The 144,179-nt window shown below is 41.0% G+C and overlaps 2 protein-coding genes across 3 annotated transcripts; both read right to left on the reverse strand.

Annotated features, from left to right (window-relative positions):
* Positions 1 to 608: 608 nt before the first annotated feature.
* Positions 609 to 29,792, reverse strand: ATBCAT-5 (branched-chain amino acid aminotransferase 5 / branched-chain amino acid transaminase 5 (BCAT5)). Its single transcript, XM_087664111.1, has 10 exons — positions 29,529 to 29,792; positions 27,846 to 27,916; positions 17,591 to 17,765; positions 17,315 to 17,491; positions 17,102 to 17,233; positions 9,687 to 9,785; positions 9,457 to 9,573; positions 1,344 to 1,439; positions 1,139 to 1,251; positions 609 to 1,036 (listed from the first exon to the last, which is right to left on the reverse strand). The coding sequence occupies exons 1-10, from the start codon at positions 29,673 to 29,675 to the stop codon at positions 922 to 924; spliced, it is 1,242 nt and encodes a 413-aa protein (XP_087520237.1). The 5' UTR covers positions 29,676 to 29,792; the 3' UTR covers positions 609 to 921.
* A 42,747-nt stretch (positions 29,793 to 72,539) lies between these two features.
* On the reverse strand, positions 72,540 to 119,112 carry LOC148015977 (isoprenylcysteine alpha-carbonyl methylesterase ICME-like). 2 transcript variants are annotated; one of them, XM_087664789.1, is made up of 11 exons: positions 118,295 to 119,112; positions 118,129 to 118,205; positions 100,608 to 100,677; positions 100,395 to 100,475; positions 75,001 to 75,075; positions 74,793 to 74,894; positions 74,527 to 74,706; positions 74,178 to 74,207; positions 73,954 to 74,094; positions 73,759 to 73,849; positions 72,540 to 73,617 (listed from the first exon to the last, which is right to left on the reverse strand). In XM_087664789.1, exons 1-11 carry the CDS (start codon positions 118,657 to 118,659, stop codon positions 73,459 to 73,461), a joined length of 1,371 nt encoding a protein of 456 aa, XP_087520915.1. In that variant the 5' UTR covers positions 118,660 to 119,112; the 3' UTR covers positions 72,540 to 73,458. The 2 variants fall into 2 exon arrangements, with proteins under 2 accessions (XP_087520915.1, XP_087520914.1); XM_087664788.1 differs by having other exon boundaries at positions 72,541 to 73,617; positions 74,178 to 74,243; positions 118,295 to 119,110.
* Positions 119,113 to 144,179: the final 25,067 nt, after the last annotated feature.

Genomic DNA, 144,179 nt, shown 5'->3' on the forward strand with positions numbered 1-144,179 from the left:
ATCCAGCTACATAGATTAAGAGTAAACAAAGAAACATCCAGATAGAGACTCTTTATATGGAGCCTCTCCTTTCTTTATTCTCTTAAAAGAGGCAGGCTCCCAGGGACCAGGGCATCCCTAAGATCCTTCATACACAATTCCAAGAACAGAACCATGCAATTTCATAAATGGCAAACTGAGCCATAAACAATGCCCTCCTTTGAGTAACCCATGTACAAGCATAAAGGAACCATTGGAATCTTTTCTCATAATCTTCCCTTCTGTCTGTCATATGGAAGCAGATTTAACACATACGAGAGAGCTTAAGTCATGTTTTCACTCAAAGATTATTACAGAAACCACATTTGACTACAGGTGGTAATGTGAAACTGCGGTGAGAATATTACTGGTGAAATGTGATCAACTCAGAACAGAACTTATTTGAGCATCAACTGAGGACAGAACTTATCTGAGCTCCAACACTGACAAGCATGTCTTACCTTCACTTATACCCTGCATAGCTTAGCTTGAAAATTCATTAAAATTTCTTCACACTCACACTGGAGTCAGCATTTTTAAGAAATACTAAATAAGGCCGTGAGGCCAATCCATCAAAATAAATCTGCAAGTGGGAAGTTCATAAATATATATTACCTGTCTGATCAGAGAGAACACAAAAAAAGACTAACAATGAGTACACTTTTAAAGCTTGGGTTCCACCAAAAAATTGGAATAATGATTAGTTTAACTGACTGGGCTTTGGCATCCAGCTGGTTCCATGTGAACCAAGGACAGAATAAGTAAGCTGCAGATTTGAAGCTCTCTGATAATACTGGCTAACTTCGGCATACTAAGACAAGCTAACAGCTAAAACGATATTCTCCTCCTAGGAAATATCAAGATTGACACCAAACAGTCCTCCTAAATCAATGGTTCACATACCTATATCACCATTGTCCAACCCATCAAATCCTCAGACTTGCCCATTTGTATACTGGTCAGAGCTGCATAAAGCTCTTGAGATACTTTGCCCAACCCCTTGTGCGCATAGTTTATTCTGGAGCAAATGCAAATACACAAGCTTTTCATGAGTCACAACTTTTACGTGCTACTTCTCAACAACATAGCTGATACAAAAGTAATGATATAAAGGCCGCACCGGTCTCCTTGGAGCAAAATGCTTCCAACAGGGGATATCACAACTGCAGTCCCCGTACAAAAGACCTCATCTGCATCCTTGAGCTCATCCACACCTACTGGCCTCTCTTCAACCTAAGCATCAGGAGAAAAGAAACACACTGGATCAAAAACTGCCATGTAAGAACATGTTTAATAAAGCATCACTACCTTGTTGGAGCACTTACTTCGTAGCCACGACTTCTAGCCAGCTCGATGATACTTTTTCGAGTGATACCAGGGAGAATTGTGCCTTTGAGTTGAGGAGTAGCCACTTTGCTCCCCTAGCATTATAGAACAAACAATGCCAAATGTGGTCATTCATTTTATTGCCTAGAGATCAACGTTACAAAGAGGAATGATTTGTAAGAGCTTACGTTTGACATAGCACAATAAACTCACACCACAACTATAAAACCAATCAACACAAAGTCAGAATGGAAACTTTTCCATACTTCCAGCATAAAAAGTGAGATTAGAATGTTAAAGCAAATGAAGCACATGACTGGTGCTACAACTTGTTTGACAGCTGTCACACTCAGTGCTTGGGGATCTACAATCTTGGGAGAGCACACAGTGCAAGTTTATCAATAAGATTTAGTTCCCAAATGCACTGCACCAAAAAACAACAGCCTTTGGTTGGTGATGCAAAGGCAGCTCTCTCTTCTCCATTATGTGCGTGCTTCATATAGGATACCGTAGTTCCACAAAAAGTGACAATGTGTCTAAAAAACATCCCACACGTTTGACGAGGAGAGCATTTCTCTTCTTTGCCAACCTCGTGAATCAGCTTACACAACTGCCAATCCATCCGAGATATTCACCTGCACATACTTCCCCTTAATGAACTTCAACACGCATGTGAGCATGGGTGTGACAGTGTTGATGTGGGGGTGGGGTGGACGCGTTGTCAATGTGCATGTGTGCCTAAATCACATGTGCATGTGCTGCACAACCAAGGTCATCATTGTATCGCATCAATTCCTAATTTTGGCCTTCATTAACAGCCCCAAAAGGATGATTCACTATTTCATTCACTTTCTATATTTCCCACATTGCTTGCCATATACACTATGTGTTGTTGCAAACCCTACTGTTTCCTTTACAACATGTAATGAGGAAGTTTGATGCTCACTTTTGCGTGACCATTTTAGTCCAAGACATGGGCCCTTATAAAAGAAACAAATTTTGTTTATCAACTATTAAGCCACCAAAACTTGCCTTTACATTATCTATTCTTCTCACATTTTCTCAATCATTAAAACAGCCCCAAAAAGACAGCCATTTTCTAGCTCAACCAAGTCCTTAAGGGAAGAGCTAAATTACAATCAACCTGAGAGTGAGTACTTCTCACTCTCACAAGATCATGTAAAGATGTACATACACATGTATATTACTTATTTCGCAATAAAAGTAATCAATTTCTTTACAATGAGAGTAAAAAGACAAAAAATCTACCTTTCTCCTTCAACCTAATGGTCTAATGTAAATATTTACTTCTTAATTCAATTATCTTCAAGAAAATAAATAAATCTACCTTTCTCCATCAACGATGAATAGCAATACATCGATATGATTTTCTTCTTGTTTTTGAAATGGATGAAGAGCTCATGAAGGAGGTGCTGTAATGAATTTTGAGATCTATTGTCCCGTAAAATGACAACAAAAAAAATAGAATATGGAAATATATAATAATAGAGAAGTGGAGGATGATGATTAAGATGGATACGGCCAACTTTAGGCTATCTTCAACTATTGTACATGAGTCTACGACTAAGAAAATTAATGTAGAATAAGGAAAAACAAGCTCTCTTTATAAAAGAAAGGAGAGAGTTAGTAACAAGGGCAAGTGGAGTAGCATAAAACAAGTGTCTAGTCATATGTCATGAGGTGTGACAAGTAGTGGGATACTTAAAAGCTTGTGTGACAAGTATCATGATGCTCGTCTCTTATGTATGGCCTTTTTTGGACTGAAAACTGACGAGAATAGAATCAATCAAATTTAATAAGCAGTGCAAAACACAAAACTTAATGTTTTTAGAATGTCGTTTCTATTTTTTAGAACACATCTTTAGATCAATCCAAGGCTCCTAAAATTTACGAACCTCACTTCAAAGACCCTCTTCATATAGGTGTCATGTGAAAGCTCTTTATGAGTACACTCCAAAAACATTGTTAAAACCTTCATACAAGTTTTCTATGCAAAGTTATGTGCATTTTAAGCTTTCAACCTACACATGCAAATTGTACAAACATTTCATAATCATGTCATCTTATTGATTGTAATTGTCTGTCTTGGTGCATCTAGCCCGCCCTTCAAAGCATTAATCATTAATCATTTCTATGTGCGAGCCTAACCCCACTATGCTTGAGTTCCAATCACAGATACCCAATCGGGTCATTTAGATGGAAGTGTATACTACATTTTCTTTAACCCACTAGGTGGATCAACCATAACTAGTAACCACTCATCAATGGCTAGGTCTAATGCACTTTTCTTAACATCCACTAAGTTAATAAAACAAATTCGACGAGTAATTAAATATACAAATTAATCAAAAGGAAACAAATTCATTTTCTATTATATTGTGACAACTGTTGCATGGGATCACCCTCAACTCCATTCGTCTACAACTTCATTAGATGTTGTGTTATTGCTACACTCAAGTTTCATGGGTGAAGGCCGACGTTGCCTAACACTTTGAGACTCTCCCTCCACCCAATCCCATAAGAGTCAATGGTTATTGGATATCTCTGCTTCTTGAGTATCACACTGTATTATCTTCTTGACTCATTCATTATTCAGCTTTCACTCTTTCATCAAATTCTACTTCTCCCTACTTTTGCCTTTTGTGTTTTTTTTTGTGTTTAAGTCATATTTGTGCATTCTATGCTTTCTTAGTATAAACCATGGTATATCTTCACATGATATCAAGGCTAGAGCTCTATTCAAGAGTATCCTACTGCTATTATAAATACTTGATTTATTTTAATGACATGAGCAAGAAGTTACCAATTCACAATGGCCAAGATACCTCTCTTGGGAGTCTATTGTATCTCTAGTGACCCTAGGGCATCATTATGCTCTCAATTAAAAGGATAGCATATCCTTCCCTCTCATCCTCGACCACCTTACCAAATGTTGAGCAAATCTTCAACACGAAATTCACGGAGTATATGTATAGAAGATAGCCTAACTACACTCCTCTATCTTCACTCCATACTCCATCAAAAGCTATACATCAGTCAAAGTCAACGATGAGACTAGCCACCACTCCACTGAAGGAGAACCATACCCTATTTGAGACTACCAGCCCCAATGTCATGTTCATATTATCCTTCTGATTCATATGAGCCAAAATTGCTCTCTATTCTCCTTTATTGTGCAAATCAGGTTGTCATTATGGAGAACATAACTAATATCAGTATGTTAATATCCATAGAGGAGGCTCTAGAGACAAACGTACATCTTTAAGCATCCCTATTACATTCAATTTCATATGAGCATGTTGGTGGTGCTAATCATATGAGCATGTTGCTAGTGCTGATCAAATGATCATTTAGGATCTCTTTCTTATGCTTTCAATACCTTAGAATTGAATCACATGCTTGCATCATCAATATTAGGTACAATGCTTTCAATGTTAACTATAGTAAGCTTAGAATCTTCTATTGCAATTCTAAGTTCATTCTCAATTTTAGCTTCACATGCAAGTCAACCATACATATATTCAGTACTTACACTCCAATTATTACAACCAAGAATGCTTTTAGAACAAGACACATTTCAATGGGTCAACTTCACAACTTGGTCGAACCTCATGCAACAAGTGCAAGAGTCTCATTGTATTTGGGACCTCATAGTTGGTCTAGAGGCTATATTAAAACTCAGCCTGCCCACCCTTATCATATCATCAATGCAAGGCTTGCAATGCTACAAGAAATGTCCAGCTAATGCAGCCTTACTAACCGAGTTTCTCTCATAGCTTCAACACTTTCCTATAGCATCTAATTGTTAGAGTCATCTTATCGACCACCATTTGGCAAGAGATCCAACTCAACATATCAATCCCAATCATGAGTTGGAAGTTCTCCATTAAGAAAGAGCATGTACAAGTGATGATTTGAAAGTCAAAATGGCCAAGTATAGATGGATACTAGCCGAGTTCACCACTATCAGCTCACCAAAGTCACATGACAATCAGATCACATTATTCTTAAACAAACTACCCTCAAAATACTTCCGCTTCATGCAGGAAGTCATCTCTTTATCCCGAATGCCAACCTTTTATGAGTTTGAGTGTCAACTCTTGTGTTATCCAAGGTTGCATAATCAAGTCCACAAATCCAACATTATCTACTTCAAATGCAACTCTAGTATCCTCTTCTTCAAAGGGAAATATTTGAAGGTGGCAAGAATTCTCAAGAAGGGAAAGCAAGATCTAAAAAGGGCAACACCCCTTCTTCAAGTGGAACCAAAGAAACCAAACCCATTTGGTAGCACTAGCCTAAAACGAATAGGTAATGCCTTCACTATCAACGCATGGATCATGTAGACAAGGAGTGCCATGACAAGGCCCACGGTCTTCCACCTAGATCATATCCACACCAAACAATGATTACGCCCACGGTTGATCCTCTTAGGTAACAAAGGGGATCCCCTCTTGCACCTGCACCTCCGGCTCTTATTCCTTGTAGTACCCCACCCACATCAGTAGCATCCTACTAGGCAAACATATGGCATCTACACAATGTTGAGCCACTAATATTAGGATTCATATTTAATCATAATTTTTAGGCATTAACCTCTAATTTAGTCTTCTTAGACAAATCCCAAAAAGAAATCAATGCTAAATTACCAAAAATTGATCACTATTTTTTATAATACAACATACGCACCCCCAATCCTCTACAAATACAAATCCATGTTAGCGTATCCCTCATCCCTACTCAATTCCTCATTACACTACCCAATCAATCTTTAATACACTCGCTCTCTCACAACTACCCACCCCTTCTAGAAGACATCACTAGGTGGAGAATCCAACATGCAACATGATTGGACCCCTTCCACTAGTACCAGTTCATCATCACCTGGCCATCCTATTGTGGCCCGCCTATATCTTCAAGCCATAAAAGCGATCTATTCTCACTCCTCTATTATTGTGTTTGCTCACTCTACAACCTGCCCAAACATCCCATTTCACCTCCAACATTGACTTCATCAGCCACACCGCATTTGTTGTTACAACACGCTGCCCAACATCCAAACACCATCAACAAGCTGTCACAATTTGCATTTTACACTCATTGTGTGAATGATTCATCATGTGTCAAGCTCCTCAATAGACTAGTTTCACTCCATGTCCTATGTCCTTAGTTGCTCTCACCAACCTTGACCAACAAGCTTTGAATCTTTCTCAATTAAGTACTCAAATCAGTGTGTCTTCAAGCATACAAAGCTACAATCACTCCAATGTTAACCAATATGACATTGAGAAATGCATTTACGATCTCTAACTACTACTCCATTACAATCATTGATGAGAACTTTGCACGAGTCTGAATCCCAAACCAATCCAACTCATCGAATGAGACCTCAACCCTTATTGTCCAACAATCTTAGAGCTTTGCCCCAATCAATGCACCTTGAGTTCACTAACAAATTAAAGTAATTTAGACATATAACCTATTGTTCAAATATCCTAAACTTTGACATATATTTGGCCTAAGATTAAATGTTGAATTTAATGCTTTCAATAGCTGGAAATCAGACTTGCATGTCTAAATACATTGACTCAACAACTCAAAACAAGAAGCAAAGGTTTTGGTTGAAATGTCTTCAGTAAGTAATTCCACACCCAAAATGATTGATTTTTTGCAAACCCTAAGCCATTGATCTACTATAAACAACAAATCCTAATTCTGATATGCTATGAAACAAAGCTTGTACAATCTAATAGAGAAAGGAGAAGAAACAGATTCATTCCCAAATGTCTAGCACCTAAGGATGGCTACAAAATACTCTTCTCTTTTGCTATTCATCGCGAAAAATTAGTAAGTATATATCTCCTTTTATTGCTATGGCTTTCCAAACTTGGGCTACTCGAAAAATATGAGAGACAAAGAGAGCCCCAAAGAGTCAAGTTCAAGTTTCCAAATGAATAACCATCTGCTCCTTAATCAAATTACATTTTTACTAAGGGCTAATTAATAACTTGATCATTAATCATAAGTGAGCTACTCACTAAACCAAACTTAAACTCAAGGCCTGCTTAATAACTTAAGTTTCAATTTAACAAAAGTTTCACATTGCACCTTGTTGCTTTTACCCTCTCCTTGTACCACATAGCCTATATACTTGTCCACCATGCACAGTATCAAATCCTTCATTGCCGATGCAATGATTACCATTCCAAGAGCTAAGCATACCAAAATTACGAGTCACTTTAATCAATTTATTAAGCCCATCTCATTCTAGTGACAAAGCCCATGTCAATTTTAAGTGTTAAAAACAAACAATGAGTCCCATTTGATTGAGTAACTTAAAAGCAAATATCCATCGCCTCTTCAATCCTAGAAGGTCCTTGAGCAGTCCAAAGCGACTCCCTTGGCCTGATGCCTTGGTATCTTTGGGGTAAGACCTTTTGGGTTAGGCTGAGCCATCTCTTCTATCTCCTTTGGTCTCAAATTATTGGGCCTAGGAGGGAGTGTTGAGCCTAAAAACTTGCCTTTGCATTATCTTTTCTTCCTGGCATTTTTCAGCTCATCAAAACAGCTCAAAAGGTGATTATGCTATTTCATATGGCACTGTAGATACTTGTACAATGCAGAGACATCTTCTAGCTCCAACTATTCTTAAAAAAGCAATTCAGTGTGCACACCACTCTTCATCCTTCTATTCCTTTGCCTACCCTTTGCATCCATGATTGTCACCATCACCATTATCCACATCTTCTACCAGTTTGCTACCACAACCTGGTTATCAGCATCCCCAGCACTCATCCACATCAGGTGACCTGTCCAGCTGCTGGTTATACCTCTTCCACAGCCAGGCAACCTGTTTTGCTGCAGCCACGACCTGTTTGCAGCAAGGTGACTGCTTTCTGATCTGCATTTTTCCATCCATCAACATCAGCTGTGACCTGTTCTCTACCTGGCGACTGCATACGGCCCTGTATTTTAACAGCACCGCTGGGTATTCAGTCATAAACCTCAGGCTGACCTGCATTTGCAGCTACAGCAGGTCATTAATCAGATTTACAGCATTCAGCATCAGATTTCAGTCATATTCTACCTCAAATGGTCCTCGGCTGTTGCATGGCATCACTCTCATCTCCTGTCAACTGCACGTTCATCAGATTTTGTGGTATTGCTGAACTCGGGATCCATACACAAAGGAAGATACTCTCTCTCAACCCGCTCCCACGAGAGTCGGTGATTGTTGGATATCTTCACTCCTTGAGCATCATGTTGTATCATCTTCTTTACTCATTCATGATTTAACATTCATTCATTCACCGGATTCTACTTCTTCTCCCTAAATTTTTGTTTTGTATTTTGTCTGAGTTACTGTGCTTTAGTTGTGTTCATATAATATGTGTTTTCCCAGAGAAAAACCTAGCATATCTTCACATCAGCTTCATCTTTACCTGCCAACAGTTCACTCTTCGCTTCTACGTCCAGATGACAAATTTGCTCTCATACCAACTTTGAAATACTACTCTCCAAAAATGCACAACTCAAAAGATATAAATGTCCAAAGGAGGGAATGATCCTCCTACTCAAAAAGTGCAGTAGCAACATGCTGTATAAAGGGTAGAGGCTCCCCAACAGCAACACACAGCAGTCCAGCTCACATGCAATCCTGCACACCCCCACACTCTGGATCCACAGAATAATCTGGCTGCCCTGTCCAGGACAGATTGCCACCACTAAGCCTCAGAAAATCCACACCACAAACATAACAAGGCTCAAGTGACCAATGGCTCACTATGCTAAGAGAACATTATATCATCCCCTTGATTCACACTTTAACATTGTCTTGACACCAACCAGTTGAAAAAGTGAATGTGTCTTGACCATCTCCTTTGGATTGGTGAGGCAAGGATATGAACATGGAGATGGTTTGAAAGGCTTCTTTAAGACATCAAAAGATAGCCTTCTTCCCTCTCCTCCATTCTCATCACTCGAACCAAAAAAGAAAACAAATTGAATTACATTTGACATACTATTAATCCACACACAAAAGGTGCTAAGAGTATAAAACGTTTTAAACACAAACATTGTAAGAAATAGCACCTTCACAATGAAAATATTACAAGATGAAACTTCCTCTATGTACTTATTTTCCACAGCATCTAGGTAAAGGACGTCAGAAAACCCTTCTTTCTTTGCATGTATTTGTGTTTTCAACACCTACATCAAAATATCACATAATAATTAGTAGGGACATGGGGCTAACTTTATCAACTGATCCCTAAAAAGTTCTCATCCTTGTATTACAAGTTTCACAGCAGTATAAGTCTTACTGATGCATAATTGCCAATTGTCTTTATTCCTCCAGTCCCACCAGGTGCTGCACGGTGGTATGTAGATTCAACTTTCAAATGGATCGGTGAAAGACCCTCCTAAAACAATAATAATAAAATTATTCTAGTGCAGCTTTTTCAAAATCACATGTATAGCAAAGCACCCACATTCAATTACTGCTCCTACTTTTATCTACCAGAGTAACACTAGATATCCGATATCCTGTCAAGCAATGATGTCATTTAAGTGGAACTTTTCACATGATTATGTTCATAAATTTGAGGATTCTCTGATTTTGACAACATGAATGCTGTTGTTCTCAAGAAAAATGAAGCATTAGCCAATACTTAATATAGAGTGAGCATTCAAGCCTTGATTTTAGCTCACCTGTACTATTTTTGAAATGCATACCATTTTTGGGCTTAAAATCACTTGTTATGACACTTCACAAATGTCCTCATGCATAGCCCCACGTTTCTACATATGGAAACATTCATGAAACCCAACAATCTGTATTCCCTCAAGCTCAAATGCATAGCCCAAGTTTGTTCATATGCATACACCTGTGAACCTCAACAATCTGCATTCCCTCATGCTCAAAGCTGTCACTGTCAAACCTAAGAAACGATACAAGATGGCCACATTTGTACATAGAACAAACAAGTTCAAGTGACAAGATGATCCAAAACTTGTCAAAAACATTCCTACATGGGCACATAATTGGCCAAAGCTAAAAACATTTAAAATGGCCTTCAACATTCATGTTAATGATCAAAAACTGGGTTTTAATGGTTTGGCTGACTTTGCAATTACTTTGCAAGTTTGGCCTACTTTGTAGTTTATTTCAAGAGTTTTCAGCTACATAAACCCAGTGTTAGATCTCAGTCATACATTAGTTGATCTTGGATGAGATGTCCCCCTAGAATCCAACCTACACATGAAACATGACACAAGCCATATGCACGGCAAAGAACATATAGGAAATGGACATTAAACTCACCTCCCAGCTACAACGCCAAACAGGCTCACCCCTAAGCCTAGGAGCTAGTGGCACAATGGGTCACAACCACATTCCAAGAGTTAGCATCCCAATGCCCATACCACTAGCCCACATCGTCCTAATGTGCAACACATTGGCCTACAGGCCAAGAGTCCAAGAGTGGTGATCACACAATGATATGCACTACAGGACCATGAGTCCTATAAATGGGACTCAAGTACCCTAAACCTAAAGTGTCCCTAGTGCATTCGCACTAGGTCACTTTAATGAACATTGTGACTAATGTTGGTAGCACACAAACGGATGTCCAAGGATGTAGCACTTAGTGCCTATCCGCATGTCCAAGGAGGTAGCATGGGATTATAGGATCATGGACCTCAAGTGAGAATGGCAAGAAAATGGTAGGAATCTGCAACGAGGAGCTGCGAGCACAAGCCATAGAATTTGTGGCTGACTATGGGTGTTCAAGGATTGATGGTCACTGATAGTAAGTTTGTCCTGGACAGGGCAACAAGGGATCTTCGAGGATCGAAGCACACACGAGTACAAGATTGCACTTCAGGCAGGAATGCAGCATGGATTTGCTGCTGGAAGCCATTACTCTTGTACACGTCCATATTACTTCTGTAATATAAGACTAGAGGATCATTTCAACATTTGAATCTAGGTTCTCTTATCTCCTTTGCACTGTGCATTTAGGAGAAAAGTGCCTTACAACTACTATCAAAGCCAAGTCTTGACAAGTGGGCAAAGAAGCAATTGAATTTGTGTTTTTTCTTCATAGCAATATTACAAGGATCCTTCTACCATGGAGGCTTCATATGAAGAGCTGGGCACATGAAAGCAATGGTACTTCTACAAACGCTTGAAATTCTTCAAAGCCACATGCATTCTTTCCAATTAATGGTCTCCCACCTTCAAGGGAAGGTTGATGGCATGGGGCAATGTGTGGAGCAAAAGTTGGATCGAATAGCCAATTGAAGTTCTAGATTCACTTAACAAGGAGTTCAATACTACATGCACTCATGTTGACCCCAAGCCACCTAGTAGCATGAAAGCTAGTACCACTCAGGTGGTTTCTCCAACACTAAGCTCATGTGGAGGATTAGCTCTTGGCGAGCTAGACAGATCAGCAAATGGCAAGCACCAACCCTTCTCATGATTAAGCTTCTCTCGTTCTTTCTCCTCCTTTCCCACAAGAGGCCTTGGACCACCTTGAGCATCTCCGAACACCTTCTTACAGCCACCCTAACCTTGGCGAAGAGAAGGGCTGAAACTTCTATGCTACCCTAGTGGAGAAACCACCCATTCACTGGGGCTGTGAGAAAGGAAAAAGTGGTTATAGCAAAGAACAATTGGCCACCTTGAAGTTCAATTGGGGGACACAAAGCTTGTCTCCAACCAAGTGACAAGGGTGGATAGTATCCTTGCCTCCACATGGCAAATGAAGGGATTCAAGATCCTGCATGTTTAGGAGAGTCCTATGACAAAGCGGGTCTCTAGTGGAACTCCTACCTCAAGATTCATGCAATGAGCACTTGGGTTGACTTCAACCTTACACTCCTACACTCCAACAGACTACAAGTTGTAATAAAGAAAGAGTGGGAATCCTTTTGATAGAAGCAAGCAAAGGACAATGAAATCTTTGAAGCACTCACAGATGATATTAATAACTTTCTTATGTATGTAGGATTCTTTGCTATCAAAACAAACATAATTTATGGAGTTATTAAATGGCTTTATAAAGGTTTGATATCTTTACAATTTATATACACATATATAAATAAATTTTACTTATAATTATGGTGTAGTTCTTTTTTTCATGTGATGCATATTAAACATGAGAATGATAAGAAGTTGAAAAAAGAGAATATAGAGATTGTTGCTGCAAGAAAAGCAACCTTACACGAAAGGTATTATTATATTTCTTAAGTTAAATATTGACTTTTAGGTGTCAGTTCACGGTAGTCACATTGACTCAAGATTAGATTTTGATGGTGATTGGGATAGTAATACACAAGGTTCTAAATCAACATGTTCAAGATCTGGAATTATGGCATCGTTATGTTCAGGTTGGAGCAAAGACTTTCCATAGTTTAAGAACAGGAAAATTTGAGAGCTTTAGGCCAAGATGTGCCTCTGTCACAAGATGGCGTACCAGCGAGACAATAGGGTATGCAGGGAGGAACATGAAGTGTACCTGGCAAACATGGAGAAGAGAAGGGAAGAGAGAAGAAACTCTTATGAATGGAATGATGAAGTTCTGAATCATGGAGTGAATGTAATACAAGGAAACAAGGGTGCCGTAGGACAAGGAAGATGATGAAGACAACCACGAACCACAAACCGCAATGTCCTCTTGAAGGGGTCTGAGGATAGTGGAGAGGCTAGAGAGAAGTGGTGACGGACTGAATGATTCAGCCGTGAGGAATGAATGAGAGAGTGGCCTATAAATAGGCACAATCAGTCTAGGATGGCCCCCCTTTTTGGGGCTACAAAACCCTAAACACAAACCCTAAACGCAAAACGCAAAAACACAAGCTGCAGGTGAAGGGTAAAGGGTTTCTCAACACCCCCTCTCAGGCCCAAAAAGGGGAACAAGAGAAGAGTGAGGTGGAGATACAATGCTACATACTGAAGAATACTCATGCAACAGGTGCCACTTAGACAATGTCCCTTGGGGGGAAATTGTTCACTTGCCCAAGCGCTCTAGTACAAAGATGATGAAATCATCCAATGCATAGGAGGAATGTTGGACTTTGTGTGGTGCCGAGAACCGTAAGGATATGCATGTACTCGATCTCGGGAGGTGGCTCCATGCTGACCAAGGGATGAAGAAGATCCACCCTGTAATCTGAGAATACCACCTGAAAGGAGACCTTTGAAGATAGCCAGGAAACTGGATGAGCTGTAGAACCTGAAACTCAACCTCAAGAGAGAAGCCACTAACTCCGTGACTCCAGGCCGGAAGGAATACAAAGGCCTAGTCACCAAGTCGTTGTTGAAGATCCAAGGGCCCCGATCTAAGTAGGTCCTCTAGATCCTCGGTATGAGTAGAGGAAATGACTGCTCAAAGGAGAGCCACTCCTCGAAAGTGAAAGGTGGTGGTGTGTAAAGAACTTCATGGCACATAGGGTCCCTCTCTGAATCGGAAGGAGTAGAAGTAGAAGCCCCCTCTGAAGCCAAAGAAGAACTGGAAGCCCCCTCTGAGGGCGAAGTAAGAAAATCCCCCTCTGAATCCCAGTCTAAGAGAGAAAGGGAATCCAACCACTCATGGCTCACGAACTGCGAGGCATCTGATGACGAAGGTAGTGCCGCCAGTCGTACCGAAGAAGGTATATAGGGCTTGAAAGAAGAAGCCGGAAAGTACCCAGAAGTGGCCTTTCGAACCAGAGTGGAAGAGGGTGGGAAAGAAGGAGGCTCAGGCTGAGCCAAGGGTGGGGAACAGTCCCACGCTCTCAGGAGAGTGAACTGTGGAGGAGATGTGGGCCGTGGAAGCCACTGTACCCGGAAGTGGGTGGGGGAAACCTCCACGTTGTGGGGTGGTCTCCAAGAGGGGTTATCGCCTCGTAAGGTCTTAGGGCCTTCGTGTGCTCGAAAGGACTTAGTGCGGGTCGGGTGCGGCTTATTGCCTTGAGTATAATACTCTGATAGCCGATGCAGAACGACCTTTGTGGCCCAGAAAGGAGAGGTGGTATAAGGAGTGTCTAGTGGAAGACGCATATACTCCGGAGGGGTGAGGAGCAAAGGTTGATGTCGAGAGCCTTCAATGGGATGACCGTTCGTGCCACAGTAGTAGCACCCAGTAGAAGTGCAATCTGTCAGTGGAGACGCCATGATATCGGTATGGCAAACTAGAGAAGGGAGGGTGGGAGGGAGAAAAAGGATATCTCACAATGCACAATGGAAATGATCAAATATTGATGTCGAACCCGCCACCAGTCTTTGTCTTCTCTGATGAGGAGGAGAGAGAAAGACTGAAAACGCAGGAAAAACCAGCAACAGTAGTCAACATGCTGAAATCAGATCCGAACAGTGTGTGGTAGGCTGGAAACAGGAGCCAGATTGTTGTAGACAGCAATGGCCAGCTTGGACCGCGATGTCCTCTGCATCTGGGGTGTGGGCAGCAAGCTGAAATACCTGAAATTTGCAAAAACGAGATTGTTTTCTGAATGGAGAGTGATCAGTAACAATCACTCTACTGTAAACAGCTGCAAACTGCAAGTGGAAGGCTGGAAACAGGCGCCAGACTGTAGATGATAGCAAGGGACAGCCGAGATTGCGATGTCCTCTGCGTAAGGGATGTGGGCAGCAAGTTGAAAACACCTGAAACCTACAAAAACGAGATTTTGATGCACCGGAAGAAGAAGAGAAGTGGATGCCGAACCTGCCACCGATCTTTGCCTTCGATGGAGTGAAGGATCTTTGCCACTGTTTGAGTAGATCCAGTTCTGATACCATGTCACAAGATGATGTACTAGCGAGACAGTAGGGTTTGCAGGGAGAAACACGGAGTGAACTCAGCAAACATGGAGAAGAGAAGAGAAGAGAGAAGAAACTCTGATGAATGGAATGATGTTCTGAATCATGGAGTGAATGTAATACAAGGAAACAAGGGTGCCGTAGCACAAGGAAGATGATGAAGACAGCCACGAACCACGAACCGCAATGTCCTCTTGAAGGGGTGTGAGGGTAGTGGAGAGGCTGGAGAGAAGTGGTGATAGACTGAATGAATCAGCTGTGAGGAATGAATGAGAGAGTGGCCTATAAATAGACACAATCAGTCTAGGATGGCGCCCCTTTTTGGGGCTGCAAACCCTAAACGCAAAAACGCAAAAATGCAAAAACGCAAAAACGCAAACTGCATGTGAAGGGTGAAGGGTTTCTCAACAGCCTCCTCCCACTAGATCCACAAGTGGTGTAATGAGATTGCTCATATAGCAAACATACATACATACACATACATTCGTACATACGTACTACATATGTATGTATGTATGTATGTATGTATGTATGTATGCATGCATGCAATGATGTGTGCATGCATGCATGCAACATGTATGTACACACACAAACACACAAAGAAAACCATGTAAATATGAAATATGTACACGAGGTGGGTGGGTAGGTGGGAGGGTGGGGGTGTGTGTGCATGTGTGTACACATGCACACATTTATAGTTGTACACATGCACGCACAAAAAGTGAAATCATGCATGCATGAAACGTTAGCTATATGTGCGTCTACCTATATGCATACATCTGTGTGCATTTGTATATATTATTATATTGAGAAAGGCTACAAGTAGCCATGCATTCATATACATATATATATATATATATATATATATATATATATATATATATATATATATATATATGTGTGTGTGTGTGTGTGTGTGTGTGTGTGTGTGTGTGTGTCTATGCATGTATGCATCCAAGGATGGTAATATGTATGCACGCCATGCAAATATGTGGCTACATATGTAAGTATATATATTGATGGATACATACATGTGTATCAATGAATGAATGGATGTATAAATGCATGTAATGGATGGATGGACTGACATAAGAATGCATGTATTAAATATGGATGTACACATATAGCTTAATAAATAGGTTCATAAGGTGTGAAAAGTTTGTCTCAGAAAGATTGACAATTTTGTTTAACAAAACGTTAATACACATGGTAGAGGCACTACATATTTGCACACATTATGAAATAGAGGAGGATGCATGGAACCTGATACCCATGAGAGTGACAAAATAAATAGATGTGGTGCAAGAGGGGGAAGGAGAGAGAGAGAGAGAGTTTGATAAGAGACATTGATAAGAGACAGAAACCTGTTCTTAAAGAAATGAAAAAGATTCAAATGCTTCAAGCATACAACCAGTAAGAGTTTTGAAAACATTCTCAATTCTTTTATTTCCATAGAAAGGGGAAAACAGCTTACGTAAACAGCTGAAGGCAGTGGAACAGAGATGCAGCACAATGTGACGGTCAACAGTGGTGAAAGAAGACAACAAAGTCAAAGAAACAAGCACCTATCTGGCCATTCACCCGTTGTGGTGTAAAGGTTATAAATAAGAAATGAAGAGGGACATGCTGGCTATGGTAATAAAGCTAATAGCCATTCTATGAGAAAAAAACAAACAAAAGACATTTTAAGGGTCAACTTTTGGAGACCTGCTCACTCAAGTGACCACTAAAGTCACAAGCCAAGCCACAATATTAGAAGAACCTTTGCTACTCAAATCTTCTGTTATCAAAAAACCAGCACATGCATCATTATGGCACTCATTCACCCATGTCCCTTTCTTCTTCCGTATCAGATGTGTTGGAGCACCTTACTGTTCATGTCTAAAACAGGCAGAATCCTAAACAGATCATTTCCAAAGGACCAAAGCAAACCTTAAAGTAGTTGCCAACAGGTGCTACAAATACGATAAACGTGTACTCAGGAGCTGGAGCCAGTCCAAGTACAGCACCAGAGCCCATAAGAAGAGGTCGGATATACAAGGAACCCTTTCCAGGTGGTGGTATCTGTAACCATTAATTAGTGTTAATCCGATGCAACATATGGTACATGCTTTTTCCTTATCAGCAAAAGTGCAAAGATTATACCCAACGTTTGTTTGCCAGCACAGTTTGCTTGACAGCTTGCACAAACAAGCCAACAGGGGGAGCTGGCATGCACAACCTATCAGCACCTGCTAGCATTCGCATAGCATTCTCTTCAGGGCGGAACAGCAAAATTCGATCATCATCTGTCCTGTAAGCCTTTAAACCTTCAAACACTCCCTGTTTAAACCAAGTGTCAGGTTATTTGGAATGGTAATATCACAAAAAGGCACAACATGGCAGATGCATGTAGGTGTGCTGGGATTCACGGCAGCTGACCTGTCCATAGTTCAAGATACCAGCAGAGGGACTTAGTTGCAAATGCCCAAAAGGTTGTAATTCTCCCTTCTCCCATTCTCCATCAAGCCCGCACTTTGAAACAAACATGTAGTCAGTTTCATGATAGCCGAACCCCAAATTATCCCAGTCAATCTCTAATTTTGATATCACTTCCCTGCAGAATTTGACAGAAAATCCTCTAAATGATTTTGGCCCAAGAAAAAAAATCCCAAACAAGACGACCATCATGTATCCATCTCATGTATCCTCAGACATACAAAGATATCAGAAGAGGGAAGTGCAACATCATGCTGAGAATATCAAGACTCATTCAGCATTTGATGCTTATGCAAGAATAAATCAAGAAACCAAAACTTGAATCTCCACTATACTCCTGCAAAGCTAGAACAACTACTGAACATTTAAACTGAAGATATGCTTATTTATGAAAACAATAGTGTTCCTTGCTAGGCTGCTCTCTTGTACAATAATATGCAATCTAACCACCTATCTTCAGCCATATGCTCCTAGCAGAAAATTAAATCAAGTTCATGCTGAGCTGACCATAAATTGCAGGTTATTTTGGATACTCCAATGTCCATCCCATGAAAGGAATTTGACTTCTACCACTCGTTGGCAAATAAAAGGAAAGCAGCGCTCCAATAAGCAAGCTTCCACGAGATAGAATCAAGCACCACAACAAGCAACTGAGCTGGCGTCATATCAAACCCCACCCGAGACCCAAAGATACCAGTCTGTCTGCCCTGTGCTCGCCCATTGGATGCCCAAGCCGCCCCCCAATTCCTAATGAGATACTGGTCTGTGAGAAAACCAACCGACTTCATCAGTTGACTTTCCCACTGTAATACAGCAGACCTTAAGGTCTAACCAGAGGACCTCTCTAACATGACAATGCAATCCAGCACTGCGTACTTGGAGTAGAGTCCGGCACTGTGTCACTCCCCTGTGAGAAAGTTGAGTGGATCTAAAGCTCTAGGGCAGAGGGAATAAAACCAAAAGAGAAGCCCCAATGGAGAGACCATTGCTCCAATCATGGTGGTTGACAGAACATTCCTAGTACATTAAAGAGCTTTTTGGAAGTACCTTCCCATACCTCATGGCCTGCAAGAAGGAAAGCTTCTGCTCCTGAAGAAGAATGTATAGTTTGCCAGTATGAGCCAACAAGAGCTCTTGCCCAACAAACAATACCAGGACCAATGTAGGAGCCCATTGACTTTTTTTGATGCTATTTCTTCATGTGGTCAATTAAACAAAGCTTATGTCGATGAGGTCAAATGTGATAGAAGCTGAAGACTGAGGGCATCAAAATGGGGCCTGTCTGCCAGTTTAGAACTCAAGAAGGCTACATCCATCACCCTTCACTAGCTCATGGGCGTCAAAAGGGGTGAACATCATCCTTTGAAGCCATAGTATGAGCCTCCATCAATTCAATACAATCATGCTGCAGCAAGGACATCCCACTCTTGCACATCCTCTACAAGGTGGCACAAGGGTGGCCTACGACCCCTCTCTCAGAACGTCGAGAATGTCCATCATACAGGTCCATCCATATGAAGGCATTTGGGGGAGCCAGAAGCCAAACCTTGTTGTCCCTGGCTTTACAGATAACAAAGACTTTCACATCCAAAGGGAGCCAAAAGCTGGCATGGCCCCTCCATAGCATCCCACAACAATCAGATGTCCCCAAAGGCATTCCCTAGCACATAAGGAAGTATCCCTGCTCAAAGCAGAATCCATGGGAGAGCTTTGTCGCCTGCTCATACCGAGGCGCCCCTTGAGTAGACATGAGGAGGTATCCCATGTCAAAGGTAGACATGCGCACAATGCAAGGACTGCTGAAGGGGTGAAAAAACACAATGTATTACTGCAGGTGAGCCTGCCTTCCGTAGAGGGGTGGCAATAACCTGATTATAAATTAATTACGCAAGCAGAAATTAATGAAATGATGAAACACAAATATATCGATCAATCTTCAACATTGGACACCCAATTGGCCCCAAAACTGACACCCTTTTTAGTATTTCTTTGTTGTTAATTGCAATTGAATTCAAATACAATGGGATTTCTTCAATACCCTTCGCAATCCAAAAGCCCCTTGCGATAATGACCAGCAAGTCTTCAAATTGATTTGGCCCTTGATTTGCTCAGGCAATTGGTCTTCACCAACTCCTCGGGAAATGAAATTTGCCCCAAATTCAAATGTTGGCCGGTTCCTCACTTGAAAATTGTTGGGACCTAAAAATTCAAGTCTTGAGGCTTCAATCTCCTAGCATGCTTCCCAAAGTTGCTGTCAAGCCCTACTTTTTGCTGTAAATTAGAGTTTACAGCAAAGAAAAATACAATTTCTCAGCCTCCAAGGATTAGAATGCTGAGACCTTTAGAGCAAGGCTAGGAAATGGCTGGAGAATGAGAGAGAATGCTGAGGAAACAGAAAATTCAGAAATTATTCGTGAGAAGTGGCCTGATTTCAGATCATCGCCAGCAATTAGAGAAGCCTAGAATGGCTATCACCTGCTATCTCAGGCTATTGCCCAACTAAAAGGACCTCCTAGCTGTTGTCACCTGCTCCAAAACTACTTGCGGCTGGCTGGAAATGGCCAAAATCTGCTGGCGACCTCTTACTACAACTTCTCCGCGACTAGATTCAGCAAAGAATGATCTCTCTCTCCTCCTCTCAACCTCCCAATAGCCTCTACCGGCTTAGATTGGCAAGTGTGCCATGTGGCATCTTTTCAAACTCAAATTTTCAGCATTATCTGCACTATTAAATTAATTTTCAGCTTTAAATTTTCAAAAATCAATTTAATTATTATTTTAGTGCCCAAAAATTTTGTTTGACCAACCAACAATTAAATTTGCTAGACAAATTCATCTCCCAAGTGTTCTTGAGTCTTCTTGAGCCTGTATTGGCATTAAATACCATTAAATGCCAAATCCCTAGTGTCACCAGTTGACACTTATGGCTAATAAAATGTCCTAGGCCAAGTTCTTGCATCAAATACCACCTAATATCTGTGTAATATTACTTTAGACAACTTTTTCCTTTGACATCCACTAATTTCCTCGTGTCCTCAGCTCGTAAATATAAAATAATCTAAGTTACACTTCACATATGCAACACATACTTAAACATTTGATTAAAAATTACTCCCAAGTGTTAAGTGGAGCAAACAAAATTTCACGTCCTTGTGACAAGTGGTGTGCAAGAACATGGAGCAAGGGAATCCAAAACAAGCTGGCAACTAGATCACAACTAAAACTCAAATGTGCTTTCCCAATCAGGCTCCTCTTCCTCCTTGTTCAAGATGAGAGTCTCTCCTACATGTGTTGACAGCCTCCTAAACACTGTGATTCAAGCAAATGTCCTAAAGGATCCATAGGGCAGTGCCTCTTCCAGTGAGATGACAAGAGACTGTACAACACACCAATGAATCATCATCGCTTGGCAACTAACCAATGTCTCGAGCATCATTAGTTTAATTACTAAGTGGCAAATTGTACAAGCTCTAGAGAGTTGGATTTTTTTTCTTTTCTTTTCTTTTTCCACAAGGGGGGGAGGGGAATATAATGACGTTGTGTGGGGTGTGTGCATGTGTGTACATACATATAGCTAATAGACCTCTAAAGAAGAGGAGGTATGACCAAGCAACATGATTGTAAACTTTGACTAAAAGTTGACTCATGCCCTGGCAAAAGTGAATACTTATTCAGCAGAACTGTTATAGTCCATATACTCTATAAGGTTGGGTTGGCAGCCAGCCATTTCTCAGGCTTGTATGAACCTCAACAAGTTTGCAACTTCTTATGCTAGCAACAAATTAACTGACTTTTTATGGATCCATTCAATTACAGCAGATGATATCAGGTTTTAAACAAAAAACACAAACCAAAGGCGTAACTCAAATTCAAAGCTCATGGCTAAACCCCAATTTCAGATTGAGGACAGAGCCTTATGAATTAGTACTAATTTTGTCTTAACCATAGTCCAGATGCAATCCAGCTTCTTCCAAGGTCACCCATTCCTTTCTGCTCATCACTCCATCCAGTTCCTTCTCGGGAGGTTCGCCAGCAATCTTCTCAACTGGTGGCAAAGTTCCTACAGCTGGATCTTTTCAGATACACCTCCACCAGTTTTGTGAGGAGTTTCCAAGGGAAACAAAAACTTTGCATGATGGTTGAGCGGTCAACTTGCTTACTGAAGACATGATGACGGGAGTCCCAACTGAAGTGACGAGAATAGAGAGGCAATTGAGGATACTTACTCAGAAGATACTACTTGAAAGCCTTGTGTCGAGCTAAGGTGGCAAAGATGGATTTTGTGTGCACCTACGCTTGAAAAATGCTCTAAAAGCCTTACTAACACTAACAAGGTACCTCATTATGTCCATCCACACAAATATGTTCACACTTATGTACATATGAGGTGCATAATAGGTGCCTGGGCCCTGATGTATATGAATCCTGTATTAAGAAGGCGACTGTAGAATTTCCAAAGCCAGATTTGGAGAGAAGTGGCAGAAGATATGTATGTTAGCGATCAGAGCCAGGCAGTCGGACTGTAGCCAGGCTGTACAGTCGGACTGTACAGTTGGACTGCCACGTGGCGGCAGTCCAACCTGGTACAGTACCGTCGGCTGCATTTAATGCAGCCGACATGCAGTTATCTGGCGCCCAGATTTTGGCTATTTATAGCCGCGATTTCTAGGAGTCTCCTACATTCTTCTGCTCGCAGATTACAGGCTGGTGGCTCGCGCAAATTCCGTCTCTGTTCGTAGATTTCAGATGGGAGATCGTGCAAACTGCAGCAGACTTCGAGGTGAACAACAGGTTGCATCGTCAAGGTGGAGACACACAGTCCAGCGCACTGCACCCGTGTACATATCTGCATATCTTTGTATACAGCACACTTTATACAGCAGATCTTCATCTTCCACTGTCTCTTTCTCTCTCTTCTCTCTGCGTTCTCTCTCTCTCAGTCCTACGCTTCCGCACCGCTGCACTCTGACATGGTATCAGAGCAGTGTAGAAGGGCTGACTGAGTGCAGAACTAACCTGAAGAAGAGTTTCCATCGCGATACAAGGCTGCGTTTTCAGCGTTTGAGGGCAAGCAAGAGGGCTGCGCCTCGAAACAAGGCTGAAGCGAGCGTGGGCGCGCGGGAAAGAAGTCCAGGTGGTGGATTTGCTGCTGTTTTCTGCTGTTTGACGAGGAGGAAGTTTGAGTTTTCAGCTTTCAAGTGCAGGTTTTGCTTTTTCATCGCCTCCAGCGGGTGAAGAAGTTTCGGGACGCGGAAGAGCCCTAGCAGGCTGCGTTTTCACAGTTAGAGGGGGCTGCTTTTGCGTTTGTAAAGGCATTACAGGTGAAGATGTCTACAGAGATTGACTTGGAGTTCCAGACGATCATGGACTGGAAGGTGCCTGTCTTACCGGCTCTTCCCGCAGATCAGAAGCTCGATGGCGACGATTACCGCATTTGGCGCGTGATGATGTTGGCCATCCTTGAGTCCTACGATTTGGCGAAGCTTGTACAGGAGGAGATCGACCGACCCTCGGTGAGAGATGAGTCCAAACTCTCTTCCGATGCTCGTGCGAAGTTGGCCAAGGCACAGTCTCACTGGGACAAACTAAATGCCAGGATTCGTTCCTTTCTTTTTCTGTCTTGTACTACAGCCCTGATAGCTCACATCAAGCACTTGACGGTGGCTCGGGAGATATGGCTGGAGCTTGATCAGATGTATAACCGGATGACCCTTATGAAGCGGGTTTCTTTGGAGATGCAGATGCGGACCTTGTCCGTGAACAAGTCTTCTTCATTGCGGGAGCATATCAACAAGCTTAGACAGCTTCAGATGCAGATTTAGAATGCGAGGAAGCCGATTTCCTCCGAAGACATGGCGATCACACTCTTGTCCCAGTTGCCGCCACGATTCGGTGCTTTCTACTCCACCCTCATTGCTTCGGGGCGAGAGTCCACTCTTCGGTGGGAAGAGTTGGTTCCTATGGTCTTGGACCAAGAGGAACAACTGAAGGGACAGAATGCTTCCAAGTCGGAGGCACTGATAGGTCAAGCCTCTCAGAAAAAGGGGAGGGACCAAAAGAAGAAAAAGGGGGATAACAAGTCAAAGAAGGACAAGGACAAGGACAAAGAATCCACATGCCATATTTGTGGAAAGACCGGCCATTGGAAGAAGGATTGCCCTGACAAAGACAAGAAGGACACGAAGGATTCTGGAGTGGTGGCTGCACCCTCATCAGCTGTGTTTCTTCATCTAGCTGTCATTGAGGACTCTACACCGAATGCTTCTGATGCTGCGATGACAGCTCCCCAGGCTCGAGAGTGGATCGTTGACAGTGGTGCCTCCCGGCACATGACTCCTTCATCAGATGGTGTTGCCCAGTTGTGACCTTCGCGTGGGCAGATTCTCATTGGAGATAGCTCTTCGGTGTCTATTGCAGGACGGGGTGAGATGCAGCTTATTCCAGATGGACGTGGTGGTACCCATACCTCAGAGGTCTTGCATGTACTAGGTTTAGGGTATCATCTACTGTCAGTTCATAAGATTTGTTCCCTTGGACTTATGGTGGAGTTTGACAATGATTCGGTGCGAGTCCTTGATCGTAGGTCAAGGAAGATTCTCTCATCAGGATATGAGGAGAACGGCATCTACAAATTGAAGTCTTCTACTGCCCTCTCTACTCTTCTTCTTACCTCTCACACACACTTAGAGCTATGGCATGCTCGGTTTGGTCACCTCAACTATGATTATCTTCGGAGGGCGTCACGTGGACAGCTTGTTCAAGGGTTGCCGGACATAGTGGTGAGCCAGCAGCCATGCGTCTCCTGCATTCGTGGGAAACAGCATAGGGATGCGATTCCCAACAAAGCTTCGCGGCGCTCTACTTCACCGCTGGAGCTTGTATCTACGGATCTTTGTGGCCCTATGAGGAACAAGTCCTTGCGAGGGAGCTTATACTTCATGTTGATCATAGATGACTACAGCAGGATGACATGGGCCTATTTCTTGGAGTTGAAGTCAGAAGCTTTCTCCCACTTCAAGGATTGGCTTCTCTTTGAGGAGAACCGATCGGGCCAGAGATTGAAGACCTTGCGATCCGACAAGGGTGGTGAATTTGTTTCTAATGAATTTGCTCGTTTTTGTGCAGATAAAGGTATTCACCAGGAGTTTGCTAATACCAACACTCCTCAAGAAAATGGCATTCTTGAACGGAAGAACCGAAGTGTGATCGAGATGGCACGCACCATGATGGAGCACCGACAGACACCTCAGTTTCTGTGGGCCGAGGCTGTGGCTACTGCAGTTCACATCCTTAACCGATCCCCCACTTCGGCCGTTGATGGGATGACACCTTTTGAGGCCTACTTTGGGACTAAGCCTGATGTTTCTTATTTTAGGATTTTTGGGTGTGATGCCTATGTTCACATTCCCAAGGCTCATCGTGATAAATTTGAAGCAGCTTCCCAAAGACAAGTGTTTGTTGGCTACAGCTCTCAATCCCAAGACTATCGTTTGTATGATCCCGTCAAGCGGGATGTGTACACCAATCGAGATGTGCGGTTCGTGGAGGTTCCGACCATAGCAGCGGGTGAGGAGCATCCCGTTCTTGGAGATCCGGGGGAGAGTTGGGCTCCTGCGACAATTCCCTTGGAGCCCGCGCCTTTTGATTCTGATTCTGTTTCTGATACAGAGTTTACTGTTCCACCGGTCACCCCCGAGGAGTTACCACCGGTGGATATCCCAGAATCTTTAGCTGATGGAGAGAGACGAGGAGAGGTCCGGCTTCCCCCTCGTTGAGCCCGTGACACACTCCGTGATTCAGGGATCGAGGGGATCCCTGAGGAGTGGGGACAGCAAGATGGTCCGCGGCGGTCACGGCGGCACCACGCACATTCTATGGAGCTTGTTTGCTCTAACTATTGTTTGATGACCCGTGTTATGCAAGATCGAGAACCCACCTCCGTGAAGGAGGCTTTACAATCCGCACCATGGAAGAAAGCTATGGGCTATGCAAGCCGAGTTGGAGCCTATTGAGAGGAATGGCACTTGGTCACTCGTGCCTCGCCCCCCGAATAAGAAGGTGATTGGCGTCAAATGGGTCTTCAAGACCAAGTACCTTAGCGATGGTTCTTTGGACAAGCACAAGGCTCGCCTTGTTGCTAAAGGTTTTGCACAGCGCCCAGGGATTGATTGTCATGGCACTTTTGCCCCCACTGCTTGTATGGCGACTATTTGAGCTGTTCTTGCCATGGCTGGCCACAGGTGATGGCCTGTCTACCAGTTGGATGTGAAGTCGGCCTTCCTCAATGATGATTTGAAGAAGGAGATCTATATAGAGCAGCCTCCTGGCTTTGGATCTTCAGATGGGAAAGTCTACAGGTTGAGGAAGGCCTTGTATGGCCTCAAGCAGGCTCCGCATGCATAGAACGAGAAGATTGATTCGTTCCTTCAGTCACAATTGGGATATCGACGTTCCAAGGCCAATCCGCAGCTTTATGTACACACTTCCGAGGCTGGTTGTGTGCTTTTTGTGTTGTATGTTGATGATTTGATTGTCACAGGTAATCGTGCACAGAAGGTCAAAGAGACGAAGGCAGCTTTACATCGGACGTTCGAGATGACGGACTTGGGTCTACTCCATTTCTTCTTGGGCCATAAGATTTATCAGTCTCAGAGAGAGACTTTCATCTCTCAGCAGAGATATGTACAAGAGCTCTTGGTTTCTTTTGCGATGGAGGATTGTCGGACTCTTTTCACTCCTATGGATCCGACCTAGAAGGCCACTTCCCATTCAGCTTCTCCCATAGCGGATGCTTCCCGCTATCGTCAGTTGATTGGATCATTGATTTGTCTCCTCAACACTCGTGTTGATCTTTGTTTTACTGTTGGGCTCTTGGCGGGGTGCATGAGTGAACCTCAGACGGTGCATTGGCAGGCTGCCCAGAGGATACTTCGGTATTTGAGGGGGACATCTGATTTAGGGATTCATTATCCAGCGGACACAGGTGGTTCAGATCTTGTTCTTGCAAGTTGAAGCGACTCGGATTGGGCCGGTGATGTGAACCACAGGCGGTCTACTACAGGTTACTGTTTTACCTTGGGTACAGACGTTATCTCATGGAGTAGCAAGAAGCAGCCCACGGTAGCCCTTTCGTCTACTGAGGCGGAGTATCGGGCCGCGTCTTCCACCACATGTGAGGCTGTGTGGCTTTGGAGATTGTTGGAGGAGCTTGGCTGCCCCCAGACTCGTCCTACTTTGCTGCAATACGACAATGAGAGTTGCATTGCCTTGGCACGGAATCCTGTTTTTCATGCCCGGACGAAGCACATAGAGATCCAATACCACTTTATCAAAGAGAAGCTTCTGGATGAGACCATCACCGTGGAGTACTGCAAGACGGAGGACAATCTTGCAGATTTGTTTACGAAGGCGCTTCCCCAGGCTCTACTTCGGAGACATGCCAGATCCCTCAAGCTTCTGCCCCGCCCAGGCTCTGAGAGGGGGTGTTAGCGATCAGAGCCAGGCAGTCCAGTCGGACTGTAGCCAGGCTGTACAGTCGGACTGCCACGTGGCAGTCCAACCTGGTACAGTACAGTCGGCTGCATTTAATGCAGCCGACATGCAGTTATATGGCGCCCAGATTTTGGCTATTTATAGCCGTGATTTCTAGGAGTCTCCTGCATTCTTCTGCTTGCAGATTACAGGCTGGTGGCTTGCGCAAATTCCGTCTCTGTTCGCAGATTTCAGACAGGAGATCGTGCAGACTGCAGCGGACTTCGAGGTGAACAGCAGGTTGCATCGTCGAGGTGGAGACACGCAGTCCAGCGCACTGCGCCCGTGTACATATCTGCATATCTTTGTATACAGCACACTTTATACAGCAGATCTTCATCTTCCACTATCTCTTTCTCTCTCTTCTCTCTATGTTCTCTCTCTCTCAGTCCTACGCTTCCGCACCGCTGCACTCTGACAATGTAGACATTTGGAACACTATGAGTTACATGCAAACAAAATCCAGCTTCGAAATTGTGCAGTACTGTTAGATGGACACAAGCAACATCTGTCACTCCATAAAAAGTACCAACTTGTAATAATACATGAGTGTCTCCTAATACTATTTGTTGCAAAAGTCTTCATAACAAAGTTATATTCATTTTTGAACTGTTTCTGATGTTAAAAGAGTGAAGCTGAAAATTTTCCCAGAAAGACTGTTGCTTACTTTGCAGGTTTTACAGCTGTTGCCTGAGCCTGAGCCTTGACAGCAGATAGATGGGTGCTCTTACACACACACTGCTTTGAGAAATTAAAAAGAGCAGAAAGAAAAGGCAGAGATCATTAGTCACTTCCACCAATGCAAAAAAATTAACTTTAAGAAACTGCATACAGAACTGATATGCGTGCTTTGCAAAACAACATTCAGGCATATCTTCCATGCTAGACAGAAGCAGATTGATATTCCATGCTACCTCTCTTTAATCCGATGGTGTTATGCCATTCACTACATGTTTCTTCTCATACGCCTACTGGGCATGCCATATGCTATGGCTTCAAAAATACAGGAGCTTCCACTCATAAAACCACAAAATGCAGCTCTTGGCCTTTAAACTTGCTGTCAAAAAATTGAATTCCGCAGCACTATAGGAGCTTCTAATCATACAACGACAAAATACAGCTCTTGGCCTTCAAACTTCCTGCTCGCATAGGTCATGCTACATCCTTGGATATCCTGGATGGGTGCCTTCAACATTGGCCACTAACCACTAAAAACTAGGGCAATTAATGGGTCTTGCAGTGTGCACATACCCCAAGGCTAGCATAGTTAAGGAAACTTATAGCAAGGACTGAAGGGCTCACTTGAGGTTAAGGAAGCTTATAGCAAGGCTAGCATGGTTAAGGAAGCTTATGGCAAGGACTCAAGGGCTCATTTATGCCACACCTTCTGTAATCACCACACTTGGACTCTAGGCACTTGTGAAACGCCCCCCTGGATCTCTAACCTGCACACATGACATGACACAAGCCATACAAGTATGGAATAAAACATAAAGTGATTTGCACAGACTCATCTCCCAACCGTAGTTCACTCTGAAGTTTGCAATTAATAACAGTTTGAAGCTGAATGTACAATGCATTTTTTACTGTTAAATTCAAAGTGCATATGAAACTTGCTTCCTTTGATTGAGAAAAGAAAGATTTTGCATGGCCATCTTTCAATAGGCTCCAGGCTCTGAGTTAAACACATTGAACCCAAACACTCACCACATACAAGTTCCACAGAAGTGTATGCAAACGAGTAAAGCTCCTTGCACTCAATGCCTTCAACATCTTCTGTTGTTCTCTTTGATCCTGCTTTGGTTATGATCCCATTTTCCATGGAATTATAGCTCTTCAGAAATTATGTCGCACTCAATTCCAATTCCGTGTTATACAAAAGATTGTGGCAATGGCCCTCAGAATATCAATTATTCTCTTCTCCATCAAGTGTCCACTCTCAACCTTCTTGAGAGTTCCAAACTTTCGTCCTCTTGGAAAAGGGAAGAGAGCAGCTATCTCACATCAGCAACCCCAAAAGAAAGCCCAGAAAATTTCAACTGAGAACTACAACATTAGCAAGCCAGATACGTCCTATACAGGGCAGATACCATTTCTGGAGACAGAAGATTGAGTTCACGTTTGGAATCAGGGCAAGAAGCTCCCCACATCAAAGACGTATAAGCAAGAGAAGCCAGAAAAACCTTGCTGGCATATATTCCAGCGATCATCAACAGAAACCCACACAGAATCTGTCATATATCTGACCAGTTGAACCACGTCCTTTCACGCTTATGGCAGGATGATTTCTGTGGATACCTATGTGCCAGAAGCGCAGAACATGGTAGAATGGTAGTAAGCGTGACCGCACCTTGGAATGTGAAGCTCGATGCTGCCAGACGGAGGTACGAAGGCCCTGGTAGGACGCGAGGCTTCCTCGGCTGCATTGCTTCGTTGAAAGACGCAGGTATCCGGATTCTAGGGGGACCTTGTCGAGAGCTGCCGCCGAAGACGCCATAGCCAAAGCTCTCTCTCTCTCTGTGCACAGGGGACGAACGAGGGAGAGAGGAGGAAAATTTTGTGCAACGACCGGCAAATACAGGTATACTCGCTTAACAGCCGGTCATTCCTATGTCACGTAGAATACATGCACTCTATGGTACCAAAATGCGAGATACGGTCAACTAAGACATTAGTGTATAGACGCATAAAGGGAATTTACATTGGTCGGTTACATGACTTTACAGTGTTGAAATTTCTAAATCGATTCTAATATGTATAATATTATTGGTCGGTTACATGAATCTACACTCTTGACCATTCTAAAACGATTCTAATGTATAATTGCAACTCAATCCATCATGGCAACAATAGGAAACCAACTACATACATGGCAACAATAGGATGCGAAAACTTTTCCTATATTTTCGAACTTAAATGTTTGAGATCCGTGTTACATGGTAGGCACGAGAGAAAGTGATTTTCTTTGACCTCCTACCATCAATGGTTCCACAAGGACAGATGCAAGCTAATTTGGATTTGCAGAGACATTTATTGGTCACAACCCTGTGCTACACATCAAGACACACTAGAGCTAAGAGAGCAACCTTCCAATAGTATCTGGATATTGATAGAGGTCTACACATAGACCACAAGCACAAATAACTTGAGGGCTTGTGGCTCTAGGGGAGTAGCCATGATATAGAAGGAGTCATCACAAGGGGTGATACAAGCTCTTAAACAACACAAGGAGGCCATGTACACGTGGATCAAAGTCAAGACTCACTGGCATATACATGCAATGTGCTACTTTTTACAACCACCTCTAAATAGGCTATGATAAAAGATGAGTCACCATACCTCCCACTCTATGTAGACATCATGGAGTTCTCCGACATGAGGGACAAATTACTTTCCAGGGCCTTTAAATGCTTGCACCACCAAGCAGTAAACCCCCTTGTTTGACATGTCAAGCCTCATTAGGACCTTATAGGATTTAGTTGACCTTAACACCATACGGGACATACCTATTAGATCGTGGAGGAGCACATTGCCTTGCCATTTTTAATGGAATGATACAATGGCAATCATATGCAAGATTCATGTGTTATCCATTTGTGCATGGAGCAAGTATATTTGATTATTTGATAGGCTCTCTCTCTTTGAAGTACCACTTGTTTCAAGGTTTATTGCCTCAAATTGACACATTGCTTACCTAGCCCTTTTCCCTCACATGTATAGGCCACCCTTCTAGCAATACTATAGTTCTACCTCAACACCCAAGGATCAACTTCTTATGAGCTAGTAGCCATGTATACATTGACCATATATCAAGGCGCATCTTACATGTAGACTCAATGCTACCTGTGGAGGAGCTCACTTTAGTACTTAGCATATTGGGTCAATGCCACTATATGGGACCTACTATGTGGGACTACATGCTAGAATAATGGGTATGATGAGGAGTATTGCATCACATGAGCACAACTTCATAAAGAGGTGAAAATGGAGTAGCTCATATATTGTGAGTCACACGGTACCTTTTGATGCCTCATTAGGCCCAAAAAACGAGCAAAAGCACCACCACATGATCCATGTTACCTCGATAGTTGCCAATACCTTGCCCAACCCATTCACCCTTTTTCATCTAGTATGGTGAAGGGAGCTATTGTTTAGCTACAAAAGGGCAAGGCTCAAGATCGTAACAAACTAATTGCTAAGCACTTCTCAAGTGTGAAGGACCTAATTGGCCCCCTTCTAACATGCACATTCAATGCACCATGTGCAAAGCATTCCATCTAGTTACGCAACTAATTTACATCTTCTTTTGTGTCTTTGACTTGCTCTTGATACATATACTCTCTCTGCAAATTTTTCAAAAGTTTTATGGATCATGAGCAAATGTATTGAAGCATTGTAAAAGCATGAGTGGAGGACATAAAAAAGATAGTGGGAAATGAAACATCATTTTTTCCATTAGACTCACATACCATAGTGCGCATGAGGGGGGGTAGGTCCCCTCCAAAAAATGAAACATTTGAACATCAATAAATGGAAAAGAATAAGTGTATCATTTGAATACGATCATTAACATGTACATGTGGCTCGCATGTGCATTTGCAGGACCAGTGCTCCATGCTACACCCACGCATTTGCCAATGTTTAGGGGCTTGCAAAGTGAGGATGTGCAAAATCTATCTCTCTCTCTCTCTCTCTCTCTCTCTCTCTCTCTCTCTCTCTCTCTCTCTCTCTCTCTCTCTCTCTCTCTCTCTCTCTCTCTCTCTCTCTCTCTCTCTCTCTCTCTCTCTCTCTCTCTCTCTCTCTCTCTCTCTCTCTCTCTCTCTCTCTCAAGTTACATGAAGTTAAAATGCAAAAAGACGTGTCATATAAATCAAGGTGAAAGAACATGTAATCAATTGGACAAATAATTGTGTAAATATGTGTATAATTGTGTGCATACATGTATGTGTCTTCTTTATATGCTTGTAGCACTAATTTTTCCCATACCATAAGCTTATGTACAAAGTCATTGGAAATGTTCATTTCAAATTACTATGATCTTATTTAGATTATTGTTAAAGCTTGTAAGCATGCTTTTATTTATGTTGCAAGTATTGGCATGGTAGAACTACTTCATGTTGAGAATGGTGATGTTTAGGACACATGCAAAACATTGATGTAAACCATGATGAGAACGTTGATGTTGAGGACATGCATAAAAGATAATGACTATCTATTCCCAACTCTTCACCATAAACCATAGCTTGTCGATTTCCTCAATGGTTGTATCAAAATTTTCCCTCTCATTCTCTCCTCACATGCCCAAGTTATATAATTAAATGTGCAATTAAGAAATGTAATGCCCAACATTATAAGTCACTTGAGGCAATACCAACGAAGAAAACGTGCCTATACATTGATCATGCAACACTTTTTGAGTTCTTATAGAAAATGGCTACTCCAAGTTTTAGTTACCCTCACGCATTTAAGACCCACATGAGATGGCAAAGAAAGTATGTGCATCTAACTCATGAGCCCATAAGTGCGTCACTCAATTATTTTTAAAAAAACACATGAAAGATACAATTATGTAACTTCTACATGCTACAAATATGATATTTGTACATGACATATGTACATGCAACTATGCAAATAATATCACATGTTCAATTACCAAAAAAAAACCATTATGATATGTTATTACTTACATAGTCTATTATCTACGTGCATCTGTCATAAGTAATTGGCAAGTGCTAATCCACTTGCCTTGCCAAGTCTAGAAGACTCATCAATGTAACTCTTGAAATATATCTAGATGTGTATGAACTCCTATTTTTTACATCTTACTGTTATATTATTTTGGTTGTAGGTTTGAAAAGCCCAGAACTACTCTAGAGGGCTTCTCAAACCTACCCCCTTCCTAAACCTCAAACATCCCCTTCTTAATTAAAACCCCTTCTCTCTCACTTTTAATCGCTCCCTCTCTCTTCCTCCTCCCCTTTTTAATTAACCTCTCTCTCTCTCTCTCTCTCTCTCTCTCTCTCTCTCTCTCTCTCTCTCTCTCTCTCAATTAAATCAAACTTTTAAGAAACATCTCTTTCTCCCTCTTTTAAAATCAAAAGTTTCTCCTTCTCTCTCTCTCTCTCTCTCTCTCTCTCTCTCTCTCTCTCTCTCTCTCTCTCTCTCTCTCTCTCTCTCTCACACACACACACACACTCTCTCTCTCTCTCTCTCTCTCTCTCTCTCTATTAAATTAAAAAGGGCTTGTCTCACTCTTTTAGTTATATTAAACCTTTTAATTTAAACTTTCCTCCCTTTTTTATTTTCTCTCTCTCTATCCCCCCCTCTCTCTCCCTCCTCTCTCTCTCTCTCTTAAATTAAAAAAGGGCTTTCCCCCCTCTCTCTCCTCTGTCCTCTGTGTGCGTGTGTTAGATAAAACTTTTTAATTGAAACTTTCCTCCTTTTTTTCTCATTTTCCTCATCTTTTAATTAAATGCTTTTAAACCCTTTTTAAAATTTGATTTATCCTTTACTCAAACGTTTTAAAAGCCATTTTTTAATTTAAGAGAGAGAGGGAGTCAGGGAGAGAAAAGAGAAAAGAAGAAGAGAGGGAGGGGGAACACAAAGAGAGAGAGAGAGAGAGAAAGAGAATTAAAAAAATGAAAAAAGAGAAGAGAGGGAGAGAAGGAAAAGATAGAAGAGGGAGGAGAACAAAAGGGGGGGAGAGAGAGAGAGAGAGAGAGAGAGAGAGAGAGAGAGAGAGAGAGAGAGAGAGAGAGAGAGAGAGCAAGGAGAAGAGAAAGAAAGAAAGTTATATTAACGTCTTCTAAAGACCAAAACTGGCCTATGAGACAAACTGTGATACAACTGATGAGGTCCAGCTATCCAAAATAAAAGTGCTGAATGAAAAGCTAAAAACTGGAAACTGAAAATACGGTGCTGTGAGTGTGATAAGTGTCATGTATGTGTATGTGCATATGTAGCTCTGGTACTCCAGATAATGGCTACAAAAGGGGAACAAATGTTAAGAAAAGGAGGAGAAGAAGAGAGAGAATATAAACATATATACATAGAGTTATAGAGAGAGGAAATATAAAATTTAAAGAGAGGGAGAGAGAAAATTAAAAAAAATTAAAGAGAGAATGAAGAGAAAGAGAAGAAGAAAAAAAAAAGGAAAAAAAAGGAGAGGGAGAGAGAAGGAAAAGAGAGGAGGGGGGGAGAAGAAAGGGGGGAGAGAAGAAAAGGGCGGAGAGAGAGAGGAAGAAGAAGAAGAAGAAAAATAGAGACAAAGAGGGAAAAGAGGAGAGATAAAGAGGAGAAATGGATTGTCGATAAAGGGAACACTAGTATTACTTTAAGTGGGCCTCTACCCATAGATCAACAACTTAAAAACTCATAGTGCCCTTCATAGTGCTCTGATCATGACATATAGTTACATGATTTATGCTATAAATGTGTGCATGCATTAAGTGCTCCGCCATGTATGTTTAGAGTGGTATATATTTTGGCTACAATTTTGTAGTTACCATTCATGCATATATTGTTGTCATCACTTGAAGGCTAATATTCTAGTTTTACATCATTATAAACAATATCGAACATCACAATTGCATACAATATAATTAATGATTTGGCTACTAAGTGTTATTGAGACAATATTGCAACTACCAAATTTCTAGATTTCACAATAGAACCAAAGAGCAAAGGCTAGGCTCAATTGTCCATATAAGACAAACATAGCAAGTTGAAAGATAATAAAATTGTTTTTTCTTATTAATGGAATATGCAAATCATACTAATTGATTATTATGGTCAAGTTTGAAAAGCATTACACCAAAAATTATGAAGTGTATTAGATAACGAAATGTCTTTACAACTTAAAAATGGTTCTCCACATCGAGATGGTTGAAAGGCCAAACAGGTTGGTTACAAATAGTACTAGCAAAATGAAGAGAGAAAAGACCTATTCGTCACCTCAATTGCTTCTTATACATAAATCTACACCTTATTCAATGTATTGTAAATGGACTTTGATGAGTCTAGAAAACTCGTAAGTATATATAAACCAACTAAAATTTTCCATTGAATAATTCCTCATCATTTCGTGGTTACTCTTTTTAGGTGACACATGTCACATAAATAAGACTCGCAAAAGTTAGGGTAGCAAAGCAATCATTGACAGAGTATATGTATGCCAAAGGAATAAATATATACATTGAAATCAACCTCAAGTTGAGAAGCTATCTCCACTCTTACACACACATCTCACACTCACAATGTAACTTGTTGCTGCTCTAAAGCTCTTCCTTAGTGCCCCACTCCATACCCTTCAAATTTCTTAAGCTTGGCACAAAGCTTATGGCTAGTTTTAGGGCTTTCCTTCGCTTTAGCATGGCCATGTTCTACCTTGATTCCATAAAAAATGGTATAGTACTATCCCATGGGTATCCAATAGTGATGTGAAGGCTAGAAACACTAACATGTTCTTGATGGGGGGAGTGATCTCAACATATACATGAAATTGTCACCAAATAAATTTATTTGGAGTGTCTACCCTAACTCAAGGAGACAATATTTGAACTTAATCTATACATCTTTTTTGGCAAGTTGCATAAGCACAGTGTTCTTGCTTGCACTAATCATAGTAACCATAGGTACTTTGATGGGGTGCTTGGGGACCACACATCTAAGCTTGATGTTGGAATTGGTGAGAATAGGCCTTTGGAGCTTACATATATTGAATGTAGCACCAAGGTGTCTATAGCAAGGTAGCTTGTGAGAGGATCTAAAGGGAGGACTATGAGAGGACCCAAAGGGAGATAGACATTATGGAGGGACAATAAGGGCCACATTGTAGGTAGTGGAAAGAAGAGAATGAATTCATGTTGAAGGAATCATGGATATGATTGTTGGTGTATACCTCCATAAAACAAAAGCTTAAGAGAGATATAAATTTATAGAAGTTGGCATGAATAGTCGATGTTCACCTTTCTTTTCTCTCATGCTTGTTATACCATGTTCCACAACACATCTCTTCTCTCTTGTGCTTGATATACCATATTCTACATCATCATCTTCAACTAGCTGTTGGGGTAAAGGCCAATGCGGCTGGCTACCCATGTTACTCCACTAACCCTAACTACATATACACACACTCGTTCTTTAATGTTTAAGTGATAAGATAATAAGGTGCTCTCTCTCTCTCTCTCTCTCTCTCTCTCTCTCTCTCTCTCCGATGGACTACAATGGTTCATTTTCTATCTTCTCTTAGTTTTAGTTATACTGAGCAAGTATTGCAGAAATTCTACTAGTTTCTTGGTGTAGCTTTGTTGATTTGCTCCTTGTTATCACTTGTTATTTAGTTATTGTTGTTTTGCACAAATGTCTTCATCATTTGCAATGGATAGGGAATTGTGTAATATCAAGAAGTTTGATGGTACTAGCTTTAGTTTGTGGAAGGAGTAGATCCAACATGTCCTCATTTAGAAGAGGCAGTTGAGACCCATAAGAGGCATAAATGAAAAACCAACAAACATATTTGAACAGAATAAATCAAAACTTGATGCATTGGCCAAATCCACTATTAGATTGCACTTGGCAGAATCTATATATTTTACAAATGTGAATGAGACCACTACATATGACTTATGGAAGAAGCTATGTGACATTTATGAGAAGGAGATTGCCTATAATAAGGTATATCTCATGAAAAAGTTATTTGAGTTGCAAATAAAGGAGGGCTCTATTATTACCTCCCAGCTTCGTGAATTCAACCCCATATTCTATTAGATGTAGGCTCAAAAGTTGAAGTAGCAAAGATGAGGTTGAGGCAATCTATTTGCTATGCTCCTTGCTTGTATCACGGGATACCTTCAGAATAGCCATCACAAAAATTCAACTCCAAATGCTAAGTTGAAGTTTCATGATGTTGTGGATAGTTTACTGGTTGGCAGAAGAGATACATAGGAAATCTATGGACTAAGAAAAGAATGATTAGGCATTGGCAACTTAGGAAGAAAGATGTAAAAATGATATAAAATGTAAGAATTGGGACTATGGCGATCAAGCAAAGAAGATTGAAAGTGGAAATTGGATGTATGCTACAATGTATTTAGAAGGGGTTGAATGTATGGTATATTAGACTTTTGCAAGGGTTGCATAGTGAATTGCAAGTAGTTGAAGAACATGTATGGGGTTCATAAGATCCTTGTAGTGATATGTATATCACATGGGGGGCCCACATTGATTTCGACACACAAAGAGGTCAAACAATGAAATTTTGGTCCAAGGCAAATAGTAGACAAGGTGCAAAAAATTTAAGATGATCATAGAAAATTGATAACAAAAATTTCTATATTATTTTTGTGAGAGAGACCTATAGCTCATTACAAAAAGGGTATATCCTTGCCTCTGATTTAAATTAGAAATATCATCAATTGGAGCAATGGACTAAAATTTATTGCAATTTTAGTGTAGGGAGGTTCTGTGGATTGCATTAAAAATGATAGGGCATAGAGAAAAAGGGAAGGCCCAGGAGGAAATTCAGAGGGAAATAAGAGACTCCCGAGCATCTTTAAATGAGCCTAGGAGAGATGTAGGAAGAGGTACTTGAAATTGACCCCTACAACCTTAAAAAATAAGAAAAAGGAGGATAATGATGCTAACAATGAATGTAAAGGAAAGGTAAAGAGTCAAGAAATTAATGCAATGAATGTGCATAATGATGATGATAAAGTGATATTTACTACTCTTCTTGCACACATGCTAGTTGCAATAGATAGAAAATTGTCTCAAGATTGGATACTTGATTTTGGTGCATCTTGAGTAGTTTTGTTCATATGATAATAGTCAGTCCATCTTGGTAATGACTATATATATGATATAGTTAGTGCATGTGATGGGATGTTTACATTTTAGAATGGATCTATGTTTAATCTTTGAAATATACACCATGTGCCCAAGCTTACTAAGAGCTTAATACATATCAATCAATGGATGATTTGGGATAATCCACTACTTTTGAGAGTCAATCATGGAAAGTCCACAAGGAATCATTTGTTATTGCTAAAGGAGGTAAATGTGGTGCTTTGCACCCCCTTCATGTATCTTTTGTCAAATATCATGTAATTGTAGTAATTGAGAAGCCAAGTGTATCATTGTGGTATCGTTGGTTGGGATGTATGTCTAGAAAAGGGATGGAAATACTATCTCATTTGGGTTACTTGCCTTCTCTTTATTTTTTTGATCTTTTTGTTTGCAACCATTGTATATATGGAAAGCATGCACATTCACCCCATAAGAAAAACTTGAATAGGAAAAGGAACAAGCCATTTGACTTAATGCATAGCAATATATGTGGGCCTATGCAAGTTTATGGGGGGCATCATATTTTATCACATTCATTAACAATACAACTAGAAATTTGTGGGCTTTTACTATGGATAGGAAAGATAAGGCATTGTGTTGTTTTTAGAAATTTATAGCACTCCTAGAAAATCAAATTGGCAAGTAACTTAAGTGTCTTAGAATTGATAACAATGAGATTATGCCTCTCATGAGTTCAAAAATTTTTGTGAAGCACATGGGATGAAAAGGGAACTCATTGCACCTATAATCCTACCCAAAATGGTGTTCTGGAGTGTATGCATAGAATGATGAATAAAAGGATGTTGAGTTTGCTATCTAATGTTGGTCTTACTCAAGGATTTTAGGCTAAGGCTATGGGGACTATTGTACATTTGATAAACAAGTCACCTAAAACTACTTTCCATAGTGGCATTCTAAAATAGGCATGGCTGGAGGGGCAAGAAGCCCTCTTATGATCACTTAAGAGTACTTGGTTGCGAAGCTTATGTGTATATAACAATATCTAATTACTCTCTTGCTAATCGTTTTAAAACAAGAAAAAGCCCCTTCTTAAAGCAGTTCATTGTGATTTCATCATGTTGCTTAATAGATATTTTTTTTCCCTCTTTGCTCTCTCTCTCTCTCTCTCTTTGTGGTTAGTTCGCTCACACACACACACACACACACACACACACACACACACACACACACACACACACACACACACACACACACATGCACTCTCTCCCCTAAGATAAAGGCATTAGGAAAGAGGGCAAATGGTCAATTTATTGAGGTGGCAAAGCCATCATAGAAGAGTTCAAATATCCTAAGCATTTGACTACTTTAGGATTCTTGTAGTTTAGTGCTTGGTTTTATTTGTGCCAAGGTCACTATTGAAGTTGTCCCCCCCCTCTCTCTCATATGTCAATCTCAAAGAATATGATGAAGTGATCCATGTGGAACCTTTTTCCTATATTGTGACTAATCTAAACTAGTGTTTGCTTTGCGACAGCGTCGCTACCTCGAAGTGGCGAGCGAAGTTGCCGTGCGATACAACAATCCATTTCTCATCTTTCTCTCTCCTCTTTTTTCTCTCTGTTTTTTATTTTTTAATTTACTCTCTCTCTCCCCCCCCCAAATTCCCTATATCTAATTTTCTCTCTCTCTCTCTCTCTATCTTTTTTCTGGCTTCTATTTTAGTTTATTTTTCTCCTCTCCTGGTTCTCTTTCTCTCTCTCTCTCTCCTTTTTTTCTCTCCCGCTTTTCTTCTCTCATTCTCTTTCTCTCTCTCCTTTTATTCTCCTCCCTTGTCCTTCTCTCTCCTCCTCTTTTTTCCTTTTCTTCTCTCTTTCTCTCTCTCTCTCCCTTTTCTTCTCTTTGCGCTTCTCTCTCTGTATGTCTGTCTCTCTCTCTCTCTTCTTCTTCTTTAACTTTCTTTTCCGCCCCTCAATCTCTCTTAAAGTATGCAAATTTTATCTTTTGCCTATATATAATTCTCTCTTTATGTTTGTATTCTCTCTCTTCTTCTCCTCTCTTTCTCTCTCTCTCTGTCCCATTTCTTCTCTCCCTCTCTCTTTTAAATTTTATCTTTTTTCTCTCTCTCTCTCTTTCCCCCTCTCTCATTCTCTCTCCCTTTCTCTCTCTCTCAAAAAACATTTAAATTTAAAAAAGACTTTTCTCTTTTCTCTTTTTCCCCATCTCTCTTCCTCTTTCTTCTTCTTCTCCCTCCCTCTCTATCTCCCCCCTCTCCTCTCTTTTCCTTCTCTCTCCTCTTTTTTCCTTTTTTTAATTCTCTTTAAATTTTTTCTTTTAAATTTTATCTTTTCTCTTTCTATAATTCTCTCTCTTCTTCTTATTTTCTCTCTCCTTTTATTCTCTCTGTCTCTCTCCCCCTTTTCTTCTCCCCTCTTCTCTGTCCTCTCTTTTCCTTTTTTCTTTTCCTTTCTCTCTCTCTCTCTCTTAAATTTTATATTTCCTCTCTCTATAATTCTATTTCTCTCATTTCCCCCTCTCCTCTCTTTTTCTTCTCTCTCCTCTTTTTTCCTTTTTTTCTTCTTCTCTCTTTAAATTTTTTTCTTTTCTCTTTCTTTTAAATTTTATCTTTCCTCTTTCTATAATTCTCTCTGTTCAAATTCTCTCTCTTCTTCTTATTTTCTCTCTCCTTTTTTTCTCTCTATCTCTCTCCCCCTTTTCTTCTCCCCCCTCCCCCCTCCTCTGTCCTCTCTTTTCCTTTTTTCTTTTTGTTTCTCTCTCTCTCTCTCTCTCTAATTTTATATTTTCTCTCTCTATAATTCTATTTCTCTCATTTTCCCCCCCTCTCTCTCTCCTCTTCTTTTTTTTTGCTCTTTGTATATATTCTCTCTCTCTCTCTCCTTATTTTAATTAAAAAGAAACTTTAATCTAACTGAGAGAGAGAGAGAGAGAGAAAGAGAGAGAGAGAGAGAGAGAGAGAGAGAGAGAGAGAGAGAGAGAGAGAGAGAGAGAGAGAACCTAGGCCCTACACATGAGAGAGATGGGGGAGAGGGAGAAGAAAAATGTTTAATTTAAAAAAGACTATTCTCTTTCCTCTTCCCCCCCTCCTCTCTCCTTCTTCTTCTTCGCTCTCTTTCTGTCTCTCTTCTTCTATCTCCCTCTCAAAGTGTGTGAAAAACTATGTTCGAAAAATGTTAAATTTAAAAAATATTTCAAAAATCTTTAATTTAAAAATTTAAATTAAAAAGTTTAATCTAACACACACACACACACAGAAAGAGAGAGAAAACCTAGGCCTTACACATAAGAGACAAAGGGGAAAGGAGGGAGGAATTTAATTAAAAAGGGGAGGGGGAAAAGAAAGAGAGAGAAAACCTAGACCCTACACATGAGAGAGAGAGGGGGAAGGAGGGAGGAATTTAATTAAAAAAGGGAGGGGAAAAAGAAAGAGAAAGATTATAAGTAAGAAAGAGGGGAGGGGGTTTTAATTCAAAAAAGGGAGATGGGGGGGGGGGATTTTAGGAAGGAGAGGCTTTAATGAAAAAATGAAGGGGGAGGGAAGAGAAAATGAAAATGAGGGATTACACATGCGAAAGAGGGGAGGGGAGGGGGTTTTGATTGAAAAATGGAGGTTTGGAAAAGGAGGTAGATTCGGGAAGCCCTTTGGAGGTTCGGGGCTTTCTGAACCTATAACGAAAATAATATAGTAGTAAGATTAAATTGGACAAAATATAGAGTTTGTTAATGTTGTTTCCATTGATTTTTTTTTTACTTGTCACTTTGTGCGTGCATGTGTGTATGGGACAACACTCAAGAAGACTCGTGTATGTGCCACTTATGTGTGTGTGTGTGTGTGTGTGTGTGTGTGGGACAATGCTCAAGAAGACTCTTGTGAACACATCTTAGTCTTTCAAGTATCATTTTTGACTTTAGAGCTTGCCTTTCAGAGCTCTTTCATTATTATGAGCTTTGAGTATTCATGACCTTGACATATGTAGGACAATCATGATCCTTGACCTTTCATTATCTCATGAACTTTCAAGCTTTGATTAATGTGATCTCTCAATTTCGAAATATTTAGCCTTTAAAAACTTTTGCAACCCTTCATTCCCTTGATCTTTGATCTTTACATGGCTTTATTATCCTTTTTCTTATAGCACCTTCCCATGAGATGTTTCTTGACGGTGAAACTGCCACCAGGTCCCTTCCCACGGAATGTTGGGTGATCATTCTGTACACCCAAGTGTTGGGACCTAAAACAGGCCTGACATTGGCTATAGGCACTAGCCAAGCCTCTCTCTAACACTCACAAGACAACCCCACATGGCCTCGCGGCCAAGAGCATCCAAGAGACACATTCCCCTAATCGCTACTGTAGATATCACGTTTGTAGTAAAACGTAGTCCAACGATTGCCCTTCCTTACTCCTCAAAGGGAGATACCATACATCTTGGTATAATATACCACATTACAAAAACATAGGAGGCAACCCCTCGGCTAAATGCAGTGGTCCCACTGTAGCTCTCCTACACCGAGAGGATTGGCCCCTCGATGTGCTGCTCTAATATAAAGAGCATACGAACAATCTCCACTCTTACATATTTTAAACGATCCAGGAGATTTGATATTTCCTAACCAAGCTTGCCCCAACAAACCGTTCATCTACCCTATAACTCGGGTTTCCTTTCACACTCCACGTAGGTCAATGTTTGGAAAATAATTGCAATGCGTCCAGGTCCGATACCATGTGATGCTCAATGCAAGTGTGGATGATCATTGTGCTCAAGAATTTTATCATTAGAAACTAGCTAGGTGAAGTGTAAAAGCAACCCTTCAATGATTTTCCAATTAATTGTACGTGTGGCGTTGATAGAGACTATCATCTAATTTCTTCATGCTTTTAATCTCCTTAATTCAATTGATAGTCCATCCTATATGTTGTGCATAGCCAAGTTGGTCAGAGTTTGAATCATTTTCATCAACTTACCACTTTTACAAACCCTCTTTTCCCTACCGTTTAGGTTTTGCATTCGTTGGGTAGCTGTAGGGCTCATTTTTATGTATTTTTTTCATATAAAAGAGCCTCCAAGGGACACATTGCCCTAATGGCTACTGTAGATATCACGTTTGTAGTAAAACGTAGTCCAACGATTGCCCCTCCTTATTCCTCAAAGGGAGATACCATACATCTTGGTATAATATACCACGTTACAAAAACATAGGAGGCAACCCCTCGGCTAAATGTAGCGCTCCCACTGTAGCTCTCCTACACCGAGAGGATTGGCCCCTCGATGTGCTGCTCTAACATAAAGAGCATACGAACAATCTCCACTCTTATATATTTTAAACGATCTAGGAGATTTGATATTTCCTTACCAAGCTTGCCCCAACAAACCGTTCATCTACCTTATAACTCGGGTTTCCTTTCACACTCCATGTAGGTCAATGTTTGGAAAATAATTGCAATACCTGCATGTTCGATACCATGTGATGCTCAATGCAAGTGTGGATGATCATTGTGCTCAAGAATTTTATCATTAGAAACTAGCTAGGTGAAGTGCAAAAACAACCCTTCAATGATTTTCCAATTAATTGTACATGTGGCGTTGATAGAGACTATCATCTAATTTCTTCATGCTATTAATCTCCTTAATTCAATTGATAGTCCATCCTATATGTTGTGCATAGCCAAGTTGTCATAATTTGAATCATTTTCATCAACTTACCACTTTTACAAACCCTCTTTTCCCTACCATTTAGTTTTTGCATTCGTCCGGTAGCTGTAGGGTTCATTTTTCATATAAAAAAGCGTCCAAAGGAGACATTGCCCTAATCGCTACTGTAGATATCACGTTTGTAGTAAAACGTAGTCCAACGATTGCCCTTCCTTACTCCTCAAAGGGAGATACCATACATCTTGGTATAATATACCATGTTACAAAAACATAGGAGGCAACCCCTCGGCTAAATGCAGCGGTCCCACTGTAGCTCTCCTACACCGAGAGGATTGGCCCCTCGATGTGCTGCTCTAACATAAAGAGCATACGAACAATCTCCACTCTTATATATTTTAAACAATCCTAGAGATTTGATATTTCCTTAGCAAGCTTGCCCCAACAAACCGTTCATCTACCCTACAACTCGGGTTTCCTTTCACACTCCACGTAGGTCAATGTTTGGAAAATAATTGCAATGCGTCCAGGTTCGATACCATGTGATGCTCAATGCAAGTGTGGATGATCATTGTGCTCAAGAATTTTATCATTAGAAACTAGCTAGGTGAAGTGCAAAAACAACCCTTCAATGATTTCCCAATTAATTGTACGTGTGGTGTTGATAGAGACTATCATCTAATTTCTTCATGCTATTAATCTCCTTAATTCAATTGAGAGTCCATCCTAGCCAAGTTGTTCATAATTTGAATCATTTTCATCAACTTACCACTTTTACAAATCCTCTTTTCCCTACCATTTAGGTTTTGCATTCGTTGGGTAGTTGTAGGGTTCATTTTTATGTATTTTTTTATATAAAAAAGCGTCCAAGGGACACATTGCCCTAATCGCTAATGTAGATATCACGTTTGTAGTAAAACGTAGTCCAACGATTGCCCTTCCTTACTCCTCAAAGGGAGATACCATACATCTTGGTATAATATATCACGCTACAAAAACATAGGAGGCAACCCCTCGGCTAAATGCAGCGGTCCCACTGTAGCTCTCCTCCACCGAGAGGATTGGCCCCTCAGTGTGCTGCTCTAACACAAAGAGCATACGAACAATCTCCACTCTTATATATTTTAAACGATCCAGGAGATTTGATATTTCCTTATCAAGCTTGCCCCAACAAACCGTTCATCTACCTTACAACTCGAGTTTCCTTTCACACTCCACGTAGGTCAATGTTTGGAAAATAATTGCAATGCGTCCAGGTCCGATACCATGTGATGCTCAATGCAAGTGTGGATGATCATTGTGCTCAAGAATTTTATCATTAGAAACTAGCTAGGTGAAGTGCAAAAACAACCCTTCAATGATTTTCCAATTAATTGTACATGTGGCGTTGATAGAGACTATCATCTAATTTCTTCATGCTTTTAATCTCCTTAATTCAATTGATAGTCCATCCTATATGTTGTGCATAGCCAAGTTGGTCAGAGTTTGAATCATTTTCATCAACTTACCACTTTTACAAACCCTCTTTTCCCTACCGTTTAGGTTTTGCATTCGTTGGGTAGCTGTAGGGCTCATTTTTATGTATTTTTCTCATATAAAAAAGCCTCCAAGGGACACATTGCCCTAATCGCTACTGTAGATATCACGTTTGTAGTAAAACGTAGTCCAACGATTGCCCTTCCTTACTCCTCAAAGGGAGATACCATACATCTTGGTATAATATACCACGTTATAAAAACATAGGAGGCAACCCCTCGGCTAAATGCAGCGGTCCCACTGTAGCTCTCCTACACCGAGAGGATTGGCCCCTCGATGTGCTGCTCTAACATAAAGAGAATACGAACAATCTCCACTCTTATATATTTTAAACAATCCTAGAGATTTGATATTTCCTTAGCAAGCTTGCCCCAACAAACCGTTCATCTACCCTACAACTCGGGTTTCCTTTCACACTCCACGTAGGTCAATGTTTGGAAAATAATTGCAATGCGTCCAGGTTCGATACCATGTGATGCTCAATGCAAGTGTGGATGATCATTGTGCTCAAGAATTTTATCATTAGAAACTAGCTAGGTGAAGTGCAAAAACAACCCTTCAATGATTTTCCAATTAATTGTATGTGTGGTGTTGATAGAGACTATCATCTAATTTCTTCATGCTATTAATCTCCTTAATTCAATTGAGAGTCCATCCTAGCCAAGTTGTTCATAATTTGAATCATTTTCATCAACTTACCACTTTTACAAACCCTCTTTTCCCTACCATTTAGGTTTTGCATTCGTTGGGTAGTTGTAGGGTTCATTTTTATGTATTTTTTTATATAAAAAAGCGTCCAAGGGACACATTGCCCTAATCGCTACTGTAGATATCACGTTTGTAGTAAAACATAGTCCAACGATTGCCCTTCCTTACTCCTCAAAGGGAGATACCATACATCTTGGTATAATATACCACGCTACAAAAACAGAGGAGGCAACCCCTTGGCTAAATGCAGCGGTCCCACTGTAGCTCTCCTCCACCGAGAGGATTGGCCCCTCAGTGTGCTGCTCTAACACAAAGAGCATACGAACAATCTCCACTCTTATATATTTTAAACGATCCAGGAGATTTGATATTTCCTTATCAAGCTTGCCCCAACAAACCGTTCATCTACCTTACAACTCGAGTTTCCTTTCACACTCCACGTAGGTCAATGTTTGGAAAATAATTGCAATGCGTCTAGGTCCGATACCATGTGATGCTCAATGCAAGTGTGGATGATCATTGTGCTCAAGAATTTTATCATTAGAAACTAGCTAGGTGAAGTGCAAAAACAACCCTTCAATGATTTTCCAATTAATTGTACATGTGGCGTTGATAGAGACTATCATCTAATTCCTTGTGCTTTTAATCTCCTTAATTCAATTGATAGTCCATCCTATATGTTGTGCATAGCCAAGTTGGTCAGAGTTTGAATCATTTTCATCAACTTACCACTTTTACAAACCCTCTTTTCCCTACCGTTTAGGTTTTGCATTCGTTGGGTAGCTGTAGGGCTCATTTTTATGTATTTTTTTCATATAAAAAAGCGTCCAAGGGACACATTGCCCTAATCGCTACTGTAGATATCACGTTTGTAGTAAAACGTAGTCCAACGATTGCCCTTCCTTACTCCTCAAAGGGAGATACCATACATCTTGGTATAATATACCACGTTATAAAAACATAGGAGTCAACCCCTCGGCTAAATGCAGCGGTCCCACTGTAGCTCTCCTACACCGAGAGGATTGGCCCCTCGATGTGCTGCTCTAACATAAAGAGCATACGAACAATCTCCACTCTTATATATTTTAAACGATCCTAGAGATTTGATATTTCCTTATCAAGCTTGCCCCAACAAACCGTTCATCTACCCTACAACTCGGGTTTCCTTTCACACTCCACGTAGGTCAATGTTTGGAAAATAATTGCAATGCGTCCAGGTTCGATACTATGTGATGCTCAATGCCAGTGTGGATGATCATTGTGCTCAAGAATTTTATCATTAGAAACTAGCTAGGTGAAGTGCAAAAACAACCCTTCAATGATTTTCCAATTAATTGTACGTGTGGTGTTGATAGAGACTATCATCTAATTTCTTCATGCTATTAATCTCCTTAATTCAATTGATAGTCCATCCTAGCCAAGTTGGTCATAATTTGAATCATTTTCATCAACTTACCACTTTTACAAACCCTCTTTTCCCTACCATTTAGGTTTTGCATTCGTTGGGTAGTTGTAGGGTTCATTTTTATGTATTTTTTTCATATAAAAAAGCGTCCAAGGGACACATTGTCCTAATCGCTACTGTAGATATCACGTTTGTAGTAAAACGTAGTCCAACGATTGCCCTTCCTTACTCCTCAAAGGGAGATACCATACATCTTGGTATAATATACCACGTTACAAAAACATAGGAGGCAACCCCTCGGCTAAATGCAGCGGTCCCACTCTAGCTCTCCTACACCGAGAGGATTGGCCCCTCGATGTGCCGCTCTAACATAAAGAGCATACGAACAATCTCCACTCTTATATATTTTAAACGATCCTGGAGATTTGATATTTCCTTACCAAGCTTGCCCCAACAAACCGTTCATCTACCCTACAACTCGGGTTTCCTTTCACACTGCACGTAGGTCAATGTTTGCAAAATAATTGCAATGCGTCCAGGTTCGATACCATGTGATGCTCAATGCAAGTGTGGATGATCATTGTGCTCAAGAATTTTATCATTAGAAACTAGCTAGGTGAAGTTCAAAAACAACCCTTCAATGATTTTCCAATTAATTGTACGTGTGGTGTTGATAGACACTATCATCTAATTTCTTCATGCTATTAATCTCCTTAATTCAATTGATAGTCCATCCTAGCCAAGTTGGTCATAATTTGAATCATTTTCATCAACTTACCACTTTTAGAAACCCTCTTTTCCCTACCATTAGGTTTTGCATTCGTTGGGTAGTTGTAGGGTTCATTTTTATGTATTTTTTTCATATAAAAAAGCGTCCAAGGGACACATTGCCCTAATCGCTAATGTAGATATCACGTTTGTAGTAAAACGTAGTCCAACGATTGCCCTTCCTTACTCCTCAAAGGGAGATACCATACATCTTGGTATAATATACCACGCTACAAAAACATAGGAGGCAACCCCTCGGCTAAAAGCAGCGGTCCCACTGTAGCTCTCCTCCACCGAGAGGATTGGCCCCTCAGTATGCTGCTTTAACACAAAGAGCATACGAACAATCTCCACTCTTATATATTTTAAACGATCCAGGAGATTTGATATTTCCTTACCAAGCTTGCCCCAACAAACCGTTCATCTACCCTACAACTCGAGTTTCCTTTCACACTCCACGTAGGTCAATGTTTGGAAAATAATTGCAATGCATCCAGGTTCGATACCATGTGATGCTCAATGCAAGTGTGGATGATCATTGTGCTCAAGAATTTTATCATTAGAAACTAGCTAGTTGAAGTGCAAAAACAACCCTTCAATGATTTTCCAATTAATTGTACATGTGGCGTTGATAGAGACTATCATCTAATTTCTTCATGCTTTTAATCTCCTTAATTCAATTGATAGTCCATGCTATATGTTGTGCATAGCCAAGTTGGTCAGAGTTTGAATCATTTTCATCAACTTACCACTTTTACAAACCCTCTTTTTCCTACCGTTTAGGTTTTGCATTCGTTGGGTAGCTGTAGGGCTCATTTTTATGTATTTTTTTCATATAAAAAAGCCTCCAAGGGACACATTGCCCTAATCGCTACTGTAGATATCACGTTTGTAGTAAAACGTAGTCCAACGATTGCCCTTCCTTACTCCTCAAAGGGAGATACCATATATCTTGGTATAATATACCACGTTACAAAAAGATAGGAGGCAACCCCTCGGCTAAATGTAGCGGTCCCACTGTAGCTCTCCTACACCGAGAGGATTGGCCCCTCGATGTGCTGCTCTAACATAAAGAGCTTACGAACAATCTCCACTCTTATATATTTTAAACGATCCTAGAGATTTGATATTTCCTTACCAAGCTTGCCCCAACAAACCGTTCATCTACCCTACAACTTGGGTTTCCTTTCACACTCCAAGTAGGTCAATGTTTGGAAAATAATTGCAATGCGTCCAGGTTCGATACTATGTGATACTCAATGCAAGTGTGGATGATCATTGTGCTCAAGAATTTTATCATTAGAAACTAGCTAGGTGAAGTGCAAAAACAACCCTTCAATGATTTTCCAATTAATTGTACGTGTGGTGTTGATAGAGACTATCATCTAATTTCTTCATGCTATTAATCTCCTTAATTCAATTGATAGTCCATCCTATATGTTGTGCATAGCCAAGTTGGTCATAATTTGAATCATTTTCATCAACTTACCACTTTTACAAACCCTCTTTTCCCTACCATTTAGGTTTTGCATTCGTTGGGTAGTTGTAGGGTTCATTTTTATGTATTTTTTTCATATAGAAAAGCGTCCAAGGGAGACATTGCCCTAATCGCTACTGTAGATATCACGTTTGTAGTAAAACGTAGTCCAACGATTGCCCTTCCTTACTCCTCAAAGGGAGATACCATACATCTTGGTATAATATACCACGTTACAAAAACATAGGAGGCAACCTCTCGGCTAAATGCAGCGGTCCCACTGTAGCTCTCGTACACCGAGAGGATTGGCCCCTCGATGTGCTGCTCTAACATAAAGAGCATACGAACAATCTCCACTCTTATATATTTTAAACGATCCTGGAGATTTGATATTTCCTTACCAAGCTTGCCCCAACAAACCGTTCATCTACCCTACAACTCGGGTTTCCTTTCACACTCCACGTAGGTCAATGTTTGGAAAATAATTGCAATGCGTCCAGGTTCGATACCATGTGATGCTCAATGCAAGTGTGGATAATCATTGTGCTCAAGAATTTTATCATTAGAAACTAGCTAGGTGAAGTGCAAAAACAACCCTTCAATGGTTTTCCAATTAATTGTACGTGTGGTGTTGATAGAGACTATCATGTAATTTCTTCATGCTATTAATCTCCTTAATTCAATTGATAGTCCATCCTAGCAAAGTTGGTCATAATTTAAATCATTTTCATCAACTTACCACTTTTACAAAGCCTCTTTTCCCTACCGTTTAGGTTTTGCATTCGTTGGGTAGCTGTAGGGCTCATTTTTATGTATTTTTTTCATATAAAAAAGCCTCCAAGGGAGACATTGCCCTAATCGCTGCTGTAGATATCACGTTTGTAGTAAAACGTAGTCCAACGATTGCCCTTCCTTACTCCTCAAAGGGAGATACCATACATCTTGGTATAATATACCACGCTACAAAAACATAGGAGGCAACCCCTCGACTAAATGCAGCAGTCCCACTGTAGCTCTTCTACATCGAGAGGATTGGGCCCTCAATGTGCTGCTCTAACACAAAGAGCATACGAACAATCTCCACTCTTATATATTTTAAACGATCCAGGAGATTTGATATTTCCTTAGCAAGCTTGCCCCAACAAACTGTTCATCTAGTCTACAACTCGGGTTTCCTTTCACACTCCATGTAGGTCAATGTTTGGAAAATAATTGCAATGCGTCCAGGTCCGATACCATGTGATGCTCAATGCAAGTGTGGATGATCATTGTGCTCAGGAATTTTATCATTAGAAACTAGCTAGGTGAAGTGCAAAAACAACCCTTCAATGATTTTCCAATCAATTGTACGTGTGGCATTGATAGAGACTATCATCTAATTTCTTCATGCTATTAATCTCCTTAATTCAATTGATAGTCCATCCTATATGTTGTGCATAGCCAAGTTGGTCAGAGTTTGAATCATTTTCATCAACTTACCACTTTTACAAACCCTCTTTTCCCTACCGTTTAGGTTTTGCATTCGTTGGGTAGCTGTAGGGCTCATTTTTATGTATTTTTTTCATATAAAAAAGCATCCAAGGGACACATTGCCCTAATTGCTACTGTAGATATCACGTTTGTAGTAAAACGTAGTCCAACGATTGCCCTTCCTTACTCCTCAAAGGGAGATACCATACATCTTGGTATAATATACCACGTTACAAAAACATCGGAGGCAACCCCTCGGCTAAGTGCAGCGGTCCCATTGTAGCTCTCCTACACCGAGAGGATTGGACCCTCGACGTGCTACTCTAACATAAAGAGCATACGAACAATCTCCACTCTTATATATTTTAAACGATCCAGGAGATTTGATATTTCCTTACCAAGCTTGCCCCAACAAACCGTTCATCTACCCTACAACTCGAGTTTCCTTTCACACTCCACGTAGGTCAATGTTTGGAAAATAATTGCAATGCGTCCAGGTCCGATACCATGTGATGCTCAATGCAAGTGTGGATGATCATTGTGCTCAAGAATTTTATCATTAGAAACTAGCTAGGTGAAGTGCAAAAACAACCCTTCAATGATTTTCCAATTAATTGTACATGTGGCGTTGATAGAGACTATCATCTAATTTCTTCAGGCTATTAATATCCTTAATTCAATTGATAGTCCATCCTATATGTTGTGCATAGCCAAGTTGGTCAGAGTTTGAATCATTTTCATCAACTTACCACTTTTACAAACCCTCTTTTCCCTACCGTTTAGGTTTTGCATTCGTTGGGTAGCTGTAGGGCTCATTTTTATGTATTTTTTTCATATAAAAAAGCCTCCAAGGGACACATTGCCCTAATCGCTATTGTAGATATCACGTTTGTAGTAAAACGTAGTCCAACGATTGCCCCTCCTTATTCCTCAAAGGGAGATACCATACATCTTGGTATAATATACCACGTTATAAAAACATAGGAGGCAACCCCTCGGCTAAATGCAGCGGTCCCACTGTAGCTCTCCTACACCGAGAGGATTGGCCCCTCGATGTGCTGCACTAACATAAAGAGCATATGAACAATCTCCACTCTTATATATTTTAAACGATCCAGGAGATTTGATATTTCCTTACCAAGCTTGCCCTAACAAACCGTTCATCTACCTTACAACTCGGGTTTCCTTTCACACTCCACGTAGGTCAATGTTTGGAAAATAATTGCAATGCGTCCATGTTTGATACCGTGTGATGCTCAATGCAAGTGTGGATGATCATTGTGCTCAAGAATTTTATCATTAGAAACTAGCTAGGTGAAGTGCAAAAACAACCCTTCAATGATTTTCCAATTAATTGTACGTGTGGCGTTGATAGAGACTATCATCTAATTTCTTCATGCTATTAATCTCCTTAATTCAATTGATAGTCCATCCTATATGTTGTGCATAGCCAAGTTGGTCATAATTTGAATCATTTTCATCAACTTACCACTTTTACAAACCCTCTTTTCCCTACCATTTAGGTTTTGCATTCGTTGGGTAGTTGTAGGGTTCATTTTTATGTATTTTTTTCATATAAAAAAGCGTCCAAGGGACACATTGCCCTAATCGCTACTGTAGATATCATGTTTGTAGTAAAACGTAGTCCAACGATTGCCCTTCCTTACTCCTCAAAGGGAGATACCATACATCTTGGTATAATATACCACGTTACAAAAACATAGGAGGCAACCCCTCGGCTAAATGCAGCGGTCCCACTGTAGCTCTTCTACACCGAGAGGATTGGGCCCTCAATGTGCTGCTCTAACACAAAGAGCATACGAACAATCTCCACTCTTATATATTTTAAACGATCCAGGAGATTTGATATTTCCTTACCAAGCTTGCCCCAACAAACCGTTCATCTAGCCTATAACTCGGGTTTCCTTTCACACTCCATGTAGGTCAATGTTTGGAAAATAATTGCAATGCGTCCAGGTTCGATACCATGTGATTCTCAATGCAAGTGTGGATGATCATTGTGCTCAGGAATTTTATCATTAGAAACTTGCTAGGTGAATTGCAAAAACAACCCTTCAATGATTTTTCAATCAATTGTACGTGTGGCATTGATAGAGACTATCATCTAATTTCTTCATGCTATTAATCTCCTTAATTCAATTGATAGTCCATCCTATATGTTGTGCATAGCCAAGTTGGTCAGAGTTTGAATCATTTTCATCAACTTACCACTTTTACAAACCCTCTTTTCCCTACCGTTTAGGTTTTGCATTCGTTGGGTAGCTGTAGGGCTCATTTTTATGTATTTTTTTCATATAAAAAAGTGTCCAAGGGACACATTGCCCCAATTGCTACTGTAGATATCACGTTTGTAGTAAAACGTAGTCCAACGATTGCCCTTCCTTACTCCTCAAAGGGAGATACCATACATCTTGGTATAATATACCACGTTACAAAAACATAGGAGGCAACCCCTCGGCTAAATGCAGCGATCCCACTGTAGCTCTCCTACACCGAGAGGATTGGCCCCTCGATGTGCTGCTCTAACATAAAGAGCATACGAACAATCTCCACTCTTTTATATTTTAAATGATCCAGGAGATCTGATATTTCCTTACCAAGCTTGCCCCAACAAACCGTTCATCTACCCTACAACTCGGGTTTCCTTTCACACTCCACGTAGGTCAATGTTTGGAAAATAATTGCAATGCATCCATGTTCGATACCATGTGATGCTCAATGCAAGTGTGGATGATCATTGTGCTTAAGAATTTTATCATTAGAAACTAGCTAGGTGAAGTGCAAAAATAACCCTTCAATGATTTTCCAATTAGTTGTACGTGTGGCGTTGATAGAGACTATCATCTAATTTCTTCATGCTATTAATCTCCTTAATTCAATTGATAGTCCATCCTATATGTTGTGCATAGCCAAGTTGGTCAGAATTTGAATCATTTTCATAAACTTACCACTTTTACAATCCGTCTTTTCCCTACCGTTTAGGTTTTGCATTCGTTGGGTAGTTGTAGGGTTCATTTTTATGTATTTTTTTCATATAAAAATCAATAAAAACATAGTATAATATAGAAACATGGCTTGATTGAGGCTTGATGCTTATGCTCCAGCCGTGTTATATGTTCGCGAACATAACATGTATTTTTTCTTAAATTTTTAGACTAAAAAACAAAAAAATTCATATTTTTTCTCTTTTATTTGTTCATAACAATGTGCTATTTCAGAATTTTTAGTTCTTTCTGGTCAAGGACACTCATCATCATTTTCATATCCATTTCTATCCCATATGACCCCAAAACACTCAACGAAAACCCTAAATTCTATTATTTTTATAGAAAACCGCAGCTTGCGGGGCTTGTATATCGTGGTCGAGAGGCCGTTGATGCTTCTTCTTTGCTGCTAATGCACTCTCTTGGCCCGACCTATGATCTCTACTGCTCGAGCGTCATTATTTGCTTTGGATTCTTCATCACACTCCTTCCCCTTCTCTCTTGAATTGGTGCATATGAACAACAATAAGAGCAATGAAAAGGCCATGGCAGAGGGGGGGGAGCATCGTATTGCTGTTGCTGTAGCACCCAAGTTTGCATCTTCCAGTGCCATCCCATTCATGGCATAACTCACTATTTGCGTGGAACGGTGACGTAGCTTTTGTGCATGCCTTTCTAAGAGATTCTCCGATTGGCAGTCATCAAATGACCCGTGGGAAGCTTTCTTACAAAACACACAACCTCCATGTATCTGCCCGTTCTTCTATAGCTATGGTGGATGATTGATTAAGAAAATGAGCTTAACTAGTTTTCCCTTAATGGATTGCTCTCATTATGATCTCCTTGCCCCCATTAGTCTTTGTTAAATACAAAAAAAGATGGACAACATGAAATAAGGGACATACTGTGAGTCTTGACGACATGAGAAGAAAGCACAAAAAGTTTACTTGTAGAAGCAACCATTTCTCCCTTCATGGCTTTAGCCAAGGATCTCCATAAAACAAGAATTGAACCATTCCTGCATACTCACAGAGTTTACTCACAGAGTTAACTCACAAAATACTCGTCTCACTGCATGCTCTAGTGGGGTGTGGGCCAAAATGGGCATCATCAAGCATGGCAGCAGCAGAAACACAGCAGAAGCGGACCTGGATGCCGAATGGAAAAGGCTGCCAAGGTGTGCGCAGGTAATCAGGCTTCAAAGGATGGTGATGGCTGAGTGGGAGGCGATCAAAGGCCGGATGATGCAGGTTGGGAGAAGGTTATGCAAAGCAACGCAGGAAGATCATGTTGGCACGGGATGAAGGGAAAAATGAAGGAGCCCTGCGTAAGCTACAAGAGAAGCCAAGACGACGAATGAGAAGAGCTCGAGAGCCAAGGAGGATATATGGAAATGGTGAAGAAGATTCTTATTGTTCTCTTCTTTGAGTACTTCTAAAGAATTTAGAGTGCTTCCACCTTTGATCAACTTGTAAAATGATGCACATGACATTATTCTTCAAAATAATATTCTTCATTCAATATTTTATTAAAACCAACGAGCATTTGCATTACCTCATTTCAATGTGTGTTGTGGTGCCATGCCTTGCTAGATGCAATGAGGCTCTAATATGTTACAAAGTCTTCAAGTTGAACTTGGACATCCAAAAGAAGCCTCCTATTGAAATGTATTACAACATAGAACAACATTAAACTTCCCTCAAGGCTACATAACTTTGACCATGGAGCGATCTATAATGGTCAAAACATTACAAAGTTGAATGCAACATTACCCTAATTGCCATCACAAACTCCACATGAAGATCAGGCTACCACTTTTGAACGATTTTGCTATGACTACTTTCATCTCATTGCCTAATACCAATACGCCAAAAGGTTGAATGCAACACCGAAGAAACTATGATGTCATGCCATTTTCAATGGCAATAATTTTCCAACAACAACAAGCGAAGCAAACAAAGGAAGGTACAATTAAGCCAAAATAGATCCATGGATGAGCTAAGCATGGCTTAGGGGTTTGTTCATTGGGATTCATGCCTTTCTGCCACACTTGTAAGGGTTTCCAAAAGATTTAGGAATTGAGCTAAGCCACATACATGGGTCTATAAATCATCTTGATTAGGAAGGAAATGAATGGACATTCGTCCAAGTCTTGTAAGTGTGTATGTATAACATGCTATGCATAAAAAATCACAATATAAAAATGAGATCAACCTTATGAGACCATCCACTTTTGAATGTTTTTCTCTTGTTCTTAAGGAGTGAAATTATTTCAACCACGCATGCAAAAATGGTCTATTGAGTCCTTACCATGCATCATATATATGTAGAGGTCTAGTTTTTTGCCTTTAAAGTATTATCATCACAAAATAAACTGCTTGATTTTAGATCTTTGCAGAAATCTAAATAATTGCTTTCCTATTGACCAATTTGAGTTACCAAAATAATCCTACACTATGTTTAACCCAATATCTCATGATGACCTACTCTTTAGCCTTATTAGACCCTCTCTTAAACAACCTTGAGGTTTAAGAGCCAAAGTCTTATGGAAGATGTATGTTTTCTATTTCTATATTTGGTCTTGAAATTACATTATGGACATATTTACTAAACTTACATGTTGCAAAAGGAGGTTGGATGTATACTTCAACCTAACTTGCACCTTGAGCCCAAATAAGGCAGTGTGCTTCTATGGATATAATTGGTCATGTATAATGTAAAACTTATATTCATTCCAAGGCTACATTATGATGTAATTTTTAGTTGATAGAGTTCTATGAAGTTGTGCAAGAAGATCGAGTAAAACATGTCTCCATGAAGTTGGACTTGAGATTGTGCTACTTACCCTCTAGGCATGCATCTTAAATAAACTCGCACAAAGAGCTCACTAGTAAGTTTGAATCATCACGAAGGCCACACAACTAGAGTTTGTTAACACTAATTGAATCCGGTGTAATGAAGGTCCTCTTGGGTATCATTGCATGTGCTTTATAATGATCTAACACCTTGTATTGTGAAAACATTGTTAGTCAAAAAACCCCTTGAAAGATTATCCTCTCCACCCTCATTGAGCTACCTCCTCTTAGCATGAGCAACCATTCCTATCCCCCTCACTAATCACGATCGATATTCCTATATCCACAAAAGAACCGTTCACAACCACCTTTTCCTTGCCACAACCCTTGATTTTAGATCAAGCTCGTTTAATTATATCTCCTCTTTAGAATTGCCTATGTCATATCTCCATCTTATCCTTGACCCAAACCCTCTAGTTCTCCATGTAGGATCAAGAAAAATAGGGAAGACTCAAAGACAAAATGCTACTTGATTATGGCTTGCAATTTTTTAGTTGGTTCACTTTAAACATTTCAAAATATTACATAGTCCCTTAGGTATTGTGGGACTTTTTAATATGATGAGAGAAAAACATTGTTGCTTGAAGCTTGAGCTTTTTGTCTAGTTTTCATCTAAGATTTTGTAGAATCCACAATATTGTGGAGTATAGGAGCACTCACGTAAATGGAGATTTATTCCATTTTCATGCGAGCTTATATGAAAGCTACAATCTCATTATGCTAGATTTACAAGAGAAAATCACTCGATGTTTAGTGTACCATAACCAAGTCCATTCAGTGTGGCAAAATATAAGTCTGATGCAATATGCCATCCCCTAAATTTGTGGCTTTGAGATGGAAACAAATTGAAAGCACATGAGATATTTTTATGTCTACTAGTTGTCTAATAGTGGGATCTGTTATGGAATGCTGCATAGCAAAGGCAATCTAATTATAAACTTAGGTTTAGGTTCCCTTTGTTGGGGTTCTCCACATTTGAGTGGATATATTTCTTCATTAGATACATGAGCTATTCATATTATTTGTTAACAAGTTTGAAACTCTATCTGTGTGCATGTTATCAAATTGAAAAATGACTATTGAATATAACCTTTTTTGGCTTCATAGACATCAACATCTCAATTCACAACAATCATAAAAGACTACTACAATAAGTAATAAATACAATGGGTGGTGTGTGCACATGCAAAAGTACCAAACAAGGCAACACCCCTCATAATCAAAATTATGACAAATTTCTATAATAAGTAATAGAAACTATGTGTGTGTTGTGCATGCATGCGAATGTACCAAAATAGGCAACACACATCATAATCAAAATTAGTGGCGGACTTAAGTGGCTTCATTAATGTAGTCTCATATGTCATTTTTACCTTTTAGAGACCTTAATATTAGATTCTTTCTTCCTTTATTGTCTCTTAGAACTTCTAGAGGATGGGGAGATTTTACAAGTACATGCAAATCTTATCAAGTTCAAAAGAACAAAAGAAAGAATTCACATGAAAGTCAAAGTGGTGACAAGGTTGTGTAGAAAGAAATAAAATCTAGATTGGTGGATATGTTCAAATAGATGGAATTAGAAAGCCACCTAGAGCACCAAGAGAGTTCATGATGCATTTCATGTTGCATGAGATCATAGAGGAGAAGAACCATAAGAAGATTTGAAATCTACCCCACATAGGGATATGGATCATTGAGATAGATATTGAGAAGACATGGATCTCATTAATGGCACTACTTGGCACAAATATAAATTTCTACAAGGACCATGGTCTCCATCTCTTTGAGGACAAATTCCTTACTAGACCAAGGTACATATACACACATATGTCATTTGGGAAAAGATATGTTGTAGGCCAAATGTGAACCTCCTCACACAAGCTCCTTATTGAGCCAAAGAAGCAATCTAGAGAGGCATAGATGACATGATATAGCAATGCCATATGTTGGGGGGAAAATAGAGGAGGATCACATATGTAGATTCCACATTGTACTATGAGACATGAGGCCATCACTATCATGTCATTTGGGAAAGGATGTGCCATGGGCTAGATGTGAACCTCCTCGCACAAGCTCCTTATTGAGACAATGAAGCAATTTAGAGGCATAGGTGACATGATATAGCAATGCCATATGTTAGGGGTGGAAATAGAGGAGGACTACATATGTAGATTTCACATTGTACAATGAGATATGAGGTCATTTGTATTGCTTGTTCCAAAAGGGATTTGGTTGTGTATGTCATGCTACGACATTCCACCGCTAGAGATGCTTTGTACTCTACCTTTTATAGATTCACAAACATTGAGATTCAATAACTTAGCACCAATATTATTAGTTACGGGCATGCAGGATGCAAGACAATAGTTAGAGACTTCTTTAGGGTCATAACACCACACCGACAAAAAATTGACCTTGAGGACCAATTCCTTTAAGTAGATGACTCAAAAGTCATTATATTAGAGCCAACAAAGCTATGTAGAAGCATTAGGGGCCATCCTTAAGCTAAGAAGGATTTATGGGATTTTTTGAGGATTGAAGTTACCATCTCTTACCACCATCATAAATTCATTAGGAGATACACTTTTGAGATTGATTTATTAGGATGATAGGAGAGCTAGGAGCTCTATAGGAGTGGGAAAAATTATCTTTGGGTTTTACTTTATTTATTTGTTTACACACAATGAGACATTTTGTACTCATCATTTTGGTCTCATAGGTCATTTTGGCCAAGCCAAAGGAAAGAGATTACTTGAGGATCCATGTAGTCACATCCTTTCACCATTAAACTTTCTCAAGGAGTCTCATCTAGAAGGTACCAATATAGATGTACAACAAGCCCTCCATAATAACCTATTTTTTGAACTTTTAGCTAGTAGGAATGCAAACAAATCTTGTACACATACATGACTCTACTTTCCCATTTGTTATTTTGAATAGGTCTTTATTTGTGATGACATATAGCATGAATCAAGTGTAGTAACTTTTTTGGCCTTTCTCTATTAGGTATACACATATGGTGTTTCCCATTTGTTATTTTGAATAGGTCTTTATTTGTGATGACATATAGCATGAATCAAGTGTAGTAACTTTTTTGGCCTTTCTCTATTAGGTATACATATGGTGTTCCCCCCCCCCCCCCCCCCCCTCTCTCTCTCTCTCTCCCAACATGTGCATGCATGTGTGCATGTGCGTTACAATTTGTTTGTTTATATTTTGGTTGCTTTAAGATATTGACATGCATCTTAGAGAAGCAAATCTAGATATGGAAAATCTATAGATAGATGTTAACAACTTTGTTGTACTATGTGATGATAGAGTTTTGCCTTATTATTAATTGTGAAGTCTCCAAAGAGTGATGCCTCAATTCAATCAAAGTAATAAACTTGGAGGAGCTCAAAATATTGGCTCAATAATATAACCTCTTTGTATTTATTTTGCATGCATCCATAGATCAAGGAAATAGCAACTCAATATTATAATCTCTTCTAGTTGATAAGTGTCATGCATCCCCAAATCATATGCTTTCCTAACGATGCAAACAAATCTCTTACATTTTGAACAAAGCATTCCTGTTTGTCTAGTCATCGATTGCAATATGCATACTTTTGCATGAAGCCAAAATACTACAATGTTTTGTAAAGTTTCTTAACAATCTTGCATGTCTTTCAAATTATGTTTGCTTGTGACAATTCTACTTTGACTTGTCCATGTTTGAAATTAGATGTGCTAAGAAGCATGATTGTACCTTGATGCAAATGAAAATATTGAGATATTGAGAGATAAGATAATCAAGAATGTACAAAGAGATGAAAAGTGATGATTTGGTGCTATTAAGATAAAGAATATATAGAGAGACAAAAATGATGATGTGGTGCTATAAAGGCCAACATATAGTAGTCAAATGTCTAGCTACCTATTTGAAGCATTTGAAGATAGAATTGTTGTGCAATATCATGCCTTAATCTAGGATGTTAAATCTCTAACAGTATGCTCCAAACAATTGAATCTCTAATGAGAAGCTTAAGTCGAAAGAAAAAAATTGGTTCAATTGATTGATCTATTTGTCGAAGACTATTGTGTGTGAAGACAATTGATTATATTCTCCCTTGATTACCTCTAAAGTACCACCACTACATTAAACACACCTTTATCTACTTCTCAAATCATCTCTACATGATCTTGCATCTTGGAATCATTAGCCATATCAATCCCTAATAATCACAATAAAAAAACATCACCTCAACTAGTTGTCTATTGTCCAATGATTAATGCATGCTAGAAAACTTGGTTGCAAGGTTGGTTTGTGATCTTGGATTATGGGTACTTATCCATTACATTTATAGTTTGATCTATGAGAACAATCTAGACCTTGTTGGCAAGATTGCGTGTTAATTTGTGAACCATAAAAATTGATTTCACAACCAAATCATCACCTCAACTACATCATGGAGCCCAAACATCACCTTTGATAACTCCCAAAAGAAATCAGATACTTTGATTAGACCCACAAAGACTCATTTGACATAGGCAAGTCCTTTTGCAACCAAGACAAGATCTAGAGATTCTAATTTAGCAAAATGGACAAGTTATAGATGGTAGATGCTTAAAATCTACTCATAGATCACCTCAATCAAGTCTAAAATTGATCAAAACCATGCTAATTAATCAATAGATCACCCCTAGAATACATATATAGCCTCCACATTGATATTAAATCACTTAAAGTGTGATTTTTAGGTTAAATCTGTTCATAGGAAGGAAACCCATAAAAAAGGGTCAACTTTTTGAATCTTGTGAGATAGCTAAGGCTAGACTTCATAGATTTTTCTCCAAATCTTACTAGTATATCCGAATTCAAAGTTGTCTAATCTAGGATAGCCTACATTATTGTTAATAATATGATACATATTCAAACCACCTAGATGGACTTTATCTTGAGAGTAAGAGGTATTTTTTAGGTCATGTTAAGTGATTTTGTGACCCATTTTGGACAAGCAAGACTTAGAAGGACCCATTTGGCAAGATTATCTCTAGAAAATTTAATGAGCATCTAATCAGTGGGGCCATCTAAACTTGACTAATCAAGAATGTGGCTAGTACATGCTTGTGCCATCAAGTGTGACTAATAGACTGATAAACTAGATGCATGAGATAGATTCCCAATTATGTTATTGGTTGCGATCACATTATTTGAGCCGACCTATTTGGTGGAATTGTCCCTAGAATTTTCATATAGTGCTTGAATCCAGCACAGTTAATTGTTCCTACTCCTACATTGCATAATGGACCCATATAGAAGGAGCATAACTACTAGCATGTAAGGGATAAATTTCAAATAACATTGAGTGGATCCATGAACACCTTAAGAGTCTAATTTTTGACCCATTTCATAAGCAATTCTCTAGATTTTGCATGTCTTACATGATTCAAGCAAAATTCGATCTTACAAGGGATCAGACTATAGATATTATGAATCCACGATAAGAACTTGAAAGCAATTACCAACCTAGCTCCACAAGAGACAAATTTTCCATCATGTTGAGTAGTTCTATGATTATCTTGAGTGAAGAGGACCTATCATATTGAAAATGCAAAGTACTGGAGTCAAGTATCCTTTCACCTAGAGTATACTCAATTCTATGTAGCACTACTTCAAATCATCACGCCCCTAAGCAAACCCCACATAGGATAGGAGTCACGTTCTTGATCATGCTGTGAGTGGATCCAAGGACCACCTCAATTGAGTGGACACATATCTTGACCCATATCATGAAATCGACTCTAACTTTCACTCTGTTGGTTCAATTTGTGCGATGTTTGGCCAACATGCCCAATTTCTACCAAGTATTACAATGAATTACTACACTCTAGTAGGACCCATACTAGCTATCAAAGGCCTTTAGATGATCATTTTGATTACAAGCTTCATCATCTTGACTAGATTAGTTGGATCAACTTGACTACAAGCATCATCACCTCTACTAGATCAATTTGATAATCTCAACTGGCTTTTGGATTGTTTCTCTAATTTGATCATTGCTTGCCAATTGCAGAGCACTTCAATTAGGTGCTTGGTATAATTGGCTTCTAACAACTTAAATATTGATTGATTTAAGCTAGAAAGAAATCTAAAATATAGCAAAAAATCACAACCTCCAATGAACTACCCATGGATACTTGAATTGATTGGTGGAATGGAATTGTGATTGTCTACTTTACTTGGTTGAAAGTGTTTTAAGGTATTTGTGATCACAATAAGTTATCTTACTTTTAGTACATTTGAGTTGAGATGTTGGAAAATTGGTAATCAAGATAGGAAAAATTGAAAAACATCCACCAAAATACACTTTTGGAGAACAAATGTTCAAAACCAAAATGTACAAACACAGATCTCATTTCATAAATAATCAAACAAGAGATAATAGGGGTTAAAGTGACTAGAATTGAAACACAAAGAGATTTAAGAGAATCTCAATGATCATAATGGCCCATCTTGGTATAACAAAGGCTTCTCCTTATAGGGGACATAGAACCACCTCTTCATCAGAGCTTATGGCTAAGAGGAGACATGAGTTGTTGAGGAGACAAATGGAGGAAGAGCAAGAAAAGGAAATAATCTTATCCAAAAACAAAAGGAGGAACTTAAGAAGAATGAATAGGGTACAACAAAGACAATAGGAAATAAGTAGGATAGAATAGATAGAAAAGAAGAAGAGAAATTTAGGGTAACATTAGAGCAATCTTAGGAAGAATAGAGGTTGCCCAAGACCAAAGTCTAAAGGAGTAGGAGGATCATGAATGAAAAGTTAGAATATCTCTTGAGAAAAAGCCTCCTTATAGTAAGAATATGGCAAGATTGAAGAGGGCCCAAGAAGAAGTAGCAACAAGTGTAGGATAGTGTAAGGGGAAAGTAATTGAGGGAGTATCATCCACCACTAGATATAGTTTTTGTTAGAAAATTGAGACTTCCTATAGGACCAATTGGTGATAGCAACACAATTAGATGAGGAAGGAGAATGCATGGAGAAGGATCCATAGAAGATTAAAAATTCATATGCATGGCTAAAAGGCCAATTGACACAAGTACCAAGACAAGATAGACCACCAGGGTGCCAAGAGTAGACGCTTTGGCCATTGTTCTTGCTAAACTTTATGAGACGTATAGGAGGAGAAGAATAGGGAGGTAAGGAAAGGAAAGAAGCATAAAGGTTGCTAGATGAGGAAAGAGCCTTATACAAAAAAAAGAAGAAGGAAGGAAGCTTAAGATATTATTGAGGCAACTTAGAATATCAAGACTCTCCAACGGACCTTGGAGGAGCAAGATCAAATAGCTAGAAAGCTAGTAGGAAGAAATCACATGACTGAAGGAGGAGTTGGAAATTAAACTCACACTTGGAAAGCAAGCTACTAGAATTTAGGAATAGCTTGCTCAAGAGGAAGGAAAGATTGTTAGGATTATCACACCAATTTACAAAATTTATAGTAGTCCCATGAGCAACTTGAGCATGCTTTTAAGGGTCTACAAGAAACCAAAAGAGTATCATTATTGCACTCTACAAAGATCCTAGAGATAAATACTAGAAAATTACAAGAGAATAGAAAAGTGCTCATTATGAGGCTAGCCTTGGATTTAAAACAAGCGACTTGGAACAATTGAAGGAACAAGAGGTAGTCATAAGCCATATAATATTCATTATACATGATATGTATCTCAAAGCCTTTGAGATAGCTATGAAGCCATTAGAGGAGGATGGCTTTGAGATCTTGAGGAAGAAATTAGCAAAAATTAAAGCAACTCTTTAATATATAACATTTGCACCTTAGTATCCAAGTTAGAAGTAGAAAGTGCCAAAGAGGACCTCATGAAGACTCACAAGAATTCATGCCACACTAATTGGGAAATTAAAGTTATGGGATTCACTATAATAGCAATAGGATCATCTAATTCTAGTGATAGTAAGAGGTAGAGTTAGGATTAGCAGGGGTGCTATAACTAACAAGAATGGCCTCATCACCCCCAATTTTTGATGATTAGTGAAACATAGATCAAGAGCATAGGTCACAAGAGGAGAATGGAGAACATACCAATGGAAAGCCCACAGCAAAATTACCACAAAAAAACCTAGGATTGGTTAGCTACATGATGAGAACATTTAGGTCTTCAACCTAGCATGTGCCTAATGAAACTCCTTTAGAGCTACCAGAGATGGATGCACCAAAAGAATTTGAAGTGCCCACTAAAGGAGTTCAAATCAAGACAAGTTAGGGCTAATATTCCTATTTCCTTTAACTTTATGATTCCATAGAACCTCAAAATAGTGCTTCCTATGTCTACCATTGCCATGATCATCAATACATGGATTTTTATAACTAGTGACTATATAGATAAAGAGGCATTTGTCAAGGCAAGTAAGGACAACAAAGCTTGGAGGGAGAAATATGCACTTAGGCCAAACAAAGCTAGCAGAGTCCAACCATCATGAAGATGTAGACATATTGGGTAACAATGACAATGACTAGTTTACTTTTTAAGAGACAATTGCAAAATGAAAGAGCTAATATGACATCCTTTCATTAACCAAAATGACATCGAGCCTCATTTGATCTTATTAGGGGTGAGACATTAAACCTCCTAAAGATTACAAATGTGAAATGCTAACTTGCACTCCACATACTTTTCTAGCAAAGAAACAGATACCAACATTCTCTACCTTTGTTAGAACATTTATACACTTTTTAGATGTAGCCTTTTTTGTCACTTGTAACTACATGAACCTATTAATTCTTCTACTAAGACAAAAGCCCACATTGTTTGAGGATTGACTACCACCCTTATTCTTTGATGTGAATCTTGGAGACAAGTGCATTTCCATTGCTAGGCTTAGGCTCTACATTACATTCTTATCAATATATTACTTAGAGAGGTTGGAAGACATGGACAAGAGTCATTTAGCCTATTGCTCTCACCCTTTTCTTCCATAATCTCCCACTTAGGCATGGGTAGAGGGAGAGCCCAAGGGTTGAGGCTACCCACTTGGGAAACACTATGCATATAGTGTGGAATGAATATAATGTCTCATTATTGTGTGTGCAATTTTGAGCTCAAACTTTCTCTTTTGACTTCTTGCATCCATCATAGCCATTTCTTGTAAGAAAAAGAGACACTGAGAGAGAGTGAAGGTATAAGAGAGTGAAATTCTTCTTGCTTCCATTATACTTCTTGAGTTATTCCATTTTCTCCTTACATACCATGTGCTATGCTTGAACCTCCATCACCCGTTTGAGAGTTAGGGAGAGAATGAGGGGCTTGAGAGTGAAGCTTCAACGCATCCATTCCTCTTTTTCTTCTTGATAATGTCAAGAGGAGCAAATTGGTTATGAATTCAAAATTGGAGCATAAGAGTAACACATTCAAATCGTGAGGCCACCAAGATCTCCTTTAGTGAGGGATTACAACAATGAGAACAAGAGTCTAGGTGGCCTATTACAAACTTTGAGTTCTCTTTGTCTTCTTACTTTCATAAGATCGAGGAGGGAGGTACATATGGTACTTGGAGCTAGTACAAGTTCACTTGGTGAGACATAGCCTCATTCCACAATAAAAGGAAAGCTCTTGCAATAATAAGAGTTTGTCCAAAGCCCAATCATCATGAGAAAGCCCAACAGGACTTTAGCTTACACAGAGGTACCTAATAACAATTAAAAAATAGTGATGCATTTTCGTATGCCAACTACAATGCATCTTCTAAACCATGAATGTGACCTCTACTTCAGTCCTTACCCACATAGATTTGATAAGATCCATGACCCCAAGCTCAATGGTCCTTTGATGACTACAACTGCCTCTTCTAACCCAAGGTCCTAATCCCCTCCTTCAAGAATTTCATGGGCGAATTCACCAAATTCCTTGACCCATCATTCATCACATGGTTAATCTCTCATAGCTCCTCATTTATCTTGAAACAAAACCCATCCATCATGAAAATTGTCTACCTAGGCTCTTGATGTGAATGCGATGATTGACCCTCCAACAATGGTGCAACTATACCTTTGACAATCTTTCTCACTATTACATCAAGATCTTGGTGGACATGAATGAGAATTGCTTGACAACTTGCTCTCACCCATTTCTCTCTCAAACTCCTTTAAAACCCAATAATCCCTTGAACAAATGCTCAATCACTTCTGATCAAAATCCCTTCACACCATACCTCTAACCCCAACTCATACTCTTATGCCTTGATACAACTCATACCTCTAACAACTTCTTATCAAAATCCCTTCACACCATACATATAACCCCAAATCATACTTTTATGCCTTGATATTCTATTTATACAATTCATGAAAAAAAGAACATTGACACAAAAGAGAGTAATAGTTCAACCTCTTTTCATCACACACACACGCACACGCATGCGCGCGGCGTATACGCACGCACGCACGCACGCACCCGCACACGCACACGCACACGCACACGCACACGCACACGCACACGCACACGCACACGCACACACACACACACACACACACACACACACACACACACACACACATTGCGGCTAGGGTCTTAAGTTAATTATGCACAATGACCTTGGTTGGTGGTGATGAGAGGACATAGTCTTCAGAACTTGCCATAACATAGTCAATAGTCAATGATAACAAAGAGATTCATTATTCCATCATGAATCTTTCTCCCATGGACAAACAAAAAATTGATTTTGGTGTAACAAACTTGCCAGAGCATGGTCAATAGTCAATGATAACAAAGATATTCATTATCCCATCATGAATCTTTCTCCCATGGACAAACAACAAATTGATTTTGGTGTAATACCTTAGGCAAGACAAAATCTATCTTTGGATCATTGCTTTAGATGTTAACTTGTAAGAGATGTTTGGCATTGGTGAGAGATCTTCGGTAACTTAGCTTTGATTATTTGATCAATTCAAAAACAAGCTTTATAAGGACTCTATTGATCAAAACAAGAATTATACCTAATGATATGAAGAAATTAATGAGATTATAGTAATCAACAATGCAAACATCCCAAATAGCTTGAAAGAATGCCATTAGCAAGTTACTATGGCCCAACAATTGGCCTTTCATAATTCCTTTCAAGGCAAAGTACTAAAAGTTTTATATAAAAGATGAGAAATATGGTAGTCTTCCTATAATGCTTATCAAAAGTCACTATGAGTTTTGACTTCATCATTATAATCAAAATCTTTACCAACAATGAATGTGAGATTTCTTGTGAAGACTATTATAATATTATCATAATTACAAAGTTGATTGCCTTCCTATTCTATTATTGCAATTGTGTGTTTTTAGTGTTTGACCTTTGTAGCTTTAAAGTAAAATTGGGTTAGGCATCTCCACTCACATCCCATTGTGCTCTCAACAACTGAACTTTACTTTCAATTCAAACATGTCCTCATATCTTAATATGACTTTCACATTTCCACAAAAGCAAAGCAAAATCTCATTAGGATCATTAGCAACAATGCAAATCATGATAGATCCTATAAACAAAAGCATGCAACCATTGTCTAGTGATAGCTTGAGCTCTTCCATTCTTTTGGAGGACCTAGCAATAGGTTCTTATGTAGTTATCCTTATTAAGGTTAAGTGGGATATAATGCTAAAAGAAATTGCATAGATTTCCATGATCATTTCATCACAAATCTAATCCTAAAAAAAGAAGCAATGAAGCTAAAAACGACAAAATCCTTGTTATGAAAACTTTTATGTTGCCATTTCCCACAACCAAGTTGCATGGTGTGGGAGTTATTAGGAATTCGTGGTCCACCAATAGTAATGGGAATATTCCTTGGTAGCCTATGGAAGGTTCATAATATGGTTGGATAGGCTGACTAGAGTACCTTCCTAAGCTATAAAAGAAAGAACCCTCTAAAGCCATCACACAATCTATCTTTCACAGAGTCAAAGTTTTGTTCTTCTCATATTTGTTGTGTATTATCCACTCCTTGCTTATATTTTGTTCACTGTGCCGTGTATTAGCTTCAACAAAAAGTATTCTTGAAAAGTTTTAGTATGCAAGTCATTTTGATCTCCCTTAACCTCTTTAAGGGCCCAAATATTATGTTTAGTTTACATTCTTGTGCCTTAGTAGCAATTTAGCAAGCTCAATGAGGAGGCTATAAAATGCACCTTTGTTGGGTATAGGGTTGAAGGTAAACACTATGTAGTTTATCATCCAACTAAATAAGTTTAGAAGATATTTATAATACTATAGTACCCTTGTGCTCATCTAGAGGCAAGTAATCAACATGTGCATGTTCCAAATCATCCCACATAAAATCCTATTGGCCATGTAAATATGCATGGTGGAGTTGATGACTAGAGGGAAGCTATTGAAGATTTGAGGAGTATGCAATGTGGTTAGTGTAAACTTAACCTAAAAGAGGTTGGCGACTACTTTGCTAAGTCATGCTCCTTTTGGTGCTCATCCTGCATCTTATAGTGATTATCACTATGTAATTGCCACTTCTAGTATGTGTGATGATGAACATGTTTCATTTCATGAGACATAAACTTCATAAAATAAGATGGGCGCAACATAAGTAGACTATGATATACTAGTAAAAAGTGACACATGATACTTTACTAATTTACCTCTTAGCAAAAAGGTTTTGATACTACACGGGGTTAAATCCAAAAGGCAAACCAGATGATAGCATTGATTGCTACAATGCAAGGCTTGTTGCAAAAGGTCCTACTTAATAGAATGGCATTGACTTTCATGAGATATTTTTTCCTACTTGCCATATGATTACTATTTGTAGTATTTTTGTATTAGTAGCTTTTCATGGATGGAATGTACAATAGTTGGACACAAAGGCTAGATTTTTGGATGATGACCCACATAAGGAGGTGTTTACATCACAACCTTGTGGTTTGTTACAAAAAGGGCAACAAAACAAGGTGCGGGGGTAAAAGAGAACATTATATGACTTGAATTGAGATCTTGATACTTGGTAAGCAAAGAAGTACATTCACTTGATGCCACATGGTTGTTGGCTTATATATTTATGAGATACTACTCACTAAACCAAATGAGAAATGTTGACCATGTTTGATGTTGAATTGAACTTGGTCTTTGAGATGGCTCAATGCATCAATACTTGAGCATATAGTTCTATAATGTGATGATGGAGGTATTGCTTGTTGTAAACAAAGTATATTTATGAAATATTCCTCACTGAACCAAATGAGAACTGTTGAAGATGTTTGATGTTGAATTGAACTTGGTCTTTGAGATGTCAAATTTGGGCTCAATGCATCAATACTTGAGCATGTAGTTCTATAATGTGACGATGGAGGTATTCCTTGTTGTAAGCAAAGTATATTGAGACATTGTTGTGTAGATTTGTACATGTGGATTGCAACCTCTTTCTACATAGATACAAGTTTACACTTGAGCATTTGTGATTTAGTATATCTTTTTCCCCTATGCATGTATATGCCTAATTAGGAATATTTTATGTCTTTTGTGCTTGCAACACTTGGTAATACCAATCTTGTTTGATATATGATGTTGAGCTTCTTATTCTTGTTGTATGCACATCTACATTCTTATTCTTGAATCCTGAGTCTTACCCTATTACAAGAGGCTATTTACTTTTATTGCTAAATCACTTGTGTGTGTGTGTGTGTTGCTTTTTTGTATCATCATTCTAGTTACAAAATGTTGCTCAAAGGGTAGATTGAGGTAGAGGCCAACTCCATTGGGGCAACCAATCTCGTGTCCTAGATGCCCCACTTTTTAATATATAATTTGTGTGTTTTTGACATGCAATGAGTGGTATTCCACATATGATATCACTCAAATATATGACCTAGAGTAATTTATAGGTAGACATGCTTTATTACACATCTTTCCTCTCTCCATCCACCATTGTGAGTTGAGTGTAAGAGAGATCCCCATTTAGTGCAAGCAACCATTGCAATTTTGTCCTACATTGTTGGCTAGTTTGCATGATATGAGTGAATTTAGGCTTACTTTGCCCTACTTAGATATTGCACTTTACTCACTAATTAGATAGGTAGCCATAATTGAGGATATTAAATATATCCAATAAAAACCATTTGCTAGATTAGAAGCCCTTATCAATCATAATTGTTAGCATCATAAAGCTTATGCTTAACTAGAACAAAAAAGCTAGTAGAAAATGTTTAGCTAAAAGATACTATGATGTAACATAGATCCTTCAAAGGTGGGTCGTGCATGAACTTCTATAGGGACCTTGGACCTACAAAAGTGTTATCTCATAATATCATGTAGCCCAACAACATTATCAACTCTTTCAACAAGTTATATTTCTTTTGAGTCTCCTTTGGAGGATGTTTTGGCACTTGTTCTAAAGGATAAAGCCTTAATTGAGATACTATTATCAAGGAGTTCTCCACCATGTATGCAAATGACTTGAAGATCTCCATCATGTAGATTTTTCAAGAAGAGTGGAATGGGTATAAGCCAAATGATAAATAATTGGGAATACTTGTCTTTTGCATAAGGTCCTATCCTTCATTGATTTATATTAGTGGTGGCTTAGCTAAAATATTTACGAAATGTGCAATGAATATGCTAAAATATACAATATATTGCCAATATTCTTAATGTTGTGGCATTCATTATGATAAGACTTCAAGTTGTAAGGTGGTCATTGTTCAATGAGGTACAGTCAAGCTTCTGCAACCTATCAACTTTGGACTTGAAATATCGGACATCATTTATATAATTTGTAATATGGTTGCTTGAATCATGTTGAATAATGGGACTTGTGATTCCATTGCCCTAACCTATGCTTTGCAACAAGGATTTTGCTCAACTTGTTATTAGTCATTGTTGTTGCTCATCATATGCTTCTCTATTGGACATACCAACACTTGATCTAGTTATGAGCTTGCAATTTCAAGTTGGAGGCCAAATAGTGGGGCAAGCTTTGGCTAATGATTTGGTTATGTTTCTACATATGCATAATGCATAATGTGAAGAAAGCTATGGATGCATGGAAATTGTTTGATTTGGCTTCATGTTAGTATGTTAATATGGAGAAATTAGCCCCACATCATCACTAGATGCTACAAATATCCCTTGGAGCTTCATGGAGATTCCAAGGCTTTGTTGGACTTGATTTCAAGGAGAAATAATGATAATTTGTTATTCTCAAGGTTGGCCATTGCATGTTCATTTGAAAATAGCTAAAGTCATCATGTTCATTTCTCTTATCTTTATTGCAAATGGTTAAAACAATCCCTTGGAGCACTCATGCAATCCATCTAGATCATGTTCTCGAAAGAAAAGGGTAGCAAAAGGAGTCACGCTTGGGTTCCTTGGAATCATCTCAATACTTCTAAGAAGTTAGCTAGGGCCTCTCTATTGGTACATACGTTAGAACTTCTTGCATGGGTAATATTCCAAATGACTCAAAAGGTTTTTGCTTGAGAAGGGTGGATTAATCCCTAAGAACCAATAGCTTACCTATTTCGTGGTCGGATGTCATTTACATTGGCTTTGCATAATGGCCGAATGGCCTCATGTACGCTTTGATTTTTTCCAATACCAAATATTATGAGACGTGCGGGTGTCACACATTCCACTCACAAGCAAGCACACTTGAGAAAGTACCATACCTGAAGAAGATATTGCAATGAATACACATTGAATGGCAATAGCAGAGTATACAACAGGGAACTTGCTTGACTTGAGCAAGCACATGAGAAAGTATTGCTCAGGATACATTGAACCACACCGGAAAATGATATTCCAAGGAATACACATTTAATAGCAATAGCAAAGTATACGACCGCAGACTTGCTTAGCTTTGAGAATAGGTTTCAAGGCAGCAAGCATCTAATTCTGGTATTGTGTAAGGGATTATATATGATACTTATTAATGTTTAAGGCCATGGTAAAGAGGTTGTCACAGACCTCTACATCTTGTGTTTTTTGTGGCTTAAATGAGGGTACTCCTGACTTTGAGAACTACCATTAATGTGAGGTCATAGTAAAGAGGTTATCGTAGCCCTCTAGAAGTTTAGTGTTGTGATTTTAATGACAGCAAATGCCAGGACAAAAGCTTTGGAAGTTAGACTACAGAGTACTTTGCATTTTTCAAACGAGCAAGTTTTCAGACAATTTTAGTCATGGATCAGCTGATCCATGCTATACCTCTCCCAAATTCTGTAAAAAATGCCAGAGCTGAGTCCTCATATTCTCAACCCACAAGAATTGCAAGACAGCTTTTGGTTGGGGGATCAACAGACTAGCTCCAGAAAGTTCAAATGGATTAACTCGCTGCTGGGATGCCATCAAATATCATTCTCCCTTGCAGACGTCTAAATGATTACATATGCATTTTTCTTTCCAGCACCTCTTTCAAACTGAGGTTGTTCCTCCAAGGACTTGTGCTTTCACTTCAATTTTCCAAATCTTGCAGGTACCAGGACTGCTTCTGTGATTCATTGACACTTTGCAAGCTAGAATTTCAACTTGTAACATAGAAGTTAATCACCTGATTGGGAGTGAGCTCAGATTACCTGCACTACAGACACTAAAAAGGGCTGATTCTGTGAGCAAATTGTAGACACACTTCTGGAACCATTCTTCGTCGTGCATCACTTGAAGCATCTTGGGAATGCATTCTATGCTCTCCATACAGAATGAGGAGAATGTCTGTCAAAACTGGATCGTATCCACCTCGCATAGGATCCTGTTTCAAAAGATGAAGCTAGGCTTAATAAAATTAACTTGGCTTTGATTGTTGTAGATAAATTGACTCAGCTTTGATTGCTTTGCATCAAGACAACATGATAAGAATAAAGGATATTGGCACAGCACAATCAGGATGTACCTGTAGAAACAAGTCCGTATGTGTTTTCCCTTCATAAATCTTAGCTGTCGCTTGTACACCGACTGATGTCAAAGCTTCCGCAAAAGATGTGCTGTTACCACAATAACTTGGAAATAAACATCTGTTTCCATAGTAAATTACTATGAGCAATACAAAAGGTAATTATAAGAGAGATCAGCCACAGTCTTGATATACCTGGAATTGCATGGAATAGAAGAATCACAATCCCCATGAAAAAGATAGACTGGAGGAAGCAGGAAACGAGCATTTGCACCCAAGCTTTGCAAGCGTAGTTCTGGGGAGTACCGTAGAAGAGATCCTTCTCCCTCCATAATACTGTCGAGTCATTCAAAACATAACTATTCTCCATGTTTCCTTCACAAATAAAAAGAAAGTGATGACCTGGCAAAGTAACTTACCCAAAAAATAATCTCTGGTAGAATCCCCTCCTGCGAAAATGGTCCATCAGATTGAGAAGATTATATCTGACATAGGTGACATATCGCACAAACTTAGAATTTTCAAGAAAAACATTGACAAGGTTATACTCAGAATATCTTAAGAGGATTAGATTGACATCAACTCTTTCCATTAACATGGTGCCTTTAGTCATCCCCTTCCAGGATTTAGCTCAGTTCACTTAACCTCCTCAAACATGTTATAAAAGGTGAGGTACAGTGTTGACTACTTTGTTTCATCCAACAAAAGTGGTGTCCCCACAGCTTGAAAGACATTGCGGGGGCTAGTAAATGCCATTACATTACTTACCCTCCTGAAAGACCAATATAAGCTTGAAATTGAGAAGCCTTCCAAGCCAAGGATGTATCGTTTCCCGCGTTCTCTTGATTTGCTATTTCCACATCTCCTCTGTCCATTTCCTTTTTTGCTTGTTCTATTAACACACAAGCAGCTATATGTGCTCCAGCTGATTGCCCAACAAGAAATAGTCTGTTAACAGGTGACAATGATCAAACTGAGAGCCAGCAAACTAATCACTATGCCTTGGAAGAAAGATCTACAAGATTCCACATTACCTGTTCAAATCACCACCATAGCTTGCAATATTGTTACAAATAAAGGAAATCGCTTGAGAGACATCCTCCACCATATCACCAATGGTTCCTCCAGGATAGTTTCTGCACCACGCCAGGTTTTTGAACTTTTAGGCCCAAAAGATACATGTTTCACACGTACCTTCAGGCATCCATTGAATGTACTTATCATGGAACATTCTGAACTTGCCTGTAGTCTATGCAGGCAACAATTACATCTTCGTCTACTAGTTGTAGCCCTAAAAGTGAACCCCAGGCTTTGTACCTGCATTTCAACACATGCATGTCCAAGAGTTGGTTTGAACTGCAGACCTCTGTTCAGTGACATAAGATTTTAAAATGCCCGTTGTGCATAAGTGCTTCTTTAAGTCCTAGTGATGAAATAAGGATATCAGACCAACTAACTCTGCGTCATCTCATGCAAGTTCATTTGAACATGATCAGACCTAATCATTCTTTTACTACAAATATTTCCACTCCATGATGTTGCATTCAGTAAAAACAGGAATCCAGTCACTGGACCCTGGTCCTGGTGCAAAAGACTCCTGCCCTCACATTGTGGTGTTGCAATTATCCGAAGCCAATCGATTGTGAATCTCTATTTCCAGAGATAAGGTGGTATAGCCAATCCAAAATCATCCAAAAGAGACAAAAATGTTTTCAAAACATCACACAAAGGATCCATTCTAGGCTTTTACTACTATGATTACTCGCAATGAGTACAGACCTGTAGCCTGAATCAGCTGCTATTTGTTGTAAAAGAGGCTTAGAAAGGGGCAGGAGATAGAAGAAGTTACAATGACAGTTGCAGGAATGCAAACCTGTAGCCTGGAGTACAGTGCTATTTATTTTGAAAGTCCAAACAAGAGGGTTGGAAAAGGTCCATAGTCAGTGTGATTTGGATTCCTCTCATCTTAATAAGTTTGAAGTACATCATGAATCGGGAGCTGCCAAGTAGAACATGGGGACCAGGGTTGAGGTGAGTGCATCAACCCTCAAGCTGCCTTCTTGGAAAGAACACTTTAAGCCTTGGGGTCATTACAAATGCGAGCAGCTTTGCCATTGGTGCAGTGCACGAGTGATCGGGTCGCCCAATGCTACATGACACACAAGTTAAACACATACAAGGCTTGAGCATAATTATTGTGTCTGACAACGAATTGCTGGCGGCGATCAAATATTCAAGCAATGGAAGCTTTTGCTCAAATCTCATCCATTTTCTCTCTCAGCCTTCATTTTCAAATAAATGTGCACTTGCTCCTCAGCATTCTCAGGGCAATGCTCTTCATGTTTGCATTGTAATGACATGAGCTCTATTGCTCGCCTTTTGTGTCAGGTTGCTGCTACCACCTCTGTTAAAAGTGCAATACACAACAAGATTAATGAAAGACAGAATGCACATCAACTGTAAATGTGAAATGCAAAAATAGACAGATGGGCGAATCTGGAAGCACAGTGAATGACTGTGGCCACACCCCCTAGTTTTATAGGCAAAGAATGGGACAACCTATTTTGGGTCCAAGTTATACATCTGCACTTCCAAGGAGACCCTCTTCATAGGCATTCTCTGGTTATACAGCCGATCAAGATGCAGCCATATCTATCACACACCGATCATATGCTTGATATGAGCAATGATGGCAGGTGTACATAAGAGGAAGAGAAACAAGTGAATCCGAGCATTGAACTTGTCCTAGTGCAGCTAGGCCATCTCCAAGTGCAAACTCTTAGTGTGAAAGGATTCTAGACTGCAGGACAAGCGGACGATCAATGGCTTAAGTCACAAGCTCCACTAGATCATAAGATACCCTCCATTATCTCTCACCAAATGCTATAGTTTTCTCTATCAAGTTTCTGATCCTAGGGTAGAGCTGGTAAAACTGGGACTTCAAGTCTGGTGAGTGATGATGGAGGCTATCTTGGAGTCCTTTGATCTCATCTGAGTGCAGCCCTTCCACTCACACTTGTGCAATGCAACCTTCGTGCCATGCTGAATCCTCCTCTTCAAGTCTGTCTGCACTTGACCAGCCACAAACCTGCTCTGATACCAATACTGTGTCAAAGTGCTGCATTGTGCTCGGACTGAATGAATGTGCTGAATGCAGAGAAGAGAGAGAAAGAAGAGACACGCTGAGAAAGAGAGCAGAACACTGAAATGCTGATTAAGAGACAAAATCTTAGTACAAGGCTGTGTATGCATCAACAGCCACTAGACCTCAACCCGCATACACCACGATGGAAAAGGGCAGCCTGACCATGGACCTTGAATAGGCCAGGGAGGAGAGCAGCAGTCAGCATGTCCAGATCAGGCCTACTGGGACAGACCCTGTCTGCTGCCACATGGCAGGCCTGCATGACCTGCCCTGTCCACCTGTGCAAAAGGGGCCCTGATCACTTCTGCCTGGTGCCTACTTGTGTGTACCCTGCTGCCTGCGCCTGATTGGTGTCTGGCTGTGTGTGGTGTCCTGCCTTGCCCACCTACCCCCCCTACCTAGTCCAGGAGGTGCCCACGCTAACACTTCAGAGGGAATCGGCTCTCACTTAGCTCTGACCTAGCTAATCTTTTGATCACAAGCTCTGACTTTGCTGCTATTTCCTATCTAAAGGCATAGTCATGCTCTACTTTTGAGATGATCAAATTCAGTCTTCTCTCATCTTTCTTGGGTGCGGAGGTTGTCCAACATTCTGAGGGTATTTTGTGTTCACAAAAAAAGTATGCCCTTCAATAAGTGGATCACTATTGTCCTCCAAATATAGGGCCAATGGCCACACCACTTGAACCTATTGTAAAGCTAACGAGAAACACCAATGCACCACCCTTTGACACCCGTTACCTCCAATGAGCACACCTAACGTTCGTTACTGAGTAACTATTAAAATTTACCAATTCTATCCAGTGCACCACCCTTCAATGAGCACACCTAATGTTCGTTAGTGAGTAACTATTAAAATTTACCAATTCTATGGGTAGTACCCAATATTTTAGTTAGTTGGGATTTAGGGTGAACACAACTACACTAACAAGTTGTGTCACCACTTCTAGAGTTAGCTAACTTGAGTTATGGGTTTGGTCTACCTTAGACCTAAGGTTGTACTTTCATTCTATCACTCGGTTCAGCAAGCACAATCTATCATTTTCAGCTCACATTGTCTACTACCTCTCTCTCTCCATTTCCAACAATTGGTATTAGAGCTAGAAACATGGGTTCCATCTCTCCACCGCTTAGCTAGTGCCACCCATGTGAAGTCCACTCAGTTGACAAAGAAAAAGGAGCTATTTTGGAGGGAGGAGTTGTGAGAGTGCGCAACAGAAGAAGGAACTCGAACGCAAAGAAAGAGAGAATCTGCAAGAGGAGAAGAAAAAAATCTGCATTGGACAAGGAACAAATGCTGACTATAGGACTAATTAGTCCTTGCACAGAGCCCACAACGTCAGTGAGAGCACCAAATCAGGCTGATGAAGACGGCAACATCGAAGATGAAGGAAGATGACGAAGTCGGAGTGTGCACTTGCCAAGGAAGAAACGAAGATGATGATGTGAATGACTCCCAAGTGGGGAATCGCTATAAATAGCAACAAAACGCCTAAATTGGCTGACTGTAATCTGGAAATGCCATAAATAGTGGCCAACCAACAGTTAATGCTGGTTGTGGCACAACAAATGCCTAAAAAATTCCAAATGGCCACCAAAAAATCCGATTGGTAAGGACAATGTTCGACAAGTGTAGACAGCCTGGGAAATGTAGAAATTGCCCATGGAAAACACATTGGAATCCAACAAACAAAAGAAATGCACCTAGACAACCACTCTAGAATAAGTAGCCTCCCCCATCAAATCACATGACGAACTTGTCAAAGCTCCAAAAGTCTTCATTTGGCTTAGATCGAGGCTAACACCTCCTCTTAGATCCTAGATGCGGCGGAAGGCCAAGGAGGAAATGGATCCTAGGGTGGCAAGAGGAATGCCAATCTCGAGGAAGTTCATCGATGAAGAAGCTTCTCACGATCTTGGGAAACCTCCTCTGAAACACTAGGGGCCAAGAAATCCACAACCACATCACCGAGATTGTCCCTCGTTGAAAGGAATAGGGGATACGAAGGAACTACCGGAGGAGAGGGTAGGGGATGGGAAGGAACCTATGGAAAAGATGGTACACAAGCGGAAATGGGTGTAGCAATAGAGAACTGCCTTAAAGGACCTTGCATAAGAGAAGGGGAATGGAGCTTGTAAAGCTCACTCTCCTGCCAACCTGTTGCGATAACAAGCCCTGTAGAAAAATACTTAATACTAATGACTTGCTCAGTGAAGACAACTCGGGTACCAAGCCTAGTAAGGCCATAAACTGAGAGGAGTGAAAAGGCCAAGTCCAGAATATAAAGGGCTTGTGGAAGGCAGCTCAATGCATAGTCGGAAAATAAAAGCAAAGTGCCAACACCACAAATAGGCACCAAAACAATGTCACCCACAACGATAGAACTCTTTGAAGGGCGTAGATCCTACAACAAATCACCTCATGGAGTCATACGACTAGAAGCTCCACTATCAACCAGCTACCAAGAAGATGAGGCAACCACCGAAGAAGGCCAGGTCAACAATATGAAGGAACATTGACTCATGGGTAACCGCTGGAGTAGAGGTAGAAAGCTCGGACGTTTTAGCTCCATCCTTCGCTCTTGAACAAAGGTGAGGGTACTTCTTCCAACATTTCTCCTTTGAATGTGTCCCCTTCCCATAGTATGGGCATTTGAGCTTTTCTAATTTAGAGTTAAAGCTTGAAGTTCGAAGAACTCTCCTATCTTTTAGCATTTGATTTCCCTTTCTTTTTCTTCCCCCCTCCTAAATCTACAACAAAAGCTTTGGTGGAGGTGGATCCAATGGCTACCCTCTTTGGCGCGCTTGTCATGCTCCAAAATAAGTGGAGCAAGCTTCTCCAATAGAAGCTTCTCATAGGTCCTTGATGTAAGAAGGCTAGTATAGAAGACATCAAACTGGGGAGATGGTAGTTGAGTCAAAAGAATCATAGCCATATCCTCGGAAGAGATCATCTTGCCAAGGGATGCAAGCTCATTCCTCGTGTCCTCCAACTTGTTGATATGATCCTTCATGGAAGAAAAATCATCAACAACCAGCATCCGTAATTTCTTCTCGAGAGTAATTCGATGGGCAAATGTCTTCTGATGGTACAAAGAAGTAAGCTTTGTCCACATTTCCATTGCTTTTCACAACCTGTACACATGCACTAGGACAGAAGCTTATAAGCTTATAAAGAGAAAATATCAAGCTCTAGAGTTGAGTCGATCCCATAAGGCGCACAATCTATCGATGTTCCAACTATGGGATCCTCCACGAAACGGGGAATAGGGTGGGTAAGAAACTCCCAAAGATCAAAGGTATCAAGGATACACTCCACCTTACATGACTAGTGTGAGTAGTTTGAACCATCAAGTCGGTCCTCTTTGGGTAAAAAAAGGAATATGCGCACTTGTATAGAGGGTGCCATGAAAGACAAACATATAGAGGCTAGCAAAACAGGCCTTCTCTGAAACATGGAGAGAACGGGGAGGAGAGGGTTCCCGAACAAACGGGCTAGGTGACCTCCATTCATCACATGAACTAGCACGAAAAACTCTCTATCTTTCAAAGGGAGGGACAGAGACCTTATCCTTTGAGTCAGCAAAGAATTGGTGATAAGATATCTTTAATATCTTGCAAGAGAAACACCCACAAAAACTGCATTTAGAGGACATAGGTCCTCAAGCAGTGGAAAGCAACTACAAGATCTTGAAGGATTTGATGTAGATGGTTTGCTTGGAGAAAAATAACTATCCCCTTCACACAAAAAAAGGCTGCATTTGCTGAAAACGATGATGCAAAAACCTGTCACGTGCTAATCTGGTCAGCCACTTGTACTGCCCAAGTTTGCGTTTGCTGATGTAGACAATAGCTAGCAGCAAAATGCAGGAAAAGAGGGGAGAAAACAAGCCTCCTACAATGAAACTAGCAGTGTGACAACAAAATGCAAATTTGGGGTGTTTGGAGCAATTTGGGATGGTTGCCTACACTCTGGAGTGGTCACCTCAGCAATATCCACACTGCTCTGTGTCCTTTCTTTTGGCAATAATACCATGTGAGAGTACGCAATGAAAGAAGAAACTTGGACACAGAGGAAGAGAGAGACAATCCACAAGAGAAGAAGAAAAGAAACACGCATTGAACAAGGAACAAATGCTGAATACAGGAGGACTGATTAGTCCCTGCATGCAGCCCACAGTATTAGTAAGGGCACTAGATCAGGCTGATGATGACAGCAGCACTGAAGACAGAGGAAGATGATGGAGTCGGAGTGTGCACCTGCCAAGGAAGGAACGAAGATGATGATGTGAATGATTGCCAAGTGGGGAATGGCTATAAATAGCCACAAAACCCCTAAACTAGCAGACTGAAATCTGGAAATGCCATAAATGCTGGCTGACCAGCATTTAATGCTGGTATGGCACAATGAATACCTTAAAAATGCCAAACGGCCACCAAAAAATCTGATTGGCGAGGACAATGTTCGATAGGTGCGGATAGCCTAGGAAATGCAAGAACTACCTATGGAAAACACACTGGAACCCGACAAACAAGAGAAATGCACCTTGATAGCCACTCTAGAATGAGTACCCTCCCCCATCAAAATACATGACAGACTTGTTAGAGCTCTAAAAGTCCTTGTCCGACTTAGACTAAGGCTCACAGGCAAGAGATAAAAAGGCACGACAAACATGACTACTAACAAGAGCTGTTGTTTTGATAGAGAAGTTTTGGAAGAGTTGCCCTTGTTGTTTTCAGCCTACATGCAATTCTGTATGCTGTCTTGTATGCAACTTTGCACACATAGACTCTCTCAACCTTGCTCATGATATTCTCAGCCCTCCTCGCCATTTTCTCAATGTTGCCTCTTGTTTTTTGCAGATCTAGAAAAAAAAAAAGTAAAAACCTTAATTTTCTTAATTTAGGGGTTTTCGAAAAGTTTTACAATTTCTCATCCATCTTGCTCATCTCACCCTCAATTTCTCACACTTTGTGCCAATAAATTTGAGTATTTTTGATGGACTTTCCCAATTTCTAAACTTTCTTGAAATTTCTTCGAGAAAATTTCGAGCCTTAGGCCGATTCAAGCTTCTATGCATGAATCTCCACTAGACTACCAACATTGCACAATTTCTTTGACATTGGTGCAACAAATTTGGGGCTTTTGTGATTCCTGCATCCAACACGCGTCCCAAGGTACCTTGGAGTTGCTGGTTGATGTCAACACGCATCCCAATGCGATGCTCCATCAAATTTTCAGACTGCAAGTATAAATCTCTGAAATTTCTCAAAATTTCTTCATTGAGATTTGGGGCTTTTGCATGGCACGTATCTCAAAGCACTGTGGACAGATGCTGGAACAACATTATTTTGTGGTTTAGGTAACATTGGATAGAGAAATTGTAGTAAATCCGAAAATTGCAAAAAAATAGAAAATTTCACCATTAAGTTGCTAATTTATTGTTGAGCATGTATACCAAGGCATATGCAGTTGTAGAACACTAAACTGTTGCAAGTTGCAGTTTGGGTGCTGTTTATGCAGTTTGGGCACATTTTTCAAGAAGAGAGACAAATTTGACAATTTTGCGCTTGCTCCATGTTGGAAATTTGCCACTCAATGGAGTACACTTCACACTTCAGCTTGGAAGTGTCTGGCTGCTGAGTTTGTACATAAATTGCAGCAATGTCAAATCACGAAACCCAAGATCACAGCAATATTTTGGGAGTCCTCACACAAGAGGACAAACTAGATGGCAGCAATTATGACAAGCAATCTTCTCGTTGCAAAGGATCTCTCGAATTATGTTACAGGTGATTTACCAAGACCGGGTGAGGTTGCTCCTCAAACACCTCGGCATGGTGCTAGAGGACAGCCAGCTGCTCCTGCTATTGCTCCAGTTGCTGCCCCTACTCCTTTAGTAGATTAAAGGAGACGGGACTTGAAAGATACATAGGCTTTGTCACTAATTGTCTTGTCAATGAAGAGTGCCATCATACCTCATATATGCTCACGCAAGTCCTTCAAAGCAGCTTGGGATATTTTGGAGTGCATATTTGCAGCTTGTAATGAAGCTAGAATCTTCTACTTATGGAGAGAACTAGCTAATGCACATATGGATGAGGGTGACAGCATGACTGATCACCTCACACACTTGCAGGATACCCTATGAGTAGTTGTTGAACATTGATGAGGAAATGGTGAATGCCACTTTGAACTCACTCCTTGGTTTCCACACCTCACTAAAATTATCATTGAGGGGGGCAACAACCTCTTACTTTTGTGGAGTTGGAAGGTCTCTTGTTACAAGAGGAATAGACTCCGCAGAAAGTCGCTATGAGGTCAAGGGATGCTGCCATGCTCTTTAAGTATAAGGGCAAGTGCAAAGCGAAGCAATTTGTTAAAAATCAGCAAAAGGCTGATTTGGGACAGCAATCAAACAAGGCTACCCAAGACTCAGAAAAAAGGGGAAAATGCCACTACTGTAAGAAACTAGGGCATTACATTGATGAGTGTAGGAAAAGGTTGGCCAAGGAGAAGAAAAAGGACTCTAGTTTGGTTGTTCAAGAGACATCTGCCACTCAGTCTTCAAATGGGGATGCTACAGCCAACTTTATAGAGGAGGACTATGCTTTCTTGACATGCATTGGCACATCCAAGGCTGATAGTGCATTTAATGTTATTGAGACGCAACACACTTCGTATTTTAACAGTGGAGCATCCAAACACATCACTTCACGTAAGTGTTTGTTCACATCTTTGCATTCAGTCTCACGATGCTCCAAAGGTGTCAAATAGTAGATGCTTTGTCTACTTTGGATACCCCACCTCTCCATGCTTGTGAGGGTTGTTTTCTTGGGTAAATGCACAAATTTGCTTTCAAGAAGGATGATATAGCACGTGCTATTCGAAAATTGCAACTCATAGACTTTGATGTGTGTGGTTCTATGAGAACTAGAGCAGTTGGTGGTCATTTGTATTTTGTTACATTTAGGAATGACTACTTTAGGTACACTTGGGTGTATGGTTTGAAGGCAAAATGAGGTCTAAAGGCACAAACTTGACGCATGGATAGAGAAAGGGAGTATATGTCTGGTGCATTTGAGACATTTTTGCTTTAGCATGGCATTACGCATCAAGCTGTTGTGAGGATGACACCTCAATTAAATGGATAGACTAAAAGAAAAAATTGCACACTCATGGAGATGACCAAATGCATGCTTAAGAGCAAAGACTGGCACACAAGTTTTGGTTAGAGGATCTTCATTGCACAAATCATGTTTTGAATCATGCATCTACAAAGGCACTAAAGACTGTTGCATCATTTGAGCCTTGGCATAGCAAGAAACCGAAGGTTGATTACTGTGAGTGTTTGGATGCATAGCTTATGCGCATGTACCAAAGGAGCTTCTTAGCAAGCTCGATAACAAGGCCATAAAATGCATTTTTATTGGATATAGTTCAGAAAATAAAGGCTATTGTTTGTATGATCCATGCATGAAGAAAGTGTTTGTCAGTAGGGATATGATCTTTGCTGAAAATACAGCCTTTTCACATGATCAATTTGAAATGCCAACCACCTATGACTTAGGTGATGTATTTGAAGGCATCCTACCACTTTCTTTGGGGTCCAAGCATGCTGAAAATGGTTGGACAGATTTATTAGTAATTACAACAAGTTGTTGTTGCACCATATGCTTCCAAACAGTAGGGTTTTGATGATGGTTTGCCTCCAATATTGGAATTTGGAACATGCAATACAACAAGCAAGGGCTGCTGTAAATGCAACCAAAACAGTCCCAAGATGGCTATTACAAACTCTCCAAGAGAGTAAAATGGATGCTCCTTTACCCTAATGCACTAGAAGGGCTGCTAGCCATGCAACACACACTATAGGGGGGGACACATTCGGCTGATTTTTTGGAAGTAGACGATTCTTGTGACAAGTATGCATTTATGAGCTCATTGTTAGATGATGATGAGCCTACTTCCTTTGAAGAAGCCCAATAGAATGTACATTGGATGGAGGCCATGCAAGAAGAATGTGCTTCTATTGCCACCATTCATACATGGGATCTTGTTGAGTTGCCCCATGGCAAGAAAGCCATTGGAACCAAATGGGCCTAAAAACTAAAGTGGAAGGCTGATGGTACTATAGATAGGTACAAAGCACATTTGGTAGCCAAGGGATATGCACAAAAAAGGGCCATTGATTATGAGGAGACCTTTGCTCCTACATGCCATAGGAGTATAATTAAATGTATTATTGCAATGGCTACAAATTATGGATGGTAGGTACATCATTTTGATATCAAGACAGCATTCTTGAATGGTGACCTACATGAGGATGTTTATGTGTCACAACCTCCAAGGTTTGTGGTGAAAGGCAAAGAGCACATGGTTTGTAGGTTGCATAAAACTCTTTATATTTTAAAGCAAGCTCCTTGTGCATGGTATGCTAAGATTGATGCTTATTTGGCCAGCATTGGGTTCACAAATAGTCCAATTGCACTCACTCTCTACACTAAGAATGAAGGGGGGAACCTACTGGTTATCATTCTATATGTAGATGATATGTTGCTCACTAGACTAAAAGAGCATAAAATTGCAGATTTCAAGGCTGAACTGAAACATACTTTTGCTATGTTAGATATCGGCTATTTACACTACTATTTGGGGATTCAAAATCAGCATGGCATCATCATGTTGCAATCGCAATATGTGGATACGCTTTTGCATAGGTTTAATATGCAAGATTGCAAGCCTATGCGTGCTCCTATGGAGCTAGCACTCAAGCTGTCCATGCATGATGGTGAAGAGATGTTTGATGTTGCAATTTATAGTGGCTACATCGTCTTGTGAGGTTGAGTACAAGGCAGCTTTCACTGCAACAATGGAATGTGTATAGCTACGTAGATTGTTGACTGATCTACAGATTTCTTTGGAGGGGTCCTACACACATTCTTTTTGATAGTCAAAGTGCTATTGCAATGGTTGAGGTACATTACCATTATGTCAGAGAGATGCTATACAAGAGAGATTAGTTTGATGTATGTCCCTAAGCAGGAAAATGTTGCACACATTTTCACCAAAGCACTTTCTCGTGAGAAGTTTGAGGCTTTTCCAAAGTCCCTGAACTTACTACCATTTGGTGATCGATCTTCCTATACTTTTACCACATTGGCACTACAAGGAGGTGCTAGAATTTACCAATTCCATGGGTAGTGCCTATTGAGCTAAAATAAGTATTACATGCTGAATTAGTCTCTTGAACAGTCCAAAAAATACTTGATTAATGAAAAACCCTAAGCATTACATGCTGAATCAGCCTCTTGAACAGCCCCAAAAATGCTTGATTAATGAGACCCTAAAGTAGGGAGCGGTTCAAGAGAGTTCAAATGGGGAGAGGTTCGAGGTCTCGAAACTTTCTATAAATAGGCAAGTTGCCCTCCATTTAGCACAATCTCATTTTTGCAAGTTTCAGGTGATCTAGCTTTGCTGCCCACACCCTATTTGCGGAGGACATCTTAGCCAAGGCTGCCTATCACAGTCTACATCCATCCATTTGGCACTTGTTTCCAGCCCTCTCCACACAATCTCTACCCTTGATTTTTGTGAAAAGCCAAGGAGACCTTTCCTTGACTTTGCATCCAAGTGTTGGGTACTCTTGAGTCTTGACTTACCACTATGTAGTTGGCAATAGGACCTATTGCATCGATTTAGATCATGAGCTCCAAAACTTTAAAGTTACTGACTGAGATGACTTGAAAGTCAAGTTGGCTTAGTATCGGTGCCTTCTAGCCGAGTTCTCTACCATGGGGACTCCTAAGTCCTCACATGATTAGGTCACATTGTTTCTTAACCAAAAGCTAAGGAAATACTTCCATTTTATGCAACAAGTGATCTCATAACTCACTATGCTCACAGTCTATGAATTTGAGTATCAGCTACTGCATTACAATCGACTATTTGATTAGTTTCATAGCTTGATCTCTACAAAGGGGGCTCTTGTTGCTCCTTTTCAAAGGGGCAGTAAGGAAGGGGTAAACAAAATCAAAACTCCAATCAAAATCAAACAAGCTAGCGAGATCCAAGGAAACTCCCAATCATCTCTAAAACCCATGTAGCAAAATGTACTGAAGAAAAATCCATATCGTCAAAATTGTTAGAAGACTGACCACTGTGACAACAAGTGTCAATCAAAGGCAAGAGGCACAACACCAAAATCCAAGACTCAAACCCCCGCTTCTTAGTCGGCAACCTCGAATAGGGGACGCAAGGTGGCGGCAACCCTTACCAAGGATAGTGGCGAGGTCCCCACGTTGACACTAGTCAACTATCATACTCACAACTGTTCTCAAAGCCAAAGGGCTTGTCTAACTAGTCTATAGAGATCCACATTGTCTCTGTAGAGATATTTGAGGATGCAAGTCTCGTCCACATCTGCGAGTTACCTCTTGGCCAAATAACTGTAGAGACCCACTCGTCACATTTAAGTACTTCAGCTACTCCTTGGAGTGTGGACAGTGAGGCTACTCATCATATGAACCCCATTGAGAAAATCTTCATTTTCCAAGCCTTTGTACCCAAGAGAGTTTGAGTTGGGAAAAACTCCTCAATTAAGATTCAGGCTCACGATTGCATCAATTTTGCCACTAACTAGGGCCCGGATTGCACTACATTGGATGTATACTATGTTCCCCAACTTGGGGTGAAGTTGTTATTTTTGAATATCTTTGTGTATTGGGACGAGTGGTCTTCTTTATAGCGATCACAATCGAGGTTCTTGACTCTCACACTCCTTTAGTGATTGCTCATAGTCAGGCATAGTGTGGTGGCTTATACCACATGATAGAGTTTCTTTTCGAGACAACAATCAAGGGCTCTTAGTTCCACCACTTTCAAGCTTTAGCCATTGTACTAGAGTCTACGAGCACTAAGTATCATTAGCATTTTTGCTTAGGACGTCTCAAATATGGCTCTCCTTAGTAGTTGTCACGTTGTTGGATGATTGAGGGCCTTCTATGACTAACGCTATCTCGAGATATCTATAAAGTATATGAACTGGGGAAACAACACCATACCCCATTCCCTCAGTAATCTACATACAAAGCTGAGGCACCTCTTAGATTAATTCATGCTAATCTTTGTGGTCCAACATCCATTGCCACCTTAAACGGTGCAATGTATTTCTTTTTTATAGTGGATAATCATTCTAGATCCGTGTGGGTGTACTTTCTTAAGCATAAGACCGACACATTTACACATTTTTCTACTTGGATGCTACTCGTTCATAGCTAGAGCATTTGTCATGTCGGATGCATGAGTAGTAGTAGTTGCAAGTTTTACCTTCCATGACTTTTCCAAGTTTCTACAAGAGCATGGCATCTCTTGATAGCTTACCTCTACCAACTCCCCCTCTCAAAATGGAGTTGTAGAGCGTAGGAACCGTACCATCATGAACATAGCATGCTCTATGTTGTTCGCAGTAGAGCTCTTGGAATGCCTTTGGGCCAAGGTTATTAACACTTTAATATATATCCTCAACTGATGTTTGCCTGTGGTTGTCCTTGAGAGGACTCCATATGAGACATTTTTTGGCTCTCGGCCTATCATTTCCCACTTTAGAGTCTTTGGGAGTCTTGTGTACACACACATCCCTTGATGATAAGATAGGAAAGCCCACTCCCCGATATCATCTCTTGGATTTTGTAGGTTACTCCTCTGTAGTAGCAAAGGCCTATCATTTCTTCGATCCTTGGACAAACAAGGTGATCATTGGGAGAGATGTAGTTTTTTATAAGAGGGCTATTCTGTAGTCTTTTGCACCGGACTCCATGTTGTTTTCTCAAATTATTCCATCGGAGATGGTGCATTTTGAGCTAGGTCTATTGCCTACTCTTGACCTTCCCGCAAATTCTTTAGCTCCTAGTCTCTCTTCACGAGACTCATTGTCACGAGGATGTGAAATATTATTGCTTAGCTTAGCATTTGATTAAAAGTTAATTAAACATACTAATGTCACTTGCACATGTGAGGTGCAAGTTAATTATTTAACATTGTGGACCCAAGGCCCTGATATATCAATTGGTGCCAAAGATAAAAGTTGTAATAAGTTATACCTGACAAGTACTAGGTGGTATCTCATGTCAGATTTGAATATATACCAATTTATTGGCTACTAATGTCAATGGTGACATTAGAGACTAGGCTAAAATTAATTAATTAATGCTAGTCTAAGGATCAAAGCTTTGTGTCATTGCTTACAGTTGATTATGTAGCACATTCTAAACTGGAATAGTTGGTAAGGCTCTCTTCAACAATAGCAATAGTAAGAGGCCATGGAAAAGGAGCTAGAGAGTCTTCACTGAAATGAGACTTGAACCTTGGTGGATCATCCAAGTCACAAGAAAGTCATCAAGTCGAAGTGATTTTTTAAGACCAAGCTAAAGGCTGATGGGACTTTAGATAAGTACAAGATTTCCTTGTAGTGCAAGGGTTTCGATAAAAGCAAGGCATTGACTATGGAGAGACCTTTGCTTGTATTGTGTGGTTGATTTCTTTCCATTTGTTAAATGCTAGCCACTCACCAAACGGTTGGTTGATCTATCATATGGACGTCAAACGTACCTTTCTAATCAATTATCTAAAGGAGGAAGTTTGTGAGAAGCAACCACCAAGATTTTCTTCTGTTGACTGGAAGATAAGGTCTTTCACTTGCAGAAAGCTCTTTATGGATTGACACAAGCACCGCGGTCTTCGTTCCAAAGGATAGATGAGTTTCTTCAAACTCATAGATATCATTCTACCATTTTGATCTGAACTTATATGTCAGTATCACTTTAGAGGAGGTCAATTATATCTTGTTGTACGTAGACAACTTACTTATCACTAGCTTAGGTTCTGTTGCCATAACAAAAATTAAGGCCAAACTCTGTGCTACATTTGAGATGATAGACCTCATTTGTTGTCTTACTTTTTGGGAATGGAGGTAGTTCGATTTGGGGAATGTATTTTTGAGTCATAGCAAAAGCAAGCTCTTCAATTGGTAGATCAGTATTGCTAGGATCAAACATGGCCTATGGCAATGCCTTTGGATGCCATTGTCCAATTATCTAAGGATACACTAGCTGCCCCTCAATGAGCACACCCATAAATCTATAGTAGGGAAACTACTTTGGTTAATACATACTAGGGCAAATTTAGCTCACTCACTTTGGTTAGTCAATATTTCATAGCACCTAGGATGTCATACTAGATTATGCATCTTCATGTTTTGACTCTTTACCTTGGATACAACTCCCATCTCTTGGGTCAGCTGTAAGTAGGTGACAATGGTTGCTTTTATGGCCAAGACCGAGTATAGGGTTCTTTTTTATGGCACCATTGAGGCCATCTACTTGAGAAGCTTACTAGCAGAGCTCAAGTTTCCATATGCTGTACTGAAAGTCCTCTACTCCGACAATCACATTGCGATTGCACTAGCTAGTAACCTCATCATCACACCTCATATGCGGCATGAAGTAAATTTTCACCTTACTAGAGAGTAAGTTGAGTTACACACCATTCACCTAGAGTTTGTGCCTTTATTAGACAATTTTACAGGCATATTGACCAAGGCAATCAAGTGACCGGTGCTTCAATACTTTATACCCAGGATCAGCTTCGGTACATCCTTCTCTATTTCTTTAGATTGATGGAGAGAGGGTGCTTCTCTCCAACTTTCCCTTCTAATTTGAGAGAGGATGGCTTTCTTTTCTTGAAGGTGATAGGGTGTTTTTTACAGTTTTTTAATTTAGACATTATATATATTGTACTTAGTATCTTCATCCACATCATCACAATGACCATAATTGTAAAAGGGAGCTTGGCCAAGTGAACAATTCCCCTACGAGGATATTGTCCATTATGTTTCTATCCACCTTTATAAGACTTAGTAGGCCATTGAGTAGCCGCAAGGTTGTCCACATCCAACGGACAGGTCAACTCATCCGACCCGTCCAGTCGCATCTGCCACATCTGGTCCTGTTCAGTCCATTCCCCACCAAGTCGCCCAATTGCGCCTTATCCGCAGTTTACCGTTATGCGGGCAATGAGTTCCGTACGCAAGGGCCCTGCGGCTAACAAGAACGGTCACTTTTTTTACCGTTTTCAGGCCCCGTAGCCTGCTTTTTTCTTTTCTTTATTTTCTCTCTCTATGCTTTTCTTTCTTTTCTTTCTTTTCTTTTTTTCTTTCTCTCTATCCTTTTTTTTCTTTCTTATCTTTCTTTTCTTTCTCTCTATCTTTCCTTTCTCTCACACAAAGACAAAGACTCAAGAGAAAAGATTAAAGATTAAAGTTTTAAACTAATAAGTTTAAAAACTCTCTCCTTTCCTCTCCCTCTCTCATGATTCAGATTTCATCCATCTCTCTCTCTCATATACACACAATGGATTATGGCACAATGCAACCATCCTCTCCCATGCATGATGGGCCACCATTCAAATTTTAGAATTTGAAATCTCTCTCTCAACCCTAAATCCCAAAGCACTCTCCCTTTCTATACAAATCTCCCCTCCCCCACCATCTCATTCATCCTTTCAAATTCTCCACCCCTCCTTCTTTCAAACTCTTCATCCTTCCTACCCTCTCAAGCTCTCTCCTTGAGTCCTCCCTTAATCTCTCAACCCTTCCAACCTCCTCCTCCATCAAGCTCTAGCCTCTCTCTACTTCCTCAAGCTCTCTAACCTTTCCATTCCTTTCTTCAATCATCTCACCCTCCACCCGTGACCCTCTAGGCTCTCTCTATATATCATTAATAGCACCCTATCTCCATGAGGCCTTTCACTTGCATTGTGCCTACTTCGGATGAGTGAAGGAGAAATCTAACATTTACAAGTGGCAATGCAAGTATTTTCCAAAGCTCCAAATCTCATCCGTTACTCGCCTTCTCATCCACCTTTGCAAATAAGGAGGGGGGGCCACACCATGCCCCACTATTCCCGACGATGTCTATGAAGATTGTCGTCCGAAAGACTTGCCATTGAAGTGACGCAAAGGCCTTTCAAGGGCAAGTGAGAAGGTAATCTCTCCCGATCATGAGGTCTCGGATGCGGAAGACGATCCCTCTCCAACTGTCTCGGTTTCCTCCGTTGGAGGGGGCTCTTCTATCCCATCTAGAAAAAGCCATTCGAGTGGTGCACCTATGCCCAAGAGACAAGCCACTCTTGCCTCAGCAAAGGGGAAAGTTTCTAATGCTCTCTTTTTTCTCAAGGAGAGGCAAAGGCAAGCGGAAATAGAGATTGCACGCACCATAATTGAGTGCAATCTCTCTCTCCATATTCTCAAAGTGGATCAATGGAAGTGAATGGTGAGCACCCATTGGTCCATGCAAGGGATGGTACGGTGTCACGTACAATGACATGCATATCAAGAAACTCCATGAGGAGAGAGAGAGGATTGATAATCCCCTTGACCCCATGTGTACTGGTTGGGCGAAGTATGGATGCTCTATCCTATCCAATGGATGGAGTGACCGCAAAAAAAGGGGATCATCAACATCCTCGTCTCTTATCCACTTGGCACATAATTCCTACAAGCGGTGGATGCGAGCACAAGGGGAAGAAGAACCACGGGCTTGTTCATGTATCAGCACATACAGCAAGCCATCATTGAGATAATGCTTCTAAATCCATTATTTTGTAATCTCTCTTTTCTTTTAACCTCCCAAATTTATTCTAATTCCATCGTATATAATCTTGCAAGTTGGGCCGCAAAATGTGGTGCAAGTTGTCATGGATAACGCCTCGAATTGTGCATGTATGGGGCAGAAACTTGAGACTGAGTTTCTGTCCATAGTATGGACACCATGCACTACACATTGTCTAGATCTTCTTATAGAAGATATAGGCAAATTGGAGTGGGTGGCGAGAATTGTCAATGATGCTTGCACAATCGTTGGCTTTGTCAACTCTAAGGTCTGAGTTTTTGTGATTTATCACTCATACTCAGACTTGGAGTTGAAGAAGCCCTCAAAGACTCTGTTTGTAGTCATGTGGCTTCTTCTGGAGTGTCTCTATGACGTTCGCAATAAGCTACAAAAAACGGTCATGTTAGATGAGTTTAAGAAGTGGCTTGAAGGGGATCTCACATCAAGCCAAGTGGAAGCAAAGGCCATTCAAAGGCTTCGCTTAAAGGAGGAATGACAGATGCAATGGAGAAGATACAATCATCGACTATCTTGAATGGGAAGGCCTCTTTTTCATGGTATTGTTTTTATTTCTTTAAAAAAAAATTGATTCATGCTTCCTTTTAGTTTTAGAATCTATAATTCATACTGTCTCACACTCTTTCTTTTCAAATTTCACCTCTAAAACTCTATGGCATTACACCTATTATAGTCATATCTTGGAAACCACCCCTAAAAGAGATTATATTCTCTTTTTGACAAAGACAAGATAGGAGCGGATGAAGCGACTCATACATGGGTTTGCGGCACTCTTGCATCCCACCTTCAAAAAACCCTCTCACTTCATAGATGCCAATATCATTGCTTATCATGATGCGTTTCTTTCAAAGGCTTTAGCGGAAGAGCACCATGGTGCCTTCCTCCAAGAGCTTATCAATTATAGCGATCGAAGGGGCACCGCTTTCACATCTATCATTTGTTGAAAACGGGAATCGTTGGTGAAGTTATTTTTTGGATGGGAGTCATTTGGCTACCAATTGCCTCACTTCTAAAGAGTGGCTAATTTAGCTAACATTTTGACTTATAAAGAGCTTAGTGAAAGTGTAGCTATTATAAAATGAAAGTTAATCAATCATCATAGGTTTGAAAATCTCCTCTTTTTTCATTTAATTCTAGTTACGACTTACAACTTGCAAGTTTAAAGTTTAAACTTACTTTTTCTTCACATGGTTTAGGATTGTTCGTCAAGTGCATGTGAGAAGAATTGGTCCGCCTATTCCCTTGTGTACACCAAAATTCATAATAAGCTTAGCATACAACAATTGGAGCAACTAATTTATTGTCGCTCCAATTTACGCATGCTACACAATATGCATGAGATGTCTATGGCAAGATAGGTATCGTATATCCAATTTGTATGCTTTTTAGTTCATAACTTTTTTCATAAGATTATGAGATATATTTAGAGAAGTTTCATTTGTTTAATCTAAGTTTTTCATTCTTTAAATATATAGATAAATGTGGATTCACTCAAGCTCTCCACTAGCACACTAAAGTGTGACTCGCAAGAGAAACTTGGAGAAGGAGCAAATCTTTAGGCAGCTTTACTTAGAGCTCAAGGAGATAGATTGACAAGTCTCTCGCGCTTATGCATGCCGTATCCGTGTTGTTATTCGCCCTCGCGCCGGTAGTGATGGAGCTTCCACTTCAACATCCACATTAACCGCCCGTGATGCTTATGTGGCCCTTAAATGCTATACAAGGCGTGGGAGTGACTCGAGAAGTACTCCTAATTCGGCCCAAGAGGACATACCTATCACTGCCTCTCACCTAGAGCTTAGAGAGCCCAAGTATGATGACCAAGGCAATGTCATTAGTGAGGGTGATTTTGTTGAGGAGGCTGATGGCAAGTCTCTCGCGCTTATGCATGCCGTATTCGTGTTGTTATTCGCCCTCGCGCCGGTAGTGATGGAGCTTCCACTTCAACATCCACATTAACCGCCCGTGATGCTTATGGGGCCCTTAAATGCTATACAAGGCGTGAGAGTGACTCGAGAAGTACTCCTAATTCGGCCCAAGAGGACATACCTATCACTGCCTCTCACCTAGAGCTTAGAGAGCCCAAGTATGATGACCAAGGCAATGTCATTAGTGAGGGTGATTTTGTTGAGGAGGCTGATGGCTCCTTAAGCGAGAATGAGGATACTTCCACTTTCGATGCTGAGAGTGTTATGAGCACCTAGAGTAATCATGTATCTTGATTCGGATTAATCCATGGATGATGGCTTTTATCTCAATCCATTTTTGTATACTTTTTGTATGAGATTGCACATCTGGCTCATAATAAAGTTGTCGGTTTCATTATTCATGCTACACTCTTAAGTCTTTGTTTCAACTCTCTTTTACACTTTTGACTTGAATCTCTAAGTTTATGTTTTAACTTTTAAGTCCAAATATTAACCGTAGACTTAAAATTATATGTATTTTTTCTTTCATCAAACGTAACATCGGACATAGATCCAAGATTTATTAGTTTGATTAGTACCGTACTAGTATCGGACTGTACTAATCGGACGTGACAACCCTGAGTAGCCGACAAGCATCCTTTATTTGTTGCTTTGTCCTTTGAACACTTGGGCTCCCTTGGTAAGATAACCATCACCTTTATAGTCTTGGTAGGTCACTAAGTAGTCGACATGTATCCTTTGCCCCATGCCCTAGCTACATTGAAATGGGAAGCCTTGGGAAAAAGAAAAGAAAAAGAGCTTGGGCTTGCATACATTTCTTTTTTTGTTTCAGATTTAGCCCTGAGACACATGTTAATTAATGGATTTTAACCATTCTTTTAAATTGGAAGTGGTTCAAGAGAGTTTTAGTGTCACACATGTAAACCCTAATTTGGGAGGCCACAAACTTTCTATAAATAGATAGCTTGCTAGAACTTTGTTGTCCACACCCCGTTCACAAGACACTTCCTTCACTAATCCAACACTTCTTTCCAACCATGCGATATTGCCTATACCTCCTACTACAATAGCCAGCTACCGCCAAAATTTCCAGAGGTTGCGTTTCAGCCTACCGGCCTGTCTATAGGCCATGTTTACTACTGCTACACCCATATGGACTGCCTGTATCTACATTTGGTGCCTATTGCTACTGCCTACCTTTGCACATCCACCAAAAGGCTGTGTTTTCACTTTCCTGCTGCCAGTTAGGCTGCCCTACATCATTTGTAGGCTGCGTTTGTAGTTTTCTCTCTCCTCACTACTCTGTCTCTCACAAATCCAACATCTACTGCAATGTTTCATACTACCACACATCTTCAGAGGCTGCCTTGGCACGATTCAAGATCTACTGGATACACACTCTCCAGCTCATTACCTTGGCCTCAGTCCTCGAGACACAAGAGTTCGAGGTAAAGTATTCATTCACTATATAGTATGTTTGCTACATGAGCATTGTATTATATAGATAGCTAAATTACCATTACCTTTCATTGAACAATCCCAAAACTCAAGTTAATTAATGAATTTTAATCATTCTCTTGAACTCGGAGTGATTTGAGAGAGTTTTAGTATTCCTATCACTTTCATATGGAATGAATACAATGTCATGATGCTTTGTACTTTCAATTAAGTGTCTTGTCTTTGTTAGTCCTACACAAGATTGTGTTTATGAGTCCAAGCTGCCATCTTGGAACCTAATTCACTTGTGTAACTGTTTGTCTCTACTTGTCCATGTCATCATGAGTTTGGTCTTCATCTTCCACTGGACATAGCATCTGCTATGCTCTAGATCCGTAACTTTTAACATGGTATCAAAGCCCGATCAGGCATGGCATGACTCCCTTCTTTGCTCTCTCAGTCCCTCTTAACCTCAAGTCAACTCAATGAGCTTATCTCTCAACTCATCTCCACTTGCTTCACCTTGGCAGCCATAGCCAGGTCTGTCTTCCTTCAAGCTTCTATAACTTTCTCTACAGGGCATATCTCTCCAAGCTCCCTTCTAAATATTTATTCCTCGACTCCCAAGGCTTCTCTGCATCACATAAGAACTTAACATTTCCCTATCTAGAGCTCATCATTGTCACTTCTGTCAATTTGTACATAAACCCTAATTTGGCAGGCTACAAACTTTCTATAAATAGATAGCTTGCCCTCCACTCTTCTAAATCTCGTTTTTGCACATTTCACATGCTAGAACTTCGTTGTCCACACCCCATTCACAGAGGATATCTCAGCCAAAGCTTCCCAACACTTCCTTCACTCATTCGACTCATGTTTCCAGCCATCTGACGCTACCTACACCCCCTACTACTGCCACTAGCTGCTGCCATCACTTCTAGAGGCTGCATTTTAGTGTGGTGGCCTATCTACAAGCCACCAAAAGGCTATGTTTTCACTATCCTACTACTTCCCATGCTGTCCTACACCATGTGTAGGCTGTGTTTGTACTTTTCTCTCTCCTCGCTCCTTCATCTCTCATGGATCTAGCATCTACTATTGCATTTTGCCAAACACCTTCAATTCGAGATACAATATTCATTCACTACATAGCATGTTTGCTACATGAGCATTGTATTATATAGATAGCTAAATTACCATTAGCTTTCTTCAAACAGCCCCAAAACTCGAGTTAATTAATGAATTTTAACCATTCTCCTAAACCGGGAGTGGTTCAAGAGAGTTTCAATGTCTCACATGTAAATCCTAGTTTGGGAGGCCCCAACTTTCTTTACATAGATAGCTTACCCTCCCACTCTTCTGAATCTTGTTTTTGCAAGTTTCAAGTGCTAGAAGTTCATTGTCCACAACTATTCGCGGAGGACATCTCAACCAAAGCTACCCGGCACTTCCTTCACTCATCCAACACTTGTTTCTAGCCATCTGATGCTGCCTACACCTGCTGCTCCTACCACCAGCTGCCGCCATCACTTCCAAAGGCTGCATTTCAGCCTGATGGCCAATCTACACATTATGTTTGCTGCTGCAGCACCTATACCAACTGCCTACATCTGCATTTGGTGCTAGTTGCTGCTGCCTACCATTGCACGCCCACTAGAAAGCTGTGTTTTCACTATCTTGCTGCCACGAGGCTATCCTACACTATCCATAGGCTGTGTTTGCAGTTTTCTCTCTACTCACTGCTCCATCTATCACAAATCCGGCATCTATTGCTTTGTTTGCTATTGCCAAACATCTTCTAAGGCTTCCTTCCTACGTTGTGGGATCCACCGCAGTACCACAATCTCTCTGGCTGATTAACTCTGCCTCAGTCCTCCATACACAACAATTCAGGGTATAGCGTCATAGTGTGTTTGTTGCTTGAGCATTGTATTATACAAATTCATTCATATCAAACTCTTCACTATATTAATTGTCTCTGAGTTTCCCTAACCCTGATTGTATTCTGTTCAGTTTGTGCTTTGTCGTACGATTGTATTTGTGTTTCTACATTAGGGTATGTCTTTAGAGGGGGTGTGGCGAGTGTGTGTCGCTCACTCTCTAGGGATAGGATGCACATGGTGGGGAGCAAGGCCCAACAAGTGGAATCCTACTCCCCAACAAAAAAGAGTACATAACCATGTCATGAATGCAACAATGTGTTGACAAGTACAATATATGTTTCGCTAAGATATGTCAATATGTGTCCATGGCTTAAAGCTCTACGATCATATACAAATAATTCATTCTTTTTGCCTCTTCTCAAGACCTTTCCTGCATAACTGCAGCTTTAGGGGTCAATTTTCAAACATCAAAGTTGTTGCATTTGATTGAGAAAGAATCGTAGGCTTTGTTGTGCCCAGGTGAAAGTCCTCATTCACATACTATTTCCAAACATTTGGGTTATCCCATGGGTTGGAACTCAACTCTCTACAAATGTCCAAATGAGTTCCAAAAAATTGAGGGGTTAAATGGGACTATTGCAAATTGTCTACTTCACCCACTGCATGTTCATTTGCAAATGTGCAATCTATCATTACAGCATATATTCAGTTTTTCTTTCCCCTTGTGATGTGGTCCAAATCTGTGTTTAATTCTTTCACATCCATGTCCATGGAATTATTGGCCATGCAAAAAATATCCTCTCCAAAATCTCATAAATTGGCTTTGTTACAAGGCTTGCTGAAGGACCGCAACCTTGGACTAAACTGATGGGTACTTTGTCCATATCGCCTTGTACAAATGCATTTTCAAATTGGATTGGCAAAGGATTGGATTCTAGGTTGTTTTCAGGGTCCCTTCCGTCATGTCCATTTGCAAATGCATCGATTGTTTCTTGGAAAGAGATTCTCTCTCACATTAAATGGACTGGCAAATCTGATGTGACAGGTAATTCCCTTCGTCTAGAAAGCTTGCACTAGACTAAAGTATTTAAGCCTCCATTGACTGTCATTTAAGTGCAGTAGGCATACTTTCTGGAATGTAAGGAATATCTAGGGTATCAGATGTGCTTGCTAGTGATGGCAATATTTTGATTTTTCCTCTAGCTCATCTTACATATCATTTGGGTCATCATTATGCCTTTTATGGACTCTCATTTGTAATATACTTCAGCCTTTTTGTATTGGTACTTCAATTAAATCTTGAAGACAGGCTAAAAGATTGGAACATTCCATACAATGGTAAAGATTATCCAATTCATGGAATGAATGCTAAATAGATGTACTTACTACTACAACCTTTACCCTGGGTTTCAGAGGATGCAAATGCATTTTGGAATCATACAGATTCTTTTCTGCAATGGCCTTGTCACTTATCTAAAATTTGGAATACAAAATTGCCTCTTAAAGAGTGTCTTTGTGTTTGGGGATGTATGATTGGGGCTATTCCTTCAGGTTCATTGCTTGCAGCTCGTAAGTTTGCTCTGACTCTGTCTCATAGATATGGAGCTTCCCAGGAGTCCTCTCTGCATATTTTTGGTCTTGTCCTCTCATTCTCAGGATCTTCTTCAGAAACTTTCTAGTTCTCTCAAAATTCTCTACCACATTTCACATGTGGCAGACTTTTCTAGCTGTTTGATGCACCTCCATCCAAATTGAGGCCTCATGCTACCTTCTTATTTTGGGTTCACTTATAGGCTCTATGGAGCATTTGAAAACTTCTTCACTTAGCAACATTTTAGCTTACCATTGTGTATGGCTACTCTTCCTTTCAAAGAACTTTACATCAATCTCTCTCTGATAGTCTGGCCACAAAAGGATCAGGTCAACCTCAATTACATCATCTTATGCATGTTTCTGATACTTCTTGGCTGCACCTTTTATAGTGTTGCCCTTTGGACATTGATCATTGATATATAAAATCTCTCTGACTTACAAAAAAACTTGTTTGTTTGTGTGGGTGTGTGTGCATGCACACAAGCACACATACAACAGCGACTAGGTGGAGTTGAATTAGAGCAAGCAAAATAATTTACTTGACAAGGCGAGGGATGTAATGAGAACCTTGAACCATAATAAATATCATTAAGCATATTTGTGCAAAACTAAAGCACATAAAGGACAAAGTGATCAATAAAGATCCTGAAATGATTAGCTCCAACACAACCTTTCCTTCAACAAGATGCACTTTACCACTTCATCAATTAGTCACTCAAGTTGGGTGGAGAATTTGGACAGCCAAGAGTAGATGTATCTTATCAAGTACCAAGCAGCATATCCAGCCCCAACTAGGAAAAATTGCTTTTTTACAGCCACCGAACCTCTATAGTTTTATACTAAAGCATTATCATTCAATTCCTTTATCGCTTTGAGTCATATGATGGATGTGAAAACATGGCTGACAAAAATATCAAAGCCCAATGTGGGATTACATCCAAACCAGATTTGAAGCAAACTAACCCAATTATCCAAGCACCACCAGTCACAAATGCTATGACTGGTTTTGGAGTACCAAGGTTTTCCAGCAAGTAAAGATCCAGCCTGCATATATTCAAGGTAAGAAGTTCAGCGTCATACATTGCCAAAAAAAAACCTCCAAGTTTCTGAATCCATCACAAAACAAGCTTAAATATACCCACGTGTTTACACATGTGTTTGCAGTTTCACACATACTTGTTCCTTGGCCCTGGCCCATATGCGATGTTGCGATGGATCCGCTTGTCAAAAAAGTAAAGCCAAGCAACTGAAAACATGCTACAACTGATCAGTTAATAATCTGTATAGTATGGAAGTTATGAAAGATAAGTCGATGGGTACAAACAATCCAAGAAGATAAAGTCACAGCTTCACATTACTAATCTGGTTAAGGTCAGTTTACTTTGAGGAAAAGGCGACAAATCACAAGGCCTACTAACCTGAATTGTAGAGTCAGCAATGGGGAAAGAGTGAGGAGAAAGTAATGAGCTTGATTTATGTCCTTTCTTTGAAAATTCTGATGTAGCTGACACAAAAATCTATGGCATGACATGCGAAAGGAAAGAAATTCAAGGGAAATGGAATCAACAATGGCAAACACTGAAAGTGGAGCAATTGATTAGAGAGAGAAAATAAATGTATGTCTTGTCATGGATAAAATGAAAAATGAAACAACTAGAAAATGGAATCATACATGTGTACAATAGCCCCTAGCTCTCCTACTATCATAAAAGATCTAACGTAGGGTTGTGATGGAGGGATATCAGGAAAGTCATGATGGTATCTCTTGAGGTAAGGCTCCTATAGAATGTCCAGCTGTAGTAGGATATTGTAGCATGCATACCAAAAAAACACCTAAATAGGTTTGCAGCTGTCTGTCATCTACCTTGTAGAACCAGTAGCCCTCCTATTATCCTAAAAGATCTAACATAGGTTCGTGAAGGAGGGATATTATGAGATTCATGATGGTATCTCTCAAGGTAAGGCTCCTATAAAATGTTCAGCTGTTGCCGTGGCATGCATACCGAGATAGTTTAGCACACGGCACCGAGCTAGGTTTGTAGCCCTATTTGTCCTCTACCTAGTAGAACCTGTACCAATGGTTGAGCTAGTGTTGGTGGTGCTATGACCTTGAAGAGAAGTTTATGAGTGCCATGCATACTGAGATAGTTTAGCACACGGCACCGAGCTAGGTTTGTAACTCTATTTGTCCTCTACCTAGTAGAACCTGTACCAATGGTTGAGCTAGTGTTGGTGGTGCTATGACCTTGAAGAGAAGTTTATGAGTTGTCAAACCAATGTGCTGGTGATGCTATGACCATGTAAGTGTCCACTCTCATGTTGTGCACAGCCATTTGCAGCAGCTATTTCGGGCCAAATAGTGAATCTTGCTGTTTGCAAATCTCCCAAACAACAAAACGCTTCATGCATCTTTGGTCATGGAAGACTAGCTTAATATAGGGGATGTATGCCTCATAGAAAAGGCTACGCCAGCAGCCCCACATCTTATAGTATACAATGTATCTACATGTGTAATGCTCCTCCATCTCGAACTCTTGCATTTGACATCTCTGACATATACAATCCTCCTGTGCCTCGAAAGGGATCCTCCTATTTGAATTTGAAGTTGGTATGAGGAGGTCCTCATTGTTGACAGTTCTGCTTCTGCATTTTGGAAGATATTCCATTCTTCCTATTTATATGGTGGTGGTTTCTCTAAGAGTACACAACAGAAGTAGATCATGAAAATGGTGGGGGGTTTGGGTTGGGGGGGCATAGAGAGAGAGAGAGAGAGAGAGAGAGAGTATAAACAAAACTGTGTTGATCAGAATGAAAATGCTGAATACAAGGCTCCAACAATCAGTCCTTGCATGCTGCTGATTTGCATCAGTAAGGGCACTGGAATGTGGCAAAACAATGCTGTGATAGCAGGCAATAACTGAGAGAATGGAGGCAATCCAATCTGGCAATGATCAGTCCTAACGAGAGGCAACGGCATAAAAACTAGCTGATCACCACAAAAAAGGCAAAAATCTAGTCTGACCAGCATAACATGAAGGCTGGAAATAGGCATCATCACATGGCATGAACTGAAATGCACTCATGGGCAGGTGTTAGTGTCATGAGGACATGTATTTTTGCAAGCCTCACTTAACGTGTGGATTAATTTTTGACCACAAGTTTAAGTAAATGTTGCACATGTGAGGTGCAACTAAGGTTCATGCAAATTAATGAGGCTGGGTCTCGAGAGAATCAATGGATGTCAAAGGCCTTTAAAAGTTGCAGTTAGTTATGGGAAGGCTAGTTTAAGTTGGAAATATGCCACCCAACATGGCCACATGGCATGAATTGAAATGCACTCATGGGCAGGTATGAATAGGGCTGAAATGAATGTGATCACGCTGGCAGCAAAATGATGATGCATGCTAATGATGAGCTGAAAATTTTGAGCAATATAAGCTTCCGTCTGTCTTTGTCAAACTCTAACGGAGCTCATAACCACCAAATGGCATGCAAGGGAACATGGAATGCTAACACCCCCTCTTAGATCCTAGGAATGGCTGTAAGGTCAAGGAGGTGAATGTGATGAAGTATCAAAAAGTGTGGGAGAGGCTTCGTGAAGATGTATGTTGCATTCTCCGCAGTAGGATAGTAGACCACCTCCAGCTTGAGACCTAGGATGCACTCTCAAACATAATGATATTTAACCTCTGTGCTTTGTGCAAGCATCAAACACACGGTTCTTCACGCAAGCTACAATGCCACAAGTAAAGTTAGTAATACCTATGGGAATTCAATCTCCACAAACATGCAGCAAAGCCATACCACCTCCTAAGCGATAGAACACCAACGATACCATGTGAGAGTGCACGATTGAAGTTGATTGTGAACATGGAGAGAGAAAGAAAGAAAGAAAGATATATGAACATCTTCTAAGGCCAAAATCAGCCTGAGACAAAATCATGTAAAATGTTAATGGTCACTGCACATCAAAATGTGAGGTGTTGCAAGATGGTCAGTGATATATTGAAAAAGAAGCCAAGGTGGTGTACAAGACAAAATGGTACTCGTAAAGGCGCCTATGCCTAGCCGCCCATGTATTAGTTACACTGACAATACCCCCACCGTGTATTAGTTTAGTTACCCACGCACCTGTACCCTACAAGTGGCGAGCGCCCATCACTGTCACTTTATCCTTTATTCTTTCAACGACATTTGAATAAAGGGAAGGCCAGTCACACATTGTGACTGTTGGAGTTCCCACATATTGTGTGTCTATCTCTCTTACTCTTGCTCCTTCCACCATAGCTCTTACTTCCACTCCCTGCTTCCACTTCAAGATTCACTCCTTTCAACCAATATCAGAGCCATCTTCCCCGAGAGCTCGAGCTTGACCTAGCATTGCTTCAAGCATTCATTTGAGATACCTACAGCAATTCACAGTCAATGGCAGCCATGGCTTCTTCCATTCGAGGTGAGCTTTGATCTCCCGCTTCTTCCAACTTGTGTAGGCTGCTTCCAAGCCACGGGTAGACTTGTTTAAGTCCCCTAGAGTGCTTCCCCAACCCCATTCCCATCAGCAAACATAGCAGCAAAAGCAACAGCAACAGCAACAATGTGAATTGCATCTGCTGCTGCTGCCCACTTCCTGACTCTCTCAAGCATATCCTCAAACTCTTGTGAGCTCCAGGTCACTTTGGCCTTATTCCCCCAACTCCCCAACATCAGCATTGTGCATCTTGGGCATCCTTTGAAGCTTCCAATCTCTGTTCTTGCTGTTTATGAACAGACTTGCTGTCACAGATCTGAACAGTGTCTACTCAGAGATTACGGCTCCTGTATTGCTCTACTGATGCTCATTTGATGCTGGCACATTGGTAGATGTTAGGCTATTGCTTGGAGATGCTTTGTGGGCCACATTGAGCTCTTTTGGATCAATTTACAGGGGTTGTTTCATTGCTGGAATAACAGGGCAGCACACTATTTTATCACGGATCTTGTATGCCTATTGCCATTGGATGCTTCCCGAGCACTTTGAATGCTACACTAGGGTATACCATTGATCTTACATGCTCAGTTGTGCTCATAACATGCTATTGAGCTGAGATTGAAGCTCGGTCTCATTGACCTTCACTATCATCTCTCACAATGAGCATTCATTTGAGACACTTCATGTCTCTTATCAATGGATGATACATGCAACATTTGTTAAATGTACTCTGATATGGATGCTACATTCTTGGTTATATTATGACGGACATTGAGCTTTGCATTTGACTTGCACTTGAGCTATCTTGGAGCTAGGACACTTGACATTGGCTGTCATTTACCTCTTTGGATGCTACAGTAAGAGCTTTGCCGACTACACGGGGTTTGATGCTCCTAATGTCTGTTACTTGGACCTTGGATGCATGGATGCTACTCACATGAGATTTTGAGCTTAACTTGCTTGTCTAGCATCTGACTTTTGTTCCTGTGGAAGCTGCTACTTAACACTTGGATGTACTACAAAGTACTTGGTTATACAGTTAAGCTTGAGCTTATTACAATGAGACAGTGGGACTCACTGTGACATGTATATGCTCTCTTGATACTCATTGGATGCAATTTCCCTGTCACGGGCTGATTTGATATTTTGTCTTGGACCTGGCACTTATGTCTGTCAGAGTTTTGTCAATGGTATTTATATGCCTTCAGGTTATGTATTAAGCCTTGCTCAATGGGCTATGCATCTAGCAATTCTCTTCATTTACCTTGAGACCTACCCTGTGCATGGCATCTATGCCTCTTGCATGTATGGTTATTGACACACTGCAGTTGTGAAAGTCTTCAATGCTAGTTGTTCCTGGCTTTTCTTCTCTTGGTTGCTTACAGTTGATTGTTTGCATATTGCTGCAATTTATTACAGCAACCTGTCATTTCAGTTCTATGCATTCTATTTAAGGGCAATCACTTGGATTTTAACAGTCTCTTGCCTACAATTTGTGGACCACTCATAACTTTGGCAATTCTCCTTGTTTTCAGCCCAACTTGACAGTGGTTTTGGGACTAGTTTGCAGGTTATTACAGTAGCTTGTTTTGCCCTTTTTTATGCACTTGCTTGGTCTCATTATGGCTGGTGGCTCTAATGACAGTGCTATCTTTAATATTGACAAGTTGGATGGCACCAACTACAGCTATTGGGAAGGCCCAAATCTGGCAAGTTTTAGTACAGAAAATGCAGATTAAGTCTTTCAATCATGAGGGTGTCAAGCCCAAACGTATTGATGTAGATGATTGGGCTGAATAGGATAAGCTATGTAAGTCCACGATCATTTTGTCCCTCTCTAAGCAGATTTTCTATAATGTTCCCTAATTGGCAATCCGCATGGGACTTATGGAATAAGATTTGCAATGTGTATGACAAGCAAAGCCCTACTTCTCAAATGTATTGGCTGAAACAACTCATGGACCTTCGTATAAAGGAGGGCACTTCCATGTCAACCCACTTAAATGAGTTTTATTCCATTCTCAGCCATTTGTCTTCGCAAGGAATCGAATTCAAGGGTAATCTCCCTCCCTTGTTTCTCTTAGTTACACTACCTGAATCATGGGATATATTTCGTACTACTATGTGTGTAAACATGCCTACTAAAGGGTTAAAGTTACAAGATGTAAAGGGTGCATTCTTCAATGAAGAGGTTAACAAAAAGAATGTCGATGCTTTCTACTCCTCTCATGTTTTGACAATTAGAGGCAATAATGATAGGAGCGGTAATAACCACTGTAGGAGAGACTCTCGGTACTCTTGTTCTCAGTCACCTGGACAGTCTCATAGTAAGTCCCATGGCCATAAGTCCTCATTGACTTGTCGTTACTGTGGGAAAGCAAGATATATTCGGCCACAGTGCCATAAAATGCACAAAGACAAGCACAAGAAAAAGGGCAAGGGTAAAGTACAAGACAAAAATGATAATCGCAACATTGTCCATAGCAAGTCCAACGTTAAGATTGAAGAGATTAATGCCGTGCAGGCTGATTCTGATGATGATGTCATACTTGCAACTTCTTCTCTTGATACTTCATGGCTAATTGATGCCTTGTCAAGATATACTTAGTGTTGCTTAATAGATTCAGGAGTTTCATTTCATGTGACCTCTCATAGAGAGCGGTTTCACTCCTATCGCAATATGACTGGATCTGTCCATTTGGGTAATGACCTGGCATTAGAGATCGTTGATATTGGTGATGTCTAGTCGCAGTTTGGTCAAGAAGTACATTCACTCTTCATGATGTACATCATGTACCAGCTCTCCAAGAGTCTTACCTCTATTGGCACTTTGAATGATGCAAGTTATATTGTCTCCTTTGGTGATTTCTCATGGAAGATTATCCATGGGAATCTTGTCATTGCACGGATGCTAAGCCAATGCTCTCTCCCCTTGCTTATATCCGAATCAGTTGACCATGTTTTAGTAGTAGATGTACTTCCACATGTATCTCTTTGGCATTGTCGCATTGGGCACATGTCTATGAAAGGAATGAAAATGCTTACTGATTTGCAGCATCTTTTGTCCTTGACTAGAAGTGTTTTAAGTCTTGTGATCACTATTTATATGACAGGCAAACATGTAATACCCATAAAAAGTTTGGTATGACACACATGGGTGAGCCTTTGGCTCTTGTTCATTCAGATGTCTGTGGTTCCATGCCCTACAAGTCATTAGGTGGCACGAAGTATTTCGTTATCTTCATTGATGACTATACATTTAAGGTTTGAGCATACCCTATAAAGCAAAAATCGGAAGTCTTTGCTACATTTTAGCATTAGCTTACTCTTGTTGAGAATTAGTCTAGCTATAGGCTGAAATGCCTAAAGGTTAGATAATGGAGATGAGTATGTCTATAAAGCCTTTGAGCAGTTTTGTGACGAGAGGGGTATTAAGCGTCAATTGACCGCCCTATACACCGCACCCCAAAATGATATAGCTAAGCATATGAATAGGACAATTCACGAGCGAGTCCATAGTATGCTTAGCCAAACAGGCTTACCACAATATTTTTGGGTTGAGACAATTACTACTACCATATACTTGATTAATTAGTCCCTATGTACTACTCTTAACTATCAAGTTGCAGAGGAGGTATGAATTGAAAAATCCCCCTCATATGCTCATTTATATATCTTTGGTTGTGAAGCTTTCTACCATGTTCCCAAGGATAGCCCAATAAGTTGAATCCTAAGTCTGTGAAATGCATCTTTCTTGGTTATGGAAATGTAGGCGAGATGGACTATCGCCTATAGGGTCCGCAAGCTCCGAAGGTTATCCGCAACCATGATGTTGTTTTCCATGAGAAGAAAATGCATAAGCAACCTAAGCATATCGTTGAGATATACGAGTTAATATTTCAAGAGGAGCCTCCTGCTACTGTGTACAACCAACTAGACAGCCTACAACGACCGCTAATGCTCCAGTGGCCCACGTCCCTAATGCTCCACAAGATGTATAGGCCTCACATCTTGTTTTAAAGCGATCTACTAGAGATAAACGACAGCCTAAGCGTTTTGTACCCTCTATGGATTGTATTATGGTGACTGATATTGGTAAGCCTCTTACTTATGATGAGGCCATGCATAGAGGTGATAGTCACTCTTGGAAGAGAGCCATGTAATCGAAATTTGACTAAGTGTAGAAAAATCATATGTGGGATTTGGTTCATTTGCCTAGTGACAAGCATGCTCTGTCATGCAAGGTAGTGTACGAGTTGAAAAGTATCCCTGGACCCCCCAAGCCAGCATACAAGACCAGATTGGTTGCTAAGGGTCCCAAGCAGAAACACGGTGTGAACTTTGATGAAATCTTTTCTCATGTTGAGAAAATGACTACCCTACACTTGGTATTGCCTTTGGTTGCTCAACTTGAATTGAATCTTTATCAAACGGATATCAAGACAGCTTTTCTTCATGGAGACTTGCAAGATGAGATCTACATAGAGTAGCCAAAGGACTTTGCAAAACCTGGCAGGGACCACCTAGTATACCGATTGAGAAAGAACCTTTAAAACCTTAAGCAGGCACCTAGGGAATGGTACCACAAGTTTGATACTTTTATGCATTCATAGGGATATTCCCGTAGTAATATTGATCCGTGTTTATACATGAAGACTCGTGATGGCAGCCTTATGATTTTGATCCTCTGTGTGGATGATATACTCGTTGTTGGGAGTCCTCATGATGAGTTGGATGCCTTGAAAGGTCAGCTCAAGAAAAGCTTTGACTTGAAAGACAGGACAGGCCTCACATATCCTTGGGATGTGCATTACGTGCGATCACTCTAAGGAGCTTCTTTACTTGTCATAGAAGGAGTACATCCAAAAGGTCCTTGAGCGGTTTCATCTACAAGATGTTAAGCCTATTAGATATTCTTTACCTTCTCATATGAAGATTAGGCCGGCCAATTATCTGTTGTTTGATGAGCAAAAAGACCGAGATAACCAAGATCCCTTATGCATCCGCAATGGACAGTTTGATGTATGCCATGATAGCCACTCACCCTAATATAGCATTTTTAGTGGGAGTTATAGCACGCTATATGGCTACACCTAGTAAACGACATTGGCATGCCGTCAAGGGTATCATGAGGTACCTAAAGGACACAGCAGCTATGTGCATTTATTATGGTGGCCAAGATACAGGAGTCGTGGGGTACACTAACTCTGATTATGCAAGATGCAAATAGTAAGAAGTCCATCTCTAGCTATGTCTTCCCCTTTGCTAAAGGTGCCATTTCCTGGATGTCCAGGGTGTAAAAATGCACGGCCCTATCTACTACACATCCTAGGATTACTGATGTGGTTTCTACACTGCATTCCGATTCTATGAGTGCTATTCAATTGGCTAAGAATCCGATCTTCCATGAGAAGACAAAGCACATTGAGATGTGTTCCCACTTTATTAAAGAGGTCGTTAAGGACAAGTCCATTGAGCTTGTTAAGATCTCAACTAACTAAAATCCTTCAGATCTGCTCACTAAAAGTCTCTTAGCGGAGTGTTTTGCCTTCCTTAGGAAGTTGATGGGTGTTGGATGAGATGATGTTTTTTTCTCATCCTATTATACTCTATGTACACTTGTACTTTGTCACTTGTTTTTCTTGTTCTCTCCTTACTAAGGGCACATTCGTCTTTAAGTGGAAGGTTGTTATAGGGATAAAAGCACCTATGCCTAGCCACCCGTGTATTAGTTACATTAACAATATCCACATCGTGCATTAGTTACCTGCACACCAATACCTTATAGGTGGCACGCATCCATCACTGTCCCTTCATTTTTTATTCTTTCAATGACATTTGAATAAAGGGAAAAACGGTCACACATTGTGACTATTGGAGTTCTCATATCTTCTTTTTTTTTCGTAAAAGGTAATTGTATTAATTACGAAACAAGAGTACAAGTTTCCATGATTACAAGATACACGAGGGCTCTAAGCCGACGTGTAAGATCCCAGTACTAAGCCACACAAAAGTTACACAAGTGGTGGCAAAGACCCAGAGGAAATTGCCATATGCCAGGTAAGCAAGTCCTCCCGAGCGAGCAAGTCCAAGTGCCGAATGAGATCTATCTGCCAATCCAAGAGACCTTTAAGCCGGGCAATGTGTTTCGGTACATTAGAGGCGGAATCAAAAAGAAAGGCATTCCGAGTGGTCCAATTGTGCCAGCATCCCCAGAATCTGAAGAAGTGAAACAAGATCTTCATATGCGACTGTGGCGGTGTGGGGTATTTTGGGCGCACAAAAACCCAATCGAACGGGGTGAGCGAGGACCCCACCACTGTACGCCAAACCTGTGACAAGAGCGACCAGATCCTCTTGGCCAGCGGGCAAGAAATAAATCGATGCCGGGCCGATTCCACAGTACAGAAGAAACAATTGCCATTCGAGATTCGACGCTTGGAGAGGGCCGAGGCAAGAGGAAGACCACCAATCATCACCCGCCAAAGAAAGACCTTGCACTTGAACGGTGTCTTATTCAACCAGCCCTCCATCACCGTTGCCCTCCACCATGACTGAGATTTCCGCAAACCCCATACAGAATTAGCTTTAACAGCCAGCCATTGATGATCTTTCATCAGAAGATGATACACCTGATTAGCAGAGGCCTTCTCCAGACTCAACCGGCCTGCAAGGTCCCAGTCCTGCCAAGGACGATCCACCGCAAGGGCAGGAAAAGGTTGCCTAGCCTGAAGTACCAACAAAAGCTGCTCCCATAAGTCATGGTAGCCACGCGGGATTCTGAAAAGTCTCCTAGCCGTACGAAACGATGCGAAGACATTACGACTGGCAAGGGTGGCGTCCGCAACTAAAGTCACCCCCAGACGGGCCATGCGGTTAAATTTTGGTCGAAGCTCATGTTTGTCTTCCCACGAAAGTAATCTTGAGACTGCCAACAATTCCAGTTGAAAGAAGTTAGCATGCAAGCGGTCCTCCGCTAGATGCCAACTCGCCTTTTGGAGCACCGCTTTCCAGGAGCCGACCAAATGCAATAATAGAGAGGAGACGGGGCTGGAAAACCGAGAGTCTGCATTAAGGGCATGCCACCAGGAGCCCCGAATTTGTGTATTGCCATGTCGAAGCCCGCTGTCCTCAAGAAAATAACAGGCTATAATGGTCCACGGGTGATGATCCATGTACATAGCGCGAAAAAGTGACCAACGAAGGGCCAGCATATGAGTTTCAGCATCCAAAATAGCCCCACCACCCAAGCGTTTGGGGGTACATGTATGTGACCACGAAATCCACGAAAGACCTGCGTGCAATGAATCCTTCTTCCATAACATGAAACAAATAGGACGCGTGAGAGCCTTCAAAGTAGTAGGAGTCCAGGGCAGCAATGGCAAGAAATATGTGAGCATTGGCAGCATAATTGTTTGCGCCACTTTGAGGCGGACATGAAAGGGCCACGCTTGCGACTTCCAATACATAAACTTAGCTGCCAGTTTCTGTGAAATCCACTCCAGTAGCTACTTTGGCCGAACAGCAACACCCAACGGGTACCCAAGATGCCTGACAATGGAGCCACGGGGAACAACCTGACCCTGCCAACCCAATGATTGTAAATCCGACTCCGTGCAGCTAAGAATGGCTGATTTGAAGGCGTTGATGCGAAGACCCGAAGCATGACCAAAGAGTGTCCAAACATCTAATGCCTTGCGAATGTTGTCCTTGTCTGCACGCAAAATCATAAAGCTATCATCAGCCAAAGATTGGCTAATGAAGTGCTGCCCCAAAGAAAGAGACAAACCGGCTTGCGACTTCCAATACATAAACTTAGCTGCCAGTTTCTGTAAAATCCACTCCAGTAGCTCCTTTGGCCGAACATCAACACCCAACGGGTACCCAAGATGCCTGACAATGGAGCCACGGGAAACAACCTGACCCTGCCAACCCAATGACTGTAAATCCAACTCCGTGCAGCTGAGAATGGCTGATTTGAAGGCGTTGATGCGAAGACCCGAAGCATGACCAAAGAATGTCCAAACATCTAATACCTTGCGAATGTTGTCCTTGTCTGCACGCAAAATCATAAAGCTATCATCAGCCAAAGATTGGCTAATGAAGTGCTGCCCCAAAGGAAGAGACAAACAAGCCAGCTGATCAGAAGCTGCCATTGAAGATAACATTGAAAGAACCGGGTGAGTCGCCACGGCAAAGAAGAGAGGACTCAAAGGGCAACCCTGTCTCACCGAGCGTGCAAGGACAAATGGCTCTGTAACCCCACCATTGAGCATAACACGCGAAGAAGCCTCAGCACTAATGGTGTAGATCAATCGGGACATCCGCGCACCAAAACCCATAGCAGACATAAGTTCAGCAATGAAAGACCAATCTAAATAGTCAAATGCCTTTTCCAGATCCAATTGAATCAATACCACTTCCTGGCTAGAGTGCCTTGCATAGTCAATGGCCATTTGCACATTTAAGATATTATCCAGAATGTTGCGTCCCTTAATGAAACCATATTGAAGAGGATGCACAATCGCTGGAAGGTGCTTGTGGAGCCTATTCACCATGACTTTGGAAAAGATTTTATACATCGAGCTCATCAATGAAATTGGTCTCCACTGTTGCAACATTGACGGCGAAGGAACCTTTGGAAGCAATTTGATAAGGCCCTCTTTCCATGAGGAAGGCATGACCCCTGTTTCCCAAACCTGCTGAAACATAGCTACCAATGGCTTCACCAGTTGCGTAGGAGTGCATTCTCTCTCTCCCTCCCCCTTTTGCTTTTATAATTTGTGTATATATATTGAGAGAGGGAGAGGAAATGAGAGAAAAAGAGAGGGAGAGGGAGGGAGAGGGAGGAAATGAAAGAGGGAGGGGGATGAAATGAGAGAACAAGAGAAAGAAAAAGAGAAAGAGAAAGAGAAAGAGAAAGAGAGGGAGAGAAAGAGAAAGAGAGGGAGAGGGAGAGGGATGGGGAGGAAATGAGAGAGGGAGAGGGAGGGAGAGTGGATTCTCTCTCTCCCTCTCCGTTTTTCTTTTATAATTTGTGTATATATATTGAGAGAGGGAGAGGAAATGAGAGAGAAAGAGAGGGAGAGGGAGGAAATGGGGGAGGAGGGGAGAGTGAGAGGGAGGAAATGGAAGAGGGAGGGGGATGAAATTCTCAAAAATTCATTGGTGAGGCCATCCCAGCCAGGGCTTTTATCCTTGGGCAGATGTAACAAAACATCCATAACCTCCTCCTCACAAATATCTGCCTCCAAGGTAGCTCGCATATCAAGTGGAACCTGATGGCGGACCAGATCATAGAAAACTGAACGTGCATACGTAACCTCGTCAGAAGGCGACGAAGAAGAACCAAGACGATCCCGAAAATAATTCCTGCACATATCGACAATGGTGTGCGAATCAGTAACCATGCGACATTCTGAATCCTAAAGTCTGGTCATATTTTCTCGAGCAGGAGAAGCATGCAAGGCGTGAAAGAACTTACGGGTCTGGCAAGCATTATCTTGCAAATTGTCCGTCAAATTGTGTAATTTGGCCTGTTGATAGGATTTCAACTGAAATTCTTTAATAAGATCGCCCAAACGCTGCGCTAGTGATAATAGAAAATCATCATCTGGGGTATCCACCAGAAGCGAAAGAACCAAAGTCAGTAAGCATTCCGCTGCATGGTGACGCCACCGGCAAAGAGAGGCATGATGTATCCCATACTGGCGAGCGACCCGTTGCACGTTAGAGACCAGTCGTTCAAAAGAAACTGTGCCCTCGGAGGCAAAGTCCAATAAAAATCTCTCAATCAATTGCTACATATAGCCCTGAAAGATTGAATGCTTCAAATAAGAAGTGTTGAAACGTAAAGGGAGTCTATCCAACAACTGCATAAAAGGTGCAATGGGTTGTGCCAGTATCTCAAGTTGGAGAGGGAAATGTTCGGACAAGGCATATTGCTGCAATACTTTCATTTCCAGCATCTCAGGCAAAAAGTCATCATCCTGCATGATGTACATTCGGTCCAACCGCGACCATGTAGATGCATACTGCGCTGAATGAAAAGTAAACCCTGGAAAGGACGGATGTAACCAAGATCATAGATCTTGCTTAAGAGCCGCAAGAGCAAAGACATTCCACGCCCGACTTTCCGGAGCATCCATCACCAAATGCCCTGAAGTGGACTGGGAAGAGTCAATACACATATTGAAATCTCCCATCAAGAAACCCCTTCTGCCAAGTGACATGGAGCTCTGCAAAGTCTTCCAAAGATCCCGGCGAGATAAAGGGTCATTCAGAGCATAGAGGCCCAGCAACCATAAGATCTCTCCTTCAAATAAAATTTCAATTACCACAAAGCGGCCTTGCACATCATTTTTAATAAGAATAGGCTGATATTTCTCATGGACAATCATAAGCACTCCAGAATAATGCACATCATGTGTCCCTGCATAAAATAAGCGAAAACCATGACAATCCACCACTTTTCCTACATCACTGTGACTCTTGTGTTCCACCGCACACAAGGCATCCCACTGATTCTCATGCAAGACAGTCCACATGGCATGTTGCTTATGGCGAGAACAAATGCCTCACACATTCCACGTGGCTATCTTCATATATCTGAAAAAAGAAAAATCAGGAAGGAGGCACCGCTTGCCTCGATTTCACCTTGTCTGCTAGAATGTCAAGAACACCATCATCCAGAAAATCAGCTAAGACTGCAAAAGAATTCGGCCGGCCAGCTTTAGAAGTAGATGGTATATCCACTGTCTTAGGGGTGGCGCGGGGATAACAACGATCCCAGGGTGTAATCACATTGCCTTTAGAATCAAATGCTAACTTAGCAGGCGGGCCCTTGGGCCCGTCTATATATACTTTCCTCGTAGACTGATTACGGGGGACAGAGGGAGCGATAGTACATGCAACATGCTGTGAAGAGGCCATTTCTTTCCTGTGCATATACATGCGCATTGAATCTTGTGACATAGCAGGCCCAGAATCCGGCAAAGCAACATCCAACTTCTTACCTTTTTTGGGACGTGCCTCTATCCATTCATTGTTACAAGACTCCAAACCCAAAACCTGTTGTTTACCTTTATCCAAAACACTGGATGGCTGGGTTTCCTCCTGTGAGGGAGCATCAAGCACCATGTCATCCCTGGGCGGCACAACATGCACATTATCTGAAGACGGTTGCCTCTCTGGGCATTCGGCCATAAAGTGTCCCAATTTACCACACGAAAAGCAATGTCCCGCAAAGTTACCCCATTTCAAGCGAAAATGTAAAGGATGCATGCCAAAGCAATTAAGGCGCAGCCACGTAGGCCTCTTCCTTGTAGTGTCCCATAACATACAGAAACAACCCACACCGGGCATTCACATTGAAGCAGGCGCTGAAAGTCTGCCATAGGGCGCCATGGCACGACATGGACCAAGCGGCGATCAAAGAATAATGGTAGTTTGGACAGGAGCTCAGTCCGATGCTTGTCCGAGTTCAGCAGTACCTCATAGAAGCCTCGAGGTCCAACAAAAATCTCCTCAACACACTCCCCTTGCAGTAGATGGTGCAACCACTGGCGAATATGGGAAAGCACTGGAATCCTGCCAGTGAAGAAGAGTATAACTGCACGGTCATAAAACACTGAAAAAGAGCGCAAGACCGTTTTCGGATCCACCGTTGCCTCCAGAACCTCTTCAGTTCCCGCGTCAGAAAAAGCTTCATGATTATGCTGGACATAGTCGCCAAGCAACGTATTGGCAAACTCCAGCAAATGCTCCCAGTCAATCTCCTGGGAATCCACAGAATCAGAGGCCACCTGAGCATAGAACGATCCTGATGACCGATTATCTCTTCGGGCGTATGCTTGGAGCGTTTACCCGCAGGCTGAAAGTCAAGAGCAAGCAGCATCTCCTCTGTACACAGCACCATATCCTCCGGTTCCTCTGCATCAGAATCCGGACCAAGAGCGGCTACCGTTTGTTCAATAAAAGCCATATCCAGGCCAGCCAAGAAAGATAGCTCTCCAGAAGTGTGATGTGAAGAGAGAATCACGATCACTAATGATTCTTCTGGGCAGCCCATGTAGCTTGAATATCTCCTTGATAAACAACCTTGCAATGTCTAAGGCTTTATAGTTTGTCTTTATTGGAACAAGGTGTGCAACCTTAGTAAGCATGTCAACCACAACCATGATGAAGTTGTATCCTCCCTAAACTTGGGGTAGGCCAACAACAAGTCCATACTGATGAATTTCCATTTCATTTGGGGAATGTCAAGTGGTTGTAACTTCCCTGGCATCTTGACATGTTCGGCTTTGATACCTTGACAAGACAAACATTCAGTGACATATTTAAGAACGTCACCTTTAAGCCTCTCCCAATAGTAGCTCTTCCTAACTGCATTGAGAGTCTTGGCATAGCCAGGATGTCCTGAGAAAGGGGAATCATAAGCTTCCCACAATATCTTCTGCTTAAGTAACTCTCTCTGATCAGAGGCAGGACTGCAAAATCAGTGCACCACCCGGATGCAGCAACCGGACTGCAACGGAGAACCGGACCGACACGCACAGATGAACCGAGGTGTCGGGCAACGGGTCAACCACAGGTGAGGCTTACACGCGGCTGCGGCAGGCTTGCATGCTGACGCAGAGCAGTCAACGGGGCAGGCGCCAAGGGATCAGGCGCAGGCGGTGCAGAGTGGCAGGGCACTGCAGGTGCCTACGACTCTCTCTCTCTCTCTCTCTCTCTCTCTCTCTCTCTCTCTCTCTCTCTCTCTCTCTCTCTCCACCATAGCTCTTGCTTCCACCCTGTGCTCCCACTTTAGGGCTCACTCCCTTCAAAATAGACTTCAATGCAATCTCTTTCTATGTCTTAAAGTACAACAAATCCTTTCATTTGTTCCACTTTGCCTCCTAAAAATAGGTGTACATCTTGATTGACTTTTCTTGTTGCCATGGCTACCTCTCCTAGGCAAAAATGGGCTTTTTTCTTTTGAATCTCTAGCCTTCTTAACTATTTCTAGTTTGAGAAATTACTCGCAAATATGTTGATTCTCTACTCCAAGGATTTAAATTACTCGCAAATATGTTGATTCTCTACTCCAAGCATTGAACCTTAATGCTCAAGCAATCAATGCAAGGATTAAAAGCAAGCAAACTTGTAATTGTAAGCACTACTAGTATTGAAGTAAGGACCAAGCCAAAGCTCTGATGCTGCTATAAGTATCTCATACAATACAATATACTTTTTAACTATTAGAATTTCTATATTTTCATGACTAAACATTTCAAGAAAATGAGAAGAATGAACACTTCAAACTGAATATGATAATTATTCAAAAACAAATTACAACCATAGAAATACCAAAAGAGATTGAGACGAGTTGAAAATTAAAGATAGGCAATCCCCACAGGCCAAGGAAATGTTTGGTCAACTTTTTCATAGTAGATCATCCCCATAATGCCCTAGCATTGTTAAAAAAAGTAAGTCCAAAGGACCTTTGATGAAGGGATATATATTCAATGATTGTGTGTGAATGAAGCATCTAAACAAGAAAATTATAGAATTTATCCTTGTTTTGGAAAGCTACTTTCATATTCCAAAGAAATACTTTTTGCAGCTTAGAAGTTATTAATTGCAACTTTGAAAAGTTTCTTCTTGCAATTTTAGAAGATTTCATCAATAAAAGAGGATACAATAGGCTCTCTCTATTTCATACCTACAATATCCCTTAATCGATGAGTTAATAAAGACCTAGCCTGAGAACACTACAACCCTTACTGCAACATGTCATCGTGATATTATTCTAATTTGTGGGTTGATTATGATATGCATAGTTTCATCTCTTGTACTTAAGTCTTTTCTTTTTTACTAGACCTGTAAATCATCTTTGGCTCACTTATTAGGTGAAACCCACTTGGTGCTCTCTTATTGTGAACCAAGAGCAGACAAGACACATCTTCAGCAATCAAAGCTCGTTTCTGCTACAGAACAAGTTTCTTTAGCCTTTTGGATATGGAAATTTTGCAGACCATAGTGAATCAGGAAGAGAGACTGCAAGAACCTGCATGCATGCTAAAAGGTAGTGTGTTTGCATAGCTGTGGATGTGCTACGCTCTTATGAGAAAGTTAAATTTACATTTTGGTTTATGATAAGTAGCAGCTATCACAATTAAACATGATCACCAACTGTATCGAATGACTACTTTAGGACAAACATAAATTGCACAAGAGCTTTAGGACCTCGAAGAATTCCCGGCATGAGAAAGAAAGCATAAAGAGCGAGTGCTGCAAACATCAACATCCATCTATAACATATGCTGCAAAATTACAACAAGAAACCAAACTTCAGTGATCAGCATCAAAACTCTTGCCGTGTGCTTCCAAGTACTGCAGTATAATCACTTACTAGATGTAACCAAGGATCGAACTTAGCCATGTGCATGCTGTGTCTCTTTGTACAACATTCTGTGGTTGAATCAAGGTAGTTGGGGGAACACTTTCCATAAGATATGTATGTTGGTGTGACTGTGCTAATAATGGTAGATTTTCTGGACTTGATGTGAGAGAGTCAGGATCCAAAGCAATGTTGTGAGAATGATCAACCAATTCATTCTTTGAAGATGGACGGACAGGCTGAAATGCTGCGTTTTGATGTACAGCATCCGGAACAGTCACTTGGAGCTGGGAGTCCAGAGGAACAAGTTTGGATATGCCATCCTTATTCACATGTGCAGAACCTTGTTCACAACTCCCAGCTGTTCTGATATCCATGCTTCGATCTTCTGATCGCAATGGATATGGATGCTACGTCTGCATCACCGCGATCAACCCGCATTTGATGGAATCATAACATTCTTCTGCGTTACAGAGCTTGCTGTGTCTGAAAATGGAGCAAGAAGACGGGACCGTGAACCGTTCTTCTGCGTTACAAGGGTTGCTGTGTCTGAAAATGGAGCAAGAAGACGAGAGCGACAACTGCATTTCCGAACTTGCTGTGTCTGAAAAGCGTGGAAAGTTGTATCACCGGGGGTTTTAAGGGATGTAGATTTACAAAGAGCACGCTTCTCTGAGGAGGAGGAGACCATGGCGTGGCATACTGGTTCTCCTGTCTTTACTTTTACTGATTCTCACTCAAGCGACAGACATCAGAAGTCCGTGTGCTGGTTCTCGAACGTCCTGTCTTGCCTTTCCACGAGTCCCGAGTCCCGACAGACGTCACAAATAGCAAGTACCCTAGATAGGGATTTATGTATATATCACGTTTTTCTTTTGTGTGCGCGCGCGATCGAATATATATGAAATGAGATGACATCACACTCGATTTTATCTAACAGAAGTTGCTAACACCCTTTAGGTTAGTGTCACATCCCTAACAGAAGTTGCTAACACCCTTTAGGTTAGTGTCACATCCACGCTAAGCCCTTAACTTTTCGTTTTTGACTTGTTCATTGCTTCTACAATACCTAAGCTCGATGTGTTTGCAAGGCACGGTCTCTTGATTGAGTCATTGCGTCTCCTCCAATTAGTATGAGGAGAGAGGGAGAGGGAGACAAAATGGGGGGCATAGCAAGGGCGCGCCACCCAAGTCCCACATACCATCATTTTTACCCCCAATGCGGGAGCCCACTTGGTTGGGTATGTTGCATGTGTTGCAAAGCATAAATCCATCAAGAATGAGAAACGAGCTTGACCCATCTAATAAATCACTACCATGTGTGAGATATAATGCTTTTGTTTCTTTAAGTCTCGCATACATCTAAAAGAATTTGTTGCCTTAGATTGAATACATACTAAAAATTATTTGATGAATAACCAAAGGTTTAGGATTATTCTCTCATGTGTGATAGAAAATAGGTTAGTTCACAAGCTCCACTATGGATGATATAGATTCTAATATAGATATAGATGGCTTTATAGTATTGTGGAACTTGCAACTCAATACAAATGTCTATTTTGTAATTATATTGTGGTTTGATTGTTACCATTTAACCTATTGATATAAAACATAGTTAACATTGAGTACTTTTCATTAGCTTGATAATGCATTTGCTTTTTCTTCTCTTTCAATAGTTCTCATCAATGATGAGTTGTCTATATGTACATCTTGCTCTATCAATATTAGAGCATAAGCCAAGCTCCTAAGTAAGCTGATCACATCAATGGAATTCAACTTTAGATAGCAAGAGGATCCACACCACTCATTGATTAAAGTAGAGTCCACCTCAAAGTACCAAATTCATCACCTAGATTTAAGTATTTCCTCAATACCATCTTCTTACCACTCTAGTCATTTCATAAGATTTGTAATTTACTCCATCTTTAAAATGTAGTAAAGATTCAATTTATATTCATCAATGATCTCACCATTGCATTACCCACATGCATTCTAGTTGAGTAATCTGAAAAGCTTTGAAAATTTATGTGCATGAAGCTCAACTCTTTGTTTAATTGGCATGGCATGATTAAATGTGACTTTTCTCAAAAACAAAAGGTTTACATGTTATAAAGTTTAGATAAGCTTAGAACCTCAATGCACAAGCTTAATATAGCCACAAATTTCCACTCACTTAGTTAGCATCCTATTCAAAGTCACCTACAAAGTCAAGCATTGGTGCAGGAGCACATGGGCCATACACAAAAAAAAATTAAATAGTTCAACACCTCCAACTATAAGAGATACTACAACAATGTGACCAACTTCATCCTTCTATTTAAAGGGAGGTCTTAGTAGCTTTTTGACAAGTAGCAATGTCCCCATGTAACCCCTATTGGCAATGGCCACAAAGGATGGCATATCTAGGACAAACCCCATCTTAGATAGCACTTTTTGCAATCTTCGCCTCTTATAGAGCACAAACATCAAGCCTTCTCTACATCAACGACCTCACATGCAACCATTCTATTGCTGGAGTACATCACTTTTATGTTCTAGCTTCTAATACTCAACTTTTATCCATGAATAATATCATAGTTAATATCCAGATATTCATTGCCATCTTCAACCCAATAGTGTGCACATGTTCCAATGGATATCTTGCATGCTTATGATGCTTTAGGAATTCACTTGGCAACATTGCCACAATGACTTTTTATGAAGGTTTGCCGAGCTCTACAAGGCTTACACAAAATTGGGGGCAAGGCGCATGGTGCTCTCCCTAAAGTTGAAGGTACAAACTAATGTGATCAATTTAGATTATTGCTCTTTGAGAGTGACATTTAGAATGAGTGCTCCCAATGAGACCCTACAATTTAGATTAAACATTCATTTCCTAGATTATTGTGGTGCATCTTAAAGGTTGTTATGCCAGGAGTGCACAAGAAGAACCCTCTTTATAAATGTTGTGAGAATGGTCATCAAGAGATATGGCCATGCTAAGACTCATTCTAGGTTGAAGATTTTGGATGAAGCTAACAAATATTCAAAGTATATTCTCAATGCTATTTCTCTTCATCCTAATGCATGTATTCTCCAATAGCTCTTATTGGATACAGAAGATTACCTTTTGCAACTTAGGAAAGGGCTAGGGTTGAGAGTGTTAAAATTATATTAAAGGGGAAAGCCATAGAGGTGAATAAAACTAGGTCAACCCAAAAAAAAGGCACAATCCAAGTATGGCAGAGATGTTTGTGCCTTTGCAAATGAGTGTTAAGATGCACACTATGGTCTCAAACTTCATCAAGCTTCTTCCCAAATTTGTTAGGCAATAGCATACTTACAATGGTAAATGTGTGCTACAATATCATCACTAAGGCTTTGGACCTAAGGATCAAATTTCTCTTCCCTTACATACTACACCATGAGCAACATGGGTTCCTATTTGGATGGAATCTGCATGATTCATCCTCCACCTTGTAATCTCTACTGAGTGTGCCATGGAGAGGGGAGGTCAATTTGCCTAATCAACATGGACCCTAATAAAGCATACAATCACATTAGGTAGGAATTTTCTAATAGTTGTGATGTTTAATCTTGGCTTTTCTTCTCAATTTTGCAAAAATGTGAGCACCTTAACCACAAATGCTTCAGCCATTGTTGGCATTGGTGGGCTAATATCCCACACCTTTTAGCTTCATCAATTAACCAGACAAGAATGTCCGATTGCCCCCTTTTATTCACCATCATCATTCACCTATTACTACAGATTTTAATTACATATCAAAAGGTGACATCAATGACCTTCCCCTTCCAAGAGGGAGGACAATTCTATACACAACTCTTTGTTAATGACAAATTCCAACCTTTTAGCTACTAAAGAAGGGGCACCCGCCTTTTGGAAATCTACAATTAGTTTTTTTGGTAAGTTTGGTTGATCATCAACGTGGCTTAAAGTAAGTTGCTATATGTGGTCTTGAACGACCCATTAGCATGGCTACTTCAACATGACTTTAAGCTAACTCATATGGGCATGGCCATTTGATATTTAGGATGCCCCCTTGAAGTGGGCATTTGTAGTAGTTAAAAGTGTAAAGAGACTAATGGATAAGGCGAAGGCAAATATTAAAGAAATGAATCACCTTTCCATTAGCTATGGAGGGAGGATGATTGCAATAGACAACACCTTATAACTTGAAATTACATTTGTGGCTCTAGCTTGCCTTCTTTCCAAATATGTTTAGTCTAAGATGAGCAAGCTCTCAAAAGACTTCTAACTGAGTGTAAGAGATGTAGCCACATGGCATGCCATCTCTTGGGAAGTAGTTAATACCTACAAGAACACGAGAGGGTAAGGACTCCAAAGTGAAGAGTCTAAAGCTCAAAGACAAGTTTTCAGTCTACTAAAGAGGATTGAGGAATTAGTGCCATGGTCAAGCATAGTCAAATGGACCTTAATGTTGGGGGTAAAGGTGCTTGTGCCTAGCCGTCCATGTATCGGTTACACTAACAATACTCACATACTCACATAGCTGTACATTGCAAGTGGTAGGTGCCCATCACTATCACTTCATTATTTATTATTTCAATGGCATTTGAATAAAGGGAAGGTCGGTCACACATTTTGACTATTGGGGCTCCCACACCTTGTGTCTCTCTCTCGCTTGCTCTTGCTTCTACTCCGTGCTTCCACTTTAGGGATCACTCTCTTCAACTAGTATTGGAGCCATCTTCTGGAGAGCTTGAGCGACCTAGCATTGCTTCGGTTTGTGGAGAGAAGCTTCAACTCACAATTTCAATGGCAACCATGGATTCTTCACGTTGAGATATGCATTGAACTCTATCTCCTACCCAACTTCTTTCTCCCTTTTGCCACTTGTTCGAGGGCATTACTCAGTTCATTTAAGCACCTTAGAGTGCTTCCAAAGCCTCAATACCAACAATAGGAGTAGCAATAAGGGAAACAACATCAATGTGATTGGTGCTTGTTTGCTGCCCCCTCATTCTTGATCAGCTTGCCCTATCCTCAAGCTCCTGGCACTCCTCTCAGCTCTTGGCAATCATTGGAATCTTCCACAACACCTTTGGCATGAGTTTGGGCATCAGTTTGAGCTCTTGAGATTAGCCATTGATTCCCTGTTTGTGACAGTCTGCTATCGTACACTTCAGGATAGCATTTCATTCATTGTCGAGAGGTTACTTATGCTTCTTGGAATGTCTATTTGATGCCGGATCATTTGGGGATATTATACCAATGTATTGGAATGCTTTGGGATAATTTGAGCACTCTTTTGCTCAGTTTTATGGAGGTTTTTTACTATTATAATGTTGGGATAAAGGGCAGTGCTTGTGTCCGCCCGTAAGGGCCAGGTTGTACATAGTACACATACCTATCTAAAATCATTATTGAGGAACACTCTTTAGTACCACAAATCGTGTGTCTCTATCTCTTCTCTCTCTCAATCTGCATCTCTATACTACAGTAGATCCATTGTAGCTAACTCAACAAAGTGGTATCCGAGCTTGGTTCAGGCAATCAGGAGCTTGGCATTTTTCTTCAGGTGCAGGAGCTTGAAGTTGAAGAAGAGTTCACTGTGAAGAGTTTGCAGGTAGCAAGGTAGCAAGGTTTGAAGCTTCTTCTTGAAGCTTGAAGCTTTCATCTTCATTTGAGCTTGTTGATACCCATCATTGGCCACTTGGGGACCCTCCCCACCATCATCTCCAACACTTGGACTAGCATTCCAATCTCTTCAGGGCTAAAGCCGCCATCAACGTGGGTATGCAGATTTGGTTTTTTCAACATGCTCAAGACCTATAGTGGCTGCTCCTCTTCATTTGTCATCATGGTTGTGCTCCAGACTTTGCATCTAATGCTTAGCATTGAGCATTGATTACATGTGGGGTTGATATACATTCAGCTTCAATTCTGAAATACACAATATTCAAATCTGTAATAAACAGGGCAACACCTGCTCTCTTGAGATTGATGCTCATATGATAGCTATTTGGACGTATCTTGATGTTGGATGCTTTGAGAACCATGTGGCATTGTCTTGAGGCCATTTTGAGCTAATGTTGGCAAGGATTTGGCTCAATTTGTAGACATATTTGGCTGCTAGAATAACAGGACTGAATGACATTTTGACTACATATGCATTATATCTTGCTTCTAGACTTGGTCTCGAGCATTCTAAACCAAGTATTCATGCTTATGGTTGATGTGACATGCTTGGATTTGATTATGGAATGCATTTGAGTAGTGATTAAAGCTCATTTTTGGATCAACTTTACCTACAGGTCTATTGTTGTACATTCAAGACAGTTTCCTGCATATTCAAGACAATATACCTCACTGTAAGGAAATTTGATATATTTCTATGCAGGAACATTATGGTGATGTTTTAAGCAACTTTGCATGATCTTTAGAGCTCAATCTCTGTCAATTTGAGAGGTTATTTCAATTTTGAATTTTCAAGTCAATTTTTTCCTGAATGTCAGGATTGCACTCTTGAATTGCAGGACAACCACCTATATTGTCAGGAATTTCAGGACTGTACTCTTGAATTGCATGATAGCCACTTGTATTGTCAGGAATTTCAGGATTGCACTCTATTTTTGTCAAAAAATTGGTATGTTTACTATCATTGAATGCTTTTGAGGCATTTTGGGCCATGAATTGATGTATGTTCTTGCTGCTACATACTTGGGGATATTCCTACATACTATTGAGTGGATTTTGGAGCTTCCATTGCTTGGCATTAGCTGTCATTTACTGTCATACAGTTATTTGGCTGTGAATCATGGCTAGCAGTAGTGAAAATTATCTTGTGCATATCAAGAAGCTTGAAGGAGCACACAACTTTGCAGTTTGGCAAAAGCAGTGCTATAATATCTTGTTGCAAAAGAAGCAAGCAAAGCCGATTAAAGTAAAGGGAACAAAACCAGTTGATGTAGAGTAAGATGACTAGGATGAGCTGAATGAGCTTGCATGCCCAATCATTGAGCTATCGATTTCTGATGCCTTGTTGTTTAACATTGAAGGGTTGGATTTTGCTTATGACATTTGAAAGCGATTGGAAGAATTATATGCCTAGAAAGAGTGCTGCAAGCAAAGTCTACTAGCTGAAGAAACTCATGGATTTGCGTATGAAAGAGGGTATTGCAATGTCTAATCACCTTAGTGATTTTAACTCCATTTTTAGCCAACTTTCCGCTCTTTGAAGTTCAATATTGATAATGAGTTCAAAGCTACGTTCTTGCTTTGCACTCTACCAAAGAGCTGGGATACATTCAGGACTACTATGAGCAATTCTAATGCTATGCTTTTGTATGCTGATGTAGAAAGTGCTCTACTCATGGAAGAAATGAATCTGTAGAACAATGCATCCAGTAAGTCTTCCATGCTTTGTATACTAGAGGCAGATCACATCAGAAAGGTAAATTTGATAGCAAGGGACATAGTAAATCATATAATAAGGATGTTGAATGCCATCATTGTGGCAAGAAGGGTCACTTCAAATGTGACTGCTATAAATGGAAGAAAGAGAAAGGGAAGGGCAAGAAGATGGATGACAGCAAGGAAGAGAAGAAAGAGAATGAGCCTGTTAAGAAGAGCAATGTAAAGATCGAAGAGGTGAATGTAGTTAGCCATGAGAGAGATAGTGGGAATGATGTAGTCTTCATCTATTCATGTTTCAGTGCACATGCTTTGATAGCCAATACAGATGATGACATGCACACTTGGATTTTGGATTCAGGTGCCTCTTTTCATGTCACCCCTCAGCGTGAGTGGTTTACAAACTATACAGGAGGTTGACATGGTGTTGTCCATCTTGGAAAAAATTATGCATGTGATATTGCAAGCATTGGTAGTGTGCAACTGCAGTTTCAACATGGATCTATCTTCATTCTTTAGAATGTAAGGCATGCACTGCAACTCAGGAAGAGCTTGATTAGTACCGGTCAGCTAGATGATGATGGTTTTCCTTTGGTGATGGGAAATGGAAGATCTGTAAGGGATCTAGGGTTATTGCCAAAGGTTGCAAGAGTGATAGTTTGTATCCACTCCATGCATCTAGTGTGTGTGACCATGTTGTTGTCGTGGCCGAACAGCCAAGCGTTTCCTTGTGGCATGGCTGGTTGGGACACATGAGTCAAATAGGAATGAAAGTACTTTCTCGCTTGGGTTACTTGCCTTTTCTTTGTTATGCTGATTTTGAGCACTGTGATCATTGTGTTTATGGTAAGCATGTGCAAGCATCTTATAAAAAGTCTCTTTCACTGAAATCTTTGCCTCTAGATTTAGTACATTCCGATGTATGCAAGATGCCATGGTTATCTCTAGGAGAAAAGAAATACTTTGTCACATTTGTCTCGATGATGCTACATAGAAGGTATGGGTTGATTCTATTTGTAGCAAGGACAAAGCGTTTGATAGGTTTAAAAAATTCTTAGCATTGGTTGAGAACTAGACTCATAAGACACTTAAGTGTCTTCGCTCTGACAATGGTGGGGAGTATGTGTTCAAAGCCTTTCAAGCATTTTGTGACAGTAAGGGGATAAAGGGAGCTCACTGCCCCTCATGATCCACCCCAAAATGGAGTTGCAGAGCACATGAATCGGACCATACAGGATAAGGTCCGTATGATGTTGTCTCATGTTGCATTATTCCATGGCTTTTGGGCAGAGGCTGTTATGATGATCGTTCTCATCTGATTAACAGGTCACCGAATAGGTCTTTGGGGGAGAGAGTCCCTCAGGAAGAGTGGTCGGGCAAGCCACCTTTTTATGCTCATTTGTAAGTGTTTGGCTGCTGTGAGGCTTTTGTGTACATACAAAAAGAAGAACATAGCAAACTGGAACCAAAGTCCTGTAAATGCATATTCCTAGGATATGGTGATGAGGGTGAGATGGGGTATAGACTTTGGTGTCCCAATAAAAGAAAGATAGTACACAGCAACAATGATGTCATCTTCCATGAAGATCACATGCAAAAGCAGCCCGAGAAGACTGAGGAAGTCAAAAGGGTTGTTTTCGGGGAGGATGTACCTTTTAGATAGCCATTTGTGCCTAGTGGTGGACAACAACATATACCTGCTGAAAATACTCTTGAAAATGCACAAAGTGGTGTTGGAAAGGACTAGCAAGGTATTGCCCATGATACACCACAATTTTAGCATGAAAACATGTAGTTAGGATAGCTTGAACTGTCAGGGCAGCATGCTGAAATTTCAGGACATTAACTTGTACATGCAAAATTGCATGCTCGTATTTTAGGATAGCAACCTGTACATGCAGAATTATAGGCTTGTATTTCAAGACAACAACCTGTAAATGCATATTTGTAGGCCTAGCAGCTAGCAAATGCAGAACCTTCGTTGCATAGGTCAACCCGACCTTCAAGGCAGCCAAATAGGTTTATTCCTGGTGCGCAATATGTTGCAGATTATGTCATGGTTACTGACAGTGGTGAGTTGTCATGCTTCAAGGAAGCAATGATTAGACCGAACAACAAGAAGTGGTTCAAGGCCATGCTGTTGGAAATGGAATCACTTGATGAGAATGGTACTTGGGACTTGGTGCAACTGCCTAAAGGGCAGAAAAATATTCCATGCAAGTGGGTTTACAAGATGAAGGTCACTTCTAGTTCTTCGCCAAAGTACAAAGCAGAGTTAGTTGCAAAGGGGTACAACTAGGAACATGGAATTGACTTTGATGAGATCTTCTCTCTCGTAGTCAAGATGACTACTCTAAGAACCATTTGAGACTTGGTTGCAGCTGAAGATATGGAGCTCATATAGATGGATGTAAAGACTACATTCTTACATGGTGATCTGCATGAGGATATATATATGCAGCAGCCTAAATGTTTTGTTGCTAAAGGCAAAGAGACGATGGTCTGTAAAAAACTGAAACGGAGTTTGTATGGGCTAAAACAGGCACCGAGGGAATGGTATCATAAGTTTGATACTTTCATGTGGTCTCATGGCTTTTAGAGAAGTCAAGTTGATCACTACTTGTACACAAAGAAGGCACCAAGATGGCAAAACCTCCCTCATATGCTCATTTTCATGTCTTTAGCTTTGAGGCTTTCTGCCATGTACCCAAGGATAAGTGCAATAAGCTAATCCTAAGTCTAGAAAATGCATCTTTCTTGGTTGTGGGGATGTAGGTGAGATGGGCTATCACCTATGGGATCTGCAAGCTCAGAAGGATATCCACGTCCATGATGTTGTTTTCCATGAGGAGAAAATGCATAAGCAACTTGAGTATGTCGTTGAGGTATGCAAGGTGATATTTCAAGAGGAGCCTCCTGTTATTGCGTAGCTAGCTAGATAGCCTACAGTAGTAGTTGATGCCCTAGTGGCCTAGGTCCTTGATGTTTCACAGGATGTACAGGCCCCACAACCAGCTTTGAGGTGGTTTACTAGAGATAGACAACAGCCTGTGCGGTTTAAGCCCTCTATGTATTATGTTATGGTGACAGATGTTGGTGAGTCTATTACTTATGATAAGGCCATGCTTAGAGGTGATAGTCACTCTTAGGAGAGGGCCATGTAGTTAGAGTATGACTTGTGCAGAAAATGCACGAGTCTATCTACTACAAAGGCAAAGTATATTTCAACCACCAATGGGACTTGTATATAAGGAGGCTCTTTGGTTAGATCGTTTGGTGGCAAACCTTGGCATTACTAATATGGTCCCTACATTGCATTCAGATTCTATGAGTGCTATTCAATTGGCCAAGAATCTAGTCTTCCATACAGAGATGAAGCACATTGAGGTATGCTACCACTTTATTCGAGAGGTCATTGTGGGGAAGTGCTTTGAGCTTGTCAAGATCTCAACTGACCAAAATCTTGCAATCTACTCACTAAAAGTATCTTAGCCGAGTGTTTTGCCTTCCTTAGGAAATTAATGGGCATTAAATGAGATGATGTATTTCCTCATCCTGTTGTACTTATATACATTTGTACTTTGTCACTTTTTTCTTATTCTCTCCTCACTAGGGACATATTTGCCTTTAAGTGGGAGGTTGTTGGGGGTAAAGGCACATGTGCCTAGCTACCTATGTATTAGTTACACTGACAATACTCGTATACCTGCATAGTTGTACATTACAGGTAGTGGATGCCCATCACTGTCACTTCATTCTTTATTCTTTCAGTGACACTTGAATAAAGGGAAGGTCGGTCATACATTGTGACTATGGGAGTTCCCACGACTTGTGTGTTTGTGCGTGTGTCTCTCTCTTGCTCTTACTCCTTCCACCATAGCTCTTTCTTCCACTCCATGCTTCCACTTCAGGGCTCAACTCCTTCACTTAACAAAGGCTAAACTACCTAGGGGCCTATAAAAGGACCTTGCATGGGAAGACAATATCCTTGGCTATGGTTGCAAGATCAAAATCAAATTGTCACCCATAATACAAGCTTTCTTCAAACAATGGAGGGGTTATCCCACCCTAAATTAGGAACAACAAGCCAACATGAGGAGTGATGGCTCCTTGTTGTGTTGAATATATGGCATTATCTAGGCATCTCCTTGGACAAGTCAACACTAGCATTGCAATGAAGTAGAATATCCAAAAGTTATTTTGAAGAATGTCATCATAGAAGTCTCTATATAAGAAAGCCGTCTTGACATCAATTTGATAGAGATCCAGATATAGGTGTGTAACCAAAGCCAATACCAAGTGTAGGGTAGTCATCTTGACTTTAAGACATTGAAGTCAACATCATGCTCTTGCATAAAATCATTAGTAACCAATCTAGCCTTATACATTGGCTTGGGCTGTCCAAGGAGGGTACTCTTCATCTTGTGCACCCACTTACATAGCAAAGAACGTTTTTCACTAAGCAAAGGAACCAAATCCCATATATGGTTTTTTTATGAGTACTCTAATTGCAAATCCCTCTACTAAGAATGACTATCACCTTTGTGCATGGCCTCATCATAGGTAAGAGGCTCGCTAGCACATGTCATAATGAAATAATCCATGGAGAGCATAAATCAATTAGGCTAACATCTATCTCTAGTAGACCTCCTCAAAATAGACTATGGGACTTGTACATCTTATTTAGCATCATGATTATGGGCCACTAGAGTATCATCTATTGCAGGCTATCTAGTTGGTTGTATAGTAACATGAGGTTCCTCTTGAAATATCACCATGCATACCTCAACAACTTGCTCATGCTTCTTTTGCATTTTCTTCTCATGGAAAACAACATCAATGTTGTAGATGACCTTTCGAACCTGTAGATCCCATAGCAATAGCCTATCTCACCTGCATCCCCATAACCAACAAAAATGTTGTATTTCATGAACTTAAGATCTAGCTTATTACACTTGTCCTTGGAAACACGGTAGAAAGTCTCACAACCAAAGAGGTGCAAATGAGCATATGATGGAGATTTTTTAGACCATACCTCCTCAGCAACTTGATAGTCAAGAGTAGTGCATGGGGATTGATTAATCAAATGTACAACATTAGTAACTGCCTTAGCCTAAAAATGCTACAATAAGACTGCCTAGCTAAGCATACTATTGACTTGCTCATGAATTGTCATGTTCATGTGCTCAATCATACCATTCTAGGGGATGGGGTATATCGGATGATGTTAACCCTCGGAATGACACAAGGTGTAGAGAAGACTTAAGAAGGAGCATAAACAGATAGCCCATTGGAAAAAGCAGACCAAGAAGCGCAAAAAAATTGTAAAATTCAAGAACAAGACATAAGAAATAAAGCACATTTTAGCCCTTTGTAAAAGAGCGCCAGGCCCCCTCCTGTGCAAGTTGTAAACGAAAAGGTGCACGTAAGGGAGCAATGAGAAGAGGAAATAATAGGAGAAGAATGGAAAAGAGACCAAGGCTGGACAACCAGTCATAAAATGGATTGGGTGCCCAAGGGGAGAAGGGCATGTATAAAAGCCACAAAGTGAATGGATAAACTCATTCTTGCTATGTGTGCAAACTAGCTCTCTTCTTGTTCTTGCTCTTGCTTCCTTCTTTGCATGAGAGAGGGAGAGAGGGAGGGTGAGAGAGGGAGAGGGAGAGTGTGAGTGTGTGAGAGTGAGGGACCATTGAGAATCTCTTCTTATCCTCTCTCCTTCTTCTTCTTCTTCTCCTTCTTCTCTTCTCTTTTCTTGCACCCACAGCTATGGCGGTTGGAGCTTGGAGCATGGAGATGGAGCTTGCTTGAGCTAGTGTCTTGAATTGTGGAGCCATCAAAGGATTTGAAGAAGAGGACTACAATGATTGGATTCAATAGCAAGCTCACTACATCATTGTGCAAGAGCATGCATAGCTATGTGAGAGGTAGCCATTGCCACTTGCTTGAAATGCTTGGCTTGATAAGTGGTCCATAGAGTCTCAGTAGTTACTATTGATAGTGATGGTATTTTGGTTCTATTTCAGGGACAAATGGATTCAAGCTTGAGTACTTGCATACTCCAAATTGGGTGATGGAGTAGGAGTTTATCTCTGAAATGGTGGTTGGCTTAGGTAGGAAGCGAGGGAGTCGGAAGGTGTTCGATCTCCTTTGCTGATGGATAGTTTAGTTTTTGGAAGGTTAGTTAGATTAGTGGTAGAATGTTTTACATTAGTAGGATGCATTAAGGTGGTCTAGGAAATAAGGAAAAAGAAAGAAAAGATAAGTTTCTGTAATAACCATGAAGCAGGGAAGTAGGGAAAGAAAAGAAAATAGATTTTGAATACCTTAGAAGAAAAACATAGAGTAAGGGAAGAAAGAGAGGGCATTGAAAGAAGAGAAAAAGGGGGGAAGAGCTCGTTTGAGCTTGAGAGAGAGAGAGAGAGAGAGAGAGAGAGAGAGAGAGAGAGAGAGAGAGAGAGAGAGAGAGAGAGAGAGAGAGAGAGAGAGAGAGAGAGAGCAAGTTGTGAATTGGGAGAGTGCAATAGGTCAAGAGAGCAACAATAGTAGAAATCCATTGTGTCATCACTCTCGGTGATTCCAGGTATGCTTAGAACCTTCCTTTGCTGTGACTAAGGAATGAGAACAAGATCATAACTAGGAGCACGTGTTATCTAGCATGTTATTCGTCATTGAATCGTATCATTCAATATGTTTTTTTTGTCGCTTGGACGGCGCTCCAGGCCTTGCACAACTAAGTCCTAACTGGCCACTTGGATGGTCAAGTTACTTTTGCTCACTTTGATGACCGTTCTTAGACTTTATAGCCCACCCTCAGATGGCCTTAGATAGCCCATGGATGGTCTCGGATGACTAAATTGTCCACTCAAACACACCTTTTTGGACTCGGACGGGCACCCTTGTCCGGACTCGACCATTTGAATAGGACAAATTCACCACTCGGAGGACCAAGTCTGGGACTTGGATGGACCAAGACTTGCAAGTTGGATGTTTGAATTAGAAGGCTATTTGATCCAAAATACATTTTTGGGGACCATCCAAACCTCCTAAACATACCAAAAGCTATGAGCTAATTGCAAGTGTGACCATAGAGTTGACCAACACCAAAATTTACCCTGACAAGTCCAAGAGTTGAGCAAAGCAGCTAGTCACTTCTTGCAGTCTACCTCCTAATCAAGACACTATTTGACTGCCTGGGCGAACCACCCATCAGGATCCCACAAAGGATCAAAATCAATTGCCAAGTGTGATTGCAACTCATGTAAAAGGGTTGCAACCATACAAAATTGATTGGCACGGTGTGTGTATGTGTATGTGTGAATGATTTCATTGAAGGTTGCACATTGCATTACAGGCACTTATGTGCATGAGAAAAGTTGAAAGCCTGATTGTGTACCACTCACCTTGCATTGCAGCATCCAAGTGTGTGAGTAAGCACGAACTTGTGAAGTGATTTCATTAACAAGAAACACACTAAAGGGGAATTAAGCTAAGAAACAAACCCACCAGTGGGACTTGCAAAATCCCTTAGACCATGGAAACAAACCAAGACACCCAACATTGAGAAAAGAATAGCCTCAAACCACCTGATAACCAAGGGAAGAAAGGAATGAACTACAATTAGAGATATGTCCTTAGCCAACCTAATCAATCTCATTGATACCTTAGTGGTTCAAGAGACTGCCAACATGACAAGTGTTAGCATGAACACAGGCAACCAAGACCTTGACCTAGGAGATTTTTCACTCAATATACAACAACTCATATCATGATGTGACACTATGGGAGATCTACATATGAAATCATAGTTGATCTCAAGGAGGAGAGGAGACTGGGAAGAGTTGTCCTGCAACACATAGCTAGCTACAACTGGGAGCAACATGCTCAGAGAGGCTGCACTAGGAGATAGAGCTCAATGATATCCATAGCTTTTTCTTTTAGGCCTGATGTATGGGACACGAGAGCCATGAAATCTTACAAATGTGCCCTTGGTAGATGCTGCAATTTACCTTTGGGAATCCCCTTGGTTATTGGATTGCAACTTTGGTCAGGACCTCTAAGTGTTGTGAGTATTTCACACTAGGTGTTTGTGTGGGTTCACTACCCCCTCCTCAGGATTGACATCGAGTTTAATTACCGATGGCATTGCGGGCTTTAGTGAAGCCACAGTACCCTTGCTAAAAGCTGTGACTATCCTAACATTGCCTATGGCAAGGTGGATGAGCTGAGAGTCGTAGTCAACATTGCAGTGAGTTTGTTTCTTAAAAGCGTGACCCAAAAGTGATTCCTTGCCAACACCTTTTTTGTTAGATAGTACATAAAAGATGATCGGGAGGCTCTCAGTCTCAATAGAAACCATTATCTTGCACTTTCCTAGTAGTGGATAGAACTACCCCCCAAATGGACTGAGTTTGGCATTAGTTGGTTGTACAACCAATGAGGGTCCAATGATCATATGTAAGGATGTTGTTATTAGCTCCCTCATTGATTAATGTATCAAAGTTATGTGTCTTTTGGGCATTTACTGTTATGTGCAAGTAGGTTGGTGCTATTATTTCTTCATCTTCGTCCTCTATGCTTATGATAGTTGCCACTCTAACGTTCATGGGCGGTGTTATCATTGGCGGCTCGTGTAGTGGGTGTAATGGAGGGTAGTAATTCTTGATGTGACAGCCATTGAAAAACCCTATACCCTCTCCTTCTAGGGTTTCAAGCTTCATATGGCCAATTCTACTAATGTTATGGACTTTGAAAGGTCCCAATCCCCCGAACTTCATCTTTTGTTTGTGACCCTTTACAGAGTACAACAATACCAAGTCACCTTGTTCAAAGTTGCATTGTTTGACATGCTAGTCAAACCAACTCTTATGTCATACCTTCTTATGGATTAGGGTATGGATTGTAATGAGCCAGGTTTCAAATAGGCATCCTAGTTCTACTAGGTGATTTGTACATGCTTCCTTGCCATCCCATCTCTCTTGGATTGCTATTCTCAAGCTTGGAACAAAGAAATCAACTAGTAAGATTGCTTCAGTTTCATAGGTTAGCTTGCATGGTGCCTGTGTAACAGCCATTTTGTAGGCTATCATGTAAGCCCATACTGTTGCAATTATCTTATTGTTCTAGTCACACTATGTGAGGCAGAGACCACCTTGGTAATCACTAGGATTTTATTTGTGGCTTCAGATTTTTGACCATTTTCTTGAGGGTAATATGGTTGAGGATTTTTGATGGATCATCAATAAGGTGGATAACACATGGGCAATCACTTCATTGATGAAGTGCGTGACTTGATCACATTGACTAATTCTATGGGACACCCAAACCGTGAGATCACATGTTCCCAAAGAAATTTGGCAGTGATCCTAGCATAATTTTTTCGAGTTGCTTGAGCTTCAGCCCACTTGATGAGATATTCTGTGTGGTGGCTACAATTATATACCTCACTTGTGAGTATTGTGCTACAAGGCAGCTGATTGGACCGATGAAATAAATCCCCCATTTCTCAAATGGTTGGCATGCTATTAGTAGGGTCAACTTCATCTTATCCTTCAAAATAGGGACTTTGATTCGTTGGCACTCTCATCACACAGTGCTTCACAAACTTAGTTGCATCGCGAAATAGTGTTGACCACCACAATTAAGACTATAGCACCTTACATGTTGTAGTGTCTCCATTGAAGTGTCCTCTAGGAATTCTACCATGAGCTTCTACAAGCACATCATGCATCTCATGCTCACATACACATCTCCTTAACAATCCATCCTATCCTATAATTGATAGAGTCGGTTGGCAATCAATTGATAGGGTTGAATCCTTAGAATGTGGCATTTTAGCCTAGCATTCTTAATCCGACGTTCAGGTAATCCATGTTCTAGGATATGGACTATGTCATCTACCTAATAAGGTTTAAGGTCTACTCTAAACAAATCTCTTTCATTGGATATTCTAAACAGATATGCATCGGGTAGGTCATCTACAATGCCTTGCCCAATTGCTTCTCCTATGGGCTGTGCAAGACATATGGTTTGCCATGTAATATTGTTTGCCCTTGTGTACTACCAAAGAGAAGTCAAATTCTAATAGCAGGAGTTTTCATCGAGCAATGCATCCTATAGCACAGGGTTTGTTCATGAGATAAAGGAATGCTTGATGATCAACAAAGAAAGTAAAGGGTGTAGCTAGAAGGTAATATCAAAATTTCTTAACTGTAAACACCATAGCTAGGCTTTCCCTTTCTGTTGTGGAATAGTTCATTTTAGTGTCAATGAGTTTCCTGCTTGCAAAGCTTATTAGGTAATCCAAGTTATGCTCTCCAGGCTGGCATAAAATTGCTTCCACAACAATGAACTTTGATACATCAATGTGCACATGGAATGTATTGGACCAATCTAGGGCTCATAAAATATATGTGATGGTCAGAGCCTTTTTCAATTTTCGTAAGTGTGTTGGTACTCCTCAATCTAGTCAAATAAAATCAACATCTTGTAAAGTGGTCATGCAATGAGTGTGTAATTCAACACAAATTGTCGATAGTACCTCGTGTGGCCGAGGAAGCACTAAACTCCCTTGTAGTTGGTTGGTGGTAGTAAATTGACAATCACTCTAGCTTTGAAAAAGTCAACAGCAATGCTATTTTTTGAGACCATGTGTCCTAGGGTACATCCATGCTTTACCCAGAATTGACATTGAGACCGTATTGTCTACACCATTCAAAGACTATGTGAAGTTTGCTAGGTGCTTCTCCCAAACAACTAGGATGAACACATAGATCATTCACGAATACTTCCACCCACTTTTTAAGCATGTCCTTGAAAATAACACACATGAGCCCAAATGGTATGACTATGTAGGCAAACACAACCCATTCTATTGTGAATGTCATTTTATGCCTATCATGTGGGTGCACTTACACTTGGTTATAGCAAGAGAAGCATCTAGGAAACTGTAGGCTTCCTTCCTTGCAACTCTCTCAAGCCTATGCTTGGTGTGTGTGGGAGCTTTCACTCAACCGCCAAGACCCACAGACCGCTTATTGTTTCAAGCGTTCCAAGCCGAGCACTAATGGCTACCTCTCACATAGCCGACGCGCCATCCATATCTACGGGTGTAGTGAGCTTACCTTGATGCTGTTCGAGTTATCTCCTCTCCCGCGCACTCCGGTAGCTCCACGATCCAAGTGCAAGCTTCAAGCAAGCTCCACACTCCAAGCTCCATTGCCGCGAGCAAGAGAAGAGAAGAGAAGAGAAGAGAAGAAGAGAGGAGATGATAGAGAGCTTCTCCTCCTCGGTCCCTCACCCTCACACACTCACTCCCTCACACTCTCACACTCCCTCTCTCAAGCACAAGCTCAAGCAAGCAAGAAGAAGAAGAAGAAGAAGAAGAGGAGAGCTACTTTTGGCCACACACAAGAATGAGCTTCTCATTCACTTTTCAACTTTATATACAAAACCCTAAATCCCTTTTGGGCGGTCATCCCCTTTTCCCCTTTTTACATGGCCGGTCGTAGCCCATGCCCTTTTTCCCATTGTCCTTCTATCTTTCTAGCTTCCTTTCCACCGCCCATCTTCATTTACAAATTGCACGGGTGAGAGCCCGGCGCTCTTTTACAAGATTTCAGGGTGCGCCTTTTTATTTTAAAATGCTCATTTCCCCTTTTACCTTTGCCTTGGACTTTTAAGGTTGCCCTTGCGCTTTTGGCCTTTTCTCCTTTTCTTTCTTCAGTCGGGCTACCTTTTTTCCGCCTTTGCCCTGCGTCTTTTCCACTTCCTTTTGCTTTCTTCGTGTTGGGGTTAACATTACCCCCCTCCTAGACGAGTGCCAGCCCCATGGCACTCACCGTCGTAGGTAGCAGGCTGGAGCATGCACCGAAGACGTGGGTAACAAGGACGCCTGTGGTTTTCATGGAGGAATGTTGGTGGTGGTGTGGCAGAAGGTCCTAGGGGCCTTTTGGTGGCCAAGGTGGCTGGTGGAAGGTTGTTGGAGTTGGTGGTAGGGTTATGCTGTGTTGGGGATTGCATTGATGGCTAGCACAAGTGTTGGTTTGTTGGGAATTCTGCGTATGATGATTTTTTGGGGGCTTGTCAGATGGTAAGTGATAAGCATTCAGAGTTGGGTGTTGATGAAGATCGAATGACAAGTTCTATGGAGTCTTCAACACCTGCAATTTGAAAACCTCTCGTGTGGTCTCTCCCTAAGGGGTAGTGCTAGTCTTCTTATCGTGCACAAGACTTGTTTGATTAGTTTGGGAGACATGTCGAACTCTAAGCAAGCTGAGAGTATTGTCCTGCACTTGAGGACCCAAACTGTGGATATAGTTCGGTGCAAATATTATGTGAGTGCTCGTGCATACTTAGATATTACATAGTTAGAAGACCGCGGGCTAGTTTCTCATAACAATGCGTGGATGAGGCAAAGTTGTCCATGTGGAGAAGGAGTACGCGTGAAGGTATATAAGACATCCTTTGCATTGTGACTACACGATGTAGCATAATGGAATACAAGGACACCGCACTTTCAGTAGCTGGAACTATTGGACTTGCTTGATGAGTACGGGGTACGTTTCATAGCCAATCGTGCGGTGTTGATCACACTGATTGCAATGGTACTAAGGCAAAGTGCAAAAGAAAATTGTGCAAGTGGGTCAGGGTGACAGGTCAAACCCTAGGCGAGACAAGCTCCCCAGGTATGTCCTGCCCTTGATGTGCCCTGAACAATTGTGGGTGAGTGTAAGGGGCTAGGGGACTAGGGACGAAGCCAGTCGACCAAGGTCACCAGACGTACCTAATTTGAGGACCCCTAGGTGCTGTGCTGTGATCGTGGGTGCTTCTTATTTTTCCATTCACTTCTTTTTCTTTTCTTTTCTTTCTTTCTTTTTTTTTTTTGCCTGAGTACAACCATTACAATGTGTTGAGGCTATCAGCTTTTCAATGGTTGGAAAATGTCAAGCTTTGAAGGCTCAGAAAATGAATAGTACAATGATGATGGTGCCCTAGCCTCGCTGTTAGAGAAACATTTGGTGAAATGGGGAGATACACTTGAGATATTGCAACCCTCCTTGCGGCACATGCGATGCTGGTACAATTGAGGTAACGATTGCCATGAGCCAACAATAGAGCTTGATTCGGAAAGGGGGCGTGGCAATGTGGGCGATTGGCAAGGGTGCTTTCGGCAGCGTGGCTTTGTCGCGGCTCGCTATGGGGTTGTGGGTGTTGCAGTGATTGGGCATTGAGCATTTTCGCACAAGGACCTGTATTATCCTGCATCCACTTGTCGTTTCATGAGAGCATATGCATTGTGTATGCCGCAACTATAATAAACCAGTGCAATGCAAGGAGACATCACTTATTTAAATTCTATGGTGTTGACTAGATATTTATCACCTGCGCTTGATTAGCTTTTTCTTTTGCTAAAGGCGTAGCATATATTAAACGCAGATATGATAAGTTCATACAAGTTAGGAACATGTCAACACTTAACAAGTCGGGAACACTTAACCATTTAAAAACAAAAAGTCCTGGCCAATTATCATTTGATAAGCCCCTTGTGCATTATGGGCTACTCGATTTGTACGAGGCGGGGCGAGTCTGGATGGCCGGGTGATTGGGGCTCTGCTGGTGTGGGACTCTCGTGGGGGTGAGCAGGGAACATGTCGGCCGAGACATGAATGGTGTAATCCCGGCCCACTACAGTCTCCAGAATATCTTTAAATAGTTCATTAAATTCTTCTCTTTCCCGGGCTGCCCTTTCTGCCTTTGAGTGTCTGGGGCCCGAGCAGGAGCTGGGAGTGTGTACCACTAGTGCTGCCACCTGTTGCGCGTTTCGAGTTTCGACTTTCTTGACTCGAGGATTCTTCGGCCTTCGCCCTGGGCAATGTCGCTTAGGGCCTCGCTTCTTGGCATACCTCTTGATGGTGGGCACATAGCGCTCCGGCGGAGGGGTGCGTGCCACATGCTCTCGCCTTCTGCGAAGAGCGTCTTTGCATGCTAGATCCCCATGATTTTCCATGCGTTCCACTGCAAAAGGAGACCTGCAAGATGCAATCCAAGGGTTTAGGCCTTGATACAAGATACAATTGTTTTCACAGAAGGGATTTTAGTGTGGTTTATGAAGCGCATATGACAAAAAAGGGAGGGGTGAGGCATGCAGTGTTTGTTGTAGGGGAATGGTCCCCATGCTGATGTTCGCATTGCCTCCAGTCATTAGCGGACATTAGTTTATGCTAAGTCGCATGGACTGGTTGTCATGGAGTGGGACAGGGCACATGCTCGAAAGGATAGACCAAAAAGGGAAGAAGGTGTATAGGAAGAGACTCCACCCTGTCTACACCATCAGAGTTGTTGGTCAAGGCCTCCTATGGCGGCAATATGGGTTGCATGTCCTTCACCTGGAGGTGGGGCTGATCACCCGACTTTTAAAAGTATGATGTGAGGAAGACCTGAGGAGCTTAGCCTGTCAAACCCGACTCTTCTCCCTGCGCTTGACTATCATTGCTTGTGTGTGTTGATATTGTTTATTCATGGTGACACAAAAATTAGTGTTTATTTATATACATATCTATGAATCCATGTCACATCATGAGGATAAGAACCAAGTGTAGAACTCGGGGTTGTACCGGAGCATGGCACACGCATCTAGTATTCGTGGCAGCTGGCTTAACACTGATAGATATTTTGCCACGTCGAGTAGCATGGAACCTTGACCGAGTCTACTGGCAATATGTAACTCCTCTTCGGTGAGAACCTTATCAATCAAAGGGCCCTGTAGCCTAGTCCCAGCCAAGTCCGCACCCCGAATGTCAGTGAGCACTCGAAGGGAAGTTGGTGCCACGTAGGTTGGGTCTCTTTGAGACCGCCATTTGGCCAATCTCTCTTCTGAGACCGTCATGATCTGAGCCCCTAGTTCGGCCATTACAACGCGGCTTTCACACCAACGCCGCTCAAATTGACTCTGGCCTGCTGACAGTCGCTTTAGTAGCTTTATGTCTACGAGATTCGGTCGACATAGCACTTCATTGAACGTGACGGTTAAGCGTAGTTCGTCAGCCTCCTCATCAGGGATGAGTCACATCTGTTCATGCAGGAGCTTGCCGTAGTGCCCGTTAAGATGTTCTTGTTCTTCCCATGATAGAGGAAAGGTCAAGTACTCTCCAAGCTGCTCCTTGGGGATCGTGCCCACGTCCGCAAGGACGTAGACACGTGCGACCACTTTGAGCTTAGCCTCTAACTCAGTCAAGCATTCTGCGACATTTCTATGTTCAACGAGGGCTTGCTCGGTTGCCATCTCATGCAAAGTTCTAAGAGTTTCCTTAGGCTTTAGCATGGCTGGGGGCTCAGGCTTAGATGAGCAAGATTGGTCAACGCTAGGATTCCTTGTGCTCTTGGGGTTCTCACGTTTCTCCTGAGGTTTTGTTGTTATTTCGTCATGGTTCTTCTCGGATGTGACTGGTATAGATTTGTCACCCTGTTGTGATAGCGTTGTATCCACTCTTGAGTGATCAATGTGAGTTCTATTGTCAGTGGATAGAGTGTTGCAAGCAACTGTTGATGGCAACGGTTGCTTTGGTTTCTCAGAACACACGGATGTGTCTGAGGTTTCACCGCTATTAAGAGAGGCATCAATGGGTCCATTGGTAGATGGACTCGATGCTTTATTCATCAGCTCTCCAGCGCCCTTCGTCTCAATGTTCTTTGGGTCCACAACCACCTGCATCTGTTGTTGTTTTCTCTGCTTTCTCCTCTTTTTCTTGGTTGATGAAGGTGCCTCTTTCAGCAACTCAGGACCCTGGGCTATATCGACCGTTGATGTGCTTGGTCGGGCTTCAGCATTTCCCTTCTCTAGTGTGTCCTTATGGGACATAGCCGTGGTTTGCTGAATAGCCTTGCCCAGTTGTGAGGGCACAACTGCCGCCCTTTTTGGAGAGTCTAGCTTTTTAACCAACTCCCTTGCGTTTGACTCCTCTGTCCTAGGCTTTAGGCACTTTGAAAGTGCTGGAGTTGCCGAGGGATTTGGTTGTGACACCCCCTCCACAGGTGAACTTCTAAGGACACGTTCCACATAGGGTATTGTTACAGCCAAGGGCCGTGACTACTGTGGTCCCTGGTTGGAAGTAGTAGCAGCTAGTTTAGTGGGCTGGCTACCCTTGGTGGATTGCGGAGTCAAGTCCCTAGGGCGATCGAAAGTGGTTGTGTCCTTCGTTGGCCTTTGAGCACTCATTTGTGTAGATCGAACATGAGCTGATCTAGTCGCATTAGGTGGCTCAGGCATTTCCTTGGGTTGAGAGCTATAGATGGCATCACGTCCCACCTCTTTGACGATTGGAAGCTTAGGTGGAGATAGAGATTGGAATTGAGCAGTCGCGCTTGACAACTGCTGTGGTGCTTCCTGTGACTGTTTGGGAGAAGAGGGCGTAGGAGATCTAGGACTCCTAGGTGGATGTGGCACTAGCTGAATGATTTTCTCAAGGCTATTAGACGATTGTGCCATTTGCTTTGTGCATGCTCAATGGCTACATATGACATCTGTCTATTTAGCACGCTAGGCTGAGGCTCTTTCTTTCGAACAATCATGTCTGGTTTGTTGCCTTGAGACCTAGATTTTCTCTTAGATTTCCTCCTATGCTTCATTACTTTTGATGCACTTTGGCCTTCAGCTGATGGAGGCGGTTTAGCAAGGGATTTTGGCACCCAAATCCATCGGTTGCCTGCATAATACCCTTGAGCCCGAAGCAACGCCTTGGATATCCATCGTGGCGTTGTGCTGGCTCTCCATCGACGCCTCCGTCTATAAGGCTTGGGCTTCTTTTGGGGTCTTCTACGATATTTGTAAGTCCAAAGCCCGTCCTTGGCATTGTCTCTTGACCTTCTTTTTTCAGGCATGGCCTCACTCACTGGTTCTCGTTGTTTGACCTGTGCTTGTATCAACTCTTTCAACAACTCCTTGCTCTCATTACTAAGCTTGCTTGGTATGTCAGAATGCTCCTTTCCCTTCCCTTGAGGTTTGGCGAGGTCACCCTTGCTAAAAGTTGTGATTATCCTCACACTTGGTAGTGTTAGGTGTATCCTCTATGCTATATAGTCGGCTTCACACTTCGTTGCCTTTTTGAAGGGCCTTCCTAAGAGGATTTCCTTTCAACAATTCTAGCTATTTGGAGGAACATAGAACAGGACTGGCAAGCTTTCTGTTTCAATAGTTACAAGGATTCTGCACTTCCCTAGAAGTGCTTGTGGGTGTTCCCTGTAAGGGTTAAGAGTTGCATAAGTCGGTTTGAGCTCTGGTTGACCTAGTAGAGTCCATGCTTCATAAGTCAAGATATTGAAATCTGCTCCTTCATCAATGAGAGCATCAACACTATGGTCTCTTTCCGCGGTGAGTTTGACCCTAAGATAAGCAGGTGGTACTATGTCTTCATCTTCTGGGCCATGGCTTGTAAATTTAAGCCTTCTGACAGATGCCCTTGAGTTCTTGACTGCACGACCAGATGTGGATTCTCCACTGCTGTCTTGGATCGTCAGTGCAGTGCTATTCAAGGTACATCTCTCGTCAAGAGTGTCATGTCTAGTCATCTTGGCATTTGCAGCTTGCTGATGTTGCATTTCACTCTAACTAGACATGGTATGAACACAATGTCTTTGTGTTCTCGTGGCGTGGCCTTTTTGCCCTTGATGGCTAGATTGGCCCATTGAGGTTCTAGGGTCTCTGTTTGTCTCTATTCGGGTATGGGCTTTTGGCTGCTCTTTTGCAAGTGAGAATCCATGCTTGTGTAGAGCCATCACTTCACTAGGGTCCAATTTGGAAGACCTGTCACGGCGCGCGTTTTCTCTCTAACCTACTCGGGGGAGGTGCGGAGGAGCCCCCTCTGCGGGGGTCCGGGGGGGGCAGTCCCCCCCCGCCCGCAGGGCCGTTACGGTAGACGCCATATGCAATTTGGAGGACTGGTTATAGCCAAATTTTGAACTACATGCTCTAAATTTTAGCCCGGTTATGGATCTGTGATATGCTTTCAGCTCTACGTAGCCTTAGGGGTCAATCTCGAGGTTTAGATGTGTCAAAATTTGTGTTCTAGGCACGTGTCCGATTTTGACAGTTTTTTGTCTGATTCTCAGATGTCCGATTTTCAGGAGTCCGATTATCAAAATCGGACGTCCAATTTTGGGTGGGTCCGATCAGACCAGTGGTCCGATTTTGGTCACGTCCGATTCTAAGAGTCGGATTAAAAAGTGGTCCGATTTTCAGGTGGTCCGATTCTGGGAATCGGATCGGATAGGGTGGTCCAATTCTGACTGGGGTCCGACTTTGGCTGGTTCGATTGTGAGTGGTCCGATTATGGACTCGTCCGAGTGTCCAAGTCGGATGGATTGGTCCGAGTGGTCCGAGCGTCCGATTCTCAAAATCGGACGGGTTGGTTTGAGTGCCATGTGGCACGTCCGATCGAACTGGTCCGATTTTGGAAATTGGACCACACCGAGTTGGTCCGAGTGCGTCGGCGGTGGGCGCGATTCCAGTGCGTTTGACCCCTCCTC

This window comes from Lygodium microphyllum, chromosome 23 (assembly GCF_053477565.2).
Source record: "Lygodium microphyllum isolate KBCC chromosome 23, Lygodium_microphyllum_v1.1.10, whole genome shotgun sequence".
Taxonomy (NCBI): Eukaryota; Viridiplantae; Streptophyta; class Polypodiopsida; order Schizaeales; family Lygodiaceae; genus Lygodium; species Lygodium microphyllum.

Excerpts from the sequence above, each read along its gene's own strand:
- ATBCAT-5 (XM_087664111.1), bottom strand. The coding sequence starts at position 29,675 with ATGGCGTCTTCGGCGGCAGCTCTCGACAAGGTCCCCCTAGAATCCGGA. Across the intron at positions 17,492-17,590 it reads GTATCTTGAACTATGGACAG|GGAGTGTTTGAAGGTTTAAA; the intron begins GTCAGCTGCCGT and ends TGGTTTAAACAG. Across the intron at positions 17,234-17,314 it reads TGCTGGCAAACAAACGTTGG|ATACCACCACCTGGAAAGGG; the intron begins GTATAATCTTTG and ends TAATGGTTACAG.
- LOC148015977 (XM_087664788.1), bottom strand. The coding sequence starts at position 118,659 with ATGGATATCAGAACAGCTGGGAGTTGTGAACAAGGTTCTGCACATGTG. Across the intron at positions 74,895-75,000 it reads GTTGCCTGCATAGACTACAG|AAACTATCCTGGAGGAACCA; the intron begins GCAAGTTCAGAA and ends GGCGTGGTGCAG. Across the intron at positions 74,095-74,177 it reads TACCAGAGATTATTTTTTGG|TATTATGGAGGGAGAAGGAT; the intron begins GTAAGTTACTTT and ends ATGACTCGACAG.